General features: G+C 41.8%; 2 protein-coding genes across 6 annotated transcripts; one reads left to right on the top strand and one right to left on the bottom strand.

The window, feature by feature from the left end:
• The first annotated feature begins 75,265 nt into the window (after positions 1-75,265).
• On the top strand, positions 75,266-82,829 carry ccnh (cyclin H). Of its 3 annotated transcripts, none has more exons than XM_014160038.3 (10): positions 75,266-75,541; positions 75,788-75,917; positions 78,385-78,507; positions 78,595-78,668; positions 78,926-79,139; positions 79,347-79,510; positions 79,707-79,777; positions 79,931-80,039; positions 82,375-82,438; positions 82,515-82,829. In XM_014160038.3, the coding sequence occupies exons 2-10, from the start codon at positions 75,801-75,803 to the stop codon at positions 82,551-82,553; spliced, it is 975 nt and encodes a 324-aa protein (XP_014015513.1). In that variant the 5' UTR covers positions 75,266-75,541; positions 75,788-75,800; the 3' UTR covers positions 82,554-82,829. The 3 variants fall into 3 exon arrangements, with proteins under 3 accessions (XP_014015513.1, XP_014015514.1, NP_001133106.1); XM_014160039.3 differs by having other exon boundaries at positions 75,269-75,541; positions 75,815-75,917; NM_001139634.1 differs by lacking the exon at positions 75,266-75,541 and having other exon boundaries at positions 75,761-75,917; positions 82,515-82,827.
• On the bottom strand, positions 80,315-135,877 carry LOC106580138 (ras GTPase-activating protein 1). Of its 3 annotated transcripts, XM_014160854.3 has the most exons (27): positions 134,446-135,877; positions 102,817-102,969; positions 97,493-97,628; positions 97,131-97,201; positions 96,438-96,555; positions 96,127-96,158; positions 94,280-94,332; positions 91,507-91,657; positions 91,107-91,185; positions 90,858-90,981; positions 90,454-90,610; positions 90,138-90,225; positions 89,963-90,043; positions 89,477-89,634; positions 89,216-89,292; positions 88,901-89,073; positions 86,614-86,773; positions 86,291-86,433; positions 85,670-85,785; positions 85,364-85,468; positions 84,902-84,988; positions 84,662-84,729; positions 84,458-84,546; positions 84,180-84,257; positions 83,948-84,082; positions 83,740-83,819; positions 80,315-82,022 (listed from the first exon to the last, which is right to left on the bottom strand). In XM_014160854.3, exons 1-27 carry the CDS (start codon positions 134,973-134,975, stop codon positions 81,974-81,976), a joined length of 3,291 nt encoding a protein of 1,096 aa, XP_014016329.2. In that variant the 5' UTR covers positions 134,976-135,877; the 3' UTR covers positions 80,315-81,973. The 3 variants fall into 3 exon arrangements, with proteins under 3 accessions (XP_014016329.2, XP_014016331.2, XP_014016330.2); XM_014160856.3 differs by lacking the exon at positions 85,364-85,468; XM_014160855.3 differs by lacking the exon at positions 80,315-82,022 and having other exon boundaries at positions 83,042-83,819; positions 134,446-135,876.
• Positions 135,878-144,179: the final 8,302 nt, after the last annotated feature.

Genomic DNA, 144,179 nt, shown 5'->3' with positions numbered 1-144,179 from the left:
TATTCGGGTGCAAGCTGTCCTTTTTTAAGAACTGAGGAAATTCTCAGAATAAGTCGAAATTGACAATAATTCACTCTTTCAACTCCACAATCGTGTGTAGGAATAGTGCCAGAAAGGATAATCAGCTTGTCGGTAGCCAAAAGCCTTTCCCTCAGGTTTTCGAAATCCTGTCTCAACTCCCCGCATTGTCGCAGCCTGGTGTTGTTAGTACTGGCATGCATGACAACCGTGTGCAGCTCCGGGTTTCAGTCTAGGATGACCATAAGCTCCCGGGTAATGTCACACACCCTGGCTTCAGGGAAGCAGAAAGTCTTTGCCCCAACAACCACCACATCCCGGACAATGGAACTCCCGACGATGGCTACCTTGGGAGGAGGGGTCGTGGATTCCCAGAGTCAGAGATCCTGGATGGCTGATGTATGAAGGGGGGGGGGGTGGATGGCTCAGCAACCCAGGACCAGAGGTTGAGTGGGAAGGGCGTGGGGGGCGGAGTAGGTCATTTGACGCAGGGCCCCAGTGAAGTTAGGGGGCTCAGAGCCGAAAAACGGTTAGAGAGCCGTAGGTCTGAATGAGTGGGAGAGGGAATAGTCATTGGAATCATCCTCATCTCTTACTTCTATCTCGATTCCACTTTACTTCTGATGGTGTAGAACAAAATCCAGTAGATCTCCGGTTCTTGTCGGTGGCATGTGAAAGTGGTCCAAGGTAGTATCCACAGTAGCTACTGCAGATGAGCCCAATCTCGTAGAAGACCCAGAATTTCCCCTCGGTCATTTAGAATTGTCGCATCAAAAATAGCATGCAGTCTTGAAGTCTCCTTAGCCAGAGCGTGATGTTCTCTTAGGACCCTATTCACCTCTAGTAGCTCAATGATCCGGTCCTTTGAGGCACGGAGCAGTTTGCATTTATCACAAGTACATAGGTAAGTATACTCTTTCTGTTTGACTACAATGAACGTGTCACAGGTCTCACATTTTATGGCTTTACTATCCATTTCCAGAGCCGACTCCAAAATAGAGGAGTTTGACATGCTTATACTCAGGTCAGAGACAGGAAGTATCAAACGTATAGCTAAGTGTTTATAAAAAGTATAAATCTCTGTATCACCACACCGAATGTCATTTTATTCTTATCGCCACACCAAATGTTCTTCCTTTCTTAAGTTTAGAGTTAGAGGTGTGGTGTTAAGGTTAGGGTTAGGTTAAGGGTTAGGTGTTATTATACTTTTGAGGACCACAAGAATAGTAAACCAACAAAAATTCTGAGAAGTGAGGACATTTTGTCAGTTCTCACTTGTAAAAAGGCTATTTTAGGCTTTGGGGTTAGGTTTAGGCTTAGGGTTCGATTTATGGTTAACTTAAGAGGCTAGTGGTGAGGTTTAGGGTTAGAAGTTCGGGTTAGGTTCAGGGGTTGGGTTTAGATTTAAGTTTAGGTGAAGTTTTGGCAAGTGGGTACATTTCTACGGTCCCCAAAGGAAAAAAGCTATTTTAGGCTTAGAGGTTTGGTTTAGGGTTAGGGTTAGAATTAAAATGAGGTTAAGGGTTAGGGTTAGGTTTAGGGAAAATAGGATTTTGAATGGGAATCAATTGTTGATCCCCAAAAGTCCTCACAAGTATAAAACGTGTGTGTGTGTGTGTGTGTGTGTGTGTGTGTGTGTGTGTGTGTGTGTGTGTGTGTGTGTGTGTGTGTGTGTGTGTGTGTGTGTGTGTGTGTGTGTGTGTGTGTGTGTGTTCGTGTGAGTGTGCGTGCGTCCGTGTACATGCACATGTCTGAACACGCGTGAGGAATCAGTCAAGTGATATAATGATCGTTCATAAAAGTTTATAAAACACAGCCACAGCAAATGTGATTAAAAACATAATAGCTGTTAGATCTGGTAGTTTATCCTTCTGTATAGGACATTTTATACAGATAATGTAAGTACAGTAGGACAAATATAGGGCTTTACATTAGACTTTTATATTACAAAGGATCACCCGGAAATCAGATAGACACTGAATTGTTGCACCAAGTGGAAACACAACATCAAAGTCAATGCCAATGAATTGATATTGATTGGCATTGACTTTCATCAGGTTTGATCACTTATAGGGATCTCCTCATTTATGAAGTAACAGGGTTGACTTCCCCCTAGTGTCTATGGACAGAACTGCGCTGGATTGTCCAGTGAGAAAGCAGCTTATTAAAGCATTCATATCCAACAGAACCAGGTGAGGAATGCAAATCTATATTTTTTAAGCGTAAGATCATGGTTTCTCTTGAGCAATGGTACCGCACTTCTATTTCTTTCAAGTTCCAATCATGATAGTAAGGGGTGGAATAGCCTGAAATTCTGCTGTAGTTTATGGGGATGTGCAATGAGGGTGTCTGTGATTTGAAATGTATCACATGATATTAGTGTCACACATGGAACATCAGCATGATTGACAGATTGTGATTGTGACCGCTGTCCTCATCCATTGGCATATTGTGCTATCATTACATTGCAGTGCATCGAAGAGAGTGGGGAAAAAAGTCTACCCAATAAGTAATCTTTTCCAATTCAATTAAATATTGGTCCGTGGATTGCATTTTGGTTTGATAAGATTTAGACTCTGTGATAGATTGATATAACGTGCAACACCACTAATTGAACCTCCTAAACCCTGAGCCTCACACACACACACACACACACACACACACACACACACACACACACACACACACACACACACACACACACACACACACACACACACACACACACACACACACACACACACACACACACACACACACACACACACACACAGCTGATATCGGCATTATTGTGCTACAGGCCACGTTTCCTGCATGTCTCAATTCTAATAGAGTTAATTTGCAGCACAATATTTCATTAAGCCTGACGATGAACAATACATTCACGGAGTGCTATACCCCCAGCCCTTCCACACAGTTCCTGAAAATCAAGCTATGTTCCTCATTAAGACAATTTAACACTGTACTATACTATCAGAAAATGACATTTAAATTAGATTGAGAACAATAGAATCTCATCATATAGAGGATAGTAAACCCATATCAATTCTTTCATGGATCAATATACAGTTAAGTGTACAATCATGGAAATACTTGAGTAAATGAGGGATACAAAGTATATTGAAAGCAGGTGCTTCCACACAGGTGTGGTTCCTGAGTTAATTAAGCAATATACATCCCATCATGCTTAGGGTCATGTGTAGAAATGCTGGGCAGGCCAGTATTTGGGCTACCATGGCTATGGCCCAATAGAATGACAATGCCCCATCCACAGGGCACAAGTGGTCACTTAATGACTTGATGAGCATGAAAATTATATAAATCATATGTCATCGCCATCTCAGTTACCAGATATCAACCCAATTGAACACTTATGGGAGATTCTTTATGTTGGTGTTTCCTTTATTTTAGCAGTTAGCTGTATATGTAGTCAAGTTTCTTTATTATGGAATTAATCTGGGCAATTTGCAGAAAAATACAGCAGTTTTAAGTATCCATGTTTAGTGTAGCTACACTTTATATGTGAAAATAAAAATTGGATCCAAATCTCATGTGTAAAACATGGTTTGGGCTTTTGTTCTGACAACTGTATTTTTGTGTTTGGTTTTCAATAAGGTTGACTTGACCAAAATAAAGCAAAATAAACACATATAAATGTAATTTGTGAAGAGGTTGTTAGTATCGCTGAAAATGAATGAGTCTGTTTGATGAACGTGAATAAGGTCCTGCTTTAGAGTTATTTTTGTGATTTGATTTTGTCTCTTAAGAGGTCACATATTGACATCCACATTGACCTGAACTTTGACCCCTTCATGTCACCTGTTAGACAAATGGCGGCCTGGGAGTAACTTAGGTCATTAGGGCCATTCAGTGGAATCAATGGAGGCTCCCAGGGGAGACTGGGTCTGGCCAGGCCAGCGGACAGACACTCGGATTCCTGCACTGCCCGCAAGGCTAAGCCTCTGTTATAGCAATAAACTGGATGATGCATGCAAAACCAAACCACTGCTGTGGATCTGCTGTTGACCATGTGTGTTCAAGTTCAAGTTTGTTTATTAGTCATGGGCAGGTGTGATGCAATTGTCATTTGTATGTGTATGTTTTGTATTGTCTGATTATCATTATGAATAGGATTTATTCAATTTATTTTGTTTACATTCTTCATTGTAACCACAATGTCACGAATAATTGAACATACACAAAATGAGTAGATTCATTTGGTCAAAACATTTCTTTATTAAAAACTATCAGAAAGAATGTTGGTATTTTGATTCAAAGCCACAAATCAGTGAGTCACTCAGCTTTATGCTGACAAATATAGCTTAATGCTGCGAAATAGCCTACTAAATAGTAGCTCTGGTCTTGAAAATATGGGCAACCTTTTTTCCCTCCCTATCCTAGTTGGACTCTCTTCACGTCAGCAAAGAAGGACTCTTTCAGAAACTCACTTTATATAGCAGGGCTATCACTCTTTCACACTGTGGTAAATAAAGCCAGTTTGTTATTTAGAATTATTTATTTCTGTTTTGAGAGGGAGAGAAACCAAAAGCCCACTGTGTCTATTTTTAAAACCGTTATGTCAAGTGTAATTGCGCAATTGTATTTACCCAAGTTCTCTCTCAACTCCGGGACCACCTGCCAGCTAAAATATTTTTTTGCCAGATGCAGGACTCTAGTGCCAGAGAAGAGAGACTCTCGGGCTGAAACATTCACACCTCGATTAATTCCGAAAAGATAGTAAATTTGTGCCACAGTTTAGACTACCGACAGATCAGCGTTCTAACTCCCCCTTGTGATAGTGTGGTACAATGACAGAATGACGTAATTTACCACAATCTGCCACAATCCACCACAAATGGTCGCGGCATAAGCTCTAAACTTTTAATTGATGAACCACTGTACACATGATATACATGGGGTACACAATGCAACAAAATGCTTACTTACAGGTTCCCCTACTGATAACGCGACAACAATAAGAAATTAATTAAGTTAATAAAAGAGTACCAAAAATACAAGCTCAATGAATGAGAAATAGGATCAAATGTAGCTAAAATATAATACAAGGAGGCACTCAAACTAATTAAAGTAGGATATGTACACATATGCCGGGGAATTGTGCAATAGATTGTGCAATAATAAATAGACATTGTGCAGTAATATGAATGGTTGTCCAGTAGCAGCAATAATGGAGTGTGTGTGTAGGGTGTGTGTGTGTTTGTGTGTGAGTTAGTTCATGTGTGTTAAGGTGCAGGGAGTTCAGTTCAAGAGTTCAGTAGTCTGATGGCTTGTGGATAAAAACTGTCTCTGAGCCTGGAGGTCTGTCTGCCAGACGGTAACAGAGTGAATAGTCTGTGGCTGGGGTGAGCGGGGTCCTTGATGATCTTGCACCGCGGTCCTGTTGATGTGGATTGGGGCATGTCCTCCTCCCTGGTTCCTGAAGTCGACAATCAAGTCCTTTATTTTGCTGATGTTGAGGGAGAGGTTTTTGTTTTGGCATCACGCTGCCAGGTCTCTGACCTCCTCCCTGTAGGCTGACTTTGTCAATGATCAGGCCTACGACCGTGGTGTTGTCAGCAAACTTGATGATGAAGTTGGTGTTGTGCTTTGCCATGCAGTCATGGGTGAACAGGGAGTACAGCAGTGGGCTGAGGACACATCCCTGGGGGCACCAGTCTTGAGAGGTGATAAAAAAAGGTGATATCTAGAACCAAAATGGGTTCTGTCCCTATAGGAGTATCCTTTGAAGAACTATTTTTGGTTCCCGGTAGAACCCTTTTGGGTTCCATGTAATACCCTTTCCAAAAAGGGTTCTACATTGAACACAAAAGGTTCTATCTGGAAACAAAAAGGGATCTCCTATGAAGACAGCCGCAGAACCCTTTTGGAACCCTTTTTTCTAAGACTGGGGGAGGTGTTGTTGCCAATCCCCACAGCTTGTGGCCTGCCCGACAAGAAGTCCAGGATTCAGTTGCAGACGGTGATTTCAAGACACAGAGCCCTGAGCTTGGTGACAAGTTTAGAGGGAAAACATATGTTGAATGTTGAACTATAGTCAATGAATAGCAATGGAGATGGCATCTTCCGTGGATCTGTTGGAATGGTAGGCACATTTGAATGGGTCCAGTGTGTCTGGCAAGCTAGCCTTGATGTGGCCATGACCAGCCTCCCAAAGCACTTAATGTTGACAGGTGTGTGTGTATGTCTTAACTATATTCATTGTGTTTCTTTACAGTCAGTTACACATGTGTACACACTCAGGAGACCTACCTACAGTGCCTTCAGAACATATTCACACCCCTTGACTTTTATCCACATTTTGTTGTGTTACAGCCTGGATTTAAAATGGATTGCACACAATACCCCATAACAACAAAGTGGAATTGTTTTCAGATTGTTTAAAACAAATTAGAAATGAAAAGCTGAAATGGCTTGAGTCAATAATATCTTCAACCCCTTTGTTATGGCAAGCCTAAATAAGTTCAGCAGTAAACATTTGCTTAACAAGTCACATATTAAGTTGCATGAAGTCACTCTGTGTGCAATAATAGTGCATGACATGTTTTTGAACATACAATTATCTGTAAGGTCCCTCAGTCGAGCAGTGGATTTCAAACACAGATTCAACCACAAGGACCAGGGAGGTTTTCCAATGCCTTGCAAAGAAGGGCACCTATTGGTTGATAAAAAATTGCAGACATTGAATATCCCTTTGAGAATGTCACTGCAAAGGGGTTAGTCACTACAAAGACACAGGGGTCCTTCTTAACTCAGTTGCCGTTGAAGAAGGAAACCGCTCAGGGATTTCACCATAAGGCCAATGGTTACTTTAAAACAGTTACAGAGTTTAATGGCTATGATTGGAGAAAACTGAGGATGGATCAACAACATTGTAGTTACTCAACAATGCTAAGCTAATTGACAGAGTGAAAAGAAGGAAGCAGGTACAGAATAAAACTACTCCAAAACATGCATCCTGTTTGCAACAAGGCTCTAAAGAAAAACTGCTAAACATTTGACAAAGATATACAGTTTTTGTCCTGAATACAAAGTGTTGTGTTTGGGGTCAAATCCAATACAACACATTACTGAGTACTACTCTCTATATTTTCAAGCATAGTGGTGGCTGCATCATGTTATGGGTATGCTTGTAATTGTTAAGGACTGGGAAGTTTTTCAGGATAAAAAATACATGTAGTAGAGCACAGGCTGCTTTCCACCAGACCCTGGGAGATTAAATCAAATTTCAGCAGAACAATAACCTAAAACACAAGGCCAAATCTACACAGTGAATGTTCCTGAGTGGCCAAGTTACAGTTTTGACTTAAATCTACTTGAAAATCTATGGCAAGACCTGAAAATGGTTGTCTAGCAATGATTAACACAGCCCATCTGTAAATAGCCCATCCAACTACATACCTCATCCCCATATTGTTTTTATTTACTTTTTTTTTCTCTTTTGCTCATCAGTATTTCTACTTGCACATCATCATCTGTAATTCTAGCAATCCAGTGTTAATTTGCTGAATTGTATTTACTTCACTACAATGGCCTATTTATTGACTTACCTCCTTACTCCATTTGCACACACTATATAGATTTTTCTATTGTGTTATTGACTGTACTTTTGTTTATCTCACGTGTAACTCTGTGTTGTTGTTTTTTTGTCGCACTGCTTTGCTTTATCTTGGCCAGGTCCCAGTTGCAAATGAGAACTTGCTCTCAACTGGCCTACCTGGTTAAATAAAGGTGAAAAAGAAAATAATAATAATAATTAACAACCAATTTCACAGAGATTGAAGAATTCTGAAAATAATAATGGGCAAATGTTGTACAATACAGGTGTGGAAAGCTCCTGGAGACTTACCCAGAGAGACCACTACTAAGTATTGACCCAGGGGTGTGAATGTTTATGTAAATGAGATATTTCTGTATTTCATTTTCAATACATTTGAGAAAATGTCAGAAAACATGTTTTCCCTTTGTCATTTTGTGTTATTGTGTCAATTTTAATCAATTTGGAATCCAGGCTGTAACACAACACAATTTGGAATAAGTCAAGCGGTTGAATATTTTCTAAAGGCACTATACAGAGAAATGGGAAAGGCTTTGCTTAATTGTCTTTTTACGACCATACTTTACCCATGAATATGAAAAATAAAAGCTAGGTACCTTTGAAAAGAAAATGGATCAGACCACTTTTATCAGTATCAGTTCGGAATCTTATGAAATAATAAGAATTATATCACTTTTAGCACATAGCAATTGTGACCACAACTGTTTTATTTATTCCTCTTACCAGTCGGCTATTATCTGTTATTGTGTATTACGTTGAAAAAGCCACTATCATTCATGTTCCACAATGCTTGAAAGTAAATTACAGCATTATCTTTTTAGACATGGACGAAGAGAAGGATGGACAGAGGGAGGGAGGGGAGAAGGGAGAGATGGTTAATAAAGAGAGGGAAGGCTACAGAACAAGAAAAGGAATAAGCCTTAGTCTACAGAGTTGCTGGGAAAGATTAGGCCTGGCCCTTTCCAGTAGGGCCTGTCAGATTTATTTCCAACATCAAGGGCCTCTCTCCTTTCTCCAGCCAGCCCCATCCATCAGAGACCTGTCTCTGGTTTATGTGCGGCCAGAGCCCTGGACGCAGACTGGGGACGCTGGGTGGCAGGCTGGAGGGATGAGGCCTGCTCGATTGAAGGGGTAGGGGGTAGAGGGTTGGAGATGGGGGCTGTGGGCAAGGCTTGTCTGGCTCCAGGAATGGTTGCCAGGGTACGTGGGCCAAAGGCATCCGCCATCATTTGGTATCCCAGGGTGCAACGAGAGCATCGGCCCCCAGTAACTCACCGGTGGAGGTGAAAAGCACTGTCACCAAGATAAAAGGGGACTTTCCCCCTTCCTCTGATCTGTGAGAGAAATTAAAGAAAGAGAGAGATGGGGGAGAGAGCGAAAGGGAGAAAGGAGGGAGAGAAAGAGAGAGAGAGCATAAAATCACTCACTGTACTTCATGTCAATACATCTCACATTTGAAATCCTTATTATAGATTGGGTGTGACAAAGGGATGTGTGTTCATGGTTCAGGGACATGTCCCCTCCTCAAACAAACTCCTCCCTCTCCCCCACCACTACTACCCCCACCCCCTCACTAGGCGCCTGTCCCACCACCTACCTACCCTTGTCGTCTTTCTCTGTGTAACCTAGCAACTATTTAATTAAAATAGCATCAGCAAAGATAGGTATTTTTTTTCCTAACCCAGGATTTCTTCCAGTCTCAGGGCTTTTCAGCACAACGTGAATCAAAAACCGTGACACGTCTGCCAGTGTATAATACCGTTCAAATTCCCTGTCTTCTTTGTTGATTTCTAACATGGCTGCAGTTTGTCTTCTTCAACCATCTCTCTATGCTTGCGTCATTGACAGGCCTACCTGATAGAATGCAGATGATGTCCTATCCACACCAAAAACATACTAGCGATGTATGATGCTTTACTGTGGACAGATTTACTATGGATGTTTAAGACATTGAGCTACAGAGAACTACAAGCAAGGCCTTCACCTCTCTGTCCTTCACTTGAGTTTATCAAGAGCACTGAGGCGCCTCCTCCTCCTCCTCTTCTACCCCCCCAAATCACTGTCCCCTCGCTCGACCCTAAAAAAGCGCCTTTCACCACCTTTTACAAACGTGCCAGGACCAAGCAAGGCAGAGCAATTAGTGGACATGTAAAGCAGGTCCTCACGTCAACATTCACATCCATGCTGTCATTCACACCGCATCCAGCACTTCTGTTCCGAGAAATAAACAATGGAGTAAAATATGGTTCAGGGCTGCCAGTGTGAAAATCTCCATCTTCTTATCTCCTCTTCTCTACCCATCTATACACTCTACAGGTATAATGAAGATCCCTATGCATCCCAAAGTGATGTAATAACAACCCTGGCTTCCTCTCTGGATGCACTGTATTGTAAGTGGGCTTTTATAGGATCTCCACCATTTTCTTCAACGCACTTGAGAGGGACCTACAGTGTAATTACCAGAGGACTAGAGTGTAGGGAAAAGTCATGGTAAATGCCTCTAATGATCCTCCCTCTAAATTGGCACATTATAGGGTTGACCTGCTTTTCAGGTTCACGTCTACCTTCTAAACAGTCTAATCTTCCCTCTTATGTCCCCCTCTCACTTTCTCCCACACTCGCCCTATTTCCATTTTTACCACAAAATCTCTTCGACATTTGGATTCAAACACAGACACTTAAGACCAATGAAAGTGAGAGAGAGTTTAAGAAAATGTAGTTACATGGACGGTTCTATCTAATATTATCTGTGAAAATCATTTAAAAATCCAATTCAGAGAGATTAAGTCAGTGCTAGGATATGTATATTTAGTGTGATATTGGTGAGGGCTGGTATCAATGATGAAAATCCTCTTAAACAAAATGTCATTCTCTGAGCAATTGTATTAGCAGAATTTCCTATTTTTTGGAGCATACTATATAACTCAGTATTTGTATTATTTATTTTATACAAGTCTTTTTTGCTCATCTTTATCAAGGGTGCCAATAATGTTGGACCAGATTGAGAATTTTTTTAATCTTTTCCCCAAAATACTACAATGCTTGTTGAACATTGATAATAAACATCACAATGCAATCAGCCTATGTGAATTGAGTGTTTTGACCTTCTAAGGCAAATAAAGGGGACTCACTGTATTTCATAAATGTATGTACAAATATATTGTTACACTTGCACTTTTCTTAAATCATTCCCTATTTCTTCTTAAAGAAGTTGAAATTGAAATAAAAACTAAGACAAATGGCATGGACAAAATTATTGGCACCGCAGAGCTAGGACTTGGTTGCACAGCCTTTGGCTAAGATAACTGCTGACAAATGCTTCTTGTAGCTATCAGTGAGCTTGCTGCACCTTTCTATAGCAATTTGACCCACTCTTCAACCGCAACTGCTCTCATTCTTCAACGTTTGAGGGGTGCCCTCCACCAACTGCTATTCTCAGCTCTCACCATAGGAATATGATGTGATTCAGATCTAGACTGGACACTCCAGAAGAATCCAGTATTTCTTCTTGAACTATTCCAGGGTGCTTTTGATGTGTGTTTGAAGTTGTTGTCCTGCTGGAAGACCCACAACCTTGAGTATGTTCAAGACCTCCAGTATCAGGGGCAGCAAAGCAGGTTAGATAATGCTGTGAGGTTGCTTTGCTGCCCCTGGTACTGGGGCCCTTGAATGTGCGCAAGGAATTATGAAATTAGCAGATTATTAAGGGGTTTTGGAGTGCAATATTCAACACAGAGTCCAAGAACTGTGTCTCTGTTGAAGGATGTTGATCTTCCAGCAGGACAACAACCCCAAACACACATCAAAATCCCACTGGAATGGTTAAAAATAGGAAGCGCTGGACTGTTTTGGAGTGGGCATCAAAGTGTTCAGATCTGAATCACATGCCTAACCTATGGTGAGAGCTGAAAACCGTTGTTGGTGGAGGGCACCCCTAAAACATTGAAGAATTGCAGCAGTTTGCTGCTGAAAAGTTTGCCAAATTGCCAGTAGAAAGGTTTGTCACATGCTTTGTAAACAACAAGTGTAAACTAACAGTGAAATTCTTACTTACGGGCCCTTCCCATCAACGCAGAGAGAAAAATACAACAATAATCAAAAGATAATAACATAAGCAACAAATACACAATGAGTAATGATAACCTGGCTACATACACGTGGTACCAGTACCGAGTCGATTTGCAGGGGTACGAGGTAATTGAGGTAGATATGCATATATGGGTATGGATAAAGTGACTAGGCAACAAGATAGATAATAAGCAGTAGCAGCAGCTTATGAGATGAGTCAAAACAGTTAGTGTAAAGGGGGGTCAATGCAGAAAGTCCTGGTAGATTTTTGGTTAGCTATTTAGCAGTCTTATGGCTAGAAGCTGTTCAGTATCCTGTTAGTTCCCGACTTGGTGCGTCGGTACTCCTTGTCGTGCGGTAGCAGAGAAAACATTCTATGACTCGGCTGGCTGGAGTCTTTGACAATTTTTAGGGCCTTCCTGGTATATTTTTTGTTTTTATTTTACCTTTATTTAACTAGGCAAGTCAGTTAAGAACAAATTCTTATTTTCAATGACGGCCTAGGAACAGCAGGTTAACTGCCTTGTTCAGGGGCAGAACAACAGATTTGTACTTTGTCAGCTCGGGGATTTGAACTTGCAACAATTTCGGTTACTAGCCTAACGCTAACACTAGACTACCCTGACGATCTGATAGGTCCTGGATGGCAGGGACCTCAGCCCCAGTGATGTACTGGGCCGTACACATTACCATCTGTAGCGCCTTGCGGTCGGATGCCAAGCAGTTGCCATACCAAGCGGTGATGGTGCAGCGGTAGAACAGCTGTAGAACTTTTTGAGGATCTGAGGTCCCATGCCAAATCGTTTCAGCCTCCTGAAGGAGAAGAGACATTGTCGTGCCTTCTTCACAACTGTGCTGGTGTGTGTGGACCATGTTAATTCCTTAGTGATGTGAACACAGAGGAACTTGAAGCTCTCGACCAGCTCCACTACAGCCCAATTGATGTGTATGGGGATATGCTCGGTCCTCTGTTTCCTGTAGTCCACAATCAGCTTGTTTGTCTTAGTGACATTGAGGGAAAGGTTGTTTTTCTGGCACCATACTACTAATGATGGTGTTGGAGCCATGCGCGGCCACTCAGTCGTGGGTGAACAGGGAGTTTATGAACGCGACTAAGCACGCACCAATGACGGGCATCCGTGTTGAGGGTCAGCGTTGCGGATAGGTTGTTGCCTACCCTCACCACTTGTGGGCGGCCCGTCAGGAAGTCCAGGATCCAGTTGCAGAGGGAGGTGTTCAGTCCCAGGGTCTTGAGCTTAGAAATGAGTTTGGAGTGCACTATGGTGTTGAATGCTAAGCTGTAGTCAATGAACAACATTCCCACATAGGTGTAATAGAGATGCATCATCTGTGGATCTATTGGGGTGGTATGCGAATTAGAGTGGGTCCAGGGTGTCTGGGATGATAGTGTTGATGTGAACCATGACCAGCATTTCATGGCTACAGATGTGAGTGCTACGGGGCGATAGGCATTTTTAGAGGTTACCTTGCCATTCTTGGGCACAGGGACTATGGTGGTTTGCTTGAAACATATAGGTATTTCAGAAAGAGCATGCACTGATCAGCTGGCAAGTGCCTTCACTGTCATTTCCAACCTCTCCTTCATCCTGAGTATGCGTCAACGTCAACTTACCAACATTATGACCAGGAATACGACTTTCCCGAAGCAGATCCTCTGTTCGGACCATCACCCAAGACAATGGATCTAATTCCAGTAGTCGACCCAAAACAACAGCGCCGCAGAAGGGGCAGACGAAGCAGCCACCTGGTCAGGCTTCGTAGACGGGCACATCGCCCACCACTCCCGAGTATACTACTAGCCAATGTCCAGTCTCTTGACAACAAGGTAGACAAAATTCAAGCGAGGGTTGCCTTCCGGGGAGATATCAGAGATTGTAACATTCTCTGCTTCACAGAAACATGGCTCTCTTGGGATATGTTGTTGGAATAGGTTCAGCCACCGAGCTTCTACATGCATAGCGCCAACAGAGATAAACACCTCTCTAGGAAGGGCGGGGGTGTATGCTTCATGATTAGCGACTCATGGTGTAATCATAACAACATACAGGAACTCAACTCCTTCTGCTCACCCGACCTAGAATTCCTTACAATCAATTGCAGGCCATTTTACCTACAAAGAGAATTCTCCTCATTTATAGTCACAGCTGTGCATTCCCCCTCAAGCAGACACCAAGACGGCCATCAAGGAACTTCACTGTACTATATGCAAACTGGAAACCATATATCCTGAGGCTGCATTTATTGTAGCTAGGGATTTAAAAAAAGCTAATTTGTGAACAAGGCTACCTAAATTCCACCAGCATATTGATAGCGCTACGCACATGGGCAGGAACCTCGACCACTGCTACTGTAACTTCCGCGATGGATACAAAGCCCTCCCCCGCCCTCCCTTTGGCAAATCCGACCACCACGACCACTATCTTGCTCCTACCGTCCTATAGGCAGAAACTCAAACAGGATGTACCAGTGACGAGAACAATTCAACGCTGGTCCGACCAATCGGAAGCCACACTTCAAGATTGTTTTGATCACACAGACTGGAATATGTTCCGGATAGATGGCGGCATTTGAGTAAAACTGAAAGCACGATCCACCGCATTTAACCATGGAAAGAGGTCTGGGAATATGACTGAATATAAACAGTGTAGTTATTCCCTCAGCAAGGCAATCAAACAAGCGAAATGTCGCAATTGAACGGCTCAGACATGAGACGTATGTGGCAGGGTCTACAGGAAATTACAGTCTACAAAAAGAAAACCAGTCACGGACACTGACGTCACAATTATAGACAAACTAAACACCTTTTTTTCATCATGAAGTGCTTTGTGAGACTAGTCAAGGATCATATCACCTCCACCTAATTGGCCACCTTAGAACCACTTCAATTTGCATACTGCCCCAACAGGTCCACAGACGACGCAATTGCCATCCCACTGCACACTGCCCTATTCCATCTGGTCAAAAGGAATACCTATGTAAGTATGCTGTTAATTGACTACAGCTCAGCATTCAACACCATAGTTCATCATAGCTCATCATCAAGCTGGAGGCCCTGGGTATCAACCCTGCCCTGTGCAATTGGGTCCTGGTCTTTCTGACGGGCCACCCACAGGTGGTGATGGTAGGAAACAACATCAATATCTTCGCTGACCCTTGGTTGCATGCTCAGCCCCCACCTGTACTCCCTGCTCACCCTTGACTTTGTGGCCATGCACACCTCCAACTCAATCATTAAGTTTGCAGACGACACAACAGTAGTGGCCTTGATTACCAACAACGACGAGAAAGCCTACAGGGAGGAGGTGAGGGCACTCGGAGTGTGGTGTCAGGAAAACAACCTCCCACTCAACGTTAAAAAAACAAAGTAGGTGATCGTGGACTTCAGGAAACAGCAGATGGAGCACCCACCTATTCACATTGAAGGGACAGCAGTGGAGAAGGTGGAACGTTTTAAGTTCCTAGGCGTACACATCACAGACAAACTAAAATAGTCCACCCACACAGACAGTGTGGTGAAGAAGGTGCAACAGCACCTCTTCAACCTCAGGAGGCTGAAGAAATTTGGCTTGTCACCCAAAATCCTGACAAACTTTTACAGGTGCACAATCGAGAGCATCCTGTCGGGCTCAACCACCCTCAACCACAAGGCTCTCCAGAGGGTGGTGCGGTCTGCACAATGCATCACAGGGGGAAACTACCTCCCCTCCAGGACACCTACAGCACCCGATGTCACAGGAAGGCCAAAAAGATCATCACGGACATCAACCACCCGAGCCACTGCCTGTTCACATCGTTACCATCCAGAAGGTGAGGTCAGTACAGGTGTATCAAAGCTGGGACCGAGAGACTGAAAAACAGCTTCTATCTCAAGACCATCAGACAGCTAAACAGCAATCACTAACTCAGATAGGCTGCTGCCTTACATTGAGACCCAATCACTGGCCACTTTAATAAATGGATCATTAGTCACTTTATACAATGCCACTAAATAATGCCACTTTAATAATGTTTACATATCCTATATTACTCATATCACATGTATATACTATATTTTATACCATCTATTGCACCTTGCCTATGCCGCTCAGCCATCGCTCATCCATATACTTATATGTACCCATTCTCATTCATCCCTTTAGATTTGTGTGTATTAGGTTGTTGTTGGGGAATTGTTAGATTACTTGTTAGACATTACTTCACTGTCGGAACTAGAAGCACAAGCATTCGCTACACTCGTATTAACGTCTGCTAACCATGTGTATGTGACAAATAAAATGTGATCTGATTTGATTTGGTAATCCACTTGGCCCCACAGCATTGTGAGTGTTAACCTGTTTAACCTGTTAGGGCTAGGGGGCAGTATTTGCACGGCTGGATAAAAAAATTTACCCGATTTAATCTGGTTACTAATCCTACCCAGTAACTAGAATATGCATATACTTATTATATATGGATAGAAAACACTCTAAAGTTTCTAAAACTGTTTGAATGGTGTCTGTGAGTATAACAGAACTCATTTGGCAGGCAAAACCCTGAGACATTTTCTGACAGGAAGTGGATACCTGATGTGTTGTATTACCTTTAAACCTATGCCATTGAAAAACACAGGGGCTGAGGAATATTTTGGCACTTCCTATTGCTTCCACTAGATGTCACCAGCCTTTACAAAGTGTTTTGAGTCTTCTGGAGGGAGATCTGACCGAACAAGAGCCATGGAACGATGATGGCCCATTAGACACCTGGCGCACGAGTTCATGTTGGGTACCCTCGTTCCAATACGTTATAAAAGAGAATGCATTCGTCCACCTTGAATATTATTCATGTTCTGGTTAAAAAAGGCCCTAATGATTTATGCTATACAACGTTTGACATGTTTGAACGAACGTAAATATATTTTTTCCCCTCGTTCATGACGAGAAGTCCGGCTGGCTTAGATCATGTGCTAACAAGACGGAGATTTTTGGACATAAATGATGAGCTTTTTTGAACAAAACTACATTCGTTATGGACCTGTGATACCTGGAAGTGACATCTGATGAAGAGAATCAAAGGTAATGGATTATTTACATAGTATTTTCGATTTTAGATCTCCCCAACATGACGGCTACTCTGTATCGCAACGCGTATTTTTCTGGGCGCAGTGCTCAGATTATTGCAAAGTGTGATTTCCCAGTAAGGTTATTTTTAAATCTGGCAAGTTGATTGCGTTCAAGAGATGTAAATCTATAATTCTTTAAATGACAATATAATATTTTACCAATGTTTTCTAATTTTAATTATTTAATTTGTGGTGCTGACTTGACTGCAGGTTATTGGAGGGAAACGATTTCCTCAACATCAATGCCATAGTAAAACGCTGTTTTTGGATATAAATATGAACTTGATAGAACTAAAAATGCATGCATTGTCTAACATAATGTCCTAGGAGTGTCATCTGATGGAGATTGTAAAAGGTTAGTGCATCATTTTAGCTGGTTTTATGGTTTTGGTGACCCTGTCTTTGATTTGACAAAACATTACACACAACTCTTGTAAATGTACTGTCCTAACATACTCTAAATTTATGCTTTCGCCGTAAAACCTTTTTGAAATCGTAAAACGTGGTTAGATTAAGGAGATGTTTATCTTTCAAAGGGTGTAAAATAGTTGTATGTTTGAAAAATTTGAATTTTGACATTTATTTGGATTCAAATTTGCCGCTCTTGAAATGCACCTGCTGTTGATGGAGTGCACCACGGGTGGGACGCTTGCGTCCCACCTAGCCCATAGAGGTTAAAGGTCTTACTCACATCGGCTACAGAGAGCGAAATCACACAGTCGGCCGGAACAGCTGTTGATCTCATGCATGGTTCAGTGTTGCTTACCTCAAAGCAAGAATAGAAGGCATTTAACCCATCTTGTAGGCTTGCTTCACTGGGTGGCTCACGTTTCCCTTTGTAATCTGTGAAAGTTTGCAAGCCCTGCCACATCCGACAAGCATCAGAGCTGGCGTAGTAGGATTAGATCTTAGTCCTGTGTTGACGCTTTGCTTGTTTGATGGCTCGTTGGAAGTCGTAGTGGGATTTCTTATTATGTGTCCCGTTCCTTGAAAGTGGCAGCTATAGCCATTAGCTCAGTGCGGATGTTGCCTGTCATCCATGACTTTTGGTTGGGATATGTACGTATGGTGTCCACTGTGGGGATGACGTTATCGATTCACTTATAATTGTTATTTTATTTTATTGAACCTTTATTTAACTAGGCAAGTCAGTTAAGAACACATTTTTATTTACAATGATGACCTATCCCGGACAAAACATAACCCGGATGACGCTGGTCCAATTGTGCGCCGCCCTATGCTGCCCTCCCATGCAAAAAGGCAGTAACTGATAATTTGGTCAAAAATGTGTAATGTGATTTTTGCTATATTAAATACGTACATGCTTAATCATGTGGACAAGTATCCTGCCTCTTTTGTATTGTGTTTTGGAGAAAATGGGGTTCATATTAGCAGTAAGTGCAAAAAGTTTCTGTGAAACCAAGGTAAATGGCAATAACTGAACTTACTGCCTTTTAGCTGGGTTTCAACCTGCCCTTGGCTGCAGTTACTGCGTTTTACCTTGGTATCATATCAGTTCATTCTGTTAGTGATGACATCCAGACACTAGCTAGCTAAGAACTAGAACTAGCTAGCTAAGTAGATCTGAGATAAAAATATATTAGCTATCTAGCAAGCTAAGCTAGCTAACTAGCTAACGAGCATAGACTAACAATACTATCGGCTCTCATGAGAGATCTTGCAATTGACACTAACTTCAATCTACTAGCCATATAATGAATTATATTCAGAAATTTCATCTGATGGTTTCTTTGAATTAGTACACCATACACACAATTTCTAGCCAGTGACAGCCACCTAGCTAAAACTGACGCGCTCCTACCAAAACATCAAAACCTACCTAGCTAGCATTAGCATGAAAGAATAGATTTATGCTACATAAGAGACGATCAGCAGTTTATACTAGCTTCAATCTATTATACCTAGAATTAATATAATCCCTATAATTGTATTCTGACATGATTATTTGAATCAGTAACATTACACCACACACACACACGATCTTTAGCCAACTGACGGTCAGTTGGACGTGTACCCCATACTGAATTGTCAAAAGCCACGCACACTCGTTTTCCGGTTGAGCACACATACAGCATTGCTAGCTCATTAATAATATATCTACTCATATGTTCAGGGTTTCTGGTTTTCTTTTATATTACAGTATTACTTGACTGTCCCGGTCACGAAAGTTAAAATCCCAAATTGTATCCATCACCTTCGTTGGTGGCATATGTAATTACTACATCAAGCTTTGGCATGCCAAATGTGTACTCAATGTGTCTGCTTCAGTGCCATCATTACATGAATGCGGAAAAAACATTTTGCCAAAATGACTTCCACCAATTCCTGTGATCCCAATCCCTGGATGATTAGTATCTATGTGGATCAAAGCTGCCATGTGAGGGTGCATTAGGACAGTATAACCATGTCAATACTAGGTTTTATTCCTGTCAATGTCCATCCATGCAATTTTTTTATATTTGGAAATAAAGATGCAAATTTAAGAGCCTTTTTGGGAGCAGGTATGAAATGAATTGATGAACTGAATTATGACAGTGAAAATTATTATGATAATGTTTGCACAAGATAAAATCAACATTGATTATATCCTATATTATAGAATAACTGAAAAGGATTATGATCATATGTTTGCACACCACAAAATGTCAGTATTAATTATTATCATCCATTTCAGAATAGAATCATTTCGATGCACGTCCCTGATTATTTGCTCTATTTATTGCAGTTGAGTTTGAGTGCCACATCCCAATAAACATTCCTGATCTGCCCCCTTCAACTGAAGTCACAGTGTCAACACTATTTGAAGAAATAGATAACCAGTGGGGGGTCTTTGACTCCTTAGACATCAGTCTAGTAGATGAGAAATCAATTGCCGATGATGATAATGAGGATTATCATCCACCTTCAGAGTTGGATGTTCCAGCACAAGTGGCAGCTGAGCCCGTGGACACAACTCCAGACTTACTATCAAATAAGAAATGTCATATTCCACCAATGGGTAAGTCATGTGGTCCCAAATGCAAGAGGCAATGTACTCAGAATATTTCAGAGGGTAGGCAAAAGTAAATATGGGAAAAGTATTGGGAGATGAAGTATAAGGAGAAGAGGTCATGGATCTTCCACATGGTGCCACAGCAATCTAAGAAAAATATCACTGCTGGCGCTGACAGTCGCCGCAGCAGGTCGTTTCTGTACCACCTTCCAAACCAGAGCGGTTCTGCACAACAGGTGTGCAAAGTTTTTTTTCTGACAACATTGGGCTACCACCCCAAAAATGACAAGCTGATTGTCACGATGATGGGCAAGTCAATCACCACCAAACGGATTCCACCAAAGATCAGAGGGAAAAGAAAGCTTCAGTGAGCAAATTGAACATGAATCCAATCCTTTCATCCCTAAATCAGACACTACAGACGAGAGCATGCCCCACAGCGCCTCTACCTCCCGATTGACGTCAATATTTGGTTCATGCATAATGACCACAAGGAGAAGAACAAAGATGCCAGCTGCCGTTACAAACCTATCGAAATGCAATAAAGGGAAGGAACATCAGCTTTGTGAAGCTTGGAGAGGAGGAGTGCAAGCTCTGTTTGGTGCAGGGTCATCATCTGAAGCTGGAGCACAGGGAGAACGAGACCATGGAAACCCAAGCCTGCCAGGACCACAGCCATGCAGCACCTGAATTCATCATCACCAACCCCGATTGCATGCAATGTAGGAAATATGAGGAACATAAGAAGTCTGCAGGGCAGAGCGGAAGCCATTACCAGACTGATGCACAGAAAGATTGGCCTGAGGACTGGTCTGTGAGGAGCGTTGATATACAGAAAGTCATCATGCTCCCTCGCATGCCAGGTGTGAAAACAGCAGTGTTCACAAGAAGAATCGTTGCCTATCATGAGACATTCGCTACTGTTGGAAAGAAGTTTCAAAAGAACAAGAAAACAATCTCAGTTGTATGGCATGAAGGAACAGCTGGTCAGAAGGCAGAGGAGATTACTTCATCTTACGTAACAGCACTGGAGAGAGAGATGGATGTCAAGCATGCAGTGTATTGGGTGGATTACTGCACTTCTCAAAACAAAAACAGGTGCCTCCTAACATCACTGGTGAGTGTTGTCAATGTTTGTCAAGTTTTTTGAGCCGGGACACACCTTCATGAGTGCAGACAGTTTTCACCATGGAGTGGAACAGGAAATTAAAGCTCGACCTGGAGGTGTGGTGTACGACTTCGGCGAACGACTTCGGGGACTTCCTCCATGTGGTTGCCAGGCAAGGCGGAGATGGTTGAAATTAAAAAGGAAAACATCCTGGCATGGAAAGCTGGCCATTCATTCGTCAAGCTGAAGAAGGCAGCGGCACCAAAGCTGGTAGAGATGGCTGAGATCGAGGTGAGGCGTGGATCCAGGAGCCTCTTCTTCAAAATCTCCCATGAAGAAAAGGACTTCACAGAGCTTGACTTTATCGTGAAGAAAGTCACTCTCGAGACACCCTCGACATTACGTACACAGGATAGAGGGATAGAAGAGTCCAAAAAGATGGACATAATCACAAAGCTGTGTCCTCTGATGCCTGCAAATCGAAGTCAGTTCAGGAATGCCTTGGGTGTGGACAGCATTGCTGAGGATGAGGAGTGATATGGAAGAGCACTGAAGAAGTTTTACTTAAAATGAAATGTTACTGAAAAATGAAATGTAAATATTCACATTTTAGCAATTGTAGCTAAATGTCATTTGTGTCCTCTTATGAATATGAACATGTAAATATGTTTAAAATGTATTCTTAAAGCTGTTATTTATTTATTCAAGTGTCAATTGAAAAAAAAAAAAAGCATTTTTATTAGCAATCTCATGGTATTTTTTAAATAATTAGTATTACCCTATGTCATACTTCTATCATGTTCCATCATTATATATTACAAGACAGGTAATCATTTCATGTAATTCAAACAATTGCAGGGCTGCTTTTCACATGTATTCTTATAACAAGACATGGGCTACTTGTCAAACACAGTATGTAATGTGACTGACGCAGAACCTACATCGCTATGTAAATGCAACTGGTATCTTAGTGGAAGACACACAAAGGATGCCGTTTCAACTCTGTTACACTGTCAGTAATTACACTGCTCTTTTATTAATAGCATAAATGAGAAGTATAGTAAACTAACAAATGAAAATGGCAGATACTGCTCTTTGCTTTGGTATAACCCTGCAATTTTTAACATATCATGCCAAGGAAGAAGGCAGTAACTGCCATTTAAGGGTCAAAGGTCATGTCCGAGGTCAGGGTCAACTTGAATAAAACATTTACTCATAGTAAGGCAACAGATCACTACATCTCCAATGATGTCCTTAGAATTAATTTGGCTGGACATTTAAGAAACTTTGAAGACATTTTTCTCAGTTCCACACTATGAGGAGTTACTGCCTTTTTGCTTGGGAGGGCAGTATGGGACTCCCAATCACAGCCAGTTGTGATACAGCCTGGAATTGAACCAGAGTCTGTAGTGACGCCTTAGACTGCTGCGCCACTTGGGAGCCCAAATGAAGCCAGTGACTGATGTGGTAAACTCCTCAATGTTATCGGATGAATCCTTGAACATATTCCAGTCTGTGTTAGCGAAACATTCTGTAGCTTAGCATCCACTTCATCAGACTACTTCCGTATTGAACCCGTCACTGGTACTTCCTGATTGAGTTTTTGCTTGTAAGCAGGAATCCGGAGGATAGAGTTATGGTCAGATTTGCTGTATGGTCAGATTTGCCATATGCTGCGCCTGCGACCAGAGAGGTGTCCTCTGGCCAAACGTCCTGCCAGCCTAGAGGTATGAGAATAGCCTTTTGCTGCAGTGAATACTACTGACATGAGAATCTGTCTGACAGGCTGAACTTGGCTGTTTTTTGGTAACGGTTTTATGAAGAGGTGGTTGTCAGGGGGAGGTGCCTTCCCATTGTACTGATCAAGAATTGTAGTGAGGAACATGTATTGGATGACTCCAATGAATCCCTAGGATGTCAAAATGCTATATAATGGAACAAAATAGCTGCCAACCATAGTATTTCAACCCTATAATCATAGTTTTTTTGCCCTAAAATATCCTAATTTAACCAGGACAATTACATTGGTTGAAGAATCCCAAAAATATGCCCTATTGACGATGGTCAAAGGTTCTGTTTATGGTGGAAGGTTGTGTCTCAGCTTGTCAACAATTACATGAACAACTGCTCTATCAGACAGGAATATTTATTCATCATGGTTTATCACCCTTTGCAGCTGGGCCACTATTCCATACCCAATCCTCACATCCCACTCAGCCCCATGCCTCAAAACCCTGCCGCTGTACATGCACACACACACACACACACACACACACACACACACACACACACACACACACACACACACACACACACACACACACACACACACACACACACACACACACCTCCCTCATTAAAAAGCATTACCAGGTAGGCCAGTTGAGAACAAGTTGTCATTTAGAAGTACGACCTGGCCAAGATAAAGCAAAGCAGTGCGACACAAACAGCAACACAGAGTTACACATGGAATAAACAAACGTACAGTCAATAACACAATAGAAAATAAAGTTTATATACAGTGTGCGCAAATGGTGTGAGGAGGTAAGGCAATAAATAGGCCATAGTAGCGAAGTAATTACAATTTAGCAAATTAACACTGGAGTGATAGATGTGCAGATGATGATGTGCAAGTAGAAATACTGGTGTGCAAAAGAGCAAAAAAGTTAATAAAAACAATATGGGAATGAGGTAGGTCGATTGGATGGGCTATTTACAGATGGGCTGTGTCCAGCTGCAGCGATCGGTTAGCTGCTCAGATAGCTGATGTTTAAAGTTAGTGAGGGAGATATAAGTCTCCAACTTCAGCAATTTTTGCAATTCGTTCCAGTCATTGGCAGCAGAAAACTGGAAGGAAAGGCGGCCAAAGTAGGTGTTGGCTTTGGGGATGACCAGTGAGATATACCTGCTGCAACGCGTGCTACGGGTGGGTGTTGTTATCGTGACCAGTGAACTGAGATAAGGCGGAGCTTTACCTAGCAAAGACTTATAGATGACCTGGAGCCAGTGGGTCTGGCGACGGATATGTAGCGAGGGCCAGCCGACGAGAGCATACAGGTCGCAGTGGTGGGTGGTATATGGGGCTTTGGTGACAAAACAGATGGCACTGTGATAGACTGCATCCAGTTTGCTGAGTAGAGTGTTCTTGTCTGTCAGTGTATCAGTGTTTTGTTACTTCTCGTGTTTATGCTGCTACAGCAAAAGTTAATGGCGATCTGAATAAACCAGTAAAACCCCTCACACCTCTATCGCATGCATTTATTAGCACTCTGGTAACAAGCTAGCTCCCTCCATTCACACCCCAAGCCCCTTTCATTAGCATGATAGTGGGTAGCAGCGGCCGCAGGACCATAGGCAGCAGTGCTCTCTCCACAGGGCCCCTGATTAAAAGGAGAACCCCTCGGACACAAACCTTTCATCTCTTTTCATCAACTCTCACGTGTTGCACCTCTCGGATGATCCCTCGCCCGAACCGCAAACTGTGAAGTGTACCTGTTTCCACGGGCCCCACCCCTTCCCATCTCTGTCCTCTCCACCTTTCATCCCTCTCACCTCACGCCATCCCACTCCAGCCCACCACCTACTGCTCAATCTAATTGTCACCTCATTTTCCCCACTAGACCCTTATGTTTTTTATTCTTCAGTATAAGCCCTAATGTATGTATACAACAGGGGAGGACTAATGTGGGCCTGTCTTCAGATACAATATTTTCAGGTCAGCTCTTAGCTTTACAATTGCAGCCCATAGTGACCCCTCTACTATAAAGGGTTGAATTCTCTCTCTCTCTTTCTCTCCAATTTAGTTCAAGGGGCTTTATTGGCATGGGGAACATATGTTAAAATTGCCAAAGCAAGTGAAATAGATAATAAACAAAAGAGAGAAAGAAACAATAAAGAAATGAACAGTAAACATTACACTCACAGAAGTTCCAAAAGAATAAAGACATTTCAAATGTCATTATGTACAGTTGAAGTCGGAAGTTTACATAGACTTACGTTGGAGTCATTAAAACTCGTTTTTCAACCACTCCACAAATGTATTGTTAACAAACTATAGTTTTGGCAAGTCAGTTACGACATCTACTTTGTGCCTGACAAGTAATTTTTCCAACAATTGTTTACAGACAGATTATTTCACTTATAATTCACTGTATCACAATTCCAGTGGGTCAGAAGTTTACATACACTGAGTTGACTATGCCTTTAAAAAGCATGGACAATTCCAGAAAATGATGTTACGGCTTTAGAAGCTTCTGATAATTGACATCATTTGAGTCAATTGGAGGTGTACCTGTGGATGTATTTCAAGACCTACCTTCAAACTCAGTGCCTCTTTGCTTGACATCATGGGAAAATCAAAAGAAATCAACCAAGACCTCAGAAAACAAATTGTAGACCTCCACAAGTCTGGTTCATCCTTGGGCGCAATTTCCAAACGCCTGAAGGTACCACGTTCATCTGTACAAACAATAGTACGCAAGTATAAACACCATTGGCAGAACTGAAAAAGCGTGTGCGAGCAAAGAGGCCTACAAACCTGACTCAGTTACACCAGCTCTGTCAGCAGGAATGGGCCAAAATTCACCCAACTTATTGTGGCAATGCTACCAAATACTAATTCAGTGTATGTAAACTTCTGACCCACTGGGAATGTGATGAAAGAAATCAAATCTGAAATAAATAATTCTCTACTATTATTCTGAAATTTCACATTCTTAAAATAAAGTGGTGATCCTAACTGACCTAAGACAGGGAACTTTTACTTGGTTTAAATGTCAGGAATTGTGAAAAACGGAGTTTAAATGTATTTGGCTAAGGTGTATGTAAACTTCCGACTTCAACTGTATATATACAATGTTGTAACGATGTGCAAAAGGAAAAAAAAAAACATAAATATGGGTTGTATTTACAATGGTGTTAGTTCTTAACTGGTTGCCCTTTTCTTGTGGCAACAGGTCACAAATCTTGCTGCTGTGATGGCACACTTTGGTATTTCACCCAGTAGATATGGGAGTTTAACAAAATTGGGTTCGTTTTCGAATTCTTTGTGAATCCATGTAATCTGAGGAAAATTTGTATCTCTAATATGGTCATACATTTGGCAGGAGGTTAGGAAGTGCAGCTCAGTTTTCACCTCATTTTGTGGGCAGTGTGCACATAGCCTGTCTTCTCCTGAGAGCCAGGTCTGCCTACAGCGGCCTTTCTCAATAGCAAGGCTATGCTCACGGAGTCTGTACATAGTCAAAGCTTTCCTTAAGTTTGGGTCAGTCACAGTGGTCAGGTATTCTGCCACTGTGTACTCTCTGTTTCGGGCCAAATAGCATTCTAGTTTGCTCAGTTTTTTTGTTAATTCTTTCCAATGTGTCAAGTAATTATCTTTTTGTTTCTTCATGATTTGGTTGGGTCTAATTGTGTTGCTGTTCTGGGGCTCTGTGGGGTCTGTTTGTGTTTGTGAACAGAGCCCCAGGATCAGCTTGCTTAAGGGACTCTTCTCCAGGTTCATCTCTCTGTAGGTGATGGCTTTGTTACGGAAGGTTTGGGAATCGCTTCCTTTTAGGTGGTTGTAGAATTTAACGGCTCTTTTCTGGATATGGATAATTATTGGGTATCGGCTCTGCATGCATTATTTGGTGTTTTACGTTGTACACGGAGGATATTTTTTCAGAATTCTGCATGCAGAGTCTCAATTTGGTGTTTGTCCCATTTTGTGAATTATTGGTTGGTAAGCGGACCCCAGACCTCACAACCATAAAGGGCAATGGGTTCTACAGTACATCTCCATTTTGGATAGATCATTCTTTGTTTGTTTAGTGTTTTCCAATTTACCCAGAAGTGGTTAGTCTATGGATTCTTCAATTACATTGAGCTGATTTCTGATGTGCTGTTCCTCCTTTTTCCATAATGTATTTCTGTATTGTTTTAGTGATTCCCCATAGTGAAGGCGTAGACTCAGGTTTTCTGGGTCTCTGTGTTTTTGGTTGGACAGGTTTCTCAATTTTTTTCTTAGGTTTTTGCATTCTTCATCAAACCATTTGTCATAGTTGTTCATTTTCTTCAGTTTTCTGTTTGACATTTTTAGATTTGATAGGGAAGCTGAGAGGTCAAATATACTGTTTAGATTTTCTACTGCCAAGTTTACACCTTCACTATTACAATGGAATGTTTTGATCAGGAAGTTGTCCAAAGGGATTGAATGTGTTGTTGCCTAATTGTTTTGGGTAGGTTTCCACACTACATTACTTCCATCTATAGCATTTCTTAGTATTACTCAGTTCCTTTGGCTTTGATGCCTCATGATTGAGTATTGCTCTGTTCAAGTAGACTGTGATTTTGCTGTGATCTGATAGGGGTATCAGTGGGCTGACTGTGAACGCTCTGAGAGACTCTGGGTAGAGGCCAGTGATAAAGTAGTCTACAATACTACTGCCAAGAAATGAGCTATAGGTGTACCTACCATTGGAGTCCCCTCGAAGCCTACCATTGACTATTTACATACCCAGCATGCGACAGAGCTGCAGGAGTTGTGACCCGTTTTTGTTGGTTATGTTGTCATAGTTGTGCCTAGGGGGCATATGGGGGAGGGAATGCTGTCACCTCCAGGCAGGTGTTTGTCCCCCTGTGTGCTGAGGGTATCAGGTTCTTGTCCAGTTCTGGCATTTAGGTTGCCAAAGACTAGTACATGTCCCTGGGCCTGGAAATGATTGATTTCCCCCTCCAGGATGAAGAAGCTGTCTTCATTAAATTATGGGGATTCTAGTGGGGGGATATAGGTAGCACACAGGAGGACATTTTTCTCTGTTAAGATCATTTCCTTTTGAATTTCTAGCCAAATGTAAAATGTTCTTGTTTTGATTAATTTAATAGAGTGAGTTAGGTCTGCTCTATACCAAATTAGCATACCCCCTGAGTCCCTTCCCTGTTTCACACCTGGTAGTCCAGGTTCCTGCTCTTTAGGCCAAAGGCAGATGACCTCAGGCCATGGTTATTTCAGGATGAGATAGTAAAAGCTTTATCTCTCTCTCTCCTATGAGATGCATATGTCTTGGGGGTTATCTGGACAGCTATACCTGACTGGGATGTCATTTTCAGGCTCTGTCCAACAGGGTCTCCTGTCCAGAGTGGAATTCAAGGCAAAACGTCTCATTAGCTCAGGCCCTTGAAAGATGGGGCACTGCATTTCAAATTCAGTTACACATTCCCTTTGAATGGAGGGAAAAGGAGAACAGGGCAGAGAAAGAGGCGGGAAAGAAAGAGTGAGAGATGGGCTCAACACAGAGACAGAGATAGAGAGAGAGTTGAGGGGGAATACAGTCTGCTGAGACTACAGTAATTTCATGCCATCTTTGTCACCTTGGGCAGGAGACATATTCTAATGTAGTTTCTGTGAGGATCTCCTGGACAATAAAGCTATTGAGAGATAAAAATGTGGTTTGTGTGGGGTTGGCTTCCCATGCCACATTGAAAGGTCTGAGCATAGTTGAATTGTGACATAGTGAGAAATTGCAATATGAGGTGAATGTTATAGACTGGATAAAAGCCCATTCTTTTAGTATCTCATATAATGAATGCATTGGATACAGTATCATTTTAACTAATTGTGTGTTAATTGTGTATTCATCCAAAGGGTGACATTTCTCTGTTCAAAGGAGCAAAGCAGAATTGGTCAGTGGTCTGACAGTGTAATAAACTCTACTTTTTCTATTCACCCTTCCAATAAAGAGTACTGTGAAGCAGAGCATTAGTATATCAATTAATCATGTACTTAAATGAAAGACTGTGACCCATTGTACAAGTCCCTCTCGGTATCTGGTATTTAAATAAATAAAATGAATCTAAAATGCCCTCCCAGCCATTCACCACTCTGCCCTGTTGTCACAAGCAGGAAGGCGGAATCGCCTTGATCCAGTCACCCTCGCCCCAGCCCCTTGCCTACAGAGCACTGTGCCCAGACACATTTGGTACTAAGTGCCATAGTGGCACCATAGCTATAAGCTGAGTGGTTGGATCAACCTCCAGTCTGTGGCAAGTGGGTAAGTTTGGACCCATCCTGGTTCAGAATTGTCTCTTAGAATGATGGTCTGAAACCCTCCCGCCTATAGCCATGAGCAGTGGCATAGCCATGGTAGTCGTTTACCTCTGTCACTAATGATTTAGACTGATGTGCTGGAATACAGCAGGGGGAACTGGGTTTCTCTAAATGAGGACTTTCTCAGAGAGAGGACAGTCAAGGGTGGCAGGGCCAGGGAGGTGAAACAACACCACAGCTAGAGAGGAGAGACGTTCCTCTTTCCAGTCCTCCAAGTGAGCTTATAACTGTGATTAGCTGATGCTATAGAAAGCACCCTGGGAGTCTTGGTGGCCTGCTGGTTCCATGATGAATGTCCAACATCTATTAAAGCAATGAGACAGAAAAGGATGTGTGTTCCTAGAATTATTGCCGAAGCTATGATCCAGTCAAAGGAAAGATGCAAAGCCAGGGAGTCCAAATGGTATACCAGTCAATTGGTACAGACCTTATGGTGTAATGACATTCTCTGTACTCACAAATAGAGTGTGGTAGCAACTATCCTGCTGTTTGCTCTACAGCCACCCCTCTGTCGTTAAGGTGGACGGGGGTATTTATTGACCACCTGTCACCCATCCGCTACCCCCTTAACCAACCCCTTAATAAACACTTCAGGGGGCCAGGGGCTGGGTTGTCATGAGGAGGACCAAAGGATTTAGACCTATTCTTTGCCAGACAGACTGATGAACTGAAATGGTTAAGGTGGTGGACAACCTTGGTTGCAGATTTCACCTTTCTCTTAGATATAGCGTTTGTATTTAATTGTATAATCCATTTAGACTTTTCAGTCTTCCCAAAAATTGTGTGATTTGATTTCTAAATTCACACTAAATAGACCTATGCATGTACTGCCAGTTCTTGAATTCATTCATTGAATGTATTTGGATTACCTGTCATGGAGCTTGATTTCGGTATGTAGAAACTCTGCTCTCCTTTTCAATCAATGGACAATTTATAATGTCAGTATATGTGTGTTTTATTATCTACACTGAGTGTATAAAACATTAGGAATGTCTTCCTAATATTGAGTTGCACCCCCTTTTGCTCTCAGAACAGCCTCAATTCAACGGGACGTGGACTCTACAAGGTGTCTAAAGCATTCCACAGGAATGCTGGCCTATGTTGACTCCAATGCTTCCCACAGTTGTGCCAAGTTGGCTGGATGTCCTTTGGGTGGTGGACCATTCTTGATTCACAAGGGAAATTGTTGAGCGTTAAAAACCCATCAGCGCTGCAGGTCTTGACACACTCAAACCAGTACGCCTGGCACCTACTACCATACCCCGTTCAATAGCACTTAACATGTTATCATGCCCATTTGGTAGGTAGACTTGCGGTTGAGCATGTTGGGCCAGTAACCAAAAGAATCCTCGAGCCGGCAGGGTGGAAAAATCTGCCATTCTGCCTTTAAGCTAGGCAGTTAAACAACAACTGCTCCGTGGGCAGCAATGACATGGATGTCGATTAAGGCAGCCCCCTTCACCTCTTTTGATTCCGAGGGGTTGGGTTAAATGTGAAAGACACATTTTGGTTGAATGCATTCAGTTGCGCAACTGACTAGGTATCCCCTTTCCCTTTCCCTTTCCCTTCACCCTCTGAATAGTACAAACGCTGGCGAGCATTTGTGCCCTACGGCACACTGCAGGGGCTAAAACGTTCCTCCACATCTGCCAAGACAGCTGAGAGACTGGGAGGCAGATACGGGATTAGCATACCGCGCTGTCACCATAGGCATTCGCTACCAAAGGTGCATGGCTGCTCACACACACACGCATGTAGCTTTTCATGGAGGGAGAGTAGGCTCATCATTGAGATACCCCCATGCGGAATGCAAATTATCAGAGAAAACACACACAGAACTCTGAGTCTTTCCTTTATCAGGTTTTCACTGAGTTTGTCAATGGGTTGGTGGTGGTGATTCTGGGAGGATACGTTCAAGCTGTGTTTTAGTGGGGTAATAATGGTCGGAATCACATTAATTCCAGGTACTAATGATGTAAAGGTATTGTGATGTAGGCTTACTGTATCTGATTATTTAAATTTAGAATCTTTAATTGAAACAATAACAAAGCGGTCACCCCGTCTATGTTTTGTTAGAAAGCTGAGGGATGGGCTTTGAGAAGTGTAACCACTCTCAAATTCATAGACCGAGCTGTGGATGCAAGGGCTGACCGACCATCCATGATATCATAATGATAGTTTTAACCATGTTTTGAGGCTATACAGTGTTTGTTTACATTTACATTGTTTATGCCGTCCCTAGGAGGGGTGTGTCACTTGAGTGGGTTGAGTCAATGACGTGATCTTCCTGTCCGGGTTGGCGCCCCCCCTTGCGTTGTGCCGTGGTAGAGATCTTTGTGGGCTATACTCGGCCTTGTCTCAGGATGGTAAATTGGTGGATGAAGGTATCCCTCTAGTGGTGTGGGGGCTGTGCTTTGGCAAAGTGGGTGGGGTTATATCCTGCCTGTATGGCCCTATCCGGGGGTATCGTCGGATGGGGCCACAGTGTCTCCCGACCCCTCCTGTCTCAGCCTCCAGTATTTATGCTGCAGTAGTTTATGTGTAGGGGTCAGTCTGTTATATCTGGAGTATTTCTCCTCTCTTATCGGGTGTCCTGTGTGAATTTAAGTATGCTCTCTCTAATTCTCTCTTTCTTTCCCTCGTTTTCTCTTTCTTTCTCTCTTTCTCTCTTTCTTTCTTTCTCTCTCTCGGGGGACCTGAGCCCTTGGACCATGCATTTTACATTACATTTACATTTACATTTAAGTCATTTAGCAGACGCTCTTATCCAGAGCGACTTACAAATTGGTGCATTCACCTTATGATATCCAGTGGAACAACCACTTTACAATAGTGCATCTAAATCTTTCAGGGGGGGGGGGGGGGGGTTAGAAGGATTACTTTATCCTATCCTAGGTATTCCTTAAAGAGGTGGGGTTTACACCACAATTACACCACTTTAATAATGTTAACATATCCTACATTACTCATCTCATATGTATATACTGTATTCCATACCATCTACTGCATCTTGCCTATGCCGCACGCCATCGCTCATCCATATATTTATTTGTACATATTCTTATTCCATCCCTTTACATTTGTGTGTATAAGGTAGTAGTTGTGAATTTGTTAGATACTAGTTAGATATTACTGCATAGTCGAAACTAGAAGCACAAGCATTTCACTTCACTCGCATTAACATCTGCTAACCATGTGTATGTGACCAATAAAAATTGGGAACCCCGCTTACCTCCCCCGGAACGCTTCAATGGAGAGTTGGGCACCTATTGGGCTTTTCTCGCTCAGTGTTCCCTCGTCATAGAGCTGCAGACCTCCTCCTTCTCCTCGGACCACTCTAAGATTGTGTACCTCATCACGCTGATGTCAGGGAGGGCTCTCGCCTGGGCTATGGCAGTATGGGAACAACAGTCTATGCTTCAGTGTGGAGGAGTTCGTGGCAAAGGTAAAGAACGTTGTCGATGCTCCATTGTCCGGAAGAGCTTCGCCAAGACTCCTGCAGTGTGGCAGACTATGCGGTGGATTTCCGCACGTTGGCAGCTGAGAGTGCCTGGAACCCGGAAGCGCTGTTCGACATGTTCCTGCACGGAGTATCGGAAGATGTAAAGGATGAGATTGCAGCCCGGGAACTGCCGACGGATCTCGACTCGCTCATCGCCTTGACCATTCGGATCGATGGGCGACTACGGGAATGAAGGAAGGAGAGTAGAGGAGATTTCACTCACCCGCCCAAGGATTCTACCTCTCCTCCGAGGCATCCTGGAAGTCCCCGATGGCTGTGTTTGCCCAGGAGAACCCGAGGCTACCCGAGTTTCCCCTTGAGTCCCCGAAGTCTGCCGATTCACCTCTTCCCGAGCCAAAGCAACTAAGCAGAGCTAGGCTGTCTCCAGCCGAACAGCTATACAGGCTTCACACTAAGAGTTGCCTGTATTGCAGGATTACTGGTCATTTTGACTCCACCTGTCCACTAAAAGACCAGGCTCACTGGTTGGAGCGAGTACTCTGGTGGGCCATACGGAGAACTTTTCCTCTCCCCTTACTCGCACCCCTTTTCATGCGATTTTGCTGTGGGGTAACCAATCTAAATCTCTCCGGGTACTCATCGACTCTGGGGCCGACGAGAGCTTTATGGACGCTACCCTGGCATCCGAGCTGGGCATCCCCACTCAGCCCCTCAGCATTCCCATGGACGTTAGAGCACTGGACGAGCGCTCTATAAGCCAGTCACCCACACTACCACTTCCATCAACCTACGAGTGTCAGGGAACCACAGCGAGACGATCGAATTGCTGCTCATTAAGTCTCCTCATTTTCCTGTATTATTGGGATTGTCTTGGCTCCAGCGACACAATCCCCTTATTGACTGGTCCGCTGGTGCCATCATGGGCTGGAGCCTGTTCTGACACGCTCATTGCCTGAAGTCAGCAGGTAGCCTAGTGGTTAGAGTGTTGGGCCAGTAACCAAAAGGTTGCTAGTTTGAATGTAATCTTGGTTTCATCAGACCAGATCATCTTGTTTCTCATGGTCTGAGTCCTTTAGGTGCCTTTTGGAAAACTCCAGGAGGGCTGTCATGTGCCTTTTACTGAGGAGTGGCTTCCGTCTAGCCACCTTACCATAAAGGCCTGATTGGTGGAGTGCTGCAGAGATGGTTTCATTCGGTAAGGTTCTTCCATCTCCATAGAGGAACTCTGGAGCTGTGTCAGAGTGACCATCGGGTTCTTGGTCAGCTCCCTGACGAAGGCCCTTATCCCCGAATGGCCCAGTTTGGCCGGGCAACCAGCTCTAGGAAGAGTTTTTGTGGTTCCAAACTTCTTCCATTTAAGAATGATGGAGGCCACTGTGTTCTTGGACTTTCAATGCTGCAGACATTTTTTGGTTCCCTTCCCCAGATCTGTACCTCGACACAATTGTGTCTCTGAGCTCTACGGACAATTCCTTCGACCTCATTGCTTGGTTTTTGCTCTGACATGCACTGTCATCTGTGGGACCTTATATAGACAGGTGTGTGCCTTTCCAAATCATGTCCAATTAATTGAATTTAGCACAGGTGGACTCCAATCAAGTTGTAGAAACATCTCAAGGATGATTAATGGAAACAGAATGCACCTGAGCTCAATTTTGAGTCTGATAGCAAAGGGTCTGAATACTTATGTAAATAAGCTATTTCAGTTTTTTGTATTTAAAACATTTGCAAAAATGTCTAAAAACCTGTTTTCGCTTCGTCATTATGAGGTATTGTGTGTAGATTGAGGATTTTTTGTTCATTTCATCCATTTTAGAATAAGGCTGTAATGTAACAAAATGTTGAAAAAGACAAGGGGTCTGAATACTTTCTGAATGCACTGTATAGACTGAATACACTGTACACACACACACACACACACTAGCGACATGCCTGAGGCGATGAAAGCATTCCAGCTGCAGTGTCCCTGGTGGGAGTGGGGCGGATACACAAACACACATGCAAAACAACCTTCTATACTACAGCCTGCCTTACAAAGAACTCACAAAGGTCACATCAGTGCACTACGTGCTAGTTTATTCTAGTTTTCAGGTAGCCATATAATAACTATGAAATTCCCTCACAGGACAATGTATCGGGTTGTGACATCGTTATGGTAGAGTTGGAGTTAATACTCGAAGAGGGACCTAAACTGTATAGCCTTACAGTAAGATGAACATTTATAGTAAGTCATGGATTTTTCAATAATGTGGTACGATGCACTATTTCAATGCTTAATTCAAACTTTTGCTTAGTTTATGCTTCGCTTTACACCTCCCGATGTGTCATCACTCTTATTCAAAGAGAGATGTAAAAATAAATGGCAGACAATTACTCTCTCTCTCTTTCAACAGTTCTGCCCATTAACAGTCAGGGGCTGTGATTTGAACCTAACCCAGAATCTCTTTAATGAGTGCAATGATCCACAGCGAGAGCACAGGTAAAGTGCTTTTTATGAGAGGGTCCCTATTCCAGCGGCCGCTTTTATTCCATATCCTGCTTCAAAGCACTGCTTCAAATCAAGCCGACGAGACTCCATCTCCTCTTATCTGCCACTGTATAGGTCCTCCAGTGCAAGTGAAGATGTAAAGGAATGATGGAGGAGGATGTATTGCATGTAGGGTTGCAAAATTCCAGGAACTTTCAATAAATTCCCTGGTTTTCCAGAAATCCTTGTTGGAGGATTCTGGATTTCCTGCTTATTTACTCCTGAATCTTCCAACCGGGATTTTGTGAAAACCAGGGAATTTATTGAACGTTCCTGTAATTTTTCAGTGCTAATTGCATGTACATGTGGATACGGGGGAAGTTAGCTGAATTAGCTGAATATGAGTTAGGAGAATTCAAGGGAGTTGTTAGAGGCCTACATAGCTACACAGCTCTGTGCTTGGTGAGGAGTGTACAGTTGTACCGGTCTCTGTCCGTGTTCTTCCTTCCTCAGACCTGTACAGACACTTTAGAATGGTAGTAACTGTAGTGAAGGGATGGGTAACTTTTCCAATTGATATTGGAACTCAGTCTGGGTCCCAACTTACTGTTGCAAGTTAGAAAAGTAGAATACACAAGGTGCAATTTAGAAATGTGGTTGTGCATCAGCAGTTTTTCTCTTGTTATGTCAGATATTGACAGTCACTCAATTAGCCCATGTCAGCTAACATGTTTTAGATAGGTAAGGTTAGGTAAGTTAGTCTAGCGGCCAGCTATCTAAACTTGTAGTAATCATGGTCAAATTACCGACCGGGGGGCCCCCATTGATTTTGTTAGTCACTCTTACTCAAATATCATATTAAACACTGCAAACATTTCTCTCCACCCTATGGCCAAATGTGTAGAATTGTATGAAATTAGATGTTAAAACTGCCCCAAAAAGTATCTGCCCCATGGAAACATTTGTAGAATTGCATGAAATTAGATGACATGAAATTGCTAAATCTTCTCTCCGCCCCATTGCAAAATGTGTAGAATTGTAGTAAATGTGCTTTATAACTGAAACATTTTCTCTATGCCCCATGGCAAAATGTATAGAATTGCAGGAAATAGACTGTAAAACTTAATTTGTTTTCTTCGCTGTCAAGGTAGGAGCGGCGGGGGCCCAAATGTTTGCTTAGGACCCCCCAAAGTCTATGGACAGCTTTGACTGCATGTGTGGGTATTGATGTGGGTATGCAGACCCGCGAGCCACTGTGGCCCATCATGATGAGTTCAGATTTTTTGTGGCCCCCACCCCCATCAAAGTTGCCCATCCCTGCTGTATTGAAACCAGTATATTTCAGTTGGAGTATTGAACTATACCTGTTCAAAGTTAGATTGTGTTATATGATTGGTGTCCTAAAGGGCGAGGATTGGTGAGCATCTATGTGAACAACCTTGTGGTGACCCTTGGTGGAAGTCAGGCACACCCATGGGCCCTTTGTAGGGCTATAATTAAGGCCCTCATTTATATTCAGAGTGGAAATGAAATGGCCATCTGAACATCTTTATGTGCCCTCGTAAATAAAGCCTAGGACTTCCAATACTTTTTCCACAAAGGAGGTTAACTATTGTGTGTGTTTTCCTGTGTGCCTGTTTGTGCTAGCTCATCTGTTGAAGAATCAGTATTTGTAAAACCTTTGAAATACATTTGCACCTTCACGCTTGACTGTGGATGGAAATAAAGTATTAGAAATAAGTGTCAAAACTACATTGTAGATATCGGGTTGTAGTGCGCAAAAATGGGGTAAAAAAAGTACATTTTTATTGTTAGATCATTGCTCAGTTCTCCTGGTGTTCCATTACTGTGATAGACATCCTACTGGGTAACTACATACAACTTGAACGGCCCAATCTAGCTAATAACAAAGCATCTTGGGCAAGAGAAATACAGTTGGATAGCTTTGAGGTTGGATTGAATGAATGAAAAAAGAAAATGTCACCGTCCATACCCGAATATCTCAGAGAGAGGCTGACAATGAACATACATCAAAGGGAGATGCAGACCCCACAGTCTTCAAAAGGCACACTGAGAAGTGCATTCAGGGTTATTAAATAGATTAATATTGACAGGATCTTTCCTATTCGAGGTGAACGGAAGAAAGGGGGCAGAGAGACAGAGCGCACAGCCTAACACTCTCCCCCAACTTGCTCATTGGACCGAGCCATTGCTGAGCCAATCAGGGTAAGTTTTGTTGGCACGAACTCTGAGACGTCCTTCAACACTTTGGCCCCATTCATCTCGCCAAACCACCCTCCTAAGAATTTAACTGGCGGGCAAACACAGAGCGTTCCAGTAATGGTGGGGGAACCTTGGCTGTCTGTGTGAATATTTACCCTTTCATCAAAGGAGGAGCATGCATAGAAATCTCTACCCAGGTTTGGAGGCTCAGGATCAGGCTTTATGAAGGAAGAGGAGAGGAGGGATGCTGGGGGAAATGATGAATTGGCAATGGCTGTCTATGGAGGAGAGATTACTCAGAGATGCACAGCCAGGTATATGGGTGTAGGAGGGAGCACCAATGGGGGCAACACAATGATAAGATTGCTTTTCAGACCCACAAAATCCAATAAAAAGAGAGTAAGAGTTTTTAAAGATCTGTTTCTACTATACTATGAAACTAAACACCATTTTGTACATAATGTTGCTGCTATGGTCTCTTATGACCGAAAAGAGCTTCTGGATATCAGAACAGCGATTACCCACCATCGAACAGAACAAAGATTTTTTCTTTAATGAGTCTGACGCGAAGGATGTACTGCTTCTCTGAGACCAGGCCCAAATCCCCGTAATTTGCATGAAGAAAAGGTGGAAGAACATGGGGTGGAGATCGGGGTGCCTTGTGAAAATTAGTCTGCGAGTGGGTAACCCACCTCTACCATCCGTTCTATTGGCCAACTTGCAAACACTGGAGAATAAACTGGATGATCTCCGTTCGATACTATCCTACATCAATAACAGCTGGTCTGCGATGTCTAATATTAAGGTATTGCTCGCCTGAGATAGAGTACCTCTGATTCAGAGGGGTTGGGTTAAATGCGGAAGACACATTTCATTTGAAGGCATTCAGTTGTACAACTGACTAGGTATCCCCCTTTGCTTTCCTTTCATGATAAACTGTAGACCACACCATCTACCAAGAGAGTTTTCATCTATATATTTCATAGCCGTCTATTTACCACCACAAGCCGATGCTGGCACTAAGACCGCACTCAACGAGCTGTATATGGCCATAAGCAAACAAGAAAAGCTCATCCAATAGCAGCATTCCTAGTGGCTGGGGACATTAATGCAGGCAAAAACCGTTTAAAACCGTTTAACCTAATTTCTACCAGCATGTCACCTGTGCAAACAGAGGGGAAAACATCTCTAGACCACCTTTACTCCACACACAGAGACGCATACAAAGCTCTCCCTCGCCCTCCATTTGGCAAATCTTCTCTCCTCCTGATTCCTGCTTACAAGCAAAAACTAAAGCAGGAAGTACTAGTGACTCGCTCAATACGGAAGTGGTCAGATGACGCGGATGCTACGCTACAGGACAGTTTTTTTTAAGCACAGACTGGAATATGTTCCAGTCACCGGCTTCATCAATAAGTGCATCGACAACGTCGTCCCCAAAGTGACCGTACGATTATCCCTACCAGAAACCATGGATTACAGGCAACATCTCTACCGAGCTAAAGGCTAGAAAATTATAGAGAGAGCATCCCTATGTACTTTCCATTATGTCGACTGTAAGCGCACGGGCAGCGCCATTGAAGCAATCTCTAATTTGGTTCTCCAGTTCCATCTCCAGTTGCAAAGAAAAAGCCACATCTCAGACTGGCCAATAAAAAGAAAAGATCAAGATGGGCAAAAGAACACAGACACTGGACAGAGGAACTCTGCCTAAAAGACCAGAATCCCGGAGTCGCCTCTTCACTGTTGACGTTGAGACTGGTGTTTTGCGGGTAATATTTAATGAAGCTGCCAGTTGAGGACTTGTGAGGCATCTGTTTCTCAAACTAGACACTCTAATTTGCTTGTCCTCTTGCTCAGTTGTGCACCGGGGCCTCCCACTCCTCTTTCCATTCTGGTTAGTTTGCGCTGTTCTGTGAAGGGAGTAGTACACAGCACTGTATGAGATCTTCAATTTCTAAGCATTTTCTTGCATGGAAAAGCCTTCATTTCTCAGAACAAGAATAGACTGACGAGTTTCAGAAAAAAGGTATTTGTTTCTGTCCATTTTGAGCCTGTAATCGAACCCACAAATGCTGATGCTCCAGATACTCAACTAGTCTAAAGAAGGCCAGTTTTATTGCTTCTTTTATCAGAACAACAGTTTTCAGCTGTGCTAACATAATTGCAAAAGGGTTTTCTAATGATCAATTAGCCTTTTAAATGATAAACTTGGATTTGCAAACACAATGTGCCATTGGAACACAGGAGTGATGGTTGCTGACAATGGGCCTCTGTACTGTACACCTATGTAGATATTCCATAAAAAATCTGCCGTTTCCAGCTACAATAGTCATTTACAGCATTAACAATGTCTACACTGTATTTCTGATCAATTTGATGTTATTTTAATGGACAATTTTTTTTGATTTTCTTTAAAAAACAAGGACAGTGTAGATTAACCTATTCTAGAGTAAAAACACATTTTGCTTAAGGGTTTATAAGTAACACACAGCAGTCAGCATGGTCAATTGGATATAAACAAGCAGAACATTGAAAGTTTCATCAAACTTCAGTCTGATATATATTTTTTAAATGTTTTATTTAACTAGGCAAGTCAGTTAAAGAACAAATTCTTATTTACAATGACGGCCAAACCCGGACGATGCTGGGCCAATTGTGCACCGCCCTATGGGACTCCCAATCACGGCCGAATGTGACGCAGCCTGGATTCGAACCAGATACTGCAGTTTCATAGTCCAGTCATCAAAATAAAGATTCCCAATTTCCCCAACCCTCCAACTTTCTATAATTCACTAATACAGTAGCCTGATAAATTATTTTAAATGTTACAAATTAAATATTTTAATAGAAACCATGCAAAAAGTTATAAACCATGAGCGTCCTGAAATACAGAGCTACGCTTACTTGTAGGTTTCCAGGGCAAATTCAGATTACTCTTTTTACTTGGGGGAGTTGTGAGATACTGGGGATCTTTAATGCATACAAACAAAATGGCTTCCATTCTTCAATAGAAATAAGCACTACTGCTCTAAAGGGAAAGGGCTGATGGGGTGCCAAGGAACCTCTCCTCACACACATGGGAATGTGTTTCACCCTCAAGTACTGTAACGTTATTCCTTTTCCCCTTTTCCTCTCCATGGGAATGCGAGAGAGGGTTGAAGGCAGGCATGAGGGAGGTTTTCTCCCCTGTCATCTCTCAGTGCTAGCGAGCGTGCTCTGCTCTCAGATCAACAAAGCCCCAGTCACATATTATGTGTCGGCTCTACGCTGCTCTGCAAACCTTTCAGAGACCCGAAAGATACGGGTACATTAAAAAAGAATGACCTTATTATGAGGTAGAAAAAAAGGTTATATTTTTCTGGTATGTAGACAGAGTAAAGGTAGTAATGGCAGGATCAAATGTTTTATTTATTCATTTGTTGACATCTATTCATAATTCAATAGCTCACTGTGTAAGCTTCAAATGATGTCGTAAGACTACAAGCGGTATAATGCAAATGCCCATCTACTTAGCAAGGGTGAATATAACAAAGAAGCAACTCACAATATTAATATTGCAAGATCATGTTCCTCTGTATAGTAGCAATCAATATATTGCATAATATTTCCATAAATATAACTCCATAGAAAATAACAGCATAGAATATTAATGTGAAAATAATCTAACAATGTACTCTTTTGGTTTGTGGTTTCACTAGAGTCATACGGCTATGTCCCGAACCTTGTGAAAAACCATTTCAGATAATACACCTCAACATTATCAGCTGAAAAAGTTAACGTGCCTCAGTCATGTTCCTCTTTTCAAAGTAGAACCATACATAATAAAACATTGTATTACTTCCACCAAATTTAAAGTTGTATTTTAATCTACAGCATATCTAATGTCATGAGTGATTCATTATTTCCCAAATAAAAAATGTAAATAGGATTTTAAAATAAGATTTAAAAACCCTTGTTTTTCAAGATATTGGTAAGATTCCCCTTAAATGGATTCTGCTATGAACATGACCATACGTTTTCCATTGTCTACTTGGAGATGTGGAAGACCAATCCTGATCCATGCCTCACAACAGCACAACATCACAGCAGTGTCATCAGCACATATCTCTCGGGCCTTGGCAGTTATTCCACGTTTCTTCAACGGTTTCTCCCCTGGCCATCTCTCTCTCTCTCTCTCTCTCTCTCTCTCTCTCTCTCTGTCTCGCTGTCTCTCAGTTTGTCGATCAATCGGTCTCTCTCTCGCTCTCTCTCCCATTTCTATCTCATGCCTACACTTATTTATTTACACTCATATGTTTGTAGAGCCACAAACACCCACGTACATGAAATAATAATCCAGATAAAACACTCACAAATACTCTCAATCTACAAACTCACTATCCCCCCACTCCACACACACACACACACACACACACACACATACACACACACACCCAGCCCTTTGTGCTCTCTCCCACACCAGCACTCCTCTGGGGGCCTATTCTGTGCTCCAGACCCCTTTAGAGGGGCAGCAAGCCGTAAAATGACCCCATGCTGTCCCCGCTCGGCTCGGCCCCGCCTGGTTCCGCCTGTTTCCCAGGGATCCGCTAAGGGGCCAGCTCCCCCAGGCCCTCCTCTCACGCCACACCACCTCCTAGGGCCAAACGCTAAAGCAGGCTCCCCGCCCAGGACAATGGGGGCTGGAGAACGTGGGAAAGAAATGTCATAAGGCTCTCTGACAGCGACAATGCGACCCCTTGACCCCCAGGCCTGGTCCCATGAGGGTCCTTTATGTAAACAGAGGTTGGCCAAACAAAGCAAGCCTCCGTGTTAATTAGATTCATAACCCTTATGAGGAGCTATAGAGCTGAGGAGGTGAGTGAGGCTGTGTATGGACTGCTGACCAGCTCATGATAGAGATGGAGCTGTCCTGAATGTGGCAATGTTTACCGGTCTGTGGAAGAGGCTCCAATAATTGCAGATAATTTATTGATAACATCCTAATCTTGGCAAACTTTTCTTGTCTACACCAAAAAGATATACACATTAATTTACAACAAAAAGTAATCAAAAGTCTTAACTTATATTCATTGGGGCTAAACAAGGCATCAGCCAACAGAAGGGATTCAAACAACAATATTGAAGAGACTCCACTATTTCATAGTCATCAACAAAGAGGGAGAACAATAGCTCAAAAGTGGTGTGGTGTTTACAATCTCATCTCCTTGTTAACAGTCCTGGTCATTTAACCTTTGACCTTTGGGTATGTCTCCACTAATTCAGACCGCTGGTCTTTCCATATGGGAGATAGAGATGCAGGTCAAATGGGGATGGCAGGACAGTCGGTTGGGGAGGAGGAGTAGGAGGAGGAAGAGGAGGGAGATGTAAAGGGGATAGACACTCCACTGTGGTGTGGGATGGTTGACCAGTCAATGGAAGGTTGACTTCCCACATTGACCTCTGACCTTATGTGTTGTTGATGGGGTTACCCCAAGAGAGAGCTTCATGTTGGGTAATTTCTATAGTGGTTTTAATGGTTGTCATTGTGTTGGAGCCTTCATTATATAAAAATAAAATATCTGTAAATAATTTATTATAACTCAATGGAAAATAAATATGGCAATTACTTGTGCTGTTAATCGGAATCTTTCAATAAAAAAATGTGTGTACTCAAAACAATTGTGGTTATGGTCAACCAATGAATCAACTGAATCCAACCTCTTGTTGAGCATTTGACGAACAGGCATCTTAACCATTGACCCTTAATAGTGGTATTATCACCAGTAGCGTGGCCTGCGCCCTTAATAAAGCAGGCCTTGTGCCAGTTATCCAGGTTCAGAGGTCAGCCCATGATGGTGTTGGACAGCGTGGTGTTTGGCCGTCCCATTCACACTCAATGGCCTTATCTGCTTGCTCACGATCCCTGACAACATCCCATTGGTGACCTCATCTGGACACCAACACATGTCTGGGTCAGGGTACTGTGGTGGCTCGGGGTCAGAGGTTGAGACCTGGTTCCCAGGGGGATCATGGCTATTGACTTCATGTTCAGTTAGTGGACATAATTTCTAAACAACTCAGGCCAGACAGGGATGAGGAGAAATCCGCTCCAATGCATTGCTGATGGCTGGTAGTATAATTCCACTATAACGTGAACATGAAAATTCTCTGTGGAAGGGTATGTAGAGGGAAAATTATGATGTGTTATTTGGGGATGATAATGAACTCTTTGAAATCTGACACTTTAATCTCAAGGTTAACAATGCCACGTGTAAATAGGGGCTGAGGGCACTACATTTCAGACCAGGTATTGTCAGGAACCCTACAGTACCAAATTGGATACGTGAATATTTGATATCAGTTGAATTAAGTGTAGCACCATCTCACAGCATCATGTTCAACTAACTAAATCATGTTCTATTCATCCAACTGTGGAGATCATCATCATCACATCCCTTGAGATATGCCCAGTTGAAGTGACTTGAGCAAAGACGGTTCGTCGTCCCATGTTTTTTTGGAACCGCCATTAACATAAATCTATCTTTATGGCCTCTATGACTTTATAAGCAGTTCAGATGAAGATCCCTCTTGCAAACAACGCCCTTCATTCAGTCCCTTCATCCAGTCACCAAACCTAAGTGTTCAGGTTAACCTGTTAGGGCTAGGGGGCAGTATTTACACGGCAGGATAAAAAACGTACCCGATTTAATCTGGGTATTACTACTGCCCAGAAACTAGAACATGCATATAATTATTGGCTTTGGATAGAAAACACCCTAAAGTTTCTAAAACTGTTTGAATTGTGTCTGTGAGTATAACAGAACTCATATGGCAGGCAAAAACCTGAGAAGATTCCTTACAGGAAGTGGCCTGTCTGACAAGTTCTTGTTCTTCTTGACTCTCTTTATTGAAAACTGAGGATCTTTGCTGTAACGTGACACTTCCTACGGCTCCCATAGGCTCTCAGAACCCGGGAAAAAGCTGAATGATGTAATTCCAGCCCCTGGCTGAAAAAAATTAGCGCCTTTGGTAAGTGGTCTATCAGAGGACAATGAGACTGAGGCGCGTGCACGAGGCGACCCCATGTTTTTATTTTCTCTCTCTTTGTACTAAAACACAGATTCCCGGTCGGAATATTATCGCTTTTTTGCGAGAAAAATCGCATAAAAATGTATTTTAAACAGCGGTTGACATGCTTCGAAGTACAGTAATGGAATATTTAGAATTTTTTTGTCACGAAACGCGTCGGGCGCATCACCCTTCTTTACCCTTTCGGATAGTGTCTTGAACGCATGAACAAAACGCCGCTATTTGGATATAACTATGGATTATTTTGAACCAAACCAACATTTGTTATTGAAGTAGAAGTCCTGGGAGTGCATTCTGACGAAGAACAGCAAAGGTAATAACATTTTTCTTATAGTAAATCTGACTTTGGTGAGGGCTAAACTTGGTGGGTGTCTAAATAGCTGGCCCTGTGATGCCGGGCTATGTACTTAGAATATTGCAAAATGTGCTTTCACCGAAAAGCTATTTTAAAATCGGACATAGCGAGTGCATAGAGAAGTTCTGTATCTATAATTCTTTAAAAAATTGTTATGTTTTTTTGTGAACGTTTATCGTGAGTAATTTAGTAAATTCACCGGAAGTTTGCTAGTTCTGAACGTCACATGCTAATGTAAAAAGCTGTTTTTTGATATAAATATGAACTTGATTGAACAAAACATGCATGTATTGTATAACATAATGTCCTAAGATTGTCATATGATGAAGATCATCAAAGGTTAGTGCTGCATTTAGCTGAGGTTTGGGTTTATGTGACATTATATGCTAGCTTGAAAAATGGGTGTCTGATTATTTCTGGCTGGGTACTCTGCTGACATAATCTAATGTTTTGCTTTCGTTGTAAAGCCTTTTTGAAATCAGACAGTGTGGTTAGATTAACGAGAGTCTTGTCTTTAAAATGGTGTAAAATAGTCATATGTTTGAGAAATTGAAGTAATAGCATTTCTAAGGTATTTGAATAACGCGCCACGGGATTCCACTGGCTGTTACGTAGGTGGGACGAAATCGTCCCACTCGCCCTAGAGAAGTTAAAGACCAATGTCAGTGTGATGTCAGAGCCCGGCTCTACAGTATCTGGGGCACACATTGAACCCTTTAAAGTAGATGTTCAAATGATTGAGACGACAGTCAGGGACAAAGTCAAATGTGCAAGGTACGGACATTGAGGAGGGTGGTGGAGCTCCTGTACTACCCCCGTCTGAGTGAAGGAAGCGTGGAGAAAAAGCCATGGATCGGGTGGCTGGGGTCCCCAATAATCTTCTTGGCCTTCCTGCAACACCTGGTGTTGTAGGTGTCCTGAAGAGCAGGCAGTGTGCACCCAAAGGGGCATTCAGCTGATCGCACCACCCTTTGTAGCTCCTTGTCGTCCGTGGCGGTGGAGTTGCCGTACCAGGCCGTGATGCAGCCCGACAGTATGCTCTCAATGTTGCTCCTGTAGAACACTGTAATGCCCTCTGGGACGGGATGAATTTCTTCAGTATCCTGAGGTTGAAGAGTCACTGACGTACCTTCACCACGGTGTCCGTGTAGTTTGACCATTTCAGCTTCTTAAGGAACTTGTCCACAATCAGCTCCTTTGTTTTGCTGACGTTGATGGAGCGATTGCTTACCTGGCACCACACCATCAGAGTGCCTACCTCCTCCCTGTAGGCCATCTCGTTGTTGTTGGTAATCAGGCCTACTACTGTCATGTCGTCAGCAAACTTGATGATGGAGTTGGAACTGTGTGTGGCCACTCAGTCATGGGTTTACAGGGAGTACAGGAGGAGACTGAGGATGCACCCTTGTTAACGTTGCCTACCTTCACCACCTGGGGGTGACCCGTCAGGAAGACCAGGACCCAATTGCAAGGGAGGAGTTCAGTCCCAGGTCTGTGAGAGTTGCATTGAGCTTAGAGGGCACTATGGTATTGAAGGCCGAGGTGTTGTCGATGAACAGCATCCTCACATATGCCTTACTTTTGTCCAGGTGGGTAAGACCAGTATTCAGTGCAATGGCGATTGCGTCGTCTGTGGATCTGTCAGGGCGGTAGGCGAATTAGAGAGGGTCAAGTGTTTCGGGGAGGGAGGAGGTGATCAGGTCTTTACTAGCATCTCGAAGTACTTCATGATGACGGAGGTGAGTGCTACGGGACGGTAATCATTCAGTTCAGTTACTTTGTCTTTCTTAGTCTCAGGTATGATAGTGGACATCTTGAAGCAGGTGGGGGTAGCGGCCTGAGCTAGAAAGAGATTGAAAATGTCCGAGAACACAACAGCCAGCTGGTCTGCACATACTGTACGCTGAGGGCGCGGCAAGGGATGCTGTCTGGGCCGGAAGCCTTGCGAGGGTTAACACATTTGAATTACCTACATACGTCCTCGTGGATACCGTACGTACGTAGCCCTAGTTGTCCTCTGGGGCTCTCCTTGGCAGCTCAGAGTCTTTGTTGTGCTTGAAGTGTGAAAAGGGTGTTTAGCTCGTTTGGTAGGGCAGCGTTGATGTCCGCAACGTGGCTGGCTTTCTTTTTGTAATCCGGGATCATTAGGAGCCCCTGCCACATACGCCTCATGTCTGACCTACTGAAATGCTCCTCCACTTTGTCCCTATACTTGTGTTTCACCATCTTGATTGATCTGCGTAAGTTGTAATTTTACTGTTTAACCAAACTATTGTCCCAGGTCACCTTGCCGTGTTTATAAGCAGCATCTCTCTCCTTCAGGTTCACTACAAGAATGCCATCAATCCACGGTTTGATTCAGGTAAGTTTTGATCACTATCGGTATCACATCATCTATGCATGTTTTTATGAAACCGGTGACTGAATCAACATATTCATTGATGTTATCCACAAAGGCGACCCGGAACATATTCCAGTCCAGTGATCAAAACAGTCTTAGAGCGTGGATTCTGATTGTTCGGACCAGCGCTGTACAGACCTGACCCCCAGAACTTCCCTCGAGACTTTGTTTGTAGACGGCGATAAGCAAAATGGCGCCGTGATCAGATTTACCGAAAGGAGGACAGGAGACAGCCTTATACCTGTGTATAAGGCGTGTACTGTAGCAGTGAACAAGCTTAGAATTTCCACGAGTATGAAAGTTAATGTGTTGGTAATAATTCGGGAGACAGACCTCTAATTATCTTTGTTAAAGTACTCTGCCCCTGGGTATGCGGATATGCAATCTCCAGTTGAGAGCATTTTTGGTGTCTGCTTGGGGTGGGAAGTACACAGCCGTGGCCAAGGGTTAAATGGCTGATGTCAAGGGTTAAATGGTTGATGTCAGGGGGTAATGGCCCTCTGTGTGGGGAACCCTTAGATCACTGAGAGGGTGTTGAACATGTGTACTTAGACTGGGAGATAGATTGAGATAGAGACAAGTGTATGTTTTTGGGGGGGGATTGGCTATTGGCTAAACTGTAAGCATGGACAATTGTAGTGCTAATCAAACCTGAATTTGATGGAAGTCCTAATTATAGAGTGGTTATTATGAATTTGCAAATTCCAGATACCCCAACAATATGTATTAAAAACAGAATAATCCCTGTTTTGTAGGCACTCCCCTCACTAAATCTTGTTGGCCCAGATTAATGCCGGTGCTGGTGCTGTGGCCAGGCCCTGGCTGTGTCCAAGCAGGTAGGGGCTCAGGCCAGGCCAGTGCAGCGCGTCGCTCTCTCACCAGGCCTACAGATTAGAACACGTCCCCCCGCCACCGGCTTTCATCCACGGCCAGCTCCCCAGCAGAGCACAGACAAGAGACGGATCCGCTTTCTCTCTTTTCGCTCTCTCCCACTCCTCCTCCACCTCCTCCTCCCTCTACCTCTCCTCACACAGGGGGATAGAGAGCTGAGGCGCGCAGGGACAAACCTGGCGCCGTGGAAAGAGGAGGAGGAGAGAGAAAGGGGAGAAAAGGAGAAACGTGCATTGTGCTTTTCAAATGGATGGGAAATGATTCGGTGGGATTTGCTGACAATTATACGGTGGGGTTTAATCAATTCGGCCCATTCACAGTATGGAGAGGGCTGATCCTCCAGTACAAAGGGTCTGGCCATAGGGGGGCGGTACCTGAGAAAGCACCGGCCTGGTGTAAGTAGCATGGGGCAACACTCCCCTCCTCACACACGGCATAGGAGCATATGGCCCCGCTCTGAACTTATTAACTGCCGGATTAAGGGCAATTGCAGAGACCTAAGGGCCACTGTCCGCCCCCCTCCTCACCCCCAGGAGTAGGGTTGACTGACAATGGACATTGTGTGAGGTACCCAGCTCGTCACACCCCTTACTTACCCTGTCATCCGCTCCTGTTTGATGAGGTTATTTAGAGGAGAAACCTGGTTCTGAACAAGCATCTACATCCGTCAACACACTTGTCTGGGGACTTTGTTCTGTGTTCAAAATGTTTAATTTCTTAATTCCAAAACTACCTAACACACCCATAGTTTCTACTGTATTTTAAAAAAATCTAAAAAACATGTTGTACCTAGAGATTTCATATTGAATAGACTAAGTGCACTTGAATGTGCCCACAGATCTAATAATCGTTGCTACTCACCAGGCCTGCTCAACATGAGGACTACAGGCAGAGAAAAGGCCTATTGGCCATGGGGTTGATTAAAGGTCCAGTACGCACCATTGTAATTAGTGACTGGCTAAGAGTAGAAATGTATGGGAACCGATAGGGGCTTGGTGGTGGAGTGTGGGTCTAGGTGTCGACACAATCTCACGGTATTACTAGTTTGACTTCAGAGTCTGACGTTTATCCACGTTTCTACAAACACACAATTTTGAAGTTTCTCCAAATATCAAATTTCAAAGTGTTTTTGACACCCTCGGTTGCTAATCCTGATCGTATAATTTCGAGGTTAAGGGTTAAGGTTTTGGATACGGTTAAAACATTCCATTTAGGCATGAACATCAAACATTCGGATTCGGAGTCATGGGATTGCGCACATCCGCCTCCCCCATCCACAATGCCCTAGAAAAACCCAAGCCTACTTGATGGCAATAGCCTAACCCTAATCCTTTTCGTCATGAATCTTGTTCTCGAGGTAGCTCTGCAAAGTGGTCACAAGCTGGCACAGTCACAAAGTTCGAAAATCTGATTTTAAACCTAACCCTAAGCTTAACCATGACCTCAACCACACTGCTAACACCAATACCTAACCATAACCTTAAATTAATTTTGTTTTCATTAATATTTACAATAAAGGCAATTTTAACATTGCACCTGGCCTATATAAGGGAAATCTCAGTTCCCCATCCAGGACAATAAACGTCAACCTGCGTCTTGGACAGAAGCTGTAGCTGGGGGAGTTCACCCAGTAACACCTGTCTGGCCTGTCTAAGTATTCATGGGGAGATTTGAAGAGAGGGGAGCCTCTCTAAGCCCTCATTTGATCTAGAGAGGGGCAGGTGATCCTGGCTCATTTTGTGTAGCACTGTGGGGGTCCATCTACCCTAGTGACCTCCCTTACCTGGTGTCTATCAGCATACCTCATTTAGGGGGGAACAGAAGGGCAAATGCAGCCTCCGGTGCCCACCCATAGTGAAGCTCCACCTGGCCTCACAGGGTGCAGGGTCACTCGGTCAGCCCCAGACTGCGACGGTGGGGATTCTTGGGGCCATCTCTGCTAATCCACTCACACAGAGCAGACCCAAAGGTCAAGGCAGAGCAGAGGAGTCCATCCTCCTCATTCTTAAAACAGGATTACAGGCCCAGCAGGGGTGGGTCTTCAGGAGCCTGGACTCATGCCTGAGACCACAGAGAGACCTTACAGAAGACTACAGATAGGACCTTAAGAATGGACAGACGTGCTCAGCCATCTTCCCCCTCTCCTGAGACCACCTGTGACCTCTGACCTCTAATACACTACAGACTACGCACCACAGCCCTACAAGATTGACAGCCAGTCACACCTCTTTCAAAGCATCCATTTTGGGTCCGTCTCTGCTAATGTCTAGAATCATGTGCCTGTGTCTTACGGTTACCTCCGAGTGTTTGTTTGTTTTCTTCCAGGGAGAAGGGCTCGTTAGTCGGGCGCTGAGCGGTTGATCTTTAATGAGAGGGGAATTGCTCTTCCCCCCCTGCCCCCTTTTGCTGCACAGGCTCTCTCTCTATACCTTATCTTTAAAACCCCTCGCTGGCTTTCATGTGGCTTGTCGTTGCAAGGTGAGCGGCTGCTCCTCAAAGAGGCTTCTGTCTTTGAGCACCACTGATTAATGCTCTTTGAGGACAGGCGAGAGGCAACAACACCTCCCCTATTTTACATACAAAGCAAAGAAACCCTGTTTTCTACACAACCGGTAATGCCACGGAGGAAAATGAAAAGCAGAAATATACAGCCCTTGCTGGCACTTCATATTAATGTAGGTAAATGGCCGTCTAATGGTCAAGTATTTTTCTCTCCCGATCGCTTCCCCTCACATGGGCTCAATCAGATGCTTGTGTGTTTAGTATCTCACCGCTGGCTTTCTTGACACTACCTCACTTTTCCAAACACTTTGGTAATCCAGTATCATTCAAATTATTTATTGTGACAAAATTAGCCACAGTATGGGTTATGATAGCTATTTCAAGAATGAATAAAAAGGGGTTAAGAAATATAGAATGGCAATGCACTCAACACATATCTTAAAAGCCCAGTGCTGTCAAAAATGTGATTTTCCTGTGTTTTATATATATTTCCACACCATGTGCTGATGATAATGCCTTTTTAGCATAAGAGCTATTTGAAAAGACCGCCTGGAATTTCTGCCTGTTTTGGTGGGATAGAGTTTTGGCCTGACTGGCGACATCACCAAGTGGTAAATTAGTTAAAGTTACAATATTTCACTTTTTGGGTGACCAAACCAGATTCATATTGAAATGTGAGTTATAGATCTGTAATTCACATTGAAAGCAAGTCTAAGAAGCAGTAGATCTGTTCTAAGTGTGCTATTTCTATGCTTCCCGTTCTTAAGTTTAGTTTTTGCGTCTTTTACTTTCGGTTTTGTAAACCAGCTTCAAAGAGCTGAAAATAAAATATTATGGGTTATTGAAAATATATTTCACAGCGGTTTAGATGGTACAATGATTCTTTACTCTATGCATTGCTTGTTTTGTCACATAAACTGAAATTAGGCAAATTATTCACATTTTTGAAACCAGGAAATGGCTGAGCAATTTTTGCAAATTGCACCATTAATAGACTCCAAGTCAAGCACTGGCCTAAACATTCATACATCATCAGATAGAATTGATAGCAAGCATTAGCGAGGGGGTGGGAAAATTAAAGGGATATAAATTGACAATAATAATAATTATATATTTTATTTGGCAGATGCCTTTAAGGACGCTCAAGGACATCTTACATAAAATCTATTTAATTTAGGCCTTTGTAATGAATTTGTATTATGCTCGATTATTTACTGGGGAAAAACAATAAAAACAAGTTGTACAAATAAAAAAATGGCTTATCAATTTCAAAATAATGGGCAGGTTCTCGCACATGTGCTACCCACCATTAGCTAGCTAGTTAAGACTCACTAGCCAATTTGGCTAGCAAAAACAAACAAAAAAGCCAAATATAGCTCACTGTTAACATTTTTCAAGAGGCCGTGTATAGAAGAGAACGTTGGAGAATTTGCCAAGTTAATTGATATCAGTGATTTCGCCATGAAGGGCTAAGTCCCCCTCCATATAAATATAAATCACTGATTGCATTGATTTAATTGATGGCCTTAATGTCAGTTTCAGTACATTCAGAGACAATGATCAGCACTACAACAATGTTTTATTTAACACTTTGAGAAATCGTGAAGCCTTAAAGACAGTTTCAGTACATTCAGAGACAATGATCAGCACTACACCACTGTTTTTATTTAACACTTTGAGAAATCATGAAACACGCTTCTCGACTTCGACTCACACCTCCACTGAGACATGATTATCAGTCCAGTGTAATAAAAAAATCTGATATTTCAATTTATGCTCCGATGTGCCTTGCAAGTAATAGGCTACAAAAACTACCCTCTTACCAGTGTTATCATATATTCTAGCTCGAGACTCTAGTTTTGATATATAATGGGACTACATGGAGAAATGATTATACATTATTTATAATAAAGGGTAGGCCTACATGGAGAAAATCAAACCTCTCTTATTTTTATGAAAATAGCCAAATACATGAAACAATATTTATTTCCAGTCAATGTAAATAGCCTATACATTTTAGAAACTACATTTCATTGGAAATATAACTTTGCCCTGTGGTTTTTTGCCCATGCACTACAGTTAGGCCCTATAGGCTATTGATCATTTAATTGATATCACACAATACATTGTTGTCAAGCCCTGATCTGTTTCACCCGTCCTTGTGCTTGTCTCCACCCTCCTCCAGGTGTCGCCCATCTTCCCCATTATCCCCTGGGTACTTATACCTGTGTTCTCTGTTTGTCTGTTGCCAGTTTGTAATGTTTGTCAAGTCAACCAGCGTTCTGGCTCAGCTCCTGCTTTTCCCCAGTCTCTCTTTTTCTCGCACTCCTGGTTTTGACCCTTACCTGTCTTCACTCTGAACCCGCCTGCCTGACCACTCTGCCTGACCCTGCCTGCCGTCCTGTACCTTTGCCGCAAACTCTGGATTATCGACCCCTGCCTGCCTTGACCTGTCATTTGCCTGCCCCTGTTGCTGTAATAAACACTGTTACTTCAACACAGTGCATTTGGGTCTTACCTGAAATGTGATAATTGCAGGCACACTTGATCACTTGCAGGGAATTGAACTCGGTTTGCATTTTGACTCATAAAGTGATCTCAACTAAGAAAAGGTTAGTGATAACTATTCTAGTCTATTTAGGCTATGGTTGGTTATTGTGATTATTACTGTTATATCAGGGCATTATGTTCTAGTATCATAGTTTATTAATTATATGCCTAGGGTTTATTATGTGTAGATCTATGTGAATTACATGTTAAATGCAAGTCAAGGATTTACGTAGGCCTACAACACTTTGGTCTGTAATGCGAAATCACATGTTAGATGGTTTATTGTGTGCAATCAACTACAGTAGGGCAGGGTAAGCAAACCTGTTCCTGGAGTGCCGCAGGTACTGCAGGATTTTGTTCCAACTAGGCACCACACCTGACCAACTAAGCTAATTGACCAGTTAGTTCAGTGATTGCCCAAATTCAATACACCTGGTATTCCAGGTTGGTTAAATCAAAGACATCACATACCTGCAGCACTCCAGGACCAGGGTTGCCTAACCCTGCAGTAGGGTATCCAGTGCATTCGGAAAGTATTCAGACGCTACAAGCTTGACACACCTGTATTTTGGGAGTTCCTCCCATTCTTCTGCAGATCCACTCAAGCTCTGTCAGGTTGGATGGGGAGAGATGCTGCACAGCTATTTTTATGTTTCTCCAGAGATGTTTGATTGGGTTCAAGTCTGGGCACTGGCTGGGCCACTCAAGGACATTCAGAGACTTGTCCCGAAGACTTGTCCCGAAGGCGATGTCTTGGATGTGTGCTTAGGGTCGTTGTCCTGATGGAAGGTGAACCTTCACCCAAGTCTGAGGTCCTGAGTGCTCTGGAGCAGGATTTCATCAAGGATATCTCTGTACTTTTCTCCATTCATCTCTCCCTCCATCCTGACTAGTCTCCCAGTCCCTGCTGCTGAAAAACATCCCTACAGCATGATGCTGCCACAGCCATGCTTCACCATAGGGATGTGCCAGGTTTCCTCCAGAAGTGACGCTTGGCATTCAGGCCAAAGACTTTAATCTTGGTTTCATCAGACTAGAGAGTACTTTAGGGGACTTTTAGCAAACTCCAAGTCAGCTGTCATGTGCCTTTTACTGAGGTGGGGTTCCATCTGGCCACTCTACCATAAAGGCCTGATTGGTGGAGTGCTGCAGAAATGGTTGTCTTTTTGGAAGGTTCTCCCATCTCCACAGAAGAACTCTGAAGCTCTGTCAGACTGACCATCGGGTTCTTGGTCACCTCACTGACCAAAGCCCTTCTCCCCCGATTGCTCAGTTTGACGGGTCGGTCAGTTCTAGGAAGAGTCTTGGTGGTTCCAATCTTCTTCCATTTATGAATGATGGAGGCCACCGTGTTCTTGGGGACCTTCAATGCTGTAGAAATATTTTGGTACCCTTCCCCAGATCTGTGCCTCGACACAATCCTGTCTCGGAGCTCTAAGGACAATTCCTTCAACCTCGTGGCTTGGTTTTGCTCTGACATGCACTGTCAACTGTGGGACCTTATATAGACAGGTGTGTGCCTTTCCAAATGATGTCCAATCAATTGAATTTACCACAGATGGACTCAAAGTTGTAGAAGCATCTCAAAAATGATCAATGGAAACAGGATGCACCGGAGCTCAATTTTGAGGCTCATAGCAAAGGGACTGAATACTTATGTAAAAAAAGGTATTTCTGTTTATATTTTGAATACATTTGAAATAAATTATAAAAACCTGTTTTCACTTTGTCATTATGGGGTATTGTGTGTAGATTGATGAGGCAATTGTTTTATTTAATCCCTTTTAGAATAAGGCTATAAAGTAACAAAATGTGGAAAAAGTCAAGGGGTCTGAATACTTTCTGTATGCATCCTTTGACACATAAGAACACGCACGTGTGATCATTCTACAGTGGTCCCTGCAGCATGCGCTCAAACCAGTGTGATTACAACGCTTCATTAGAACGTCTAGTTACGATTGACACAACAGTCAGCGTTTGAGCTGGCCACATTTTTTTCACAGAAACATTTAGGAAAAACAGTCTTTACAATGTCATGTCCTCAACGTGAGCAGTTTATTTCTGGATGCAGTGTTCAGACATTCACAGAAGTAGCAACAGCGTAACAAAATGCTCATCCAAATCGGAATATGTAGTCTACATTAGTCAAAACGCTTATCGAGGAAAGAGTGAGCTAACACAAGCGGTCATATTTAGCTAAATCTCAGCTGATAGAAATCATAATATGAATTAGCTAATAGCAGCTACTATTTACAATTCATCAAATCATGGGTGAGCTCACCAGAGATTTAAATAATTTAGTAAAACACTTTCTAAAAGTATAAAGTAATCCGACTGTGGGTAGAGTTTGTGCGCGCCGCCATGTTTGTTTCTCCGCGTAAACCAAAGATAAGAAGAGTTGACAAGATAAGGGGGTCTGATTGCAGTATGCATGTTGAAGGGGGTGTGTCTTCTATCATCACTCACTTCTGGAAATTTACTCAAAAGACGAGTGAACCATCCCTTAACCTCGTTTTGTTATAACATCTTTGGTCTGACAACAAGAATGCATTGTATGATGTCAACAAACATATTCCACACATAGCTGGCAATTAGCTTAGCATTAGCTCATAATTAGTACAACCTTCAAAAAAGTATTTCACACACATCATACAGTTGAAGTCGGAACTTTACATACACCTTAGCCAAATACATTTAAACTCAGTTTTTCACAATTCCTGACATTTAATCCTAGTAAAAACTCCCTGTTTTAGGTCAATTAGGATCACCACTTTATTTTAAGAATGTGAAATGTCAGAATAATAGTAGAGAGAATGATTTATTTCAGCTTTCATTTCTTTCATCACATTCCCAGTGGGTCAGAAGTTTACATACACTCAATTAGTATTTGGTAGCATTGGCTTTAAATTGCTTAACTTGGGTCAAACGTTTTGGGTAGCCTTCCACAAGCTTCCCACAATAAGTTGGGTGAATTTTGGCCCATTCCTCTTGACAGAGCTGGTGTAACTGAGTCAGGTACGTAGGCCTCCTTGCTCGCACACACTTTTTCAGTTCTGTCCACAAGTTTTCTATGGGATTGAGGTCAGGGCTTTGTGATGGCCACTCCAATACCTTGACTTTGTTGTCTTAAGCCATTTTGCCACAATTTTAGAAGTATGCTTGGGGTCATGGTCTATTTGGAAGACCCATTTGCGACCAAGCTTTAACTTCCTAACTGATGTCTTGAGGTGTTGCTTCAATATATCCACATAATCTTCCATTCCTCATGATGCCATCTATTTTGTGAAGTGCACCAGTCCCTCCTGCAGCAAAGCACTCCCACAACATGATGCTGCCACCCACGTGCTTCACGGTTGGGATGGTGTTCTTCAGCACGCAAGCCTCCCCCTTTTTCCTCCAAACATAATGATGGTCATTATGGCCAAACCGTTCTATTTTGGTTTCATCAGACCAGAGGACATTTCTCCAAAAAGTACGATCTTTGTCCCCATGTGCAGTTGCAAACCGTAGTCTGGCTTTTTTTATGGCGGTTTTTGAGCAGTGGCTTCTTCCTTGCTGAGTGGCCTTTCAGGTTATGTCGATATAGGACTCGTTTTACTGTGGATATAGATACTTTTGTACCTGTTTCCTCCAGCATCTTCACAATGTTCTTTGCTGTTGTTCTGGGATTGATTTGTACTTTTCGCATCAAAGTACATTCAGCTCTGACGGCAGCGTGGTCCCATGGTGTTTATACTTGCGTACTATTGTTTGTACAGATGAACGTGGTACCTTCAGGTGTTTGGAAATTGCTCCCAAGGATGAACCAGACCTTTTTTTTCTGAGGTCTTGGCTGATTTATTTAGATTTTCCCATGATGTCAAGCAAAGAGGCACTGGGTTTGAAGGTAGGCCTTGAAATACATCCACAGGCACACCTCCAATTGGCTCAAATGATGTCAATTAGCCTATCAGAAGCTTCTAAAGCCATGACATCATTTTCTGGAATTTTCCAAGCACAATCAAAGGCACAGTCAACTCAGTGTATGTACACTTCTGACCCACTGGAATTGTGATACAGTGAATTATAAGTGAAATTATCTGTCTGTAAACAATTGTTGGAAAAATGACTTACGTCATGCACAAAGTAGATGTCCTAACTGACTTGCCAAAACTATAGTTTGTTCACAAGAAATTTGTGGAGTGGTTTAAAAACAAGTTTTAATGACTCCAACCTAAGTGTATGTAAACTTCTGACTTCAATTGTATGTGTCCATTACAATCTATGCAATAATCGGAATGCATGATTTGTCATCAGGACTTGAAAATGTGAATAAAACAGTATATAAATAAATTATTACCACACAAACCCTTTTCTGATAATGATTTATTAATACTAGTGGCGCGTGCCGGATGTCAATCACGTAACCTCTGACACCCACTCGGAACCATTCAGTGTTGTTGTTTATGTATGTAGTTAGTGGACTAAGCTGTAGCATTAACAATGTCTTTCGAAAGGAGACATCTCATAAACGTGGAAATTCAGAAGATTTTTGTTATTTATGACAATGAGTCTGAGTATGAAAGTGAGGAATCAGATTCTGACAGTGACAGTGCGGAGCTGCCCCCCAACCTTGTGGCCATTGAGAACCCTGAATATGAAGACCACTTGTCCACCAACGAAGTTCCAGGTTCCGCTGAAAATGCTGGTGGTTATGAAGGCAGACCAACAGTTGGTGAAGAATGGGAGGTCTGCGGTAGCTGTAAGGCCTCCAGCCATTTCACCCCTCTAGGCTTTGATGAGTTCCAGTCTGGAGTGAAAAGCCCCTTGCCATCTCCCTCTGAGGCAGAATGCTTCAAGCTGTTTCTGACAGAGGAGCTGGTGGGAGACATTGTGGAGAAGACCAATCGCTATGCCTTGGAGCTACAGGAGAAGAGAGAGCCAGGAGTGAGGGGGAAGCTCGCTAAATGGGTGACAACCAAAAATAGTGAAATGTATACTCTTGGTGACAGTCCTTCTCATGGGAATAGTGACCTGCCATGATACTATGCCTTTAGGATTCGGGGGTGGGAATGAAGTTTTTGTTCAATCACTACATGAATATTGAAATCTGGGTTATGCGTATTAATAAGTCGTCAGTCTTTTTTTTTTCCTCTAGTAAAACTAGTTTTGTTTTTGTTGTTCAACAACTACCGATACTTCAATAGAATAGACAACCATTACATATTATCTATGTCTTTTCTTGCAGTTTTTTCCTTGAGTAAAACCGTAAAGGAGTGTACGTTCAAACATTATGTTGCTGGCATACAAAAGCTGGCCTCAATCTTCAGCAAGAAAGATGTCCAGTTCCAGAGATGATGTTGGCAAATAATGTTCAATATGTTTTGTGTATGTGATTTTCGAAAGTACAGAATAAAAAGGAATTATTAGTAATTAGAATACAATGTCAGGATACAGCAATAAAACAATATTACAGTGAAGTTAAATAATAACACTGCTATAAAAATAGCTGCATTGACAAAATCACAATTATGAATGATATAAGACACAGTAAGAAACAGCAACTGAAGAGCTCCACAAGGGCTCCACAAGGGGGCAGGGCAGCTGAGAGCAGAGCTATGCTAAACAGGCCACATGGATACACAGGCCATGGTCATGATAAGGCCAGGGCAGCTTCAAAGGAAACAACACAAACGAATACTTCTGCATACTTGACCTGGGGAATTACTGGGGGAGTACTTGGACTCTCATCGAAGAGAGAAGTTTGTCCGGCTCATCTAGCCCAACATTAGAATAGCCTGCCTCAAACATAAACTGAAATGGGCTACTTCTATGTGAATTAATGAGGAGGCAGAACGCACCTAATTTAAAACTGCTGTTTGAAAATAAACTTTTGTTTGAAAATAATTTGAAATTGACAAGTTGAAACACAGCCTATAGATAATTAGCAGGCAGCGTGCCTTGGTTTAAGGGCAGTGAAGTGTTAACTGTTCTGTTGAGTAACAATCACATTTTGTAACAGTGAGCGCATTCTGATATCACACACATATAAAAACTCACGCTGGGGGGACAGTTAGAGATATTTGGAACTCACACGTAAAAAGGTTAACGATGATTTGAGTGCCCAAAAGGGACAGTGAGAGATATTTGGAACTCACACGTGAAAAGGTTAATATTTTTATTGCCCGAATTTTTGGCCCACATACATTTTTGCTGGCTCTGCCATCAACGGATTACTTCCTACGCCACTGCCTCTCCCAGACAGTCCCAGCAATATTCTTGCTTGAGAAATTTTTATTTCTTTATTGACCATTTTAATTGAAAACAAATCACTTTAAAGTACTTGATTGTTAGCCAGAAATTATTTGATATTCAGATAAAAACGGCTGCATTGGACCTTTCAAAGTTATCTTTAAATTCAAAATGTAGTCCAGATATTGTGTTCCTCATTGGCATTGATGGTTAGGAGAAATAAGAGCGATCCAAACATGACTGAAAATGGCCTGGGATATACTTTTGATGATTGCAATGCGAAACCTTTGGCATGCCATAGTGTATTAGATGATCAAAATGATCAACCTTTGCAGAGTTTGAATACATGCGCAGACGTTAACATTTCAGATTAACCTAATGCTAACCCTTTGGCTCATTTGGCTCATTTGCTGCCATAAAAGCTGAAAGAGATGCAAACCTGGCAGGAGTCCATCTCTCTTGTCATAGCGCTCTCCCTCTCGCTCACTATCAGAGCCCAGTCAAATCGAGTTAGCAAGTCAAATCAGGTTAGACCCTCTTTAGCGTCGAACTACACTTTTAATTCAGAGCATCACTTCATCAGCACCATGCCCACACGTGTCGGCATGCCAACACCGACGTTCCTGACCGGAGAACTCGCCGCAGCGCTGATCCGTATCCGGCAGGGTCAGCCCGGATCAGGATACAGGCCATAGGATGCGGTTGTGTGAGGAGGAGAGGAGTTACTGACACTTCTGACTCTCCTTCACTGTGACGTGTGTTCAGAGGTCTCCACACACCTTGTCGTCCCCCTCTGTGCCCTGTCGGCTGTCACTGGGGGTTGAGTGTGTGACAGTGTGTCCCTGTTTGTGCTCCCATGGAGTGGGGTTGGAGGGGGTGGCAGGGGCCATGTCCTGGCTGCCAGTCACTCCACACAGGGTTTGGCCTGGTGGAAACACACACAGTCCCCACCTCCACCGTATCATCCACTCTTCACCACCTTCCCTCCTGCCCCCAGTCACTCATGGATAGGCCTACTCTCTAGCTCTCCCTTTACTCAAAGTCCACCTCAGTTGGTGACCAAAATTGTGCATTCCCAGACATGTGCCCAAAGACACAAACAAAAACAGAGAGACACATGATCACGCACTCACACATCTATCTAACACACACATTTTTTTACATTTTAGCAGACTCTCTTATCCAGAGCGACTTACAGTAGTGAATGCATACATTTTTTTCTCCGTACTGGTCCCCCATGGGAATCAAACCCACAACCCCTGGCGTTGCAAACACCATGCTCTACCAACTGAGCCATACGGGGGACACACACACACACACACACACACGCACACGCACACGCACACGCACACGCACACGCACGCGCACGCGCACACAGTTATCCCATCAAAACACACACACCATATTATTCCACCAAAAACCTGTCGGCTAATGCACCAGTACATTTCCATTGGTGAAAACTGCCATAGAGTGAGATACATTCAGTGAGCACATCGAGGAGAGATAGTCCTTTATTCTGATGTTGATACTCTCTCTACTGTTGCCTTAGAGCACTTTAACTTCAGCAGGGACTAATAGCAAGAGTCTGACCGTCTTTGCAAAATCAAAGAATAATGGGACTTAAACATGCATTAAGCACTGTGTCACCCACCATGACACACACAACAACCACAACAACTGCTAAACCTTCAGCCTACAACTCATACAACATTGTTCTGATACAGACATGGCTTCAATACAGTCTATGTATACAAAATAAACTCTACATCAACCACAATGGTTTTAGATTTAAGAAAAATATCTTGCCACTGCGTTATGTAAATCATTTTTAGGCATGACAGATACAAAGGTCACTATACTAAACCTGAGTTGATTTGGCTGACAATTGTTAAAGCGCATGCATATAAGATATGAGCTTTATTTAGACTCTATTAGGGAGCGGAAATGCATGTATTTCTCATTTGTCTGGATTTTCCTGCTTCATATTTTGCAAATCACAGCAATAAAGACACAGACACGGCAATATACACTGAATATACAAAACATTAAGGACATCTGCTCTTTCCATGACGTAGACTGACCAGGTGAAAGTTAGGATCCCTTATGCTATGATGTCACTTGTAACATCCACCTCAATCAGTGTAGATGAGGGGATGAGCCAGGGTTAAAGAAGGATTTTTAAGCCTTGAGACAATTGAGACATGGATTGTAAAACTCAGCAAAAAAAGAAATGTCCTCTCACTGTTAACTGCGTTTATTTTCAGCAAACTTAACGTGTAAATATTTGTACGAACATAACAAGATTCAACAACTGAGACATAAACTGAACAAGTTCCACAGACATGTGACTAACAGAAGTTGAATAATGTGTCCCTGAACAAAGGGGGGTCAAAATCGAAAGTAACAGTCAGTATCTGGTGTGGCCACCAGCTGCATTAAGTACTGCAGTGCATCTCCTCCTCATGGACTGCACCAGATTTGCCAGTTCTTGCTCTGAGATGTTACCCCACGCTTCCACCAAGGCACCAGCAGGTTCCCAGACATTTCTGGGGGGAATGGCCCTAGCCCTCACCCTCCGATCCAACAGGTCCCAGACGTGCTCAATGGGATTGAGATCCGGGCTCTTCGCTGGCCATGGCAGAACATTGACATTCCTGTCTTGCAGGAAATCATGCACAGAACGAGCAGTATGGCTGATGGCATTGTCATGCTGGAGGGTCATGTCAGGATGAGCCTGCAGGAAAGGTACCACATGAGGGAGGATGATGTCTTTCCTGTAACGCACAGCGTGGAGATTGCCAAAGCATCCCTTTGGTACACTTTCGACACCTTGAAGAGTCCATAGGCCGACGAATTGAGACTGTTCTTAGGGCTAAAAGGGGTGGGGGGCGGGGGGGGGGGGGGGGTGCAACTCAATATTAGGAAGGTGTTCCTAATGTGTGGTATACTCAGTGTACGTCTCTGAATGCACGTATCACTCTGATCTTCTTTATAAATACTATGTGGGTGGATATTTGTCTAATACCTACAGTATGTGTACAAGCGCGTGTAAAATAACTTGAGGCTACTGAGGCTGCATGTGTGAGTCATGCATGCAGAGAGGCAGCGCCAGGTGGCCTGCCACTGGGCACAGATGTCAATTCAACATCTATTCCACGTCTATTGCACATTTTCAAATTGTGATTTCCATTGGTGCAAAAACAACCCAATTGTCATACTTGAGTAAAAGTAAAGATACCTTAATAGAAAATTATTCAAGCAAAAGTGAAAGTCACCCAGTAAAATACTACTTCAGTAAAAGTCAAAGTATTTGGATTTATTAAATATACTTACGTTTCAAAAGTAAAAGTATAAATCATTTCAAATTCCTTTTATTAAGCAAACCAGACGGCACCATTTAATTTTTTTATTTTTTACTTATGGATAGCCAGGGGCACACTCCAAAACTCAGACATCACTTACAAACAAAGCATGTGTGTTTAGTGAGTGCGCCAGATCAGAGGCAGTAGGAATGACCAAGGATTTTCTCTTGATAAGTGTGTGCATTTGACCATTTTCCTGTCTTTCCAAGCTTTCAAAATGTAGTGAAGCAAAAGTAAAAGTTGTCAAAAATATAAAAAGTAAAGTTCTTATTCCCACCCAAAATACTTAAGTAGTACTTAAAATTATTTTTATTTAAGTTCTTTGCACCACTGATTTCATTCTTAAAACATTCTAGTAACAAAAAAATAGTATTCTATGTTTTGCTTAAGCTATTTATATAGCATAAATCTCCTATTGTTGTCAACATCAAGATGTAACCTAGTTTCCCTATTTGTATTTTTTTCCCCCTATGTGTAATTTGTTTGTATGACAAAAAAACTACATAAAGTCATTCATTCAGACACATTGACTGACAGGAGGGATGTGAGTGTGTGTGTGTGTGTGTGAGAGAGAGAGAGAGAGAGAGAGAGAGAGAGAGAGAGAGAGAGAGAGAGAGAGAGAGAGAGAGAGAGTTCACTGAATCAAGGGGGCTGCAGGGTCTTGGTGTAGGCGTGGTACCCTAACCCTTCTCTGAATACTGCGTAGGCTGTGTTAAATACACTTCAGCTACAGCCTAGAGCCACTTTACCATCTGGTCTCCCCCCACCCTCTTTCCCTCCTTCACCTCATTTTCAAACATGTCAATTTCATCTGAATGAGGATTTCTAACCTCTTTCAATGGTACATGTAAGCTCTTTCTTTTCCTCGCTTTTTTGTTGCTATGTATTGCATTCCATTGCAACCTAGTGTCATTGTGAAGAATACATTCATTCTCTAAATCAAGACACATTTTGATTTAGGGATTGGCTTTTTATTTTATTTTCTTACACCAAAGGTAAAGCTAGTTATTGCCTATCCAAATTATTTCTAATGGAATGAGGCCAACTTAGATTCCTACCAGCATGATTAAGATGTTGATTTAGAATTAGCAATAATGTGATCATCAAACTATTACAAAAGCATACACAGACAAACCATAGTCCCTTTACATGTTTGTTACAATTCACATTATTTATATTATTTAGTCCAATGCACATCGCCCTCTGTTGTTGGAATAGGGAACGAGCTGTTTAATTACTGAAAATGTTCAGTAGTTGGCTACAGCACAAATTACCAAGTTTTCATAATAATTCTGTATATTATCATTAAAAATACACAATATTGTAATGCATGAAATAGATTGTATGACTTAATCATTTCGTAAAAGCGATTTTAGCATTTCCAATTATGAGTGATGCAACACAAAATTGAAAAACCAAATGAAAATATAGGGAGAGGTCTGCTATAGCACAGAATGTGATGGAAGTGAGCTGTAGACAGAAAAGGATGGTTTTGATCAGGAATTTCCCCTGGATAATTGTCAGGATTCATTGTTTGGAAGGTGGCTTACAAAGGAAAAATATGACACTGGTATTTGTTGGGGAAACATGAATATGTGTCAAATTTCCGTCAAACAAAGAAATACGATATTTATGGAGTTTTTGGGACTCTCTCTCTAGACACACACACACATACACACACATATTCGCAGATATGCAAAAAGCTAATTTTCCCGCTTTTTCCTTTCTAATCCAAAGCCTTTCCTATGTCGTCATACAGGCAAAAAAGCTGGTTTACATAACAATGACAAGAGTCCTTTCAACAAGGCAACACCATACAGTGTGGAAGATCATCCTAATTATGTTATTAATGGGGGCAAATGCAAAATATCAAAACTCTCACAGAAAGTATACTGAAAGGATGCATACCATAAAATCAAAAGTATGTATTCTGAGTTAAATCCTTCTCTACTTCTTTTTAGAGGCAAAGAGAGAAAGACACACCAGAAACAGTAACAGTCCTCAGTTGAGTTAGATGAATGACAATTTAATATGCATTAATGATGCATTTTACAGAAGCTGATTGAATGGTATCAATTAAATTGAAAATCACTTTATAGATACAGTATATGGTGATATATTGTAACCAATGACAACTTATGATAAACCTCAAATTATAGCTCAGCATTTTTCCTCACCGTGCACAGATGTCAGTTCAACATCTACAGTGGCTTGTGAAAGTATTCACCCCCCTTGGCATTTTTCCTATTTTGTTGCCTTATAACGGAATTAAATAATGGAATTAAAATTTATTTTTTGGGGGGTTTGTATCATTTCATTAACACAACACGCCTACCACTTTGAAGATGCAAAATATTTTTTAATTGTAAAACAAAATAGAAATGTGACAAGAAAACTGAAAACTTGAGTGTGCAAACTGCTCCAGCTCCTTCAAGTGGATGGGTTCCGCTAGTGTACAGAAATCTTTAAGTCATACCACAGATTCTCAATTGGTTTGAGGTCTGGGATTTGACTAGGCCATTCCAAGACATTTAAATGTTTCCCTTAAACCACTCGAGTGTTGCTTTATCAATATGCTTAGGGTCATTGTCCTGCTGGAAGGTGAACCTCTGTCCCAGTCTCAAATCTCTTGAAGACTGAAACAGGTTTCCCTTAAGATTTTCCCTGTATTTAGTGCCATCCATCATTCCTTCAATTCTGACCAGTTTTCCAGTCTTTGCCGATGAAAAACATACCCACAGCAGGATGCTGCCACCACCATGCTTCACTGTGGGGATGGTGTTCTCGGGATGATGGGAGGTGTTGGGTTTGCACCAGACATAGCGTTTTCCTTTATGGCCAAAAAGCAACATTTTAGTCTCATCTAACCAGAGTACCTTCTTCCATTTGTTTGGGGAGTCTCCCACATGCATTTTGGCGAAAACCAAACGTGTTTGCTTGTTTTTTTTCTTTAAGCAATGGCTTTTTTTCTGGCCACTCTTCCGTAAAGCCCAGCTCTGTGGAGTGTATGGCTTAAAGTGGTCCCAGATACTCCAATCTCCGCTGTGGAGCTTTGCAGCTCCTTCAGAGTTATCTTTGGTCTCTTTGTTGCCTCTCTGATTAATACCTTCTTTGCCTGGTCTGTGAGTTTTGGTGGGCGGCCCTCTCTTGGCAAGTTTGTTGTGGTGCCATATTCTTTCCATTTTTGAATAATGGATTTAATGGTGCTCCATGGGATGTTCAAAGTTTCAGATATTTTTTTTATAACCCAACCCTGATCTGTACTTCTCCACAACTTTGTCCCTGACCTGTTTGGAGAGCTCCTTGGTCTTCATCGTGCCGCTTGCTTGGTGGTGCCCCTTGCTTGATGTTACAGACTCTGGGGCCTTTCAGAACAGGTGTATATATACTGAGATCACGTGACAGATTATGTGACACTTAGATTGCACCCAGGTGGACTTTATTTAACTATTTATGTGACTTCTGAAGGTAATTGGTTGCACCAGATCTTATTTAGGGGTTTCATAGCAAAGGGGGTGAATACATATGCACAGACCACTTTTCTGTTTTTTAGGGGGGGGGGTTGCATTTTTTTAAACAAGTTATTTTTTGCATTTTACTTCACCAATTTGTACTATTTTGTGTATGTCCATTACATGAAATCCAAATAACAATACATTTAAATTACAGGTTGTAATGCAACAAAATAGGAAAAATGCCAAGGGGGGTGAATACTTTTGCAAGGCACTGTAGTTTTGATTTACATGTGGTTGAGTTGTCAACTAACGTGATATCAACATGAAATTCTACCAAAAAACTTGAATTGATTTGAAATCAACAAAACATTTCACAGTCATTGGATTTAGGTTAAAAGTATTAGTTATATTGATAAATGATATCAAATCCAATCAGTTTTCCATGTTGATTCAACATCATCACATGGAATTTTTTTTGGTTAAAATGACGTGGAAACAACGTTGATTCAACCAGTTTTTGCTTAGTGGGTTAACACTTGACTTCACTTATTCATCCCAATTTCCTTCAATGCAAATCCCTTCAAGACAACAGAGACAGTTTCTTTTGGTATACAGTGTACAAAGAATTGCATTGAAAGATAGGTTTACAAAAATACTAACTGAGCTGAAACAGAAAAATTAAGGACTTAATTGTCAATTAGATATTATAACTTTTAATGCAATTAAAAATAGCAAATTGAACAGGGAATGGGAAACACATCAAGCAATACACACACGGTTGTCTTTAGAGTCATTGTGTCTGACATTGTACTTGTGAGAAAGAATGTACAGTGAGATCTTTCTTTCCTCATTTCCTGAGCAACCTAACCTCCAAATTAATTATAGCCTTCTCCTCTAGACACCCCTGGCATACGCACACACACACACACACACACACACACACACACACACACACACACACACACACACACACACACACACACACACACACACACACACACACACGAGAGAGAGAGAGAGAAAACCCAAACCTCACAAAGCATTTCATCCCCAGCCTTTGGGGGAGGGCCTTATTCTCTTTTGGGGGATTCTGGCGCATGATTTTTGTTGGTTTTAGTTTTGCACCCTCAATCAATACCTAACAGGAAGAGCTTTAATCATGTTTTTAATGTGGTGGTACAAGAGGTGGGCAGGGTATTGTCCACATGTGAAAGGCTGGTCGGAGGGGAGTCCTTTGGCGTTTCTTTACATTCACCTGCTGGGCCCTATTGGGTCTCTTTCAGAGAGAAAGGGACTGGGGAAATGAATAAAGAACACAGGCAAAAGGGTCCATTAGACTGGACTATGGTTTAATGAAGGGCTACCTGTAATCTCCATAGTGTCTCACAGTGCTGGCGGTTTGTACGTCCACAGTGCTCCCCCCCTCTCTTTACCATGGCTATTCAGACCCACAGAGAACCTGAGACAAGACAAACAGGGTGGCCCATAACACAACTATGAGCTAATAATATGCTGCTCTAATTTGTGTGTGTGGAAAAGAGAGTGAAAAAGAGAAAGCGAGAAAGAGGGAACGGGATAGAGGCTATACATAGCTTGCGCCATTAAGAATATTGCCAAATCGTGATGGGCATATCCCAGCACAAATCAATTAATATCGTAAATATTATAAAAAACCCACGGTATGCTAGTGGTTGATGTAGAGCAGTTTCTGTGTTGGGAGATTGTTTGGTTGAAAAATGAACCCATTAGCCTGTTAATAACGCATAGTGATGATCTAAACTATAAATTAAACAGTAAGAACATTACTTTTCTGGGGGGTCCTTATTAACTTCTATGTCAACAATAACCATATGATTTAAATATACACCACACTGAAGACATTTCCCATGAAAGTTAACAAATGCATCCTTGCATTCCTTTACCAAGAGTATTGTCCAAAGCATCAGAAACCCACACAATAGTGCCCTGGCACCATCTAGTGGATATTATATTTACTATAGTTATCACTCAAGCTGGGTGACATTGGTCTTTTTGTAGGTGCATCATAGACATATATACACACACACACACACACACACACACACACACACACACACACACACACACACACACACACACACACACACACACACACACACACACACACACACACACACACACACACACACACACACACACACACACACACACACACACACACACAGAGGGAGAGAGACCCTTAAAATGCATTATTCAAAATCAAATAGCATACCATTTAAGAGGTAAGCACTTCCTACACAGAAACCCAAATCCTTTGCTATTGAGCGTGCACATGAATCAAGACATCCATACCTTGGAAATTGTTTGAATCAAATCAATAATTATAGTGCTGTTGAATTGAACTATGAGAGAAAATTAAAGAGAATTCATGGACCCATTGGTATTATGGGCTTAATCAAATTGTCTTTATAGTTAGCAAAAGGGATGCTTTATATAGCCTACAATAAAAATGCAACATGCACATACCCAATTTTATTGTCTATTCTCTAAATAATGAATTAAGAAATTCATTAGTTCCAAAAATAAGAGGAACAAAAATTATGAGCAATATGCTGTGCACTTTTGGAAATTAATGTAGCTTAATTCTAAATTCTAAAAGTCCCTGCATGAGCAACAGAGCATGTGCAGCATGATCAAAATACCTCTGTTAGAAAGTGTTTAATTAAAAACAGATCTAATGCAAATATATGTTGTATTATATGCCAGTTGTTAACTTGTTCCCAGTATACCATATCCCACTGGATACACACTGGTTGAATCGACGTTGTTTCCACATCATTTAAAGGAAATTACATTGAACCAATGTGGAATAGACATTGAATCTGTCTGTTCCCAGAGGGATGCTATTGTTTAACTTGTCTCAGTTATGTCAAACTCCAATCTTTTAAGATGTTCACTAAAAGGTTAGGACTTCCATTTGCAATATTTATGGAATAAAATGCTTGTAATTGCCAAACTACTAGAGTGTTTTAAAATGATTTGAGTGTGATTTAAACTACACATTTGTCAGGGAAAACAGGGAACTTGTGACTGTGATGCCTGATCCACCTGCCATGCTTTTTGTTGAAGTCCCTGGAAGGCTTGACATGTTCAGCGGTGAATCATCACTGGCCATTTAATGCTTTTCATGTGAAGAAAAGCAATTAAAGATGGGATAGATCATAGGGGCACCTCGTGATTATAGTGCAGCACTTCAGCCAATCAACACCCAGATTCTAACCCTCGAATTTCCAATCAGTAAAAAAACTAAAACTAAAACAGCTTCCATAAACTCAAATATTGCCCGTTTTATTCGTACAGCCTATGTCATGTCTTAGATTAGCCTATTTAAAAATGACAGGACATCCCTAATAGGCCTACTAGTCTTTTTTTAATCTATTTATTTAGCCTAAATAAATCTAAGCTTCATCACAATGAAGGCTAATTGATGGAATGCACAACTATTACAATATCAGACAGAAAGCCTATGGAAACATGTAACAAATATGGCTTTTTTATCACCAGTAGGCCTATCTGAAGCACTGAAGCATTGATATTTCATTAAGCAATAGGCTATATTATTCTTAGGACAATAGAAACAAGGTTAACAAAATGGAACAAAATATTTTCGCTGTGCGTTATTAACAGGCTAATGTGTTCATTTTTCAAACAAACAAACAAACACTCTCCCAACACGGAAACAGCTCTACATCCAACACTAGCATACTGTGAGGTTTTTGAGATATTTAGGCTACTAATTGATTTGATTTGGGATATGCCCATCATGACTTGGATATATTTTCAATGGCGCAAGCTATGTATAGCCTATATCCCGTTCCCATCTCAATTCCAGTAGCTACTAGCTTACAAGAGAATCAGAGGAAAACCTCTGCACCAAACCACAAGTAATAGGACATACTGTAAAGGTAGGGTATACAACCTATCTTCATTCAGTCAACCTTGTGTATCTTTCCAATGGAGCCTCTCATGTATTTCTCTATACTTTACACTGCTGTCCATGGAAATGTTCATTCTCACATGCTCTCTCTCTCTCTTCTCTCTATTCGATCTCTCTCTCTCGTTCTCTCTTTCTCACACACACACACACACTCGCTCGCACACACACACACACACACACACACACACACACACACACACACACACACACACACACACACACACACACACACACACACACACACACACACACACACACACACCAGAGGGGCAGACAGAGAACACATTGCACAGACAGGTCATACATTACTCAAGCAGCAGCCTACATGTATCCATGTCGGTGAAATGGGCTGGCTATTTGGAAAGGTGCGGACATGGCACATTGATATAAAGGGTCATTTGGAAGACTTTGCAGGGGCTGTGTACTGTGAAGGATTGGATTTTCACATGAATGCCTGCACTTTCACATCTCTCTCCCCTTTTCACTCGGGATGGAGACAGTCTGAGTGACAGAGCACAATATGGGTCTTCAGCCTGTGTCCACATGTACCAATATTTACAAAGACATACAGTACCAACCTTGAAACACGGCCTCTTACCCAAACTTTTATAGTAGGTCTACACTTACAGCTAACATTCACACACTAATGGATCCATAAAGCAACAAAAGCAGAAACATTGCCATAGCAGATTTGTATTCCTGGTGAATGTGTTGATAAATTTGATCCAATAACTTGTCCATTGGTATATCCGAGGAGGGATTCTTGAGTGCAGCCCAACCATTGTCTACCAAGGACATCTCTGTTAGACTTCTATTAGACAGTGGAGCATCTGTCAGCATCTGCGAACCTTCAAGTCAGTCTTTTGACTGAATCCAGAAATGAGTTGAAATGTGAGCAAGATCCAACCAATAGGTGAATAAAAGATTGGCCTTGGGGTCTTAACATTCCCCTTAAGGATGTGCATGCATCTTTAATGTAGCTTGGAAGATAATTCAGGACTAGATAAGTAATATTGTACTAATAGAAGCACTTACTCCTGTCAGAATTCCTTACTTCGCTCTGTGTGTGTGTTTGGCGAGCGTGTGGGCGAGCATGCATGTGTCCCTGCATGTGTGTGTGTGTGTGTGTGTGTGTGTGTGTGTGTGTGTGTGTGTGTGTGTGTGTGTGTGTGTGTGTGTGTGTGTGTGTGTGTGTGTGTGTGTGTGTGTGTGTGTGTGTATCGCCATACATTTATGGAAATAAACAGCCAGCAATTTATTTCTTCCCTTATCCTCCTCTTTCTTTGCTCCTCCCAGTGTGGATGGATAGATGGATGAATGGATGTGTTTCTAGGTGAGAGGAGTAGAGCTGGTTCTCTGCCTGTTTAGAATGCACATCACGTAAAGCAGGTCCGTGTTCCTCATTTAGTGCGCTACTGTACAGCTGGGGAGTTGGCGCACAGCGTATGCAAATGTGTCTGGATTTGAATGGAGAGAAGGTAGACACAAAGCTCAATTAGGGAGAGGGGTGGAAGGGGAGCGCTAGCTGTCTGAGGGAGAGGGGGAGGGGAGGGAGGAGGTTTAATGCCAACCTGGCTGGCTGGGGAAACCCATACACACTCAGACAAACACACACACATACACACACACATACACACACGGGCATACTCACAAGTTAATCTGATTCAACAGAGAGCACTTACATTGTCAGATCAACAAGCTTGGCGACATAATGTATGATATATCCATATAAAAAAAAATACTAAATTAAACACTCAAAACAAAATGTGGTTTCATTACTGATCAAGCACAGGAGTCGATTCTGAACCAGTGTAATTCCATTCACACACTCTAGTGGTGGTGAGATGTGCTCTTGAGGGAGCTCTATGTCAGTACTCACCTGACCCAATGCATGTCCTTGGCGGAGCTACTGACATTACCACAGCAACTCCTGGTCACCATGGCAACCACTGCATCAAGGGTGGGGAAATTAAAAGGGGTGGGTATTGTGGAGAGCAATAATTAATATTGGCATGATGGGGATTTAAATAAGGAATTAACTGAGTGTGTCTAAGCCAGAGTACACATTGATAAAAAAATGTGACACTGATTGTCACATGTAATATTGACTAACATGTTGGTAAGGAAGAACGGGCCATAAAAATAACATGCATCATTAAGAATTGATACACACATCTGTACAAATAAACATAATTTAACTCCAATCTCAAACCAAATGTTATGTAATTTTCTGTCAATGACCACTGTCAATACCTGAATGCCATCACATGATTCTGACAAAAATTAAGAACCATGTAAATTAAAAAACAAACCCAAAGGTAGGAACCCATCATTATCATCATCAACCGGTCAACACCCTCATAATCATCATCATAACCATCATCATCATCATTGTTCCATGGTTATCATGGCTCTAATCAGTTTTCTTCATCATAATCCTAATCATACCGACTTTGTCCACAACATATAAGGTTGATTGGTAGAGCAGGTAGCCTTCCCTTTGGCCTGTCTTGTCCCTCATCATGGTAACCACCTTACAGAGGACAGGTGTGAAGTGTGTTTAGAGAACATTTAGAGAACATTTAGAGCTTCTAGACTCATGAGGAATAATAAACAGTAGGCTAGTATTGGACCCGCTAATTTTAATCATATAAAACATATATTACATTTGAATGGAAATCCTTTAGTGTCTGGTATTCAGTATGTGTACAGTATAATGCTTGTAAAAAATGTGTCAATCAATCACTCAGATAGCAATATGAACTACAATCAGATCATGATGACAACATCACAAAAAGCATCATCACAGTAAAGTACAGCCAACAAGGCAATCCCCATTCCACACTATCATTCCTATTTCATATTCAAATTGCTGCTCAAAGACAATCTCTATGTGAGTCTCTGGAACTAGCATTAATGTGTCAATGCCTGAAGCTTTTCAGATGAAGCAATATTTTTGCATCATGCTGCACAGGCTAGTGCGAATGCAGTTCATTTTAGACCAAATAAGAGTAACTCGATCAGGGTGTTGCTCAGATCATTTGGTTGATCTGCTGATGCCAAAGCAACCCTGCGTGATTTCCCACCACTCACATTCTGTCAGAACGCATAAACACAGCCCTTAGTCACACAGATAGCAATATGTTTCTCTCTCTCTCTGTCTATCTGTATGTCTCACTCTCTCTCTCTCTCTCTCTCTCTCCACACACACACACTAACACGCACGTGCACCCACACACACACACACATCCCATACACAGGGTGAAAATAATGCAAATAGGGAAACTAGGCTACATCTTGTTGACAACAACAGGAAAGTGTAGATTTATGCTATATAAATGCCTAGCTGCATGTTATCAAAGGCAGGGTAAAACCACCTAGAAGTGAACACGAACACACACACACACACACACACACATACACGCACATATGCACACATGGCGCGCGCACACACACACACACACCATAGCCTATATATGTTGCTATGGTCTCATCAATAATGCATTGACGCTTCATGTTTATGCAATTCTCAGGGCAAAGAACGAGCGGTCGGTATTGTAGGCTAGATACAAGCTCCCTGTACATAGCATGCCATAATAAAACCATATCTGTTAAAACGCTCAGACTGAAAATGTACTGCTGATTGACAGCGCGTGCAAGAAATAAAAATATTGAAAAGTCTCACATACCTGTTATAGCATTTCCTTTGCTTTTGGTTCAATATGCAGGCTTTAAGGGCTTCGTGATAACACCGCACACAGGACATACAACTGTAGTGCTATGGTGATATTCAAATGAATGGCTTACACTGAACGCAAGAACATTTATTATTCATAAATTACTAATGTTTATGCAAATAAGGCAATACGGAACCACTGGGTAGAGTGGGGGTTGAGTAAACCTTTTAGTCGGTTATAGTAAACATTTCATTCAGTTGCTGGTTTTCATATTTCAATGAGTAACCTTTCTCAGAAACAGTAAATTTGCCCTTGATTGGCTAAAGGCTAATTCATATCCCCTTTTATGTTTTGGCCATAGCCTATGATTTCGATGGGACGGATCTGACAAATAAAATTGGCCGGGAGATGACATGGCTTTTAGTTTGGTGAATAGATGTGGAGGGTTTCAGTGATTCCAAAGAAATGGCTTGTCTTTAGCTGGTAGCCAGCATCTGCATAATTGTTATTTCAAATGACAAGAGAAAATGGAACTCAACTGGTTGTTAAATGGACATTCATTTGAATAATAAAAACTCATCACTATGTGCTGACAGTGCCTATAACAACAACGAAACAATCATCTCAGTTGATGCCCAAATTTTGCTAAATGGAATAGGCTACCACTGATTATAGGTTATGTTCTCTTATGGCCAAAAGGCCAGCTTGTGTATCCACACCAACCTTGATCTTTCAATTTCTGACATTCTTCTCAGCATAAAGCCCTACCCATAATTGTACTTAATTGCTGCTCTATCTCTCTCTCTCTCTCTCTCTCTCTCTCCTTCCGCTCACTCTCTTTCCCTCTCTCTTTCTCTTTCTCTGTATGTATGTATGTATGTATGTATGTATGTATGTATGTATGTATGTATGTATGTATGTATGTATGTATGTATGTATGTATGTATGTATGTATGTATGTATGTATGTATGTATGTATGTGTGTGTGTGTGTGTGTGTGTGTGTGTGTGTGTGTGTGTGTGTGTGTGTGTGTGTGTGTATGTATGTATGTATGTATGTATGTATGTATGTATGTATGTATGTATGTATGTATGCATGTATGTATGTGGGTATGTGGGTATGTGTGTGTGAGATAGATCGATAGATAGATATGGAGAGTTATGTTGAAGAGCTGTTTGCCTTTGATATAATCAGTTATCAAAATCACACTACCACAGCTTTATGCCCTGAACAAAAGAGCCCCAGCTGTGATGATAATAACAATCATATAAACGTGTAGTTTAATTGTTCATCCTAGGTGATCTTGACTTGAGCCGATACATGCACCCCACTGTACAGTACAGCAGGTTGACGTTTATTGTCATGAATCTTGCCCTGGAGGCCGCACTGAGCAATTTTCATTTGATGTGCCAGCTGCTGAGTCAAAATTGTCTATATGATAAAATTCATGAAAACAAAAATTTGCTTTTTGGTCTTAATTTAAGGTTTGGTTTAGTCATTAGGGTTAGCAGTGTGGTTAAGGTTCAGTTTTACATTGTTTGTATTACTTTGTGGCTGTTCTAGCGACTCACCACTCTTCAGAGCTGCCTCTGGGTCAAGCTTCATGACAATAAATTCCAACCTGCCCACCTACATGCGCATATCAGTTTGCGCACTTTACCATATATTACGGTATAACTACGCAATGGACATGCTGTTGACATGAATGTGAAAGCTACTTGCTAAGATAGCGAGTTACTTTCAAAATCATAAAGATAGTAATAGTTTATCGAGCTAGCAAGTTCGTTATATCATAACGTTTGTACGGATCATCTGGAGTTTGATTAGACAGCTAGTAGAAGCTTCGCTAACAAGTCAAACAGCAACGACCGACTAGATAGTGCTAGCCGGCTGTTGCTAACGCCTTAGCTACCATTGGCTAGCTAAAAGGTAAGGAAAGAATGGGGCCTCTTCCTCTAATGTTACCAACCAGCTTGCTTAATACTAGCTACCGCTTAACGGCACTTCCTTCTTTAAACTAGCTATAATATTTCCTATTGGACAGGCAACGAACTATCAAATGCTATAGCATAGGCTAATCCGTTTGTTGGCTTGCTAACGTAGCTTGCACATGTGATGTTGTGTAACTGTTATTCAAGTAACAGTATTTGACAATCAATGTTCTGTTATGTGCAGTCAGAGCTTCACCATGTTTCACATTAGCTCACAGAAAAAGTACTGGACATTCGACAATGAAGAAAGTCTGGAACAACTGAGATGTGAAGCCAACCAGAAATATCGCAACAAAATGCTTGCCAGTGGGAAGGTAAAACGATTTAAAACATTTTACATTAGGCTAGTGTTAAAAGGCCCAGTGCAGACGTGATTTCCTGTGTTTTTATATATATACAGTTGAAGTCGGAAGTTTACATACACCTTAGCCAAATACATTTAAATTCAGTTTTTCACAATTCCTGACGTTTAATCCTAGTAAAAATTCCCTGTTTTAGGTCAGTTAGGAATTTTTATTTTATTTAACCAGGTAGGCAAGTTGAGAACAAGTTCTCATTTACAATTGCGACCTAGCCAAGATAAAGCAAGCAGTTTGACACATACAACAACACAGAGTTACACATGGAATAAAGGATCACCACTTTATTTTAAGAATGTGAAATGTCAAAATAATAGTAGAGAGTGATTTATTTCAGCTTTTATTTCTTTCATCACATTCCCAGTGGGTCAGAAATTTACATACACTCAATTAGTATTTGGTAGCATTGCCTTTAAATTGTTTAACTTAGGTCAAACGTGTTGGGTAGCCTTCCACAAGCTTCCCACAATAAGTTGGGTGAGTCTTGGCCCATTCCTCCTGACAGAGCTGGTGTAACTGAGTCAGGTTTGGAGGCCTCCTTGCTCGCACATGCATTTTCAGTTCTGCCCACACTTTTCTATGGGATTTAGGTCAGGGCTTTGTGATGGCCACTCCAATATCTTGACTTTGTTGTCCTTAAGCTATTTTGCCACAATTTTGGAAGTATGCTTGGGGTCATTGTCCATTTGGAAGACCCATTTGCGACCAAGCTTGAACTTTCTGACTGTCTTGAGATGTTGCTTCAATATATCCACATAATTTTCCATTCCTTATGATGCCATCTATTTCGTGAACTGCAGAAAAGTACCCCCACAACATGATGCTGCCACCCCCGTGCTTCACGGTTGGGATGGTGTTCTTTGGCATGCAAGCCTCCCTCTTTTTCCTCCATAAATGGTCATCATGGCCAAACAGTTTTATTTTTGTTTCATCTGACCAGAGGATATTTCTCCAAAAAGTACGATCTTTGTCCCCATTTGCAGTTGCAAACCGTAGTCTGTTTTTTTATGGCAGTTTTTGAGCAGTGGCTTCTTCCTTGTTGAGCGGCCTTTCAGGTTATGTCGATATAGGACTCTATATACTGTGGATATAGATACTTTTGTACCTGTTTCCTCCAGCATCTTCAAGGTCCTTTTGCTGTTGTTCTGGGATTGATTTGCACCAAAGTACGTTCATCTCTAGGAGACACAATGTGTCTCCTTCCTGAGCGGTATGACGGCTGCGTGGTCCCATGGTGTTTATACTTTGTACAAACAATTGTACACGATGAACGTGGTACCTTCAGGCGTTTGGAAATTGCTCCCAAGGATGAACCAAACCTGTGGAGGTCTACCATTTTTTTTCTGAGGTCTTGACTGATATCTTTTGATTTTCCCATGATGTCAAGCAAAGAGGCACTGAGTTTGAAGGTAGGCCTTGAAATACATCCACAGGTACACCTCCAATTGACTCAAATGATGTCAATTAGCCTATCAGAAGCTTCTAAAGCCATGACACAATTTTCAGCAATTTTCCAAGCTGTTTTAAGGCACAGTTAACTTAGTGTATGTAAACTTCTGACCCACTGGAATTGTGAAATAATTTCTGTATACAATTTGTTGGAAACATTTGTCATGCACAAAGTAGATGTCCTAACCGACTTGCCAAAACTATAGTTTGTTAACAAGGAGTGGTTGAAAAATGAGTTTTAATGACTCCAACTTCAACTGTATTTCTACACTGAGGTTGGAATAATACTGTGAAAATAATGGTGTTTGCACACTCAGATGTGAGAAAGCCAGTGGGAAAAGATGGATTCTGGGCAAAATTCTGCACATTTTTCTCATCGATCGCAATGCAATTTTCTGTTCCCAAAACTAAAATCTTTTATGAACAGAATGGACTAAGTTTGGTAGACTTTACCCCTTGCCAAAGTTCGAAAAAAATCTGTTTAGGAGTGCAATGTCGAATTGAGTTATTACACACTTCAGAGTATGCGTTCCCTAACGGAAATGTGCAAAAAGATGCTGGAACGCGACAATAGGATCTCGTGCTTGGCTCTGCCCACCTCCTTGCTTGTTCTGCAAACGGATTAATTTGCTCGTATTGTAAAACAACAGGCTGTGGTCTATCTTGGGTAAGTTGTAACAAATATTTGGCTTTGGACTGCCTGGTGAATTAGGCCTAGTTAATAGACCAATAAGAAAGTTTCAAACCTCTCTGCCAATAACAGCTAGTTCTAAGTTTTCCACTCCCCACTCAGACCACTCCCAGCAAAATTCTTGTTTGGTACTTGTTACACAGAAATTATTTGATTTAGACGTTTAAAAAAATGGCTGCATTGGATCTTTAACTTTAGTTGCCACCTGCTTCCAACATTGAGTTTGTTAATGCCCTTGTTGTTCCCCCTCTCATCCTTTCCTTTGACCCTGCCTTGATGAAGCCTGGGGTTAGTGACGCCGTGTTCCTGGAGGCTCACGAGGAGATTGTCCTTTTCAGACACTATGAGAAGAGACTCCTTGACTTCTGTAATGCTTTCAAGCCTGTGATGCCCAAGTCTGTTGTGGTATGTATTTTGTAAGGGTACACAGATAAATCCAGTTAGCCTAGGTCTGATTTACAAAGGGGCTTAACAGTGCAATCATCTCAACAGGGCACAGCTATCATGTATTTCCGGAGATTTTACCTGAACAACTCACTGATGGAATACCACCCCAGAACAATCATGTGAGTAGTAAAGGCCTTTTCTTTAAGTAGTCCCAGAGCCTTATGTTGAGAAACTCCTATTTAGATACAGATACACACTTGATTTCTGTACTCACTGTACATAACCCCTCTCGCCCTCATTCTCTCTTCGTCTTTTCTTTCTCCCAACCTTCCTTTCCTCTGCTCTTTTGTTTCGCACCCAATCTCCTTGCCACCCTTATCATCCCTTTTTGTCCCAACTCTGCCCTGGCTTCTTGCTTTCTTTTATTTTCTTTCAGGCTGATCTGTGCCTACCTGTCCTGTAAAGTGGATGAGTTTAATGTGTCCAGCACCCAGTTTGTGGGGAATCTTGTGCAGGAGAGTGCGGCCGGGCAGGAGAGGGCTCTTGAACAGATTTTGGAGTATGAGCTCCTTCTCATTCAGCAGCTCAACTTCCACCTGGTGGTGCACACCCCCTACAGACCTATGGAGGGCCTGCTCATAGACATCAAGGTGGGTGGATGGAAATGGAGATACTTACTGTGTCAATGATGCGCAGTAGAGATACAGCAGATGGAGTGTAGTGCAAGAATATGCTGCTGAGATTGAAAGAGCCATGTTGTAGACTTTGTTGATTCTGTAAGAATAGAAAACCCAGCAGGTTATGTGCCAACTAAGGCTTCAGTCAACAGTTCCGTCTATTGGTGACCTTTACCGCAGACAAGGTACCCTCTTCTGGAGAACCCAGAGTCTCTGAGGAAGAGTGTTGATGACTTCCTGACGCGGGCCACCCTGACGGACAGTGGGCTGCTGTTTCCCCCATCTCAGATAGCCATGACCGCCATCCTGAACAGTGCGTCGCGGGCCGGCCTCAGCATGGAGAGGTAGGCCACTAACAGGGCTCTGTTCTAGACTAGAGCAAGGCCATGTTCCAGGGGATATAGGCTGAACATGGCCTAGAGAACAGCAAGTGAAAACAAACATTCTTCCATAGTAGACAGGGTAGTATTCTCACAATCTGTTTTCATGAATTATGATCAATTTAGCCTTGAACTAGTTTTGTTGTCCCTTTTGTTATAGCTATCTGACCGAATGTATGGGACTGAAGGAGGACAAAGAAACTCTCTTAAAGATGTATGATGCGATGAGACGTGAGTAGTTTTTGCCTGCATCGTTGCATTTACCAATTACAACCACATGGTGGCACGTTTGATCTGTTTGACAGCACATCAACATTCTACAAAGCAACATTCACATGTTGTTTCAGTGACAAACATAAAAATGTATTTTTCCTTCTCACACAGGGATAAAAAGTCTCATGAAAAAGTATGAACTTCCGAAACCAGACGAGGTGAATGCTTACAAAGTGAAACTGGAGAGGGTCCATGCTGACTTTGGCACAAACTCCAACACGTACGTATAGCCTTCTTGAATGAATGCATCTGTCAGTTACAAACACATGCAATTATTACGTTGCACAAATAGAGTATGGTTTTACATGGTGCTCTACCACACAACTGGGGAGTGAATGTCAAGGTAGAAATGATCAGCTGACTTGAATAACAGGTTAATATTGTGTGATAGGAATGGCTGACAGGTAACATTCCAGCTTCTGAGACTACTATAACAATCAGGACTCCCCCAAACTCCCTTTATAGTAAATAGTCTAGCAGCAATGAAGCAATACCTTTCTCCATACATACTAACAGTTTTTATTTAGCCAGGTCGATCAAGTATATCTAAGATGCAAGGTTCTGTCTATCAGATAGAAAAATAAACACATCAGCTATATGAAATAAAGAGGAAGCAGAACAGTTTCACGCTCCATGAAGCACAGCTGACATTTATATATTTGAAGAGTGGAGTTTAATCTCACCCATATCAAGTCTATGAACACTTGGGTGAGGTTTGTAAAGTCTGTACCTAAATGAGTCTGACTTTTAGATCGGTTTGTATGAGCAGTACTAAGTCAGCCAGTTCTCATCCAAACGACAGAGGTGAATCTGTGCATGGCCTGCACAAAATTAATCTCTTATCTTGGCTTGTTATCACCAAGGAAAGTGGGTTAGTGAGGGTTACATTTGAAGTTGCAAATATATGAAAGCTTCAGTTGATGAGCCCAGGCTTAAAGGGAGGATTTCTCAGTTCCTTTAGTTTCTCAGAGCAGCACATACTGTATGTAGGCCCAGACATCAGGGCAGTTTCCATAGGGTTATACATGCACATGTTACAAATAGTTCTTACAAACTGTTAGGTTAACATTTTGTATGATAGCTAAATGGAGTATGATAAGCTATACATACATAAACACTGGTTTTGTCATATAACAGGCAAAGCAGCATAGAAAAGATATAGCTAGTAGCTTCAGTGCTATATACAGGTAACTGAAAAAATAAAAACCAACAGTGTCTTAATAGGGAGTTGGGCCACCACAAGCCGCCAGCTTGGCATAGATTGTACAAGTGTCTGGAACTCTTGGAAGGGGGCAACACCATTCTTCCATGAGAAATTCCATCATTTGGTTGGTGGTAGAAACGCTGTCTCAAGCACCGCTCCAGAATCTCCCATAAGTGTTCAATTTGGTTGAGATCTGGTGACTGAGATGGCCATGGCTTACATCGTTTACAAGCTCATGTGACCACTCGTACTCTGTGGATGTGGGCATTGTCATCCACTCTTTAGGGGTTGCGTGGACCTAAACCATGCCAGGAAAATGCACCCCACATCCACCCAGGTGTTTCCACTATTTTGGCAGTTACCTGTATAAGAAGCTAGTGTGAATTGTAAACTGCCATTTTGGAGTTAGGGTTGTAGAGTGAGTTTTAAGGCTTGTCTTGGAGGTGCTATGTTAGATTTCCCTGAAGATCGTTGTTATCGCTACGATGCTTTGGCTCGCCGCTGCCCTGAGGCCCTTTGGGAAGGTTCCACTGTTAAAAAGGCAGTGTGTAAGTACCTCTAGGGTTCAAGTCTGGCCCCCTCCCAATTTCAGGACAAAGGCCAAGCCAATCAAAATATAGGTGATCCAGTTCATCATTTTCTTTAGCTGTCTGTAAGCTATAATATAACTGCCAAAATAGGCTAACAGTGTCCTGTTCGTCTGTCTGGCCCTCTCAGCTAGAATATAGTTCAACCTAGTATTGGGTAATGAGTTCTTCCTTATTTCACCGGTGTCTGTTCCAGGGCTTTGGGACTGGCAAGAGATTCCCAGATCGTCAGCCAGCCATAGTAGACCGACACGTCCAGAAAGCTACATGCTCAATACAAATTCACCTAGTCTCCGGTCCAGCGCTCCATGTCAGGGCTTGGTGGTTTGGTTGACTGAACAACCTGTCCAGTCTTTGTAGAATTCACATTACCTGGATGGTGGCAGCCAATGCCATGATGGTGCACTCGGTCCTGCAAGACAAAGTGTACGCTGTTGAAAAGGCCTCACATTGATCAGTTACATCTTAATGCCATTTAAGACTACCCTACCTGTTCTATATCCATACAATCTGATATGAACTCCGTGGTGTCATGACAGATGGTACTCTACCTAGATGACATGGGACGTGCATGACTTGAAGGGAGAACATATTTAACAAATGTGGCCTGCTAAAACAGCTTCCAGCAGACCGATCTCCATGATTCTTTACCTTCCATAAATCCAGTCAGTTTTAGCCTACAGGTCACCAATCCTTCATATACCACCCAAACAAAAGATTGTGCACTCTTTCATCTGACAGTTAAATCTTAATCCATTTTACAGGAAAAGAAAACGAGGATATGAGGATGACGATCATGTAGCGAAAGAGCCCCGCATGACAGAAGAAGTGAGTGAAACCACTTACATTTTGGCTACCAGTGCCTCTACATTTCAGGTCATTAATAGCTTGCTGTGTTTTCTAGGAGTGGACGGATGAAGATCTGGATTTGGATGATTTATGAAGAAAACAATTAGTGCTTTATTCAATCTGTATCCCTGAATTTCCGATTCAGCGTTTACTGCGAACATTGCCTTTAAAATCGCTGAACTTCTACCATATGGATTGAATAGAGCCTTTTGAGGCAAACATTTTGCCACTGAAGGATCAGCAATATGGTCTCACAGGTGGTCTACCCAGTGTGGGGGGAAAAAAATCCACCATTAGTGTTTTTTCTTTGTTCTTATTAGGCCCTACATTATGGTCTTGTCATATAATAAACCTATTTTTGTACACGTTTTATGGTGTCAACCTTTAACTACCAAATGGGTTTCTCTTGTGATAACGTGGTATAAATGTATGCTTGAATATTCCATGGACAGAGTTGAGGCGGGAATCCTGTGTACAACTGCACTAGGCTCTGAGCAGAGCTTCAATGCGCTATGATACAGAGCTGCACTTCTAAATCTCCAATATGTTTTCAGGAGAAATACAGGGGAAGAAAAAATTCCATTATCTACTTTACAAAAAAGTTTAATAAGTGCATGCATGTCTGATACAATCTGTACTGCTGTTTTTTTTGATTATGTATCTTGTCTGGCATTGAGACTGAACTAAACAAACATGATACAGTTGGAAAACAAAACAATTCAGTTTGTCTCAATTATATACTCATGATTCCAGCAAGAGAATTTGACATACTTTCTGCATTAACATTTCCAAACTAAAACAGAACAAAAAAAATACAGGAAATGCTAGTTTCAGCACTTTGGGGATATTGTCACAACCATAAAAGAAATCAGTCAAATTACATTATAAAAAGCATTATCGCTCATAATCCAGTTATAAGAAACAGGTTTGACTGTAGCTTCATGTCAGTTGACTTTCCTCATATTGGAGATGGCAACCTATGATGTGTGGATAAACATGTCTTGGGTATGTGAAGCTTTGCTTTGAAATAAAATCTTTGACCCTTTTAATAAAAGGGGTACTATACATACAGAATCATGAACAGTTTATCAGAAGTCACTGGTGCAAGTTTAGTTTTTTTAGGTGCTGTTCTCGTGGCATGGGAAATGTGGGCGGGGCTGTCGGAGATGAGGGGTGGGTTGCCATGGTGATGAGTGGAGCATGCTGGGTTGGTTCCCATGTGCGACTCCGTGCGAGGAAAAGGCGGGATGGATGGAGAGAGGGGAGGAGTGCTGTACTACCTGTTGCTGTTGGACATGGCATAGTGAACCTGTTTCTGCTGAAGGAGCTCAGTAATGGCCAGCAGCTTTTTCAGCACGTGCTACAAAGAGAAACATGAGACAGCAATGGTTTACAATCATCATGGCATGTTTTTGGTACCATGACATTAACAGACTCAAAAATACTTTTTGGCCTTTCAATCACTGGTTGAATGCACTTGCCACACACCTGCTGTGCTCCCCTCTCGTTGCTCAGGGTGCGGAGGTCGTCTGAGTGAGAGACACAGATCTCATGCAGGGCTGCGAGGTCACGGGACAGGTCTGTCCTAAAGTGCTCTGTAGCTTCAGGGAGGTCAGGGACATTCTGTGAAGGACACACAGGTTAACGTCTTACCTAGACATTGGAACAGAACTGCCACATGTCCGCAGATTCCTAAAGAAAATGGAAACAAGTAACCTACCCCCAACTCATCCAGAAACATGATCATCCTATGTTTGTTGTTTTTGATGAAGGGGTTCACGCCCTCCATGTAGGGCTCCTGGATTGAAAAGAGGAACACACTATTATCATTATGTTAGAAAGTAAAGATAGAAATATAAAATACTGTTCGCTGAAGGATGGAAACAAGTTACAACGCACAGCTATGGAGGATTACACTTTGGTTTGCTTGTGCTTAGACAACAAAGGGATACAAACGTCCCCACACGGAACATTGTAGGAGCTTTAAGGTGGCCGTACCTTAGCACCAAACTCCACCAGGTTAGCCAGGTTCTGGACAGACTTGGCAATCAATGTGAGGGTACGGCCTGCTGTTGCAGAGGGAGGGTCTACAAAAAAAAAGATGAACAAGTAAATCAAGTAATGTATGGACACACTGTTCATTCCATGCTAAGAAATAATCAATTTATGCAATACCAAATACAAAGAAGGGTATAGGCTCACCAGCAATGATGTTGAACATTCTTGGGTTGAGAATGGCAGGACAGATCAGTCTCAGGAACACAAAGCCACTGGAAGAGCGAAACAAGTATCCGTTAGATCAGTGCTTCCCAAACGTTCCCGGTATAGGCCCCCCCTTGACCAAAGGCACCATAACACTAGAATGGTTTCTGATGCTGTGCGCTGCCTATCCATGAGGGATGCAGATGGCAAAGTAGATCCATGGTGTGTACAGTTAGTTACCTTACGACTCTGGTTCTCATGGTGGTGTTGGTTGGCCATTTCTGCTGCACTGATTTCTGCAGACACCCATAGATATACCTTAGAGTCCTGGAACGGTCAAGGAAGAGAGAGAGAGAGTGAGACTGAATGTACTGGAACATGACTTAAATAGACTTTATGAACTTCAAGCTAGCCTATGGACGTACTTAATGTGTTCAGTTAATTTGTTGGTTTGTCTGATGACATAATAGATTGATTGAACTACAGGAGAATGTCATGATATACAGGGTTCAAACTATGGAGATGGTTACTTAAAATGGCAGTGTATATTTAACCGGCAGAAAATGAATGGCAGCGTTACGCTAACCCCAATGTTACTTTTATGCTTCACTGAAACTATTCCTAACCTTAACCTCAATTAATTTCGACCCCTATGCCTAAACTTAAGTTTTCGTTCTGCCGGTCGGATATACACTTCCTTACTTATTAGGGTTGGGCCGATGAATGATGTCATCGGGTGACGATAATGATTGACAGCCATCGTCGATGGGGACGTCATCATCGATGACAGATGATAGCCTATTTACACTTGACAAAGCACAACAGTACAGACAGTGACATTTCAGAATTCTAGTCAAATTGGCAACGGATTGATTCGTCTTTTTGTTAGTCCAAATCAATGAGTCCCGATCGACGATATGCCAAAAGTTCATACATCGCCCCAACCCTTTGTGGATGGTTCCCGTGTAAGTTTGTTAGTATGTGCAACGTGGATTGGTGTGTGCTTACGGGGGCAGGATCTCAGCAGCCATGAAGATCTTCTCCACCAGTTCAGACAGGATGTTGAGGAGGTGGGCTAGGTTCAGATTGACATCCTCGTTCTTCTCCAGTTTTGAGGGATTCAGCTAGTGAGGGACACACACAGAAAAACAGAGGAAGGGAAAAAGAGAGATGTTTCATTATACAGATAGAAGTGTGCTCGTGAAAAAAAACAAGATGGGCTACATAAGATTATTTCACTAGAGTAGGATTTGCTGTTGAAAGCAACTGTGGAAGATAATGTGTAACGCCCTCTGTTCCACTGGAGGAGACAGTCAGTCTGAAGAGTCCTGTGAGATCACAACAGCACTTTGAATCTGTGTCATTGTGACATGAGTTACTGTTTTGTCTTCTGGGAAGCCAAAGTACTGATATGATGTTATAAATGCCAAGTGTTCCACTCCACTCGGGAGATAAAGTGAAGAATAGCTGGGTTGTTGCCCATACACTTCTCTGCTGAAAGAATTGACTAAAGTGACTTTACAGACGCAAGATGTTGCCAAACTGATACAGTAGGTAGAGCTTGGGCTAAACAAAATAAGGCTAAAGCCTTTCTGCATGTCAGAAAATGTGTGTGTGTTGTGTGTTTACCTCGCAGGACTGCTTGCTCTCCATGATCTTGAGGATGGTGTCTTTGAGGGCGTGGTGAACGAAGGGTGTGGCCGTGGCCTTCATGTACTGCTCCATCAGCGTGCTGGCCAGCGTGGTCGCTCGGAACAGGGTCGTCGCCTCGTCTGGGAACCACCAGAGAGAGGGGACTTCTCATCAGCCAAGTGTGTGTGTGTGTGTGTCATAGCTTTCATGTTGGAATCATAAACACAAAGCATCTAAAAGTGGAGATTGGCTCTTTATCATTGTGAAGTAGGCTTTCACAATGTCACTACAACATGCAGAGGTGTGTGTGTTTGTCTTACCCTCCATGTTGATCTCTCGGTCATTGAGTGTCCTGAGTAAGGGGGCCTCTGTCTTCTCGTGTCTGAAGATGCGCAGCAGGATGCTGGCCAGCAGGGTGCGGTCCTGCCCACACACATGGGCCAGAGCATAGATCACATGGAACTCTTTCAGCAGGATCAGCTGTGGGGGGACACAGACAACCAGACAGACAGAGTCAATGTCAGTGACCTATGGTCAAACAAGCGGCCATCATTTTGACATGTATTTTTCCAGGACACACACACATATATATATATATACATACACATATCTATCGATGGTCAATATGTATGTATGTATGTATGTATGTATGTATGTATGTATATATATATATAGTGTGTGTGTGTGTGTGTGTGTGTGTGTGTGTGTGTGTGTGTGTGTGTGTGTGTGTGTGTGTGTGTGTGTGTGTGTGTGTGTGTGTGTGTGTCCTGGAAAAATACATGTCTATCTATCTATCTCTATATACATACACATACATACATACATATCTATATCTATCTATCTGTGTGTTTTATTATTTTTCAGTGTACAATGTTTATTTTATGCATCAAAGCACTTGTGTATATACAGTGCATTCTGAAAGTATTCAGACCCCTTGACTTTTCCCACGTATGTACCTCACACGTAATAGAGTATTTGTTACTAACTGCTGATCCATGTTTTGGTGTCTCTCTTATTGCAACCGAGTGCTGGTCTTTGTACCTTGACTAATGGTAATCCTTAATTAATTAATGACTTCATCATCCTCATTAACCTGTTGGGGCTAGGGGGCAGTATTTGCACGGCCGGATAAAAAACGTACCAGATTTAAACTGGTTACTACTCTTGCCCAGAAACGAGAATATGCATATAATTAGTAGATATGGATTGAAAACACTCTGAAGTTTCTAAAACTGTTTGAATGGTGTCTGTGAGTATAACAGAACTCATATGGCAGGCCAAAACCTGAGAAGATTCCATACAGGAAGTGCCCTGTCTGACAATTTGTTATTCTTCTGTTGCATCTCTATCGAAAATACAGCATCTCTGCTGTAACGTGACATTTTCTAAGGCTTCCATTGGCTCTCAGAAGGCGCCAGAAAGTGGAATGACGTGTCTCCTGTCTCTGGGCGAAGAACAGCAGGAGATTTTGTGAGTGGTCAGGCTGGGAACAGTGACACTGGAGATGCGCGTTCATGAGAATTCTCCATTTGTTTCTTTCAGCCTCTGAATGAATACTCCCGGTTGGAATATTATCGCTATTTTACGAGAAAAGTAGCATAAAAATTGATTTTAAACAGCGTTTGACATGCTTCGAAGTACGGTAATGGAATATTTAGAATTATTTTGTCACGAAATGCGCTCGCGCGTCACCCTTCGGATAGTGACTTAAACGCACAAACAAAACGGAGCTATTTGGATATAACTATGGATTATTTGGAACCAAAACAACATTTGTTGCTGAAGTAGAAGTCCTGGGAGTGCATTCTGACGAAGAACAGCAAAGGTAATCCAACTTTTCTTATAGTAAATCTGAGTTTGATGAGGGCCAAACTTGGTGGGTGTCAAATTAGCTAGTCGTGATGGCCAGGCTATGTACTCAGAATATTGCAAAATGTGCTTTCGCCGAAAAGCTATTTTAAAATCTGACACCGCGATTGCATAAAGGAGTTCTGTATCTATAATTCTTAAAATAATTGTTATGTATTTTGTGAACGTTAATCATGGTTTGCGGTGGGTTTGCTAGTTCTGAACATCACATGCTAATGTAAAAAGCTGTTTTTTGATATAAATATGAACTTGATTGAACAAAACATGCATGTATTGTATAACATAATGTCCTAGGAGTGTCATCTGATGAAGATCATCAAAGGTTAGTGCTGCATTTAGCTGTGGTTTTGGTTTTTGTGACATATATATTTGCTTTGAAAATGGCTGTGTGATTATTTTTCGCAGGGTACTCTCCTGACATAATCTAATGTTTTGCTTTCCTTGTAAAGCCTTTTTGAAATCGGACAATGTGGTTAGATTAACGAGAGTCTTGTCTTTAAAATGGTGTAAAATAGTCATATGTTTGAGAAATTGAAGTTATAGCATTTTTGAGGTATTTGTATTTCGCGCCACGCGATTCCACTGGCTGTTGACTAGGTGGGACGCAAGCGTCCCACCTAGCCCAGGGAAGTTAATAGCATTTTTGAGGTATTTGTATTTCGCGCCACGCGATTCCACTGGCTGTTGACTAGGTCGTCCCACCTAGCCCAGGGAAGTTAATAAGTGTGTGTGTGTGACCTCTTTGAATTCGCTGTACTCCTCCTCGGGCATGATCTTTTCCATGGAGTAGCGGGCTCGCACCCTCAGGGAGCCCGGCTCGATGCCTTTCAGAGGCACGTGGGAGCTCAGCGGAAACCACTCGTCTATCATCTGGCCCTTCTGCAGTCGGCTCAGCTGGCAACGCATGAACACTGAGGCAGAGGGAGAGAGACATTTAGTGGAACACACAGACAATAAAACGCTGTTTTTCTCATATCAATATGGAATGGGATTATAAAGACAGATTGTTCGATTTCGTGACATAGCTCTAGTTTAAGTAGAACAGAGACTCACAGATGTCACTTTCTTTGCTCTTCTTTGTCTTGTTACTCAGGCTGATTTCAAACCTGTTGATTTCACTCGACAAGTCACTGACGAGGGAAAAAAATAGAAAGATATTGTCTGTCAATTTAGTGAACCCAAACAGGATTGGACAGCTGATGGCAATGATTACATCAGTAAGTGCAGCATGGAAGCCAAATAAATAAAAAAAAATGTCCCAATTCCCCCTAAATTGCCAATAACACTTTGAATGAAGATGGAATTGGGACTCACTCAAAGATGAACTCCTCAGTGAAGACTGGGTTCTGGCCCTCTCGAGGGTGGGTCTTGGCCACCTGCACACTGTTCAGGTAGATGTTGCAGTAGGGGTTGGTGAAGTGCTTCACCGGCAGCTTATGGGCCTCCTCCACGTACAGGACCAGACTGCTCACCTGATGGGACACATACCAGGTCAACAGTCAGGCAGTCAGTCACAGCCAGGGCTTCTGATGACTCAGCTGCTTGGAACTCCAAAGTAGTGGGTTTGAATCTCGCATTGGCCACCTACATGTGTTCACTGTAAGACGCTTTGGATAATGGCATCTGCTAAACTTTTTTTTGAAGAAAGGGGTTGTTCTTTGGGGAGTGAAGGCCCAACTTGCATTTTAAGGTTCAATACTTTTTTGCCATATCAAACAAAGTTAGGAATGGGATTTGTAAAAAAACTTTTTTTTAAATGATAAAGCACAATAAAAATAGCACTTGACAGTGTGTTTGTACCTGTCGGAGCCTCTTGTTGGGAGTGGGCTGGGTGGGCTTCCTAAGGTTACTGCAGAACGTCTGCAGACATTTCATCCAGTCCTACAGAGAGGAAAAAAACACTTAGATTAAAGAAAGGTGTGATTGGAGAATGTCCCAAAGAGAGAAAGAGTGTGAGAGACAGATCAGTACAAACCTGTGCCTGTTCAGGGGTCTCGCCAGCAAAGTAGAATATGTACTGTTCCTCACTAAAGTGCTGGATCACAACTTGGAAACAGTTTGGCCTGCAAACAAAAACAGGTAGTTATTTCTGAACAAGCACGTGCCCAATCGAATGTATGTACTCCGATCAAACTCAGACTGAAGAACTAAATAAAAGACTCAGCCCAACATGGCAACAAAAAAAATTCATAAACTTATCATAGGCTTATGTTCTGTTGCACTGATTCGTTCTTGTCCCATTCAATGGTCACTCAGATCTAGGATAAATAGTAATGGGTGAAATGTCTCACCTGCCAAACAGACTGTCGTGCACGCCGTACACCGAGCACACGCTCAGGTCAATCAGGCCTTTGGGTTTAGTGGCTCTCTTCTCACTCTCAAAGTAGATGAGCTGGGCGTCGTTCCCCTCCAAGATGAAGTAGAGGTTCTTCCACCGCTTGCCTTTGCCTGGGGGTAGGGAGAGGAGAGGGGAGAAGACATGAGTCCGATTCCCTCCCATCTGCATGCACTTGTTCACTCCCTCTCAAGTTCAGGGGGGAGTTTACATCATATTTCTTACACCAATCCTTGCTTTTTAAATCCACGAGGGGTAGTATACCAGTGACCACTTCAGGGAAAAGTGAGAGAGAGAGAAATGGGCTACGGTCTGGAAGATTAAATTTATAGACATTTGAGTGTAAAAACATATGGGTACCTTTGTTGAACAGGAGGTAGCCTTTCTTGACAATATTTTTGTAGAAGGCGTCTTTCGTTTTCCGTCTGATAGTGTTATAGATCTCCTTGCCGTCCACCAAGTCTGAAAGCACTTGTTCCTGTTGCTGAAATACATGAACGTTAATAAAACACCACATCAACACCATTAAATACCTGTACATCTATAGCCATCACAAACTGTTAAGGACAGGAGTAGCACCACAACGGAGGTTAGTGGACTCAGGCTTACCTGCACTGAAACAGCATCTTTCAGGTTGTAGCCCTCCACGATCTGCTCTTTCTTATAATGCTCAATAATGTCATCAACACTGCCAGAGAGAAGAGACAAAGCACAGCAGTTATTTCTAATGACCAGCACTAACCACCATACTCGTTCCTAACGCATCAGACTTTTATATAGTAATTTCTATATAACCTCCACTTCTATGTGGAACTGTATACCTGGATATCACAACATCTTTATACAGTATGATTACAGGTAAGGCCGAAAGGGATTTCCTGACCACATCCCATGACCAGGAAAATTTCCAGGCACTATTTATAGGCCAGGGTATTTTATGATTCTATTACAAATCTCTTGGTTCATCACAACTGCACTGGGAGACAGTACGCGCCCCTGCTAAACATACCTGTTGTAGTATCTCCCCCCCATCATGTACTGATTGTTGGGAGTGGGGCATATCTTAAACCTTTGGATGTTCTCATTGGTGCGGAAAAAAAGGGAGTAGTCCCCGGGTGTGTTGTCTGACGGCCGGACCAGGAAGCTGGACACTTGGCCAACTAAATAAGGGAGAGAGAAATCACATTGATTGTTGACATTGACAGTATTGATGCATACCACCAATAAATTATTGGAACATACAGTACCAGTCAAAAGTTTGGACACATCTACACATTCCAGGGTTTTTATTTTACCATTTTCTACATTGTAGAATAATAGTGAATACATCAAAACTATGAAATAACACATGGAATCATGTAGTAACCAAAACAAAAGTGAAACAAATCTAAATATATTTTACATTTGAGATTCTTCAAAGTAGCCACCTGTGCCTTGATGACAGCTTTGCACACTTGGCATTCTCTCAACCAGATTCATGAGCTAGTCACCTGGACTGCACTTCAATTAACAGTTGTGCATTGTTGGAATTTCTTCCCTTCTTAATGCATTTGAGCCAATCAGTTGTGTTGGTATACAGAAGATAGCCCAATTTGGTAAAATACCCAGTCCACATTATGGCAAGAACAGCTCAAATAAGCAAAGATAAACAACAGTCCATTACTTTAAGACATGAAGGTCAGTCAATACGGAACATTCCAATAATTTTTTACGTTTCTTCAAGTGCAGTCGCAAAAACCATCAAGCGCTATGTTGCTGGCTCTCATGAGGACCGCCACAGGAAAGGAAGATCCAAAGTTAACTAACTTATTCTCTGCTGCAGAGTTATCAGCAATTAACTGCACCTCAGATTGCAGTCCAAATAAATACTTCAGAGTTCAAGTAACAGACACATCTCACCATCAACTGTTCAGAGGAGACTGAATCAGGCCTTCATGGTCAAATTGCTGCAAAGAAACCACTTCTAAAGGACACCAATAAGAAGAGACTTGCATGGGCCAAGAAACATGCACAAAGGACAGTAGACCTGTGGAAATCTTTCCTTTGGTCTGACGAGTCTAAAACTGAAATGTTTGGTTCCAACCGCCGTGTGTTTGGGAGACGCAAAGTAGGTGAATGGATGATCTCCGCATGTGTGGTTCCCACTGTGAAGCATGGAAGGAGGAGGTGTGATGTGTGGGAGTGCTTTGCTGGTGACACTGTCAGTGATTTATTTAGAATTCAAGGCACACTTAACAAGCATGGCTACCACTGGTTTGCGCTTAGTGGGACTATCATTGTTATTCAACAGGACAATGACCCAAAACCCACATTCAGGCAGTGTAAGGGATATTTGGCCAAGGCGAGTGATGGAGTGCTACATCAGATGGCCTGGCCTCCACAATCACCTGACCTCAATCCAATTGAGATGGTTTGGGATGAGTTGGACTGCATTGAAAGAAAAGCAGCCAACAAGTGCTCAGCATATGTGGGATCTCCTTCAAGGCTTAATTAATTGCAAAACCACTCATGTCATCTATAGATTGGAATGTCCACCGTGCAAGGTGTTCTACATTGGACGGACAAAGAGACGCCTTCAAGATCGCCTAGCGGAACACAAGTACGCCATACGGGTAGACAATGAAGACTACCCCATGGCAAGGCACTACAAGTCCTTACACCATGGCAACCCTGTCTCCCTACAAGCTATGGGTATTGATCATATCCCGGCCTCTATTAGAAAAGGGGACCGTCTTAAACAGTTAAACCAAAGGGAAAGTTTTTGGATTTACAAACTACAGGCCACTAAATACCCGGGTTTAAATGAAGATATGGATTTCTCACCCTTCCTGTAGGGTTGTGATGGGTCCATTTGCTGTCATCTAGTGGACATTTTGCTCAATTGCCCTCAGCTATGTATAGACTCTTGTTGTTCATGTTTTGCTGTGTTCTAGTGTACTATGGAATATATTGCTTTCTTATTCTTGACACTTCTCCCAGCCATATTTAAGGTTAGAACTACCTTTCTAAGTGTTTTGATACTTCTAGCTTGGAGTTAAATTTTTATGATAACATAGCTACAGTATTTCACTTTAAAGTGTGTATAGTATTGCTTACTAGGTGTGTCCAATCAATTTTAACCACTCTCTCCTCAAATTAGGGTTAATTGGAAAAGCTGTTAAAAAGAGAACATTGTATTATTTCTTTGTACTCCCTGACGAAGGCCATGCAGCCGAAACGCGTCGGATTTTTAAAAACATTGTTTCTATTTAACATGCCATACTAAAAAAGGCATTTTAATCAATTATATGAAGAGTGCCTTGGTCCTCCTTTCTTTTTGATGACCAACTCACCCCTTTTACCAAAGAGCACCTTCTGTCTACCAACATTTACTATTGTGTACCTTAGTAGCGCTTCCCTTCCTCCTCTTTCTCCTTCAAGGCTGTTGGAAAAGCATTCCAGGTGACTACCTAATGAAGCTGGTTGAAAGAATGCCAAGAGTGTGCAAAGCTGTCAAGGCAGCTACTTTGAAGAAACACTTTTTTGGTTACTACATGATTCCATGTGTGTTATTTCATAGTTTTGAGGTCTTCACTATTATTCTACAATGTATAAAATAGTACAAATAAAGAAAACCCTTGAATGAGTAGGCGTGTCCAAACTTTTGACTAGTACTGTATATTTTAGCAACAGAAAAGGTTTGTTGATAACAAGATCACAGAAATGGGAGCATAATCCCATTGTACTACATTAATCGTGAGGAGAATGTAAAATCTAAAGACAGAGAATATAGTGCTTGCTACCTGTCATCAGCAAGTTGTAGGCCTCTTGTTTGCTGATCTTGCCGTGATACCAACTACAGAGAGGATGAGGATGGACCATTAGAGATAAAAAGGGAAAGAGGAGGGAAAAGAAAACCGACAGATCAATAATGTGCTGGGTTTAAAGGGGCGGTGAGGGGTGAGGGGTTTTAGAAGGGTCAGATCAGAGTCTAGGATGATGAATCACAACCTGATAGATCCTATTGGTGAACTGCCATCAGCAAGTCAACTCTCATACATGGGCAAATGTCAGTCATTCTAACGACATCTCACTCCAAATACTCAACTACTCGTACAAAACAAAGCAACTTTAGTTAATTTACCGATACAATACAATTTCTTTAATGTTGGATTTGTAAAATGCATTTTTCACATTGTACATACAGTTGAAGTCAGAAGTTTACAAACTATAGTTTTGGAAAGTCGGTTAGGACATCTACTTTGTGCATGACACAAGTAATTTTTCCAACAATTGTTTCTAGATTATTTCACTTATAATTTACTATAACCCAATTCCATTGGGTCTGAAGTTTACATACACTAAATTGACTGTGCCTTTAAACAGCTTGGAAAATTCCAGAAAATGATGTCATGGCTTTAGAAGCTTCTGATAGGCTAATTGACGTCATTTGAGTCAATTGGAGGTGTACCTTGGATGTATTTCAAGGCCTACCTTCAAACTCAGTGCCTCTTTGCTTGACATCATTGTAAAATCAAAAGAAATAAGAAATCAAAAAATTGTAGAACTCCACAAGTCTGGTTCATCCTTGGGCGCAATTTAAACGCCTGAAATTACCACGTTCATCTGTACAAACAATAGTACGCAAGTATAAACACCATGGGACCACGCAGCCGTCATACCACTCAGGAAGGAAACATGCTCGGTTTCCTAGAGATGAACGTACTTTGGTGCGAAAAGCGTAAATCAATCTCAGAACAACAGCAAAGGACCTTGTGAAGATGCTGGAGGAAACAGGTACAAAAGTATCTATATCCACAGTAAAACGAGTCCTATATCGACATAACCTGAAAGGCCGCTCAGCAAGGAAGAAGCCACTGCTCGAAAACCGCCATAAAAAAGCCAGACTACGGTTTGCAACTGCACATGGGGACAAAGATTGTACTTGGTCTGATGAAACAAAAATAGAACTGTTTGGTCATAATGACCATTATGTTTGGAGGAAAAAGGGGGAGGCTTGCATGCCGAAGAACACCATCCCAACCATGAAGCACGGGGGTGGCAGCTTCATGTTGTGGGAGTGCTTTGCTGCAGTAGGGACAGGTGCACTTCACAAAATAGATGGCTTCATGAGTAAACTTTTGACTTCAACTGTATGTCTGTCTTTGGGAGGCCGGCAAACAAAATTATCACACATTTACAGCCTTACTGTGTGTTGGGTCAGAGTCACACCATCATTGTTAAGAGATTCATTGAGCCGTGTAGATGCAAACATGGATTATGTCAAAGTCACTAACGACGCATACTGTATACAGTACGCTCTCACTCAAGCTTCCCTGCCCATTCGTGCACAACATGAAAACATAATTTGCCTAGAGGATAGGGTAAACATGGGTTGCGTGTATCGAGGCAGCCAGAAGGCAGGGACGTAATGAACCTCAAATGATAGGCTGTCTAAAAATATGATCTAAACAGCCATTTTCATGAATTAATATCACCAGTCAATGTTTTGTGGGGGGTTGGATAATGGTGGGTATTGAGAAAAGTATTGATGAAATTATCTGTTTTGACAAAGGTTTACATACGAAATAACATATACTGTACATAGACATTATGGCAACCTAAGAGAAAAAGCCAAATCAGAACTTACACTTTGCCCTCGTGTGGGTCCTCCTCCCGTCCCTGAAAATAAGCACAAACAGTTCAACAAATCAGTGGAGACGTAATGACGAATGAAAAAGAAAACATCTGAAAAGACCCATAAATACTCCAATTGCCAGCTGAGTAGAAAAGGTTGAGAAAATACATTATTAAATGGCAAACCATGACTGTGTCCCAAAATGCACCCCATTTCCTGTATATAGTAGTGCCCTACATAGGGAATAGTGCCATTTGGGACACAGCCCAGGTGAATGGTTACAGGTTAGGGCTGATCCCAGACCTGTGCTGTACTCAACTCACCACCTCCTTCACCAGGTCCTCCACAATGAGGCCCTGCTCCTCCGTCCTCACGTTGGTCACCCACATCCAGCCGTCATCCAGTTCATTGTGAACGATAAACATGTCCCCTTTCAGGAAGCTAACAGACATGGAGAGGAGGCAAGAAAAATAAAAACTGGTCAACGTTCAGGGGGCAAAAAATTTGTGTTACCATCTTAATGTGCTGCTACACATGAACTCATACCTGCATTTCCTGTTTCACAAAAACCCACTATTATGCACTAGAAACAGCCTTGGTTCTATTCAATTACATTTAACTATTTAGTTATGAGATCTAAAGGCAGTGCGGACGCTTGAGGCTTTACAGCTTATTGCCTACTGAACTATTTCTTACATATGGTAGTCTTTGGGTGTCGTACCAGCCATTCTCCACAAGGTGTCTCATGTAAGCCACCAAACACCTTTGTGAAGAACTACAGCATGGTTCTTTCCAGCCAGCTAAGTCTGTGCTAGCAGTGTGTCTGTGTTAAGGGTTCAGACAGTTTCTCAGATCTGACAACATGAAGAATAGCCAGGCTCATCTGTTTGCGTGCTGGGATTTGCTAAATGAAAGGGAGAGGTCTGTTTTTGTCCTATTCAGATAATGTGATCTCCAACAAGGCAAACACACACTTTCACCTTCCACAAATGTCTTATGCTTCTTGTAGGGCTTACCTGATCTCATCGGTCTCTGGCACTTTGGTGTATGGAAGAATGGCTCTCACTCTCCTCCTGTCCTCTACAGGCTACATACACAAACAAAAACACAGAACTGCACATTAACCCATGCTTCCCAAAATCTTCATATCTTCAACCCCCCTCAGAATTCTAAATTAAAAGTATTCCACCAGACACCCTCCAGGATGATGATTTCACAGCCTCACACCACTCATTAGTATTTTGCCTGGCTTCTCTCCTGAGAGTGGCTATGATATATGGCCTGGGGTGTAGCGGGAAGTAGATATTTCCCAGATATATTGAGTATGTGTCTAAGAAAGTCTAACTTCCATTTCTACTCGAGTGCAATGAAATCTTACCTCTGGGGGTGCCACAGGCGATAGCAGCTTTTCACCTTTCAGCAGGCAAGACACGTAGCTGTAATAACCAATCAGGTCCGACAGGGACGAGAACCGCCGCCCGCCTATGTAATAGTCTCCACACATGGCGATTATCCTGTAAACACACACACAGACACACCACTAAGAATGATTAATTGTTAAGCACAATGCATGCACAGTCTGCAGAATGTATGAAAATACAAATAGGCCAAAGCTAAATTGACTGTTTGAACAATTTATCAGCAGACAACTGGTCTACATTTTACACAATGACCCAAAACATCAAAGAGTACAAGAACAGAGCAGCACAGTGCTAAAATTAGACCCAGTTGCCCTGGGATCTATGAAACAAAAGGAAAAGACATGCATTAAACCACCATGACTCATCAGATAATAGTCTTGTGTGAAATTGCTCGAGTAATGATGAAAATGACATGATTAAAGTCTTGGCGAAGCAGCGAACAGAGGGGAGCACATCTCAGTCTGACTATGCGGTAATGTAGACTAGACACCATTCAAATACATCTTCTTATGGTTAGGCTACACGTTTAACCTTGCCTTCCTAATACCAATCCACAAGGGTTCCTATAAAGCAATGTTGTGAATGAGATGTCATAATTTCCTAGTACGTTATCAATCGTCTACTGAAGTGCCTGGTGTTGATCAGGTCTAGGAGGTATTGGTCATCAATGAAGGTCGGGCCTAATTGACAGGTCTATCAAACGCATTGGAACAAATACAGTTAAAAATATATATATATATATATATATATATATATATATATATATATATATATATATATATATATATATATATATATATATATATATATATATATATATATATATATATATATATATATATATTTTTTTTTAAACCGTATGCACTAGGGCTGGGAATTGCCAGAGACCTCACGATACAATATTATCACGATACTTAGGTGCCGATACGATATGTACTGTGATTATCACGATACAGCTGTGAGTCTTTCTGGGTAAGTCTAAGCGCTTTCCACACCTGGATTGTGAAACATTTTCCCATTATCATTTTCAACATTTTTAAAGTCTGTCAAATTGGTTGTTGATCATTGCAAGACAACCATTTTCAGGTGTTGTCAAAGACTTTCAAGTAGATTTAAGTCAAAAATGCCACTCAGTGTCTTGGTAAGCAACTTCAGTGTAGATTTGGCCATGTGTTTTAGGTTATTGTCCTGCTGAAAGGTGAATCAATCTCCCAGTGTGCGAACCAGATTTTACTCTAGGATTTTGCCTGCACTTAGCTCCATTCTGTTTGTTTTTTATCCTGAAAAAAACTCCAGTCCTTAACGTTTATAGCAATACCCATAACATGATGCAGCCACCACTATGCAAAAAATATGGAGAGTGGTACTCAGTAATGTGTTGTATTGGATTTGCCCCAAGCATAACACTTTGTATTCTGGACTAAAAGTGAATTGCTTTGCCACATTTTTGCAGTATTACTTCGGCTCCTTGTTGCAAACAGGATGCATTTTTTGTAATAATTTTATTCTGTCCAGGTTTCCTTCTTTACACTCTGTCAATTATATGCACTTACTGTAGCAGTTTTTCACCAATCCACACAGCTATGGATGCCTCCATCCATTTCCCGGGTTACGTTTATACACGTGTTCAGAGCATGCCTTATCAAATCTACATTTTATTTGTCACATACACATGGTTAGCAGATGTTAATGTGAGTGTAGCAAAATGCTTGTGCTTCTAGTTCTGACAGTGCAGTAATATCTAACAAGTAATCTAACAAATTCACAACAACTACATTATACACAAAATGTAAGGGGACGGAATACGAATATGTACATATAAATATATGGATGAACGATGGCCGTGCGGCATAGGCAAGATGCAATAGATGGTATGAAATACTGTATATACACGAGATGAGTAATGTAGGATATGTAAACATTAAAGTGGCGTTATTTAAAGTGACTAGTGATACCTTTATTAAGTCAATTTATTAAAAAGTGTCCAGTGATTTGGGTCTGTATGTTGGCAGCAGCTTCTCTATGTTAGTGATGGCAGTTTAACAGTCTGAAGGCCTTGAGATAGAAGCTGTTTTTCAGTCTCTCGGTCCCAGCTTTGATGCACATGTAATGACCTCGCCTTCTGGATGATAGCGGGGTGAACAGGCAGTGGCTCGGGTGGTTGTTGTCCTTGATGATCTATTTGGCCTTCCTGTGACATCGGGTGGTGTAGGTGTCCTGAAGGGCACGTAGTTTGCCCCCGGTGAGGCTTTGTGCAGACCTCACTACCCTTTGGAGAGCTTTACGGTTGTGGGCGGAGCAGTTGCCGTACCAGGCGGTGATACAGCTCAACAGGATGCCCTCAACTGTGCATCTTAAAAATTTTGTGAGGGTTTTAGGTGACAAGCCAAATTTCTTCAGCCACCTGAGGTTGAAGAGGCGCTGTTACACCTTCTTCACCACGCTGTCTGTGTGGGTGGACCATTTCAGTTTGTCCGTGATGTGTACGCCGAGGAACTTGAAACATTCCACCTTCTCCACTGCTGTCCCATCGATGTGGATATGGGGATGCTCCCTCTGCTGTTTCCTGAAGTCCACAATCATCACCTTTGTTTTGTTGACGTTTAGTGTGGTTGTTTTCCTGGCACCACACTCAAGAGTGCCCTCACCTCCTCCCTGTAGGCTGTCTGTTGGTATTCAAGCCCACTACTGTTATGTCGTCTGGAAACTTGATGATTGAGTTGGAGGTGTGCATAGCCACGCAGTCATGGGTGAACAGGGAGTACAGGAGGGGGCTGAGCACGCACCCTTGTGGGGCGCCAGTGTTGAGGATCAGCGAAGTGGAGATGTTTCCTACCTTCACCACCTGGGGGCTGCCCGTCAGAAAGTCCAGGATCCAATTGCACAGGGCAGGGTTGAGACCCATAGCCTTAAGTTAATGATGAGCTTGGAGGGTACTACGGTGTTGAATGCTGAGCTGTAGTCAATGAACAGCATTCTTACGTAGGTATTCCTCTTGTCCACATTGGATCGGGCAGTGTGATGACGATTGCATCTTCTGTGGACCTGTTGGGGCGGTATGTAAAATGAAGTGGGTCTAGGGTGGCAGGTAAGGTGATATGATCCTTGACTAGTCTCTCAGAGCACTTCATGATGACAGAAGTGAGTGCTACAGAGCAATAGTCATTTAGTTCAGGTATCTTTGCCTTCTTTGGAACAGGAACAATGGTGGCCATCTTGAATTTAGCGACACCAGACTTGGATAGTGACTGATTGAATATGTCCGTAAAACACGCTAGTCCGCCCACGCATTCTCTGATGACGCGGCTAGGGATGCCGTCTGGGCCAGCAGCCTTGCAAAGGTTAACACGTTTAAATGTCTTACTCACGTCGGCCACAGAGGAGGAGAGGGAGGGGCCCACAGTCCTTGGTAGCGGGCCACATCAGTGGAACTGTATTATCTTCAAAGCAGGCAAAGGTGTTTAGCTTGTCTGAAAGCAAGACATCGGTGTCCGTGATGTGGCTGGTTTTCTTTTTGTAGTCTGTAATTCCCTGTAGTCCCTGCCACATTTGTCTCGTGTCTGGGCCGTTGAATTGCGACTCCATTTTGTCTCTATACCAACATTTCGCTTGTTTGATTGCCTTAGAGGAAATAACTGCACGGTTTATAGTCGGCCATATTCCCCAACCTCTCTCCATGGTTGAATGCGGTGGTTCGCGCTTTCAGTTTTGCGCAAATGCCGCCGTCTATCCACGGTTTCTGGTTGGGGTAGGTTTTAATAGTCACAGTGGGTACAACATCTCATTCAACCAGAAGTTAGAGTAGCAGTGGTCCAGTGTTTGGCTTGAGCTAGTACCACAGTCAATGTGCTGGTAGAATTTAGGTAGCCTTCTTCTCAAATTAGCTAATTAGCACAGGTGGTCGGCTCGTCTTCCATCTGTTGTCCATAAACAAGTGCTGTAACATGGAGATATGGCCGTGTGGGAACACTAACCCTAACCGTTTTAAGGTGTGTATCAATTTAATTTCTTACTGAAAGGAAAGATAAGATCCTTATGCTTCCAAAACCGTACATGCATGCGATGCATATTAATGTTCAGACAGTGTCAGGGGATCTTAACAATACTGCCCCTTACAGAAGACGCCTTTGTCCAATGACTTAATGTGTAATGTAATGGAACGGAGTCATGATTAGGGCTGTTGTGGTCACAGAATTGTCAGCCAGTGATTGTTAAGCAAATAACTGGTCAGTCTCACGGTAATTGACCGTTAATTAACAAACATATTTAGCATCTCCTAGCTTCCACACATAGCCTACAAGTCATTTTAAAACAGCCTAATAAATCCATTTTAAAAAATCCAATAAATCCATGTAATATAGCCTACACCTTCCCAATAAATCCATTATTTATTATAGACAGGTCTAAAGAAGATAAAGAAAATGTAGTCTATTTCAGAAGAAAAGAACAGCATACTCTGAGTTATCCTTACGTGGCTATGCCAAATGGCTGTGGGCTGCACTAGTTCATTTAGCAGACAAGATTTTTTTTACGAGGTATGCAACTATGATTTGAAAAAGGTCGCCAAAAAAAGGCATTAAAAAAGGCATTGTTTCATGTGCTTGGCATCATTCATAAGTGATAATATATCATTCACAAGTGAAAGGCTAATATTGTCACCCATTAGACTATTCTTGACTTAAATCTGGTCTTTACATATACTAAATAACGTGTGACATTTGTTTCAATTTAGAATGGACCATTATCATGCACCTGTATCTAAACTGGGGCACTTAAATAGCAAATGGAGGGCGCTTTTCCCCACGGTTTATTGTCATGCCAGCCAGGTAGGCTATACTCCTGTTTTAAATATGAGCAATTTGCTTAATATTAGGAATGTTGAGAAATAAATATAGTAGGCAAGGTCTTTTTATTAGCGGCCATCACTATGTTTTCTTCCGCAATTGCATAGCCTATAGAAATGTTGCGCCAAATGAGCTCATGGGCTCTCATGAAGTGTTTGATTACATTTTCTATTACATTTGCATTGATGTCAGATTGATTAGAGGGACAATAGCGTGCTGAGTCCCAGGCAGTTAGCAAGTTTGGTAGGCTACTAATGACAAATCAGCAGCATCAGAGCTTGGAGAAGCCTAATTGCCGTGACTAAACGGTCATGTGGAATTTGACTGCCTTTATGACTCATGACTGCCGGTGTGGAGGTAATACGGTCACCGCAACAGCCCTAGTCATGATCAAGTGTTTATATGCTCAGTGTCTCTCGGTCTGTGTGGGTACTGACCTGAAGTGGTTGACCACACTGGTCATGCTGAGAAAGGACAGGACAAAGGAGCCGGGCCGGCGGTCACTCTCTCTGATGAGGTAGCTGCCGGGGGTCCTGGCCTGCCGCAACCGCTCCTCAGCAATGGTCCGGTCCAGCTTCCCATGGTACCACCTGACACACAGACAGGGAGGGAAAGCTACAGTCAGCCTCGGGTGACTAGACCTGCATTTACATTATGTTGGACTCAGTGTTGTTTTTTCTCTCGGGAAAACGTTGTCAACACGAAGGCTATGTGCTCTATTTAGCGTACCATCAGAGGATTCCAGGAGGGAGTGACATATGCACAGTAACACACAAACAAGGTCTTCATGTAGGCTTGTTACACGGCGAGACATTATTCAAACATACTTCAGCCTAATAGCCGTGCAAGTTCAAATTTGGTTCACATTGTAAACACTATGAATAATTAAAATCACTGAATTGATGAATAAATATGTTGGGGTCATAAATAAATTAGCCTACTTACCTCATTCACCCAAACACCCACTCCCTTGTTCACCCATTATCTTAGGCTACTCCATTCAGTCACATTAACTCTTTCACTACTCGACCATTCACTAGTTCTCAAATCAACCACTCAGTTTGTCACACCCGTTCTCTCACATGCATAGACTCAATGGAGTCACATACTCAATGAACATTCAACTTGTTTGTTCATTCATTCATTCAAGCTGCAATATGTAACTTTCTAGGTGACCTGGCCAAATTCGCATAGAAATGTGAGTTATAGATCTGTCATGCTCATTGAAAGCGAGTCTAAGGAGCAGTGAATCTGTTGTATGTGCAATATTTCTATGCTTCCCGGTCTTAAGTTTTGTTTGAGTCTTACTTTTGGGTTTTGTACACCAGCTTCAAACAGCTGAAAATACAATATTTTTGGATATGTAAAAAACACCAAATTCACAGCGGTTTAGATGGTACAACGATTCTCTACACTATACTGAAATTAGGCAAACTATTCTAATTTTAGCAACCAGGAAATGGCGGAGCGATTTCGGCATAGTGCATATTTAACACTCATTCATAATAATACACCGATTTTTTAGGACAGATTCAAATAGCCTATTGCAAAAAAATTACGCTGTAGTCCTAGTAGGCTGGGTCTTGACTGGGAGTGCGGTGGGCTTGACTTTAAATTAAATAAAAACTGCAGGTGTGAGCAAAACATTACATTGATATCTTCTGAAATATTAAGCCAGTAAGAAACCGCACTAAGATTTTACCCTCTAGAATACCTAGAGAGCAGTCACTCTAAAACAGGCGAGATGAGAGTGGAACGGAGCGCAAATGCTAAAATCTTTTAAGGCTTCCGCCTCACCATTAAAACCAGGCTGATTTTTTAATTAAACAGTAGCTTTTCAAACAACACTGGTTAAAATTTTAGCAGGTTACTGACTTGACACTCCTGGCAGATGGGGGGGAAGAAAATGTACACGCTGGCCCAGATTTGAGCTAGCGACCTCAGAACAGGGGGCCTGGGGAGGCGAGATACATGAGGTGCTGCAGTAGCTCTTTTCACACAGGACGTTAAGGGCTCCCATCTGGCTTAGAAGAGCAAGGGTCTGCACTTGTAAAAAAAAATAATGAGAATGTGAAGTCTGTGGTGTGGAGGCAGGCGTGCTGTGAAGGAGGAAATGGGCCAGTGGAGCTCCTGGGAGGGGGTTAGGGGACTGGCTAAAGGATTTGTGTGATGGAGAGAGTATTGAGGAGGACAGACGTGAGAAGTGAGTGTGTGATTGAGAGAAGCGCTAAGGAGTAGGGCCTATGACTTAAGGAATGATTGAGAGCAGTGAGTGCAAGTGTGTCTGTGTGTGGACTACGCTTAATATGTAGCTTACGGGTGGAGTGCATGTGAATAAACTAGGTGTGTGAAGTGAGAATAGGCTAATGGTGTACACGTGACATCCAAGCCAGGGCCATTTCAAAGCAGTTTTCAGCAGTAGGCTTATGTGAGGGGTTAAGGTCCAGAGTGTAGTAGCTATAAGAGAAGATGAGAGGTCAATCAGTGGCTGTCAGAGTGATGGTGTTAGTGAAATAGATATGCCGGTCAGGATGTGGTTCAATTCCATGTCAATCAAGGAAGTTGACATTTAAAACATTGAACATTTTTCCCACAACTACTGATGGCAGGGCCGGCTCCCAGTTACTGATATACAAAGCAGACATCCCGGTGGCATAGGCCTTAATGGGCAAGGGGTTGGCGGAGGGCACAGGTGGAAGGGGGCCTCTCCTCCCACCTTCTCAGTCCTCAGCCATATCTGTCAGCATGGACAAAACATGAGACGGACTATAGTACAGTGGAGTGCCTCGCATACAAACCAGGTTGGCCAGAACCAACAGTGTTGCTGCTGAATTGGAGGTTCAGGTTTTCCTGGAGCTCAGGCTCATTAACTTATTATGGCTGGGTGGCAGTATTAAGTAGCTTGGATGAAGAAGATACCCAGCCTCTGGGCCTGCTACTCAGGCCCAGAGGCTAAGATATGCATATTATTAGTAGATATGGATAGAAACCACTCTGAAGTTTCTAAAACTGTTTGAATGATGTCTGTGAGTATAACAGAACTTATATGGCAGGCAGAAACCTGAGAAAAAAAAATCCAACCAGGAAGTGGGAAATCTGAGGTTTGTAGTTTTTCAAGTCTTGGCCTATCCAATATACAGTGTCTGTGGGGTCATATTGCACTTCCTAAGGCTTCCACTAGATGTCAATAGTCTTTAGAACCTTGTTTGAGGCTTCTACTGTGAAGTGGAGGGGAATAAGAGCTGATTGGCATGAAGGCGCGAACAAAAAGGAGGTAGATCAGAACTGTCTATAGCTGTTGGTCACTATGGTGTCTGATAGAGGATGTGTGAGTCTAGCTGAGTCTGGCTGTGAACGTTTCTTGGCTCATACTGTATTCTTGCAAATATTCAAAAAGTGCAACTCCTGCAGATGTGATTTTACTGAATAATTTGCGATGTTTGTCATATTTAATTGCACCACCCGTCATAAGTGTTCCAACCCCACCATGTCAGAAAACACTAGTGTGAGCAAGTTAATGAATTGCAGTGAGATGAGTGCATAAACACTTTTTCCATTTCCGATACTTAAAATTCTAAACGTCTATAAATATTCCACCGACCTATGTGTATATCCCTAACCAGCTAAAAGTTACTCAACAAGCTACTGCACACCATAACTTTAAAACCAACAAAAACATGGCAACCAAACAACATGTCTTATCAACATTAAAAGAAGTTGTTGAAGGCTACGAGCAACGCAGTCCTCACTAATGTACGAGCTTATTTTCAATAGGCCTGTGTGTACGATAGAACATTTTGGAGGATGGGTGGAGGGGTTAGTCAGGGTGTTGTGATATGTGCAGTATGACCATAACCCATGACAGCAGCGATAGGCCACGCTGGTTTTATCAGTCTGAGGAATGCCTTGTCGTGTCGGTGCATGAACCGTGAGCAGCAGTGACGCTCTATTCTGCTCTGCTACTAGTTTAATAACCCTCAAGCACTACTCTGTAATAAGGATGCTCCCTCTGTATCCTGCATACTGTGCCGTGTGCACTTCAAAAGAGCAACAACTGAAACTTGTCAACAATAAAACTGATTGGTCATGCTGCAAAAAAACATTTCATTCAATAGGCTAGTTAAAAACCAAAGCAAACTTCTGCGCAAACATACAATGCAGACATGATCTGACATCAGTTTGTTAAAATAGAGACCTAACGCAATGTTAAATCTTAGCAATGGCAGTAGCGTTATAGGTTCCCCAAAAAATTGTGCCATTTTCACAACAGGAATTATGGGTGAAGTAGTGCGAAAGAGCTGGGTTTTGTTGAATAAACAACTTGTGGGTGTGTCTGGAGCCCCTCACTGGCCAATCAGAATGTGCTCCATGGCTAAATATGTGGTTGCTTCAAGTTGTGTATTTACAGTCTTTAACCTCTCTAGGGTAGGGGGCAGTATTTTCACATCCGGATAAAAAAAACGTACCCGATTTAATCTGGTTATTACTACTGCCCAGAAACTAGAATATGCATATAATTGTTTGATTTGGATAGAAAACACCCTAAAGTTTCTAAAACTGTTTGAATGGTGTCTGTGAGTATAACAGAACTCATATGGCAGGCAAAAACCTGAGAAGATTCTGTACAGGAAGTGCCCTCTCTGACCATTTCTTGGCCTTCTACACTCTCTTTATTGAAAACAAAGGATCTCTGCTGTAACGTGACACTTTGAGGCTCCCATAGGCTCCCAAAAGGCGCCAGAACGTTGAATGATGACTTTGCAGCCCATGGCTGAAAAACAGTAGCGCATGGTAAGTGGTCGATCTCAGAACAATGAGACGGGTGCGCGCGTGCACGTGAAGAGTCCATTTTAGATTGAGTCTTTGAACGGAAAGGACGTCTCCCGGTCGGAATATTATCGCTTTTTTACGAGAAAAATCGCATAAAAATTGATTTTAAACAGCGTTTGACATGCTTCGAAGTACGGTAATGGAATATTTTGAAATTTTCTGGCACGATACGCATCCGCGCATCACCATTCGGATAGTGTCTTGAACGCAAGAACAAAACAGAGGATATTTGAACATAACTATGGATTATTTTGAACCAACACAACATTTGTGGATGAAGTAGAAGTCCTGGGAGTGCATTCTGACGAAGAACAGCAAAGGTAATGCAATTTTTCTTATAGTAAATCTGAGTTTGGTGAGTGCCAAACTTGGTGGGTGTCAAAATAGCTAGCCCGTGATGGCGAGCTATCTACTCAGAATATTGCAAAATGTGCTTTTGCCGAAAAGCTATTTTAAAATCGGACATCGCGATTGCATAAAGGAGTTCTGTATCTATAATTCTTAAAATAATTGTTATGTTTTTTGTGAACGTTTATTGTGAGTAATTTAGTAAATTCACCGGAAGTTTGCGGGGGGTATGCTAGTTCTGAACGTCACATGCTAATGTAAAAAGCTGGTTTTTGATATAAGTATGAACTTGATTTAACAAAACATGCATGTATTGTATAACATAATGTCCTAGGAGTGTCATCTGATGAAGATCATTAAAGGTTAGTGCTGCATTTAGCTGTGGTTTTGGTTTTTGTGACATTATATGCTAGCTTGAAAAATGGGTGTCTGATTATTTCTGGCTGGGTACTCTCCTGACAATCTAATGTTTTGCTTTCGTTGTAAAGCCTTTTTGAAATCGGATAGTGTGGTTAGATTAACAAGAGTCTTGTCTTTAAAATGGTGTAAAATAGTTATATGTTTGAGAAATTGAAGTAATAGCATTTCTAAGGTATTTCAATATCGCGCCACAGGATTCCACTGGCTGTTGAGTAGGTGGGACGATTTCGTCCCACATACTCTAGAAAGGTTAATGTAGTGTGCTGTCATCAACTCCAAATATAATTTTAGTCCGTTATGGCCTAGTTGGTTAAATACCCTACCCCATTTTTGCTAAATATTTTGTTTGCAGTCAACACTGTTCTAATTGCATTGCTTCAATATGGAAATACATTGGTAAACATAGGCTACAACAATCACACTAATATATACACACGTACGTAGGTACGTGCGATGTATGTATGCATGCATGCATGCATGCATGCATGTATGTATGTACACACACACACAAGTCGGAAGTTTACATACACTTAGGTTGGAGTCATCAAAACTCGTTTTTCAACCACTCCACAAATTTCTTGTTAACAAACTATGGTTTTGGCAAGTTGGTTAGGACATCTACTTTGTGCATGACACGTAATTTTTCCAACAATTGTTTACAGACAGATTATTTCACTGTATCACAATTCCAGTGGGTCAGAAGTTTACATACACTAAGTTGACTGTGCCTTTACAGCTTGGAAAATTCCAGAAATTTGTGTCATGGCTTTAGAAGCTTCTGATAGGCTAATTGACATCATTTGAGTCAATTGGAGGTGTACCTGTGGATGTATTTCAAGGCCTACCTTCAAACTCAGTGCCTCTTTGCTTGACATCATGGGAAAATCAAAAGAAATCAGCCAAGACCTCAGATGAAAAAGTTGTAGACCTTCACAAGTCTGGTTCATCCTTGGGAGCAATTTTCAAACGCCTGAAGGTACCACGTTCATCAGTACAAACAATAGTACACAAGTATGAACACCATGGGACCACGCAGCCGTCATATCGCTCAGGAAGGAGACGTGTTCTGTCTCCTAGAGATGAACGTACTTTGGTGCGAAAAGTGCAAATCAATCCCAGAACAACAGCAAAGGACCTTGTGAAAATGCTGGAGGAAACAGGTACAAAACTATCTATATCCACACTAAAACGAGTCCTATAATCGACATAACCTGAAAGGCCACTCAGCAAGGAAGATGCCACTGCTCCAAAACCGCCATAAAAAAGCCAGACTACGGTTTGCAACTGCACATGGGGACAAAGATCGTACTTTTTGGAGAAATGTCCTCTGGTCTGATGAAACAAAAATAGAACTGTTTGGTCATAATGACCATCGTTATGTTTGGAGGAAAAAGGGGGAAGCTTGCAAGCCGAAGAACACCATTCCAACAGTGAAGCACGGGGGTGGCAGCATCATGTTGTGGGGGTGTTTTGCTGCAGGAGGGACTGGTGCACTTCACAAAATAGATTGCATCACGAGGAATGGAAAATTATGTGTATATATTGAAGCAACTTCAAGACAGCCAGGAAGTTAAAGCTTGGTCGCAAATGGGTCTTCGAAATGAATAATGACCCCATGCATACTTCCAAAGTTGTGGCAAAATGGCTTATGGACAACAAAGTCAAGGTATTGGAGTGGCCATCACAAAGCCCTGACCTCAATTCTATAGAAAACTTGTGGGCAGAACTGAAAAAGCATTTGCGAGGAAGGAGGCCAACAAACCTGACTCGGTTACACCAGCTCTGTCAGGAGGAATGGGCCAAAATTCACCATGACAGAAGGCAACCGAGACACAATCACTACAACAACATGAGAGAAGAGGGCCTCCATTTTTCAATCAGTGTAGATGAATGAGGGTAAATGGGCAAGACAGGATTTAAGTGCCTTTGAACATGGCATGATAGTAGGTGCAAGCGCACCGGCTTGTGTGTGTCAAAACTGCAACGCTGAGTTTCACGCTCAGCAGTTTACCGTCTGTATCAAGAACAGTCCACCACCCAAATGACATCCAGCCAACTTGACAACTGTGGGAAGCATTGAAGTCAACATTGGCCAGCATCCTGTGGAACACTTGACACCTTGTAGTCCTCGCCACGACAAATAAAGGCAGTTCTGAGGGCAAAAAGTGGGGCGCAACTCAATATTAGGAAGGTGTTCTTAATGTTCTGTACACACAAAAATAAGTTTGGACTCCTACTTAAGGGTTTTTATTTTTACTATTTTCTACATTGTAGAATAAAAGTGAAGACTTTAAAACTACGAAATAACACAAATGGAATCATGTAGTAACCAAAAACTGTTCAGCAAATCAAAACATTTTATATTTGAGATTCTTCAAAGTAGCCACCCTTTTGCCTAGATGACAGCTTTGCACACTCTTGGCATTCTCTCAACCAGCTTCATGAGGTGATCACCTGGAATGCATTTAAATTAACAGATGTGCAATGTTAAGTCAATTTGTGAAATTTCTTTCCTTCTTAATGCTTTTGTTTATTATTAATGGCAAGGAAAGCTCAAATAAGCAAAGAAAATGACTGTCCATCATTAATTTAAGACATGAAGGTCAGTCAATCTGGAAATTTCAATAAAGTTTCTTCAAGTGCAGTCACAAAAACCATCAAGAGCTATGATGAAACTGGCTATCATGAGGACCGCCACAGGAAAGACCCAGAGTTACTTACCTCTGCTACAGATAAGTTCTTCAGAGTTAACTGCACATCAGATTGCAGCCCGAATACATGCTTCAGAGATCAAGTAACAGACATCAACATCAACTGTTCAGAGGAGAGCGTAAAAATCAGTTAAAAAAAAGGCATTCATGTTCGAATTGCTGCAAAGAAATCACTAAAGGACACCAATAAGAAGAAGAGACTTGCATGGGCCAAGAAACACGAGCAATGGACAGTAGACCGGTGGAAATCTGTCCTTTGGTCTGATGAGTCCAAATTTGATATTTTGGGTTCCAACCGCTGTGTCTTTGTGAGACGCAGAGTAGGTGAACGGATGATCTCTGCATGTGGTTCCCACCATGAAGCATGGAACTGGTGGTGTGATGGTGCTTTGCTGGTGACACGGTCAGTGATTTATTTAGAATTCCAGGCACATTTAACCAGCATGGCTACCACAGCATTCTGCAGCTATACGCCATCTCATCTGGTTTGCGCTTACTGGGACTATTATTTGTTTTTCAACACGACAATAACCCAAAACACACGTCCAGGCTGTGTAAGGGCTATTTGACCAAGGAGAGTGATGGAGTGCTGCATCAGATGACCTGGCCTCCACAATCACCCGACAACCCAAATGAGATGGTTTGGGAAGAGTTGGACAGCAGAGTGAAGGAAAAGCAGCCAACAAGTGCTCAGCATATGTGGGAAATCCTTCAAGACTATTGGAAAAGCATTCCGCGTGAAGCTATTTGAGAGAATGCCAAGTGTGTGCAAAGCTGTCAAGGCAAAGGGTGGCTACTTTGAAGAATTTCAAATATAAAATATATTGATCTGTTTAACACTGTTTTGGTTACTACATCATTCCATAAGTTTTATTTTATAGTTTTGATGTCTTCACTATTATTCTATAATGTAGAAAATAGTACAAAATTGAAGAAAAACCCTTCAATGAGCAGGTGTCCAAACTTTTGACTGATACTGTATATGGATTATTTATAAAGCCAGGCACATTTAATAGTTAATTAGGTCTACAATCAATAGCGTAACCTGTTAGGGCTAGGGGGCAGTATTGACACAGCCGGATAAAAAACGTACCCGATTTAATCTGGTTACTACTCCTGCCCAGTAACTAGAATATGCATATAATTATTGGCTTTGGATAGAAAACACACTAAAGTTTCTAACTGTTTGAATGGTGTCTGAGTATAACAGAACTCATATGGCAGGCCAAAACCTGAGAAGATTCCATGCAGGAAGTGGCCTGTCTGACAAGGTGTGTTTCATCTTGGCTCTTTTTATTGAAGACTGAGGATCTTTGCAATAACGTGACACTTCTTACGGCTCCCATAGGCTCTCAGAGCCCGGGAAAAAGCTGAAGGATATCGAGGCAGGCTCTGGCTGAAACACTTTATCGCTTTTGGCAAGTGGCCGATCAGAGTACTATGGGCTTAGGCGCGTGCCCGAGTTGACCGAATGCTTTCTTTTCTTTCGTCTGTTTACCTAAACGCAGATTCCCGGTCGGAATATTATCGCTTTTTTATGAGAAAAATGGCATAAAAATTGATTTTAAACAGCGGTTGACATGCTTCGAAGTACGGTAATGGAATATTTACAATTTTTTTGTCACGAATTGCACCATGCGCGTCACCCTTATTTACCCTTTCGGATAGTGTCTTGAACGCACGAACAAAACTCTGCTGTTTGGATATAACAATGGATTATTTTGGACCAAACCAACATTTGTTATTGAAGTAGAAGTCCTGGGAGTGCATTCTGACGAAGACAGCAAAGGTAATAACATTTTTCTTATAGTAAATCTGACTTTGATGAGTGCTAAACTTGCTGGGTGTCTAAATAGCTAGCCCAGACATATCGAGTGCATAGAGGAGTTCTGTATCTATAATTCTTAAAATAATTGTTATGTTTTTTGTGAACGTTTATCGTGAGTAATTTAGTAAATTCACCGGCAGTGTTCGGTGGGAATGCTAGTCACATGCTAATGTAAAAAGCTGGTTTTTGATATAAATATTAACTTGATTGAACAAAACATGCATGTATTGTATAACATAATGTCCTAGGGTTGTCATCTGATGAAGATCATCAAAGGCTAGTGCTACATTTAGCTGTGGTTTGGGTTTATGTGACATTATATGCTAGTTTGAAAAATGGGTGTCTGATTATTTCTGGCTGGGTACTCTGCTGACATAATCTAATGTTTTGCTTTCGTTGTAAAGCCTTTTTGAAATCGGACAGTGTGGTTAGATTAACGAGAGTCTTATCTTTAAAATGGTGTAAAATAGTCATATTTTTTAAAAATTTAAGGTTTTGCATTTCTAAGGTATTTGAATAACGCGCCACGGGATTACACTGGCTGTTGAGTAGGTCTAGCCCATAGAGGTTAAGTTGATGTTCCCCATCTCCTCAATTTTCTTAGACAAATAGGGTAAGGCAAGGGCTGGCTCCTCGCCTTCGCTGCTGCTGCCTCCACCGCATTGTTCTCAATCCCAATATTCTGGTTAACTTTGCTATTATACACACAGCAACATGGGGAAAGGCACCAATTCCACGGCACACTGAAGACTACATTTCAGAACCGCAGACTGTGACCATAACCAACACGGGAGAAAGCACATTTGTTTTACATTTATTTTGGGTGGATTTATTAGAGTTGCACCATTATTTGTAGATAATATACACAATATTCAGTATTACATCTTAAGAGTGAAAAATGTGCCATTCCGCAATGGATTAGTCAGACAGTTGTCTTGTGCACCATAAAAAAAACTAGAATTGCAACTGCCCGACTAAAGAAATCTTGGTCCACCAACAGCCTATCGACCAAACGACTACATGTGGTCAGCCCTAGAAACATTGTGATTGTGTGATTTCTCTACAGATGGATTTACATTACACACTGAATGGTATTTTCTATATGTAAAAATGGCCACTTAGAAGCAACAGGTTTAGAAATCAGCTTTTCACAGCTTGAGCGGCAACTTCGACCCCGAAATGGTTTGAACACAAGCCAAAAGCCTATATACCATGTACTGCCCCCCCCCCCCTTTGGCAGGCTCCTCCTGAGATGACGCAGAAATGCTTCTGTGTTTTTTGAGTATTCAGGACGTGACCTCTGGTTAGACCTGGACGGCTGGCGAGCAGGGATGGAGGGAGAGCGCGGGACCGAGACCTCTCGATTTGCAAGGGCTACGTCTCTAGGGTTTAGAGGGCACTTGGCTTGTTGTTGCTTGAATGAGGACAGACTTATTCTCTCGCTCACTAGTTCTCCATTGTGCATTTCCCTCTGCTGTTTTTCCCTCCCTCCGCCATGCGAAAACATCTCCGAAGTCATCCAGTCACTGCTCATCAGCGTCAACAAGTAATGAAACTGCACCAACACTTTACATTAGCAATATGCCTCGGCGGAGCAGCCAGCTGTCAGAGGGGAAACGGAGCTCATCATGTCTTCTCTGCACGGATATGACTGTCCTCTGTCACTAACAATGTTCCATATTTAAATGTATATTCCACTTCAATCAATGTTTTTTCCTCAGGGTGGTCATGAATTTGAGTCTTAATTGTTTTACTTAGAGGAATCAAGCAAAACCTGAAGTTTTTCATGTGCAATTAAAAAAAAAAAAAAAAGATATTTTTGGCCATATTCAAATAGCCCTAAATTGGAGATAAATATTAGGACAAGCTTCATTAACACTGGCCTACAAAAACTCCACAAAGGAGCATCTAGTTGTAACTACAGGAGGAAAACATTGGGGACACATTTCTACACCATTATATGCACACACAGACAGACACACATGCTTTTTAATCTTTATCAATGGATCCAATTAATATGGACTCAATCAACACGTCTATGAATGTAAACTAAAAATCAAAGCAATAACTCACCCAAACACAGCTCCAAACAAAAGCAAAGCCTTACGAAAATATATTTAAGGAAAAAAGGTATGGGTAATTCCAAAAACCCAACTGTCTTGGAGAGATTAATAAACAGAGAGAGATAAAGAGATAGAACATGCAACTCCTATGTATCCTGTCCTACCAGCCTGTTAAGAGAGTAAAAGGAGCGCGAGGAGGGCTGGCTGGCTAGGTGCCCCACTTACGCCGAATTGGCTCTCTGCTGCATCTCGTCGTTTGTCCCGCTCTCTCACAAGGTGTGCCCGCTCCACTGATGCTACTTATTCTGCTGCTGAGGAGAACGTTGAGTCGGAGTGACTAGGGTCTGAATGCTCTGGCACGGAAAGCAACGCAAACACAACTCTAAATCCGTCTGTGCCATGATGCTATAAACCTGCTGTCCCGATAAAGTCAGTCCGGACTCTAGGGTTAGTGAGCAGCAACCGAAGGGGGCTGCTGGACTGGACCAGACCTCACATATGCTGGAAGCCTTGCTAAGCGATTTGAAAATATTCTGATACGTTGTCCAGTTTTGTTATCGTCCAGAAGGTTTGAGGGAAAGTTTTTTTTCTTACAGGATGAGGAGGTTGAGTCAGTCTGCATCTTAAAGCCAAGCAGAAAGAAATGTCTCTTTCCCTCTCTCTGGAGTCTAAAATAAAGCCACGCATCATGATCACGCAGCCGATTGGCTTAAGGAGAAGTGGGGCAGTGTAGGTAGGGAGTGAGGTTGGAAAGCAACACCACACCAGGGCTTGACATCCAGGTAAATTTGCCAGTGGCACACTGGGCCTGTGCCAACAATGCGACTGGCCAGAATGAAAATACTGGCCCAAGAAAGCTGATGACGCACACATAATTTCAATGCATCTTTTTGCAGGCTGAGCAAGTAGCCCATAGACTATAATGACCTAGCCTCCATTCTCAAATAATAACATTTTAACTTGACAATATTACAATTTACATTGGTGGTGCAAAGGTTTTATTTCCCCCCCCCTCAAACAATCTAAAAAAGGGTGTTATTGTTAGCGATTTTCACCAAATCAGCAGTCTAGATTTTAGGACCCTATAAAGTCAATTTTTCCGGTTTTGATTTTCCAGGTTTCCGAGTTTCTCGTTTTTTCAAGTTCACTCTTAGTCACACTTTTTGTGTGTGTGTGTGTGTGTGTGTGTGTGTATATACACACACACAAAAAGTGTGACTAAGAGTGAACTTGAATATATATATTTTTTTTTAAATACACATTTTATGTTCTAAGTCCACAACAATACTTACACCACATCAGGAAACCACTTATCAGTTCTGAAAAAAATTGCCCTTTAATTTGCGCACTTACCAAGAGACAATTGGGATTGGCAAGCAGCATTTCTGTACAATGTACAGCGTAGGCTAAATGTGATGGCAGTTTGCAAAACAAATTGATACAAATCCACATGATATCACTCTGGTAGGCCTACTTTGCAGTTAACATTTAAAATTGTTAAGGTTTTTAGGGAAAGCCTATAAAAGGTTTCATTCAAACGGCGCATGATGACTTAAGACTAAACATTTAGAATACCGATTGTTGTCTTAGCATTTACTGGTAGATACGTTTAAATGCATTTCCTACCTACCGCTGTCATACTTCATTCCGTGAGCTCTTTCATGCAACAACCAGTTGAGAGCTGCACGCTCTTGCTGCCTGACAGATTATTCCTCTCAAACTAGGGTGTGCGCGCATGTGATAAATAATCTACATAATGAACAGCTTTGGGAATTCATTTTTTATTTTTTTTTTATAAATTATATAGCCCAGATTTAAAATAGCATTATTATTATTATATTTTTTTTCACTGGCCCAAGCGGGCCACTGATGTGGATGATTGACTAGCCCAGAGGGATTCCAAAACCTCCACTGGCACGATGGGCAGCCCTGTATGTCGAGCCCTGAGCATGCTGCCATAACCTCTGGTTGGCTTCTGTGGGGGTCTTACATACAATCACATGTCACCTGTAACTATCTGTGTGTGTGGTTCAAGACACACTCACCCTGAAATTCCATATTGGTTACAAACTCCAGGATTATTTTGGTAAATGTAAAAAAAAAAACACCACAGCTTCAAGTGTAAACACTACATGGGTTTATGTACCAACCGGATCATTATGCAAATTCTGATCTGGGTATTTCCATCTAAAATGACCGATGTGCACCAACATGAGAAGTTTATAGGAACATGTCACATTGAGTGTCAAATGAAAGCTAAGAGTCTATACTCTTTAGAAATTAAGGCATATACATTTTTCAATCACTTCACATACAAAACATTTGGAATAAGCAAAGGCTTGATTACTGCTCTATTTTTCTTAACAGATGGAGTGTCACAGCTTGTTACCCTCAGTCAGGGAGTGAGTGACAGCACACAAGGACTAGCTTGACACACACAGATGGAGGGCTAAGGGCATCATCCAAGACTTTAGAGCCCAGTCTGAATGTTGCCCCATCTCCATCACAGTGCCCACACGGAGAACAAATCTCCAACCTTATGGTTGCCAATCAGGTTCCCTACAAAGCTACTCAAAGCTTTTGACCCATTTAATCAGAGGGCCATTATGGGAGTTCTGACTGCTTTGCTCCTCCAAAATTACTATCAATCATGTTCCATCGGATTTAACCTGTTAAACTCGGACCCACTTTGATGGAATTTTCTAAACAACGCAGAATATTGTATACTACCCTCAAAGTACATTTCGGTTTCAAAACTACAAGTACTACCAAAACCTGCTTAGTACTTTTAGAAAGTTAAGAACTGCCAATTATCCCTATGTTGGGAATAAGATAACTAGACTTTCAATTAAGATTAAATATATGTCACCAAAGTAATACTTTTTGTTTTGTCAGATATTTTACCAAAATGGTGGTGGTCTAAACAAGTGCAAATTCCCATAGGAACACAGCCATTTTAAAAGCGCAGGACTTGTGCAAAGCCTTCATTTTTCATCTTACATGAATGAAATACACTGAGTGTACATAACATTAAAGAACACCTTCCTAATATGGAGTTCCTCACTCACTTTAGGTTATCCAAAATATATATTTTTTTAAAAACAAAGCAATTATTATTTAATTAATTTAGAATTATATAAAAACCCTTAAGATTTTCTCACAGATCAGATTTGCCCTAACGAAAAATGCCCCTTCGACATTCATTTAGAATCCTCCAATCCTCTAAATCTAAGGTGCATTTTTCATTAGGGGCAAATCTGATCTGTGAGAATATCTAATGGGCTTTTATAGAATTCTAAATTAATTAATAAAATCGGTTTGTTAAAAAAAAAAAAAAAAGACAATATTTTGGAGATTGTTTTCAAATAACCTAAAGTAAGCGAGAAAAGGCCATTCTTGAACATGGGCTGAGACATTTACTAAATTTGTAAATAAAGCCAGTTTGTCATTTAGAATTATTTATTTCTGTTTTTAAAGGGAGAGAAACCAAAAACCCACCGTCGCCTCATGGGTCTCCCGGTCGCGGCCGGCACCGGTATTGAACCAGCATCTGTAGTAACGCAGTTTACACTGCGATGCAGTGTCTTAGACCACTGTGCCACTCAGGAGGCCCCATCCAAAGTTACTGCTGATCAACTGCCTTGCAAAGTATCCATTGTCCTGCTAGTAGCCCATAATGGCACTGTACAACGTGACCGGTCAGGAGTAGGCTGCAGTAAGAGCAAAATAATCCTAACACTTCCACACCCTAATTGTAGTCCAACCAATACCCAAACGGAGATTGAAAGGAAAATCAAAATCAAATTGTTTTATCAAGACCAGTCCCCATGCTTGTCTCAGAGCAGCACGAAACAGTGCTGAAATTGTTGACCACATGCAGGTAGGCTATTGCTTCAAATCATATTCCTTCTAACTTAAATATGATTTTAAATAAATAAAAGACCTACACCACATTACTCAACACTAGTGAGACTCATTTCGCGTACGGTAGGCCTATAGTATATCGAAATATAAAGTTTCAATGACGTGACTCTCCGACAATAATTAGATATTCATTTAAAATCCTCCAAATCTAATTATTGGCAGAGAATCACGTCATTGAATTTGTGTGTGTGTGTGTGTGTGTGTGTGTGTGTGTGTGTGTGTGTGTGTTTGCATATTCATTCAAAATCAAAACTGAAATAGCACATTTACACAAGTATTCAGACCCTTTACTCAGTACAGTTGTTGAAACACCTTTGGCAGTGAAAACAGCCTCGAGTCTTCTTGGGTATGACGCTACAAGCCCGGCACACCTGTATTTTGGAGTTTCTCCCATTCTTCTCTGCAGATCCTCTCAAGCTCTGTCAAGTTGGATGGGGAGAGACGCTGCACAGCTCTTTCAGGTCTCTCCTGATATGTTCGATTGAGTTCAAGTCCAGGCTCTAGCTGGGCCACTCAAGGACATTCATAGACTTGTCCCGAAGCCACTCCTGCGTTGTCTTGGCTGTGTGCTTAGGGTCGTTGTCCTGTTGGAAGGTAGACATTCGCCCCAGTCTGAGGTCCTGAGCAGGTTTTCATCAAGGATCGCTCTGTACTTTGCTCTGTTCATCTTTCCCTCGAGCCAGTCCCTGCCCTTAAAAACATCCCCACAGCATGATGCTGCCACCACGCTTCACCGTAGGGATGGTGCCAGATTTCCTACAGACGTGACGCTTGGCATTCAGGCAAAAGAATGCAATCTTAGTTTCATCAGACCAGAGAATCTTGTTTCTCATAGTCTGAGAGTCCTTTAGGTGCCTTTCGGCAAACTCCAAGCAGCTGTCATGTGCCTTTCACTGGAAGAGTGGCTTCCGTCTGGCCACTACCATAAAGGCCTGATTGGTGGAGTGCAGCAGAAACTGTTGTTCTTCTGGAAGTTTCTCCCTCTCCACAGAGGAACTGGAGCTCTGTCAAAGTGACCGTGTTCTTTGTCGCCTCCCTGATCAAGGCCCTTCTCCCCTGATTTCTCAGTTTGGCCGAGCGACCACCTCTACGAAGAGTCATGGTGGTTCCAAACTTCTTCCATTTAAGAATGGTGGAGGCCAATGTGTTCTTCAGGACCTTCAATGCTGCAGAAATGTTTTGGTACCCTTCCCCCAGATCTGTGCTTCGACACTATCGTGTCTCAGAGTGCTACGGACAATTCCTTCGACCTCATGGCTTGGTTTTTGCTCTGACATGCACTGTCATCTGTGGGTCCTTATATAGACAGGTGTCTGCTATTCCAAATCATGAACAATCAATTTAAATTTACAAAAAAGGGGGACTCCAATGAAAATGTAGTAACGTCAAGGATGACCAATGGAAACAGGATGCACCTGAGCTCAATTTCCAGTCTCATAGCAAAGGGTCTGAAAACATATGTAAATATAGCGGTTGTAACCAAAAAAATATAATAATAATAATTTAAAAAAATAATTAAAAAAAAAAATCAGGCCAAAAGGACAGATTTCTACCGGTCTAATGTCCATTGCTCGTGTTTCTTAGCCCAAGCAAGTCTCTTCTTCACGCAGTCTCCTCTGAACAGCTGATGTTGAGATGTGTAGGTTACCTGAACTCAAGCATTTACTTGGGATGCAATTTCTCAGGCTGGTAACTCTAATGAACATATCCTCTGCAGCAGAGGTAACTCTGGGTCTTCCTTTTCTGTGGCAGTCCTCAGAGCCAGTTTCATCATAGCGCTTGATGATTTTTGCGAAGTTCTTGATATTTTCCGGATTGACTGACCTTCATGTCTTAAAGTAATGATGGACTAACGTTTCTCTTTGTTTATTTGAGCTGTTCTTGCTATAATATGGACTTGGTATTTTACCAATCCACAAATTAATAAAGTGTGCCTCGTCACAAGTTAATTGAAATGCATTCCAGTTGACTACCTCTTGAAGCTGGTTGAGAGAATGCCAAGAGTGTGCAAAGCTGTCAAGGCAAAGGGTGGCTACTTTGAAGAACCTCAAATACATTTAACACTTTTTTTTGTTGAAACGTGATTCCATAGTTGGTCTATCATTCTACTATGTAGAAAAGTAAAAAATAAATTAAAACCCTGGAATGAGTAGGTGTCCAAACTTTTGACTGGTACAGTATATAGATTCATTATGGGGTATTGTGTTAAGGGGGGGACAAAATGTGTTCCATTTTAGGAACAAGGCTGTAAGTTAAAACCGTCTCTCCTTCGCATGGAGTTCATCAGGCTGTTGACTGAGCAAACCCATAGTTTCATTAGCTGTCCGGGTGGCTGGTCTTAGATGATCCCGCAGGAGAAGATGCCGGATTTTGAGGTCTTGGGCTGGCGTGGTTATACGTGGTCTGCGGTTGTGAGGCCGGTTGGACGTACTGCCAAATTCTCTAACAGAATGTTCGAAGTGGCTTATGGTAGATAAAGGAGAATTACATTCTCTAGCACCAGCTCTGGTGGACATTCCTGCAGTCAGCATGCCAATTGCACGCTCCCTCAAAACTTGAGACATCTGTGGTTTTGTGTTGTGTGACAACTGCACATTTTAGAGTGGCCTTTTATTTTCCCCAGCACAAGGTGCACCTGTGTAATGATCATGCCATTTATTCAGCTTCTTGATATGCAACAGCTATCAGGTAGATGCTCACTAACAAGAATGTAAACACATTTATGCAAAACATTTGAGAGAAATACGCTTTTTGGGCATACGGTAGATTTCTGGGATCTTTTGTTTCAGTTCATGAAACATGGGACCAACACTTCACATGTTGCATTTATATATTTTTTCAGTATAGATAAAATCCCAAACTATTGTAGAATGTCTCTGAAGATCCTATGGGGCCACAATGAGCAGCTCAGAAGTCTTGAAAACAGGATGCAGGAGAAAAAGGCAGGGCAGTGTGGGTACTGGAGAGGCATGACAGGACATTGCTTGTCATGCAGAAAATGCTTGGAAACCGTATCACTTACCAATGCACAGAACAGAGCATGTGATCTAATATGAATGTTACCGTTACAAACTAATGCATACATCAATGCAGTAAGACAACAAACTTAATTTAGCAACAACTAAAGAACTGTCAACCAGCATCCAGGCAAAACCAGATAAAGCAGTACACTGCAATACAAGCTGCATTTAGTTTTAGAGTGGCAGCTTGTGGCTTTTCAGTTGTGGCACTGTAGAAATTTCAAATGCTAAGGCCCAGGAAATTAGGCTACATTCTTAATAAGGTTCTCCGAGGCCTACACTAATTCTAATTGTTGGGATTACCAGTCCCCAAATCTTTGCAACGACAGACAATAAAAAAGTGAATTGTTATAAAGGACTGTCTCAACAAATGTGACTGGATCCTCGCGCCGTTAGGAATTCTACTGGCACCACGTGTCAAAAAGGCAATTAGAGTGTGGGTGCTCAATTAGCCCTTCAGCAAGCAACGTTTTCATGACCAACTGCTTAACTGGCAAACTCATTCACACACCCGCTGATCTACAATGCTTTCAGAAAGTATTCACACCCTTGATTTTTTTCTCCACATTCTGAGTTACAGCCTGGATTTAAAATGGATTAAAAAAATATATTTTTCACTGGTTTACACACAAAACCTCAACGTCAAAGCGGAAATGTTTGACATTTTTACAAATGAATTAAAAATGAAAAGCTGAAATGTCTTGTGTGAATAAGTATTCAACCACTTTGTTATTGCAAGCCTAAATAAGATCAGGAGTAAAAATGTGCTTAACTTTTTAAGGTATAGGGGGCAGTATTTTCGATTTCAGATGAAAAGCGTTCCCAGAGTAAACTGCCTAATACTCGGGCCCAGAGTCAAATATTTGCATATTATTAGTAGATTTGGATAGAAAACACTCTGAAGTTATTAAAACTGTTTGAATGATGTCTGTGAGTATAACACAACTCATATGGCAGGCAAGAACCTGAGAAAAATCCAACCAGGAAGAGGGATCTCTGATGCTTGTAGTCTTTTCAAGTCATTGCCTATATAACACAGTGACTTAGGGTTCATTTTGCACTTCCTAAGGCTTCCACTAGATGTCAACAGTCTTTAGAACCTTGTTTCAGGCTTTTGCAGTGAACAGAGAGCGAACAAGGCAGCCAGGAAGTTGGTGACACAGAAAATGACACGAGTTCATTGGTGCACGTTCACATGAGGTAGCTGTGTTCCATAACTTCAATAATATTCCAAAGTCTTGAAAAACGTTATGTTAAAAAAGCCCTAAAGATTGATGCTATACAACGTTTGACATGTTTCTATGAACGTAAATAGAACGTTATTTGCCTTCTGATGAAGATCAAAGGTAAGTGAATATTTATAATGCTATTTATGATTTTAGATGACTCCAAAATGGCGGGTATCTGTATTGCCTGATGTATTTTTCTGAGCGCCGTACTCAGATTATTGCAAAGTGTGCTTTCCCCGTGAAGCTTTTTTGAAATCTGTCACAGCGGTTGCAATAAGGAGATGTTTATCTATAATTCTTTTATCAACGTTTATGATGAGTATTTTTGTAAATTGATGTGCACATTCACCGGAAGTTCTTGTGGGAATACATTTTCTGAACATCAAGCGCCAATGTAAAATGCTGTTTTTGGATATAAATATGAACTTTATCGAGCAAAACATACATGTATTGTATAACATGAAGTCCTATGAGTGCCATCTGATGAAGATCAAAGGTTAGTGAATATTTTAGCTGTACTTTTGGTTTTTGTGATGCATGTCCTTGCTTTGAAAATGGCTGTGTAGTTTTTCTTGTGAAGTTTATGTCCAAACAATCTAATTTTATGCTTTCTCCGTAAAGCCTTTTTGAAATCGGACAATGTGGTTAGATTAACGAGAAGTTTATCTTTAAAATGGTGTAAAATAGTTGATTGTTTGAGAAAATGAAATTGAGATTTTTGCTGCTTTGTATTTCGCGCCATGCTATTTAACTGGCTGTTGAATAGTGTGTCCCGCAGGTGGGACGGTCACGTCCCACCTAGCCCATAGAAGTTAAGAATTACACTTTGGGATGGTGTCTCAATACACCCAGTCACAACAAAGATACAGGTGTGCTTCCTAACGCAGTTGCCTGAGTGGAAGGAAACTGCTCAGCGATTACACCAAGAGGCCAATGGTGACTTTAAAACAGTTACAGAGTTTAACTTCATATGGGCAAGTGGGACGGTAGCGTCCCACCTGGCCAACATCCGGTGAAATTGCAGAGCACGAAATTCAAAAATACCAAATCCAAATATATAACATTCTTGAAAATATGTGTTATACATCAAAATAAAGCTTAACTTCTTGTTAATCCAGCCTCTGTGTCAGATTTGAAAAAGGCTTTACGGCGAAGGCAAACCATGTGATTATCTGAAGACAGCGCCCCGCATACAAACACATGAAAATCATATTTCAACCAGGCAGGTGCGCCACAAAAGTCAGAAATAGCGATATAATTAATGCCTTACCTTTGAAGATCTTCTGTTGGCACTCCAAAATGTCCCAGAAACATCACAAATGGTCCTTTGATTCAGAAATACACCGGTTTTCAACTCACCCAACATGCTTACATAGTATTTAATAAGTTACCTGTAAACTTGGTCCAAACATTTCAAACAACGTTCCTAATCCAACCTCAGGTGCCCTAAAACGTAAGTAATCGATAAAATATAAGACGGAATAAACTGTTTCCAATACCGGATAAAAACAACGTAAAGCGCGCTCCAGTTCACACGCATCAAAACAGTAGAGTCCACCTGGAGTGACACTTACAATGAATAGCACTACTTCATTTCTCAAAAGAACAACATTGAACAATTTCTAAAGACTGATGACATCTAGTGGAAGGCATAGGAACTGCAACCAGGTTCCTAATAATAAGGGTATCCCATAGAAAGCAAATGGAAAATCCTATGACCTCAATTTCTTTTTTCCCTGGATGGTTTGTCCTCTGGGTTTCGCCTGCCATATCAGTTCTGTTATACTCACAGACATTATTTTAACAGTTTTAGAAACTTTAGGGTGTTTTCTATCCAAATCTACCAATTATATGCACATCCTAGCTTCTGGGCGTGAGTAACAGGCAGTTTACTTTGGGAACGCTTTTCATCCGGAGGTCAAAATACTGCCCCCTACCCAAGAGATGTTAATTGCTGTGATAGGAGAAAACTGAGGATTGTCGTGTCTTTGCCGGATTAACCTCTCTGGGCTAGGCGGGACGAATTCGTCCCAGCTACGCAACAGCCAGTTGAATCCCGTGGCGCGATTTTCAAATACCTTAGAAATGCTATTACTTCAATTTCTCAAACATATGACTATTTTACAGCATTTTAAAGACAAGACTCTCGTTAATCTAACCACACTGTCCGATTTCAAAAAGGCTTTACAACGAAAGCAAAACATTAGATTATGTCAGCAGAGTACCCAGCCAGAAATAATCAGACACCCATTTTTCAAGCTAGCATATAATGTCACATAAACCCAGAAGACAGCTAAATGCAGCACTAACCTTTGATGATCTTCATCAGATGACAATCCTAGGACATTATGTTATACAATACATGCATGTTTTGTTCAATCAAGTTCATATTTATATCAAAAACCAGCTTTTTACATTAGCATGTGACGTTCAGAACTAGCATACCCCCCGCAAACTTCCGGGGAATTTACTAACAATTTACTAAATTACTCACGATAAACGTTCACAAAAAACACAACAATTATTTTAAGAATTATAGATACAGAACTCCTTTGTGCAATCGAGGTGTCCGATTTTAAAATAGCTTTTCGGTGAAAGCACATTTTGCAATATTCTCAGTAGATAGCCTAGCCATCACGGCTAGCCATTTAGACACCGACCAAGTTTAGCCCTGACCAAAGTCAGATTTACTATTACAAAAGTTTGATTACCTTTGTTGTCTTCGTCAGAATGCACTCCCAGGACTGCTACTTCAATAACAAATGTTGGTTTGGTCCAAAATAATCCATCGTTATATCCAAATAGCGGAATTTTGTTCGTGCGTTCCAGACACTATCCGAAATGGTAAATCAGGGTTATGAGCATGGCGCAATTCGTGACAAAAAAAATTATAAATATTCCATTACCGTACTTCGAAGCATGTCAACCGCTGTTTAAAATCCATTTTTATGCCATTTTTCTCGTAAAAAAGCGCTAATATTCCGACCGGGAATCTCCATTTAGCTAAACAGAGGAAAGAAAACAAAGCTTTCGGTCGACGCGGGCACAAGCCTGAGTCTCACAGTACTGTAACCAGCCACTACCCAAACGCGCTACTTTTTTTCAGCCAGAGCCTGCAAAGCCACGATTCAGCTTTTTGCCGCCTTCTGAGAGCCTATGGCAGCCGTAGGAAGTGTCACGTAACAGCAGAGATCCATTGTAATGGATAGAGATGGCAAAGAAGGCCAAGAAATGGTCAGACAGGGTACTTCCTGTACAGAATCTTCTCAGGTTTTGACCTGCCATTTGAGTTCTGTTATACTCACAGACACCATTCAAACAGTTTTAGAAACTTTGGAGTGTTTTCTATCCAAAGCCAATAATTATATGCATATTCTAGTTACTGGGCAGGAGTAGTAACCAGATTAAATCGGGTACATTTTTTATACAGCCGTGTCAATACTGCCCCCTAGCCCTAACAGGTTAAAAAGGAACCACCAGCTTTCATATGTTCTCATGTTCTGAGCAAGGAACTTAACCTGTTGGGGCTAGGGGGCAGTATTTGCACGGCCGGATAAAAAAAACGTACCCAATTTAAGCTGGTTACTACTCTTGCCCAGAAACGTGCATATGCATATAATTAGTAGATTTGGATAGAAAACACTCTGAAGTTTCTAAAACTGTTTGAATGGTGTCTGTGAGTATAACAGAACTCATATGGCAGGCCAAAACCTGAGAATATTCCATACAGGAAGTGCCCTGTCTGACAATTTGTTATCCTTCTGTTGCATCTCTATCGAAAATACAGCATCTCTGCTGTAACGTGACATTTTCTAAGGCTTCCATTGGCTCTCAGAAGGCGCCAGAAAGTGAAATGACGTGTCTCCTGTCTCTGGGCGAAGAACAGCAGGGGAATTTGTGAGTGGTCAGGCTGGGAACAGTGACACTGGGAGGTGCGCGTTCATGAGAATTCTCAATTTTTTTCTTTCAGCCTTTGAATGAATACAACGTCGCCCGGTTGGAATATTATCGCTATTTTACGAGAAAAATAGCATAAAAATTGATTTTAAACAGCGTTTGACATGGTTTTAACTACGGTAATGGAATATTTTTTTGGTCACGAAATTCGCTCGCGTGTCACCCTTCGGATAATGACTTGAACGCACGAACAAAACGGAGCTATTTGGATAGAACTATGGATTATTTGGAACCAAAACAACATTTGTTGTTGAAGTAGAAGTCCTGGGAGTGCATTCTGACGAAGAACAGCAAAGGTAATCCAATTTTTCTTATAGTAAATCTGAGTTTGGTGAGGGCCAAACTTGGGTGTCAAATTAGCTAGCCGTGATGGCCGGGCTATGTACTCAGAATATTGCAAAATGTGCTTTCGCCGAAAAGCTATTTTAAAATCTGACACCGCGATTGCATAAAGGAGTTCTGTATCTATAATTCTTAATATAATTGTTATGTATTTTGTGAATGTTAATCATGAGTAATTTAGTAAATTCACCGGAAGTTTGCGGTGGTTATGCTAGTTCTGAACATCACATGCTAATGTAAAAAGCTGTTTTTTGATATAAATATGAACTTGATTGAACAAAACATGCATGTATTGTATAACACAATGTCCTAGGAGTGTCATCTGATGAAGATAATCAAAGGTTAGTGCTGCATTTAGCTGTGGTTTGGGTTTTTGTGACATATATATTTGCTTTGAAAATGGCTGTGTGATTATTTTTGGCAGGGTACTCTCCTGACATAATCTAATGTTTTGCTTTCGCTGTAAAGCCTTTTTGAAATCGGACAATGTGGTTAGATTAACGAGAGTCTTGTCTTTAAAATGGTGTAAAATAGTCATATGTTTGAGAAATTGAAGTTATAGCATTTGAGGTATTTGTATTTCGCGCCACGCGATTCCATTGGCTGTTGACTAGGTGGGACGCAAGCCTCCCACCTAGCCCAGGGAATTTAAACGGTATTTTTTTTATTTTATTTTTATTTTATTTTTTTACATGGCACATATTGCACTTTTACTTTCTTCTCCAACACTTTGTTTTTGCATTATTTAAACCAAATTGAACATGTTTCATTATTTATTTGAGGCTAAATTGATAGTATTTATGTATTATATTAAGTTAAAATAAGTGTTCATTCAGTATTGTTGTAATTGTCATTATTACAAATAAATACATTTTATATATATTTTTTGTATTTACATTGGCCGATTAATCGGTAGCGACTTTTTTGGGGGGGGTATCCAATAATCGGTATCGGCGTCGAAAAATCATAATCGGTCGACCTCTAGTGTGCACTTCAATCAGCGAAGGTCCCAAACAGTCAATCATATTTCTCAGGAAATTTGATAATATTTGGATGAAACCAGATCAAAAGTAGGACTTTCAAAGAATTAAAAAAAGATGGTTGCTTCTACATTGATAAAGTTTGATCATAAAGTTACTGGTCCCCTCCCCCATGTCAAACACTGATTCAGCAGGCGGAATTATTAAGGGCCTTTTGTGACATCACAAAAAGTCTCATTTTAACACACTAATGGTGAAGTCATGTTCTCGTACCTAATTTAAATAAGTACCGCCTTGTAACCAACATCGCAAATGGAACGACTCATTTAAATTTTAGGTGGGAAAAAACACACTATACAGTGCATTCGGGAAGTATTCAGACCCCGTGACTTTTTTTTCCACATTTTGTTATGTTACAGCCTTATTCTAAAATGTATTAAATAGTCCCCCCCTCCTCATAACATCCCATAATGACAAATAAAAATAAAAAACAGGAGCGCCGCAAAGTGGTAGGCCACACAAGCTCTCAGAACGGGACAGTGCTGATGAAGGTTGCTCATAAAAATTGTCTGTCCTCAGTTGCAACACTCACTACCGAGTCCCAAACTACCTCTTGAAGCAACATCAGCACAATAACTGTTATTCGGGAGCTTAATGAAATGGGTTTCCATGGCTGAGCAGACGCACACAAGCCTAAGATCACCATGCAAAATGTCAAGCGTCGGCTGGAGTGGTGTAAACCTCACCTTATCTAGAGACTCTGGAGCAGTGGAAATGCATTCCGTGGAGTGATTGATCACTCTCCACCGTGTGGTAGTTCGATGGACAAATATGGATGGCAGGAGAACGCTACCTGCCCAAAAGCATAGTACCAACTGTAAAGTTTGGTGGAGGAGGAATAATGGTCTGGGCTGTTTCTTGATTTGGGCTAGGCCCCTTAGTTCCAGTAAAGGGAAATCATAACACCACAGCAAACAATTACATTCTAGACAATTCTGTGCTTCCAATTTTGTGGCAATGGTTTGGGGAATGCCCTTTCCTGTTTCAGCATGACAATGCCCCTCTGCATAAAGTGAGGTCCATACAGAAATGGTATGTTGAGATTGGTGTGGAAGAACTTCACTGGCCTGCACAGAGATCTGACCTCAACCCCATTGAACACCTTTAGGATGAATTGGAACGCTGACTGAGAGCCAGGCCTAATCGCCCAACATCAGTACCCGACCTCACTTATGCTCGTGGCTGAATGGAAGCAAGTCCCCGCAGCAATGCTCCAACATCTAGTGGAAAGTTTTCCCAGAAGAGTGGAGGCTGTTATAGCAGCAAAGGGGGGAGACCAACTCCATATTAATGCCCATGATTTTGGAATGAGATGTCCAACGAGCAGGTGTATACATACATTTGGTCATGTAGCGTATAATGTTTTATCAGAACAACTGTTTGAGACTTTTAAGGCATGAGCTAAAATGTGTTAGGGCCTCAACTATAATGTGTCAACGATAAGTGATGATGGAAAATTGCTGACTGTAGCGCTATGCTACATTGACAACAATAAATATGAAATCAGCCAAAGAAGCCATAATGCTTAATACCAAATAGTCTTGATGTTGAATTGCAACGCACTTTGTTTTGTCTGACAAGACTGTATGTACGGTAGGGTAATTTGTAACCTTTGGCACAGCATGTCACACCAGGCACTAAGCCTAAACATGCTACCGTAATTTCCAGACTATAAGCCGCAACTTTTTTCCCACGTTTTGAACCTCGCGGCTTAAACAATGACGCGGCTAATATATATATATTTTTTAAATAACATTGTGACGTGCTCAGTTTTTTGCCGGCATGAAGCTTTCATTAGACCAATGAAATTGCCGAACGGGTTAAGGTCAAACAACTTTTTTGTTTACTGTTTAGATTAAATCGAGCGCTCTCAAACTTCCCATCATTCTGATTACGGTAGTCATTTTGTCACCCTCATCATGGCAAAGACACAGAGAAATGCAAATGATGCAGCTTTCAAGTTGAAGGCAATTGATCTGGCTGTTGGAAAAGGAAATAGAGCTGCTGCACGGGAGCTTGGTCTTAATGAGTCAATGATAAGACGTTGGAAACAGCAGCGTGAGGAATTGACTCAGTGCAAAAAGACAACTAAAGCTTTCAGAGGGAAGAAAAGCAGATGGCCCGAACTAGAAAATGAGCTCGAAGACTGGGTCAACACACAGAGAGCAGAAGGCCGAGGTGTTTCAACTGTGCAGATCCGACTGAAAGCCAAAACAATTGCCACCGCAATGAAGTTTGATGATTTTAGAGGTGGACCATCGTGGTGTCTCAGATTTATGAGACGTAAAGGCCTGTCCATCAGGGTACAGATGAGTCTGTGTCAGGAAGGAGGAAAAAGTTTCAAACTTCCGCAAATTCACTGATGCAAAGACAGCGGAGCATTCCATGGGCCCGCACGACATCATAACTATGGATGAGGTTCCTCTGACGTTTGACCTGCCTCTCACTCGGACTGTCAACAGGAAAGGCGAATCATACATCACGCTGAAAACAACTGGGCATGAAAAAAAAACGCACTTCACCTGTGTTCTGAGCTGCACGGCATCGGGGGAAAAGCTTCCACCGATGGTGATTTCTAAACGCACGACGATGCCAAAAGAAAAATTCCGGAGAGGAATTGTTGTGAAAGTCAACAAGAAAGGTTGGATGACGGAAAGCCTAATGCATGAATGGCATACGGAGTGTTACGGCAAGCGACCGGGAGGATTCTTTCACAGGAACAAGGCATTGCTCGTTTTGGACAGCATGAGGGCCCACATAACAGATTCGGTGAAAGAAGCCATCAAGAGGACAAACTCAATTCCAGCTGTGATTCCTGGGAGCACAACAAAGTATTTGCAGCCACTCGACATCAGTGTAAATCGTGCATTTAAGGTGGCGCTCCGTGTTCAGTGGGAGGCTTGGATGACAAGTGGGGAGAAATCCTTCACTAAAACAGGCCGCATGCGAAGAGCAACTTATTGGTCAAGTCTGCCAGTGGGTCCTGACAGCGTGGAGCATTGTCAAAAAATCCACTATCATCAACGGGTTTCGAAGGCTGGACTGCTGCGTGTTGAAGAGGGCTCAGTGGGGGATTTGCCTCCGGATGAAAGTGACGAGAGCGACAATGAAAACGATCCAATATCGGATGAAGCAATTCTGAGGCTATTCAACTCCGACACCGAAGGAGTTGACTTCAGTGGTTTCAGTGCACAGGAGGAGGAAGATGGTGACCAATGACTTTCTTGGTAGGCTACTGTTTACTGCAATTTCTTTTTTTTTTGTTACAAGCCGTGTTTCGTTAAAGCCTACTTATTTTTGTTACAAGCCGTGTTTCGTTAAAGCCTGTGTAAAGTTAATTTGTTTCAATGTACCGGTAGGCACCTGCGGCTTATAGACATGTGTGGCTTATTTATGTTCAAAATAATATATCTATTTTTTTTTATTCAGTGGGTGCGGCTTATATTCAGGTCCGCTCAATAGTCCAGAAATTACGGTAGTTTACAGTGGCCAGGTCACCACAACTCAACCCACAGACCAGGAGACCAGATAAAGAGCACTTGTGTTGCAGCAGATTCCAGTTGTGTGAAATGTCCCTATAGTTGATTAAAAAAATACATAAAACAAAATAATTCTGACGTGTCTCATTGTGGGGAAAAAAACAAGGGGGAAAAAAATGTGTCCCATTCATTACACATGTGACATCTGTGTCACTGCCTGGCGACCCTACAGAAAGGTATATAAAGGAAATCGTGGTGAAACCACTGACGTTGGGCTAAACATTTATTTTCACTGCTTGTAAGCAGTGGATTTCCAGTTGGGCTGCTTCCAACGCGTTGTTCATTACAAATGTAAAGACGAATGGGAGCTAAAAAGCTGGCCTTCCCCCTTCCTCTGCAATCTGACAGGGAGATATGTAGCTCCTAAAATAAGAGCTGATTCCACACTTCAGCCCCAGTCACTTCCATAGCTCACATCGTGAGGCCAGAAATGATAAAGCTCAGCACTTCTCTAATGAGACTGTGACAAACGCGAGTGCCACAAGCACACACACTACAAAGAAAATATACATAGGCCTATATGATTGTGTAGAGAAACCCAATAAGTTCCATCTCCCACAATGGATAGTCCTACTGCAGCGCACTGACACAAAAGCCTGCATTTAGGAGGGCATAGGCTAGCCAAATACCTCAACTCCATGATGATTTCTCCACAGAGTTGAAGCGCAGACTAGAGTTTTTGAAATTACCTCGGACTTAAACATTTACCACGTAGGCCTACCTATGTTTGTCCTCTGTTGTAGCGTGCTTTTTTGTTTGTTGAAACTGAATAAAACGTTAATCAAATACAACCACCGACTGTTTCCTTATTGCTGTTGCTCTAAGATAGAAACTCAGTGCGAATATGCCAATTCAGTTGCAAGAATAAAACAGTCAGTGGTTTTACTTAATTAACGTTTTATTTAAGAAATGTGGATTTCAGCAAACAAAGACATGCAACAGAGAACAAACATAGGTACACAGTAAGGTTGAAATAATTTACATTTTAAGTATCGACTGCATATCAACTCAAAGGAGTCGGAGGTTTATATTTCTTTTAAAGGAACTTTTGCTCCATCATATTTTGTTTTCTTTACAAGATCAATTTATGTTTCATGGAGGAATTATATTATTATCTGTGGTAGAATTTACTTCAGGGGATAATCCACCACAAACCACTAATTCCTATGATTAACAGTGTTAAAGAGCATTAAATAATACTAATATGTGAAAATAATTATTTGTGAAGAAATTGTTCATATAAAGTTGGTAGCAACATGTGAAAATCATTGTGGAAATCTGTTGCAGCTGAACTACAAAATGCAATGCTCTCTCTGGGCTGGATGGCTAGCTAGCAACCAAACGTAGATACACACAATAATACCAAAGTCAATATCAGCATGTGAAGTAGCTAGCTAGCGAGCTGTAAAATCGCCTAAACAAACTGGACTATCCATTTAGGAGTCTATCTCACAGAGTTCAACTGCAGTTCGCCTCTGCCCAGAGCAAGTGCCGAATACGCAGCTAATGCAACAATGGCCCTTTCCCAGGTTTCCCACAGGGTGCTGTGCGATATGGTACTTGAAGGAAAAAACGTTTAGATTGAGCACATCTAAGCGAAATATATACTTTGTCAAGATGATATAGCCCGATGGATGTTTTTAGACAAGTATGCCCATACCATCTATTGGATGATTTGGCGATCTGTAGTGCAGGTAATTGTTTTAAAAGCGTTATGAAATGTGATAGTGTGTTATCCCCCATCTCCATTGACGAGAACCATATAGCTATGACACGTTCCAACAATTTCCTGATTTCACAAATGGACCACTTAGAAGTGAAATCATAGGGATTGAACCTAGGCGTAAAAAAATGTAATGACTATTTCTGGCTGTGGATTATCCCTTTAACTCAGTGGAACTTGATGTGCAACAGATTAATTAATGTAGAAATTAACTAATCAAATTTCCTTCTGTCAAAAACGTATATTGTTTTTTTGGGGGGGCTCATCAGAGAGCTCAATAGAGCATGCTTTGCAACCATACATTTGTACATTGACGTGTCATTTAGCAGACACTAAAGTTGTTCTCAATAAAAACATGCATTCAAGTAAGTTAAATAAACAACCACATGTAAAAAGTTGAAAGTTTATGTAACCGTCACTGTAGTTAAACTGGTCTGTTGGTTTGTTCCCTGTACTACACTGTTTACTGCTGGCTTAGGAGTTGGCAGAGAAGCTCATAGAAGAGAAAGAAGCAGGTGGGTGCACAAAGCTCCCTTCACTATACCAGTGTTATTTGGAAATAAAACTTTAGAATGTAAAGTTCATTTTTCATTTAGTAGTTAGGAAAATCAACTCAAAGTGCTACAACTGACAACATTAATTTGGGAGGTACTGGTTCAAATTGAGTTGAAACATGATTACCTGAATACATTTTATCAATCCGACAATAATTTCAAATTATTATTTCTCAATTGTTTGTGTTTCAATAACAGAATTTTAAAAAGTAGATCTGTATTAATTATTTTTTACATTAAATGATCCGTTTCCATTAGGTGTAAACTACTATCCTATATATAATTCATTACTTCGCTAGATTTGTGATTAACAACAACCTAGGTTACTTGGAACACCCTGACATCTACCTCCTTAATTTGATTTGCTGCCATTAGCGACATCAGCTGCAACAAGTATAATAGAAACTTGAGCACTGGTGATAGCCGCAGCAGGAAGGTAATATACCCGGGTCGTTTTAACATACTATTTTGGTTTTCTAACTAAGTGTCAATAAACTATACACAGAACAATTTGAGTGTATATAAAACAAATCCTTACTGGTTCGTGGGCGGCGCTGAGAGGGGGAAGACCACCTCCTCTTCCTCGTATTCAGGTCCATCCTGCATGTCGCTTTCATCCACAGTTCCGAGTCCCCCGTAGCCTGGGGGTGGTGGGGGAGGTGGTGGCAGAGGGGGGAAGACACTTGACCCGTCGGGACCCACCGAGGTGGGTGACATCCGGATGCCGGGTCCCTCCGAGGTGGGGGGGTAGCACATACTGCCAATGGTCCCTGAACTTGTTCCTAGAATAATTGCATGTCCGCCACTCCCTGTAGCGGACAAGGCAGGTCCGGCAATATCTCCTCCAGACACGGGGTAAATCATACTTATATCAGAGGGGGAGTCTGGGGAGGTGTTCAACGGGTGGCGGAGGTTTGTTGCAGCTCCCTGGCCCAAATCAGTGACCCGCACTCTGGTCGGGTTGGGATAAAACGGAAAATGGGCCGTCTCTGGGCCTCCGCCGCCCGCCACCCCTTTCCCTGCCGAGACAGAGCCCGTATCCTCGCCACTGACCTCCGCAGCCATCATTTTCGGAAAATACGTAGAGGGGAATAAGTCGAGAAGGGAACCTGCCCTTCCCCTCTAGTCTTGCAGCACCCCCTCACTGTTTGGGTTGGTAAAAACAACCCCAAAAGTTTATTGGAAAACAACACGTTTACGGTAGCCAGCTAGCGTTAGCTAATAACGCAAACTCGTTAGCTAAACTCTAGCCAAAGCTAGTTAGCTACAGTAGCTAGCTATGAAGACACGAGTTTTCATGAGTTTAAAGTTCTGCTAGAACTGCAGTTTTGAAAATAACGTTTAAATACCTGAAGGGAGAGGCAGATGACGTATTTAATTCCTTTTTTTGCTAGTCCTGCCTGCTCCCTCGGCAGCAACCAGTCTACTTGTCGATACGTATTGTTTTATTGTCACTGCCTGTGTGTGAAATCCTTTATTGTGCTGTTGTTGTTTTGCTCCTACGGAGTTCCCAAATGTCTTAGGTTGCCACCACAAACGCCCCCCTCTGTCGCCTGAACCTCTGGTGGACTTAGTTTAGCCGATGTAGCCCACCAACCGAGGAAATTACAGCACTTCGTTCTTGCATAAATTCGCGTTTCTTTCTCGATTACGGGGCTGGAGGCTTGCTGCTACTGCCGCCGCTATTCCCTCCCTCTCCTCACTCTGCTCGCTAACGCGCAGGCCCAGCCAAGAGAGTACGGAGTAAATGCACGGCGCGAGCTGCATCCATTTATATCTGCTATCGGTGGTGAGGAAGTGAAAAGCAGTCTCAACACCGGATTAGACTACAAACACTCCATTAAAAGGAGGGAATTATCATACCATTCATATGATGAATGTGGCACGCCACATGTATGATACGCGTTACCTTTGAATAGTAATTCAGAACCACACATCGTACTGTCTGATACGGGACCCTTTCAATGGTGATTTTAACTGAGACCGCGTGCGCATGTTCACCATAGAAGCCAAAACATTTCCCGGGAATTTGTTGTGTCAACTCCCTGGGTTTTCATATTTAGATTTAGCATGATTCTTATAAAAGCATGCTTGGATTATAAATTGGGGAGCTGTTTAGACCCTGGTTTTAGTAGTCTCTGAGCTAGCTAAGTTAGCAAGTATTGACAAAAGAATGTTAGTTACAGCAGCTAGCTATATATAAAAAAAAGATTAGCTAGCTAACGTATCCTCATGTTGTGTAGCTAACGTTACATGTAATTTCTCTGTTCCACTCTAGTCTGTTCCCACTCAATGATGACTTCTCCCATCACTCAGGTGTGTTCAACAATTCCCAGTTTCTACATACATCTTTGGATTTATAAATGAATTATATGTACCCATTGATTCTTGAAGAATATTACTTATAAATGCCTTATGAGCTTAGTTCAACTGTCATACCTCACCAGAACCCCAAATATAAGATTGTTTTACTCCAATGTTTGTAAACAAAATAAATGAAAACAAACACTGTATAGCCTCAAGCAATATCATGGATGGTCAGTCCTTGCTTCCATAGCTCTGTCTAAGAATTTGAGAGTGGTAACATTTCTCCAGCCCGTCCGATAGTTTTTTGTTTTTTTTACCAAAACAGACATGGAAGAAACTTATTTCCAGCTTTAGTGCTTTTCATTTGCTTCATATTATAACCTGCAGTAGGCTATCTATGTGAGTGAAGTACAATGAAAAGACTGGTTCCAACTTCCCTGACCAAGGGCTGTTGGTCTTGCTGGCAAAGGCTAATCCCCTGTCATTTAGACCAAAAGGCCTGAAGGCTCTTATTCAAAGACTAGGAAACACTTACATACACCCATGTTACAATTTAATATTTCATATGTCTTTGTTGTTGTTGTTGTTGTAGGAAGACACCTCATAATGGCTAACATCAGGGGCGTCCTTGTGTATTATCATGAACAGGGTATGAAAAGGAGGTCCTTAGCCCTGGTGACGGAGGCTGCTGCAGCTACAGCACTACCTATGTCTTTAGTTAAGGTATGAAATGGAGGGAAGGGGGAGAGGGAGGGAGGTGGAATTAGAGATGTGACTATAGGGTTGGTGGATTTTGAGGGGTTAGTGGCAAGAGGGGATTGGGGGGACAAATTGTTTTCGGGGAGAGTGGGGAAAGAAATAGGCTGTGTTCTCATACCCTGCATGTTTTTCTTTCCTAACCCCCTGTATTATTAGAATATTGTGAAAAAAAGAACAATCCACTACCTAAAACACTGCAGATTAGGCAGGATCAGGCAACAGTGTAAAATCATGTTTAATTACGATACTGTAAACAGCATTTTATCAACACAGAAGTTATACAGTGTTATGCTTGAATGTTTTTAGTTGAGTTACATCTAATGACAATGCTTTCCTTTGAAATGACAGAACTGTATTGGTAACTATGGGTGTTCACTTAACACCTCCTGCAACACCCGGCGCCGCAAAGCTGCAGGTTATAAGTGCGGTGTCTGTCTATAACTTGTTTTGCGCAGAGCTGCTGAAGGGGAAATGTATGTATTCTCAGATTAATGTTTATTCCAACATAAAAAAATCTAGTCCTACATTCTGATGTGAAATGTTGAGAATTGCTCTATCACTTTCACTTCTCCATTCCATAATGCGTCTTTCCACAGTAGTCCTATTTTAGTCAGAAAAATATGATATATTCCTCATTTCAAATAAGACTGTTTCCTGCTGGATGTTTTTAAAGGGGGTTTTAAGTAAGAGTTTTATTTAAACAATGATATTAATTCAGTTTAATTTGGTGGACGCCTTTCGGGACACTCAAAGACATCTTACATTAAAAGTAGGCATACATAAAATGAAATGCGGTACATAAAGTCATAAAATGAAGTGCTTCAATCAACAGTGCAATATAAAATAGAAACAATCTAAAATCAAAGGACCAGACAAAATAGGACAGATAAAAAGAGGAGGGAGGGGTTGGGGAAGAGGATACAAACCCGGTTTAGGGCAAGGGTTTGGTTTAAGGTGATAGGCTACCCGGTTTAGTGTAAGGGTTTGGTTTACGGTGGTAGGGTACCCAGTTAAGGGTAAGGGTTTGGTTTAAGGTGGTAGAGTTTGGAATAGTAGCTAAAGGCCCGGGCACCCATGGTGGAATGGGGGGGAGACAAGGAGACCAGCAGAGGAGGAACGGATGGAGCGGGAGGGGGCATAGACTGGGAGAAGTTCAGAGAGGTAGTTTGTGGAGGGCTTTGTAGGTGAGGAGGAGGATTTTAAAGTTAATACAGCATACCACAGGGAGCCAGGATTGGTTTGATGTGTTCAGTTGATCTGTGAATTCTGTCAGCAGTTCAGAACCAGTTGGAGTCTATTGATGAGTTTGGTGGGGATCTGGTGTGGAGAGTATTACTGTAGTCTAGTCGGGAAGCAACGAAGGCATGGATGAGGGTTTCGGTGCTGTAGTGGCGGATGTGGAGGAATGCTGTCCGGGTGCTGGTTTTTATGTGGAAAGAGGGAACTATCCAGGGAGACACCGAGGCTTTTGACTTGTGTTTAGAAAGGGACCAGGAAACCGTCTTTGGTGATGCTTTGAAAGAGTGGATTTGGCGCTGATGAGCATGACCTCTGTCTTGTTGCTGTTGAGTTTGAAAAGGTTCATGCTAATCCAGCTCTGGATGTTGTGAAGGCAGGGGAGTGGTGGGTTTGGTGGAGAGGTAGAGCTGGGTGTCATCAGCATAGCAGTGGAAGTGAACTTTGATGTTGCATGATCAGGGGTAGGAGGAATATGGATTCTTCTGACAATGAGTATTCATGGTTGATAAAGGTTTTTGCACATTAATGAGTGATTTACAGGAATGAGGTCCATGGTTTGAATCACAAGTGAAATGTATTCAGAAATCTATTACTTAAAACTATGTGGCTCACTACAAATCACTTGTCAATCCATAATAATTTAGCCGTTGTGAGATGGGATGCCTACAGTAAGTGGTAATGACAGTATATCTATTCACGCTACATAAAGCTTCCCTCAAACCTATATAACTAGTACACAGTAATAAATGCAGTATCAACATTGATCTGAAACATGTTGGCTAGAGTTGTGCTATTATCTAACAACCAATACTGCTTGACTGTAATTACATAGCAGTTACATAGCAGTAAGTACAAAGTGATGCCATGTTTCTTAATTTGTTTCCAAGTGGACAGTAAGAAAGCTTTTTTATCCAGCCCGGCACTCACACCTGAATTGACTGGCCAACGAATCACAAAGCCCTTGATACAGATGAATGCAATTAGATAGATTTCAAATAAACAGCAGATTTATTTTCTGAAGCACCAATATCTTTCAGCACCAATATTAGAGAGTCACATCTCTATAATCACCATTGGAGCGCTCCGCAATAATATCACACAATCTTCTTACAATGATCTTATCACCAATATATACTTATTAGCTTTCACTTTAAATTAGAAACAGCAATACATACAAAGTGCATAGGTTTAGGGAGGCGTGCCCAGGGTGAAGCAGAGTTGATCCTAGCTGGAGGTCATACTTTTGCCCTACGTACAATTCAACTACCAGGCTGCCATTACTGGAAATTTGGTCTAAGTCACCTTCACTTCTCTTGTCCTCTGAAGGTACTCCAACCTTTATAATTAATGGGAATCTTCTGGCCACTGGGAAACACTGGAAATGTATAGGGAAAACCCCACCCACCAATAACGAGACACACGTAGGTGCAATCACAATTAGGTGACGCATGTCACACCAATGAAACATTCGACTTGGGTATTCCGTGATGTTTAAATCAAATCAAATGTATTTATATAGCCCTTCGTACATCAGCTGATATCTCAAAGTGCTGTACAGAAACCCAGCCTAAAACCCCAAACAGCAAGCAATGCATGTGAAAGAAGCACGGTGGCTAGGAAAAACTCCCTAGGAAAAACTCCCTAGAAAGGCCAAAAACCTAGGAAGAAACCTAGAGAGGAACCAGGCTATGAGGGGTGGCCAGTCCTCTTCTGGCTGTGCAGGGTGGATATTATAACAGAACATGGTCAAGATGTTAAAATGTTCATAAATTACCAGCATGGTCAAATAATAATAATCATAGTAGTTGTCGAGGGTGCAACAAGCACGTCCGGTGAACAGGTCAGGGTTCCATAGCCGCAGGCAGAACAGTTGAAACTGGAGCAGCAGCACGGCCAGGTGGACTGGGGACAGCAAGGAGTCATCATGCCAGGTAGTCCTGAGGCATGGTCCTAGGGCTCAGGTCCTCCGAGAGAAAGACAGAAAGAGAGAATTAGAGAGAGCATATTTAAATTCACACAGGACACCGGACAAGACAAGAGAAATACCCCAGATGTAACAGACTGACCCTAGCCCCCCGACACATAAACTACTGCAGCATAAATACTGGAGGCTGAGACAGGAGGGATCAGAAGACACTGTGGCCCCATCCGATGATACCCCCGGACAGGGCCAAACAGGCAGGATATAACCCCACCCACTTTGCCAAAGCACAGCCCCCACACCACTAGAGGGATGTCTCCAACCACCAACTTACCGTCCTAAGACAAGGCCGAGTATAGTTTGAGAACAATTTAAAAGTTAATTTTTTATTACACTTGTGCTCTTCATTACATAAAGCAATTTGTTTTCTAACATATTTAGAAAGAGGTTAAGCTACACATGCATAAGTTGCATGACTAAGTCGCTTAAAAGTGTCTGCTTAATGGCGTATATTATTAGATAATATTATGTGTGGACTATAATAGCTTTATAATATTGATACATCATGGGTCATGTGTGTTATTGTGTGTTTATAACCTACTGTATCTGGCATGTTAATCAGTTGAATATCTGATTAAATAGTGAAAGACCATGGTGTAGTCGCCTTAGCTCTGTCACGGTAGAACTGTATCCCGTTGCGCTGGAGCAAGAGCGCCCATTGTCTTGTACCACTGCATCGGCACAATAAACCGGAGATTTGTAACAGTTTTTGTACGTTTTTGTGTGCTATTTTGAGGGGCTGCACTGCCAAATGCAACGTCTCCTATGGTGTGGAGCCTGGTGCAAGGAATTATGAGGAGGCCATTGTTAGAGGAGTGCAGTGTGCAGGTCGGAATGTAGGGGTGCAGAAGATCAGTAAAGTTTGAAGGCGCCAGTCCATTGGGTGCTTTGTAGGTGAGCATTCGCAGTTTGAAGGTGATCCTGTATTGGTCAAGTAAGCCAATAGCTCACAAGACTTTCACCACGACAATATCTTCTGTTATAGCTATAGACATCAGTATGCAATATTGTCATCTCAGGTGACCCGACAACCCTCAGTGGCAGGTGGGGGAGTTTACGTGAGATGGAGAGGAGGAAATTCCAGAAGATGGCTGAGGAGCTCAGGGAGTCAAGGGATAAAGGACAGATAACTGAAGACATTAGGGCAAGAAGAGTTGATGAACACGGTGCACAACTGAGCAAGAGGACAAGTACATTGGTGTCAAGTTTGAGAAACAGATGACTCACAAGTCCTCAACTGGCCTTCTAGGCAGAGTTGCAAAGAAAAAGCCATATCTCAGACTGGCCAATAAAAATAAAAGATTAAGATGGGCAAAAGAACACAGACACTGGACATAGGAACTCTGCCTAGAAGGCCAGCATCCCGGAGTCGCCTCTTCACTGTTGACGTTGAGACTGGTGTTTTGTGGGTACTATTTAATGAAGCTGCCAGTTGAGGACTTATGACGCATCTGTTTCTCAAACTAGACACTCTAATGTACTTGTCCTCTTGCTCAGTTGTGCACCGGGGCCTCCCACCCCTCATTCTATTCTGGTTAGAGCCAGTTTGCGCTGTTCCGTGAAGGGAGTAGTATACAGCGTCTTCAGTTTCTTGGTAATTTCGCACAAGGAATAGCTTTCATTTCTCAGAACAAGAATAGACTGACGAGTTTCAGAAGAAAGTTCTTTGTTTCTGGCCATTTTGAGCCTGTAATCAAACCCACAAATACAGAAGCTCCAGATACTCAACTAGTCTAAAGAAAGCTAGTTTTATTGCTTCTTTAATCAGAACAACAGTTTTCAGCTGTGCTAACATAATTGCAAAAGGGTTTTCTAATGATCAATTAGCCTTTTAAAATTATAAATTTGCATTTGCTAACACAACATGCCATTTGGAACACAGGAGTGATGGTTGCTGATAATCTGCCTCTGTACGCCTGTGTGTAGATACTCCATTAAAAATCAGTCGTTTCCAGCTACAATAGTCATTTACAACATTAACAATGTATTTCTGATCAATTTGATGTTATTTTAATCTACAAAAAATGTGCTTTTCTTTCAAAAACAAGGACATTTCTAAGTGACCCCAAACTTTTGAACGGTAGTGTATGTTATCCACGCCAAGCTCTCTGTGTCTTCCCTGTTAGATGAATGTGGTAAAAAATGTTGGTTCCCCTATTGCTCTTTTGAGGAGAGGACCATCGTAATTCGATGTCTGGGGCATGAGTTAACCATCAAGCATCCGTCATCTTTTGGAAAGAAATAGCTGGAAGACATACTGGCAAAGGCAGGGGACTTCAAATTTGAAATTAGTAGGTGTAAATGAATTATTTTTGTCTCATTATATCATGTTTTTGTTAAATTTTCCAATTCAATTATTACTTGACATAACTGAATAGATATTGTAGGACAGCCTCTGAAATTACTCTTAATTAACAACTGTATGCAAGAGGTTTTATTGTGTGAAAAGTAAGGGAAGCGCTGCACCATAATATCTTTTTGTAGATAAAGTTGATCTTTTGGTAAAGGGGTTAATGTCTCTCCCTCTCTGATCATGTGTAGAATAATGCCTTATTAATGGCAGTTCATGTTCTGTAGCTTATGGTTTTGCCTTGTTATCCAATATTTGCCTTTGATATTAATCTTTCAGCTCTTTCATGATAGTCTATTAGTGTAACTTAACAATAGTCCTTTTGCACATTGCTCCGGTCACCCCCAGACGTGGCGAGGGTCGGCCGGGTCCCAGTGCAGCTCCAGTCCCCCCAAGAAACAGCGAGGTTCAGTCTGGCCCCAGTGGAACTCCACTCCCATCCAGACATGGCGAGGGCCAGTCGGGCTCCAGTGGACCTCCAGTGCCACTCAGGCGTGGTGAGGAACAGTCTGGCCTCAGCGGACCTCCGGAGTCCCCCAGACCCCTTGTTGCATCCTCATCCGATCAGCTGTGGGTCTACATTCTTCCATTTTCAAAAGTCTGTCCAAAATATGCTTCTGCAACCACATTCATTGCAACTAGCGAAGACCCTGAAGCAACAACAAAAATTGGGTTGTTGACACCAAAATGTTCAGTTGAGACCAATCATATTTCAGCTACATTACTTTAGGGGAGGTGTTGTGGCAGCTGAGCTACAAAGTAGTAGCCTCTACCTGTTTGTGAATGCAGGGGAAAGGCTATGGGTCATATAACTGCTATGATGTATAATTAGCAATTTTACATTCTTTGTTTCAGACCTTTGTGGTTTCTTCTGGGTATCTTGCCTTGGAGACTTTTCTGGTGGGTCCACTTCTCTTCACTCTACTGAAAACCAAAATGCCATATATTTCCTCATCATCCCTGCTGGTTCAGCTAGTAGTCCACTACACCTGTCACTCGTATAAAAAACCCTGAACCCATTACAGATGTTTGTATTCAAGACCAAACCTTGACTGAAGTAGCCCACAGCGTCCGAATCTCCAAATGGAACACAATTTGCACATGAAGTCCATTTGCATGTAAAGAATTTCCTAATTTCGAGCTGATCACATTCCTAGCTGTATTTTGTCTAACCTAGGAATTGATATGTTCCTTTTTAGCTATGTTGTCCTTTACGACATCTTTCAGAAGTTTATATTTCTTTATTGGCCCTTCTTTTACCAAGCAAGTTGACTGAGAACCCAAAATGTATTACAGCAACAAACTTGGGACCATTTGCATGCATGGGAAGGTGAGGGGTACAATGGGCCAAAATGAAGTGTCCAAAAATCAAGATGCGTTTTTTGTGGAGTAGGGTCTACCTGTCTTGCCTGTACCCCCCAGGTCCCGCAGGTGCTGTGTCAGTGGGACCCATAACTGACACTCTTGCCCATGCAATGCTGGTGTCAGGTGTGAGTGGTAAAAATGTGGTTGTTTGCTTTGTTTCATAAGGGTGCGGATTGAGTAACAAAAATATGTTGAAATTAAGTGTCCAGTATATTGAAATTAAATATTTCCATCTCATGAGGATAAGTTGTGAGACAGAAAGATGAATGAA

This window comes from Salmo salar, chromosome 20 (genome assembly GCF_965601325.2).
Source record: "Salmo salar chromosome 20, fSalSal1, whole genome shotgun sequence".
In the NCBI taxonomy this organism is placed as follows: Eukaryota; Metazoa; Chordata; class Actinopteri; order Salmoniformes; family Salmonidae; genus Salmo; species Salmo salar.
The sequence above is the reverse complement of the archived record's forward strand: the minus strand, read 5'-3'. Positions and strand labels throughout refer to the sequence as shown.

What these genes read in the sequence shown, in the direction of transcription:
- ccnh (XM_014160038.3), top strand. Translation starts at nt 75,801, where the DNA reads ATGTTTCACATTAGCTCACAGAAAAAGTACTGGACATTCGACAATGAA. An exon ending in TGATGCCCAAGTCTGTTGTG is followed by an intron (nt 78,508 to 78,594) that starts GTATGTATTTTG and finishes TCATCTCAACAG; the next exon opens with GGCACAGCTATCATGTATTT. An exon ending in AGCCCCGCATGACAGAAGAA is followed by an intron (nt 82,439 to 82,514) that starts GTGAGTGAAACC and finishes TGTGTTTTCTAG; the next exon opens with GAGTGGACGGATGAAGATCT.
- LOC106580138 (XM_014160854.3), bottom strand. Translation starts at nt 134,975, where the DNA reads ATGATGGCTGCGGAGGTCAGTGGCGAGGATACGGGCTCTGTCTCGGCA. An exon ending in CGCCTGTGGCACCCCCAGAG is followed by an intron (nt 97,202 to 97,492) that starts GTAAGATTTCAT and finishes TTGTGTATGTAG; the next exon opens with CCTGTAGAGGACAGGAGGAG. An exon ending in GAGCAAAGAAAGTGACATCT is followed by an intron (nt 89,074 to 89,215) that starts GTGAGTCTCTGT and finishes CCTCTGCCTCAG; the next exon opens with TGTTCATGCGTTGCCAGCTG.